This window comes from Chenopodium quinoa, unplaced genomic scaffold (assembly GCF_001683475.1).
Source record: "Chenopodium quinoa cultivar QQ74 unplaced genomic scaffold, ASM168347v1, whole genome shotgun sequence".
NCBI lineage: Eukaryota > Viridiplantae > Streptophyta > Magnoliopsida > Caryophyllales > Amaranthaceae > Chenopodium > Chenopodium quinoa.
This window is the reverse complement of record NW_018743697.1, coordinates 4,128,030-4,235,874: the sequence shown is the minus strand read 5'-3', so window position 1 is coordinate 4,235,874 and position 107,845 is coordinate 4,128,030. Positions and strand designations below refer to the sequence as shown.

Sequence of the window (107,845 nt, the reverse complement as noted above, 5' to 3'; positions counted from 1 at the left end):
ATTAATAATTGGGTTTGAGTCGGTATTTTGGGTCGGGTCAACTTTTGACAGTTCTAGTCTATAGTCTATACTACTGATTAATTGGTAATACCATGACGTGGCATTAATAACGCAAAGTATAAATGGTATTTTTTTTTTCCTATGTAATTCTATAAACTGGCTTTGGACTTTATGTACTGTGTTGAAATGCATGATAGGTACACCTCATAGCATAATCAACGTACTTATCAATAATAATACTCCGTATTATTTCTTTAATAAGATTGTACGGTTCAGCTATTTGAGGGGTCACTTTTGGTCCTATCTGCTATCAAGTCGTCATTTCGAAATGAATATCTCGTCTTTGTCATCTATCTAAGCTAGCAACACCCAACACCACGTAACACCACTTGTTAACTTATTGCACGACCGTGTTATCATATTTGTTAGTCTTTATTTATTTCTTAATTTTTTATTACCCCTACATATTTACTGGCAACATGTAGCTCATTTGAGGAAAAAAAAAAAAAAAACCTTATTATAGAACAAAAAATGAGTAAAAAAGGTTTGAATAGTATTAGCATAATAGCATATCAACAGATGTCATAAATATAAAGATAAATAAAATAACAAAAATATTGTAAGTAGTGATGAAGTAATAATCAATAACAAGGTAAAATATACGTACGGAGTAGTATTCAAATAATTATTAAGAGAGGCTCGGAATATTAAATGTATTTATCGTTAATACGGAGTATGTATAATGAAGTATAGATAGGTATAATAACTACGGTAAAAATAACTCATCTAAAAGAAAAAAAAATATATATTTTATTTGTTAAAAAGTTAAAATGTGACGCTTGAATAGTTATTCTCATTTATTTTATTTTGTCGCGTTCTCAAATTCTAATGTAATTTTAATACGACGTAATATTTATATGCATACTCTATAATACGAAGAATACTCTTCTACCTCCTCCCTCACATATAATAAAATATTTGTATGTAGTAATGTGCAAATAATAATCAAAAAGTATAATGTACAGAGTATAATAATACGACGTACCAATAATGGTGGTACTGCTTGTATTAAAATTAAGTGGTTGGTGCTTATCCTACACAACAGCAACACATAAGTTCATTAGAAAGTCAACGTGAATATACTTTCAATAATTCTGATTTATATTCTGAAGTGGTATATACTGAATAATATAAAAATTACGTGTCGACATTATTGTCTTATATGCTAAAAGATGATTTATAACTTGTTCAATATTTTCTTTAGTTTATTCAGTTAATTTGCCGTCCATATCAATGATATCATCTGCCAAATCGTTGTCTGAAAATAACACTTACCACTGGATTATACGGCAAATATTTTTTTTACAAAAATATTAAAAAAAATTAAAATAAGTATTTGAAAATACTTTCATACTTCGTATCTATATTTGCTTATCAAAGAGATATTTTGATTAATTAATTTATTAGTGGGAAGAATTGATAAGAAGACGTCATAATTGATTTTATAATCAAAGTAATGCTTAGTATGATTGTTAGTCATTAGGACATGTTCCTAGGGAGAGGACATCAGAAAAAAAAAATGTGTAACTAAGAAAAGAGTAAAATTTGATAAGGAATTTTATGGATAACAATATTACTCTTGTGACATTTATAGTTTGAGAAGAAAAAACGAATATTAAGAAAATATCATTGTACGGGGTATGTTAAAGTTTTGTGTATTTTTATTTGGAGCATTATATCATTGCTAAGAATATGTTATGTTCACTTTACAAAAAATAATACGGAGTACATGCTCAAAAAAATAAAGTCATCTTTAAGAAATTATTTTCTAGTGAATTTTTTTTTTTTTTTTTTTTTTTTTTTTGCAGATATTTTCTAGTGAATTTAAATTTAACTAAGCTAATTTCATTTATATGAAATAATTACCTTAAATTTATACACTTTGATATAGATAGCATGGATTAGAGAACAAGTTGTTCAACGAAGTATTTGTAATAAATTCATTAAATATATAATATATTGTCGACATTGCTATTTGCATCATCTTGATGTTACTGATTTTTAAATTGTTTAGCAAAGTACATTAAGTCGATGTTACTAATTTTTATAGCTAAAAGTCATTAGTCGTCAGCGCCGACTCTTACTTCCAAAATTTAAATTAAAAGAAAGAAAACAAAGGTTTAATGTTATTCAAACTAATTGTCAAATTTGCCAATATTTTATTAATTATGGAAAAAATGTCAAACCCTAATACCTTATGAATTTATGATACTTCAGTTGGACAAGTAATTCAAAATAAAATAAGTTGTTCAAGTGTATGGTACTTCTCTAAAATTAGTGCAAAAAAGTTAAATAGCGATCAATCCAGTAGGATTTGGTAAGAAAAATAGCTCTATCAAATCATAACTTTTCATAGATCAATTTGCCCTGAATTAATGGGATAGGTCCTTTGAGAATGAAGAAGGGAAAGGATAAGTTAAGGAATTCCCACCCTAAAATAAATAAATAAATAAATTTACTAAACCAAGCCTTACTCCCTCCATGGTTCCGATCCATCCCTAATCTATTGCCCCATTGATTATTTTTGCATCAAACTTTAAAATCTTTTACCATACATTCTCATTAATCTATAAATTATAATAAAGTTGTGTAAGATCTTGTAAGATTCGTCTCGTTGTATATTTTATAAATATCAAGTTTCATAATTTTTAATTTACACATGTGTAAGATGTATGTCGGAGACAGTAAAAAGACAAATGGAGCCAAATAAAAAAAAATAGAGATAGAACTCATAGAAGGAGTATTTCTTAGTGTCATAAAATAATATGAGTGTCAAATGTTCAGACTATACTCCTAGATAAATTATTAATATTATGACAAATTGTCATATATAGGGATTGGACTATTGGGCATAGTTGGTTATAGAATTCCAACTTCAAGCGTATTTTTCTAATAGGCCTCTTAATATATTAATTTTGCTCCTTAATTAGCGTGTTATTTAGCCTAATGTCGTTGTGATATATTCAATTATATGATTATATATAATAAAAGAGATTGGTATTATTTCGTGTATGATTAACATGCATAAACAAAAGTACACATATAATAAAGTCTTCAATGAGCAAGTGTTATGCAAATTGATTAGGCAAGTTGCATATATTAGCATGAGCATCCTAAAAGTCCAACTTAGCTTTAAGCTCTATGTTTGAGCCGGAATTAATGCACGTAAGCAAAATCATCCATGGAATTTACATTGAAACTCCCTGTATTCCATTAGATTCGAGAGTAAGAATTTTGAACTCAAATTACCAATAGCAATTCATTTGGATTTGATTAAATTATTATTGTTTGGATGGTTTGGTCACAATTAGAATTTTGAAATAGGTAATAGTACTTACCCTTTTTGCCTTTCAAAATATGTTGCTTATTTAGTTATTTGAGTGGCTAGGTCGAGCACAATCTTATATTGAAGGAGTGTTTGACTACATATAAATCCAGCATAATTTCATTTAATTAAAAATTAAGTGATGATATCCGAAACATACCTACTACTAATATCGCTACTTTTACTAAGCTAGTCATTCTTCCATCATATCTTTTCAGACAATTAATCTCAACTCACATAGTCACATGTAGGTTATTTTCCTAATAGTTACCATGCATCTTTCCTCTTGCATTCCAAAATTTATAACGCCACAAAATTTAATAACTAACTTTTTTTGTTAACTTTAATTTATTGTTGACTTCATTCTCAGGTTGAACGAAAATCTTACTATAGCATCAAGTGGAAACTAAATTACATGTAAATATATATCATTGATTGTACAACTTAACTTATTAGACTATAGAATTAAGAAGCTAAGCTAAACAACAAAATAAGGATTACATCATAAAAAACTCATTTCAACAACAAATTGTACGTTGATTATGACATTCGTACAAGTACATCTTTTGACTTATATCGATCTGTCTTTTGTTTAGTATGAACAGTTGCACTTTAATTGGAACCAACCATATATACAAGATAGTAATGTATCTCAACCCTCACGGTTTATTTGGTCCTGTATTTATGGGTCTGATTCTTTGAAAGTAAGAAAGAAAGGTAAGGGATCTCCACCCTCAAAGTGTCACTAGTGAAGATTGAACCCCCAACCTCAAGGTAGTTGGAAGATAACAATCTTATCACTAGACCAAGTTTAGCTTGGTCATTTCTAATTTATGAGTTACCTTAACAATTATTCATATCACTATTCATGTTATACCCTCGCTTGTTGAAAAGAACGTCAAAGTTGTCCCTGCTATTATATCTCTGCATAGATTGTGTTAGGGAAAAAAAAATATTTGATAGAGTGCAAGTTAAAGCTAATCAGATTAAACTACTCATTGATTGGGAAGATTAGTTTAATTAAGCTCCTCATTTGAACCTATTTTCCCAATTAAGATTAGTTTAATTAAGGGCCTATTTACATTTACTTAATTTCAGTTCAGTTCATTTCAATTCAGCTTCTAATTTCCCTCTCTCATAAAACTATTCATTTCAACTCAGTTTAGTTCAGCTCCAATTCGGTTTGGTTCAGTTCAGTTCAGCTCTAATCAGTTCAGCTCAGTTCAGTAAATGTGAACAGGTCCTAAGCTCCTCATTTGAACCAATTTCCCCAATTAATAAGTAATTTAATCTTATTTTGATGGATTACAAACCCAGTAATCAAACTTTAATTTAAAATTTTAAAATCATAAAAAAAAAAAAAAAAAAAAAAAAAAAAAAAAAAAATCGTAGTAGATTTCCATTGAAGCTTTTGCAAGCCGTTTCGTTTTGTGGGCTTGAATAAGCGTTTCGTTGGAAGTTCGAAAGTAATTGGGCCTAAAAGTCAGAACCAATTGTTCATAAAACGAGATATTCGACCCATTTTTACCGGGCTTAATGCATGTACATAGGACACACATTTTTTTTTTTGAAACAACATAGCCCACACATTTGAAACAACTTAAACCAAAAAAAAAGAACTGTACTTGTAATTTTCTGTAGTTTACAATCTTTAGAGTTTAGACAGAAGATAAACCACCAAACCGGTACTCAAACAACTTTTTTTTTTTTTTTTTTTTTTGAAAGAAACAACTCTAGTCTGTGACAATATTTATATTGATGTTTATAAGCTAATTAACCAAAATTTTCAGAGTATTAGAACTTGTAAATGTCAATTAATTTAATTGGTTAAGTCGTGTAGGGGTGTAGGGCAATGTGACTGCTTTTACTTTGCAGCTCCAATTTGGTGTAAAAAGTGAAGTTGAATTTATGTTTAAACCCAAAGATAAACAGTAAAAAAATATATATTATTTTTTATTTACGACTCAATTATATGGGCTTGGCTTAGGCAACCTATCTCCGTTAAGTTCAGTCCATTCTCATAACAACCATGTGTTGTCATATCCCAAAATAAATCTAACCATTATTCATAGAATAGAAAGTCAGAATAACGTTTTTTATATCCAATAAAAATTAAACCGTTATTAATGGAATAGAAAGTCAGAATTATGTTCGTTAGAGTGAAAATGTGTACTAATTTTCAACATTAACTACTACGTAAAAAGGATCTAAGAAAAACATCAAAAGAAGAAAAAGACAATAGGATAAATTCAAATAAGAAGAGCCAAAAACTAGCGTCCTCTTCCCACTACATCCTTTGATTTCGGTACGTAGTTTGGCTAATAACCAAAATTGCATGCATAGTGAAGTTAGCACCATTATTGATATCATGCTTAAAGTCAACTTATCCTAAGATATATACAGTTTTAGTATGGTACTATTAATTATTAGCTAACTTAGGGGGCCTAACTTGGCTGTAAGATAGTAGCATATAGACGCCATTGCATAGCAATTATTGCTACTAACTTACTATTACTCGTAGAGTAGTACTCGTAGTAGATACTCCATCCATCACTTAAAAATTACTTTCCCTTCTCTTTTTACTTTATTAAGAGTTGCATTGTACAATTTTAGACGAGTAACATGTTTTGATAAATAACATGTGAGGTAGGAAATAAAGTAGAGTTACTTGAGTAAAACTGTATGAACCATGTTATATAGTTAAAAGGATAAATTGAAATAAAAATCGAAGTAATATGTCTAAAAAGACGGAGGGAGTAATAGATATATAGGACGACTAGAGAAATATGGAGGCTTAAAGGACCACCCTCATAACTCCTCTCAATTTGAACTACTGAAAAGGAAAGCTGCATTGCAGTTATATAATTTGGATACTGAAGATAATAACTCTTTATGACAAAGAATAGGTCGATCCGAAGAAATTTGGGGTAGAGTAGTGACCCTACAAATGATGGTCGGCTGATAGCCTATAAATGAGTCTATGTCCTTTCTTAATCATTAGGTGGTTTTATTAACGTACAATTAGGTTAATTGCTAATTTCAAAGGATTGTTCCATTCAGAGGTCGTACTAATAAATTCATAACACAGTGCGAGGGACTGAATGTTTAGAGTGCAGGGAGTACAAGGGAATTCCCACCTTTCAAAAAATTGTACACAGTTAGAATCGAAGCCAAATTAATGAATACAACTTCTACCGACTATACCAAATACTACTTGATAAGTGTATCGATCTAAGATAAGTTAAAATATAACTACGAGTATTAGATTGTGTTGTGGTCTACGTACATCTTGCTATTCAAAAGTTTGTAATCAAAATATATAAAAGGTTAGCAAAATCTATAAACCTCAATTCACATTATCCCACAGTAACAAACCCAAAAGTTTCTTTGATAAACCACAAATGTTTTATGTCTTGATTATAGTGAAATTTATGGAGAAATATTAGTAGATTACAATTTTTAGGGCCTGTTCATATTTACTTAATTTCAATTCAGTTCAGTTCAGCTCCAATCAGTTCATCAGTTCAGTTCAACTCTTAATTTCCCTCAGCTCTCTCATAAAATATTCATTTCAGCTCAGTTTAGTTCAGTTCAGTTCAACTTCAATTAGTTCAGTTCAGTTCAGTTCAGTCCAGTTCAGCTCAGTTCATTAAATGTGAACAGACCCTTATCATACTTTTATTTTAATTCTTTATTTCTATTTTACACTTCTCAATCTCTCGTATGCATTCGATGTACACTTTACCATTTATATTTTAATAAATTATTCCCTCCGTCCCTAAATTACATTCCTCTTTCTCTCTAATATGTGAGGAATAAATACTAGAAAGAGGAATGTAATTTAGGGAAGGAGGGAGTAGTAAATTTTGTATGAGATAAATCCTTTTGCGTGATAAATGGTGACATGGAAGGAAATGAACTTTATCAATTTGATGAACAAATGAAAGAAATAGTTGATTTAACAGTCATGAGAATGCGAGCACAGCCCCCAATCATGAATAGTAAAAAAAAGGCAACAAATATGTAGAAAAGGCAAGGCAAAATAGATAGATCATCACAAAATAAACCAAAATTCTATCCTTTTTTTTTTTTTTTTTTTGAGAATGTGAATGAATGCCATATTATTCTAGTTGCTCCCTCTTCCACCTTCAAATTTATGTTTTTCAAAAGAAAAAGCTGCAAAACACTAAACACTAAACAACTCTCTTTGATCCAAGTATCTAAATCTTCTCGGGATCGCCAAAAATTCTTACTTTCTCTTTTTAATTATCCCAAAAACCAAACTCTTTTTCTTTTGAGCTTTTATTAAAGCTGCCCCCCTCTCCAATTCATCCAATATTACACATGTGTACGATCATTTTCGATTATCCGATCTTAATTATTCGACTCAACCGTAACATATACACGATTTGGTCCAAACTAAAATGAAAATAATGCAATATTGATCGAGGTTTATGTTCCCTACATTAATATGCACATACTTGGCCATAAGTATATTAGTAGTCTAATTCTATATTTACTTATTTATTAACGTGTTAAGTATTTTAAGAAGGACAAAAATGAAAATTGTGTTAAATGTTATGGGACTAAGGGGTATGCAACAACCATAAAGTTACATGCAACACAAATACTAGTAAACCTATGAAAATTTTGAGGAAAAACTTTCTCAAATGTTTGAGAACTTTTTTTTGCCAATGTATAGAACTTTAAAACAGTGGCATTTGAATGTAACAGTCCCACTTAAAACATTGCTATGAAGATAGGGGGCAAGAATAATTAAGAGGAAGACCCATTTTATTTTTATTTTTATTTTCATTTTTTTTTTCTTTTATTTGAATGGAGTACACACGTGTGCATGCCAAACATGTATGAGACATGTTGGCCATGATAATACTAGTGGCTAATGGCTATCTTTAAGTAGACGGTCCATTAATTAATTATTGCGTGTATAGTGTATTTAATTGTTCATTTGAGTTTTAGCCATCAATCTTTGTAAGCATGCTTGTAAAATTTTGTATTTTTTTAGCCCATATTTTTTTAAAAATATTTTTTTGTGGAGGACCAAATAATAATAAACATGAATAAATTAAATGTCTTTATTATGTGCTCAATTTGGGACAAATATGAGATAAAAACAAAATTGAAAGTCCCTTTTAATTGATTTTGCTTCTTTTTTAGGCCATGTTTTGGTCAATGATATGTCAAATTGGACACTAGAAAATGTTGCTATCATTATATTTATGTTTAGATGGCTAAGTTTCATTATATCATGATAATAAATCAATAGGTTTCATTTAAAATGATAGATGTTCAATTTGTTTGAAAGAGTTACAACACATGAAATGGGTATGGAGGTCCTCACTTGATATGTAAATTGATGAGTTTAATCCAACATTACCATGTGAAGTGGGTTTTATTTTGAAGACAATTTTGACGCAAAAGTCCCACCAAAATGACTAAATATACTCGTTTTGTTATTTTCAATTGGGTTCATTGCTCTTCCAAATTCAAACATTATGTCCATCATATATAATTTTTAGTCTTATGTGACTTATTGATTTGTTCCCTCCTTTGTTTTTTGTCCCGACTCAAGACTTATTTTAAGTGTCATATTCATCAACCATATACGCGTATAATCTAAATCATAAATTGATATTCTACATGTTCAAAAGTAATAATTACTTAGGACTATTGTAGTATGTAATGACAAAAAGTTGTCACATTGTATTACAAATTTTCAAACAAGTATGTTCCAACAATCAAATGGTGATCAGGTAAGTTATCGTAATTATGAGAAATTCAGACAATGTGACAATGCAGTCGATTAGACTAGTGCATCTTTAGCATCTCCATACCTACTTGAGCATCTTTAAATGGTATTTTCTATAGTAATTGATACTGTAGTTTTAATTTATTTATGGAGAGACATACACTGTAAAAATATTTGAAACACTAGCTAAGGAAACTTGAGAATTCAATTGAATGAGTACCTCAAAGTAGTGAAGTACAGAGGAATAACTGCAGAAAATTCCATTTATTCGAAAATCTTTCATCCCTCATTTACTTCATGGTCTGGCATTCCCTCCCATCATATAAATGTGCAATTAATCCTTCATAGATTCAAAATTTTAAATTATTTGTCTATGTCCAATTAACGGACACATATACGGAGTATTTCATTTACTACATACTTTTAAATTTTCAAAATGTTTTTTTATTGTTGAAATGCCTTAGTTTGTTATCTAGAAAATATTACTCCGTATCACATAATCTAAAATTGTCATAATATTTTTAGTCCTTAGAGACTATTCACATTTACTTAATATTCATTTCAGCTCAACTCTTAATTTTCCTCTCTCATAAAATATTCATTTCAGCTCATTTCAGTTCAGCTCCAATCAGTTCCAATCAGTTCAATTCAGCTCAGCTCAATTCAGTAAATGTGAACAGACTCATAATTTTATAGAATAAAGGCCATACATAAAAAACTATGACGTAAAATTTCATCAATCAATACCAACCTAAATATTAAGGAACAATATCGCCCTACTAATTAATTGAAACTCTCTTGGAAAAATCTCCGTCCAATTATAGAGGCTCGAAATCAGCTTAATTACATGGATTAGCTACCTTATTGAAGACAAGGAGGTTTATGATACAAATTTATCATCATAATGGAATTGAACAAACAGAATCTCAAAGATATCGATCGACCGGATACTGTTTTAATAGAGATTCAGTCCATAATATTATACTAGTCCAACTTTAAGCATAAAATAATACAAAGAATAATATAAAAATTCATAGTTATATAATTGTACATGTGAAATTCTGACAATTCTTATTATCTACTCATAACCACTAGCTAAATATGGAAACATCCATAGAATCAGGAAGAAAAATGGTCTCTTAATTAACTGGCTCTATAATTTACTCAACTTAATTAATAAACTCATCAACTATACAATATGAAAATGGAAGTATTTAATGTATTTTTTTGTGTTAAATTATAAATGTGTCCCAACAATATGTGCCCTTGTACAAGGGCAATGTTTAAAAGGACAGGACAACAAAATAAAAATTTAGAAAAAATAAATAAAAAGAAGTTAGATATGGTATAACCATTTGGTATCTTAGACATAACTGGATGAGAATTGAGTATGTTTTAATGGAATAGCCTAGAAAAGGAACTGTTACATTCTTGATGCAGTGGTTTGAGTTAGATTTGTAGGGTTGGTGTGTAACACTCCCCTGTCAAAGCTAACCCACATTTTATGCAATTTGTTACAACAAAACATCTGGCATTAAAATAACACTGCCAATATGTAAAATTATTTTTAGTCGATATTATGTAATATAAATTTATATATGCAACTTTTTCAATACCGCGATATAACATAGTGAAAAACTATTGGTAAAAAACGCATATTCCAAATGTAAGAGAATTGAACGATCTTGATTTATCAGGTTTTAGGCTTGATCAACTCATTGATAATAGATAGAAGCTGTAAGGAAACGTGAAACGTTTGATTATTATTATAATGTTCAAACCTCATTTTAATTTGGAACATCGAGAATAGGATTTCAAGTCGAATCAATTTTTGACAGTCTAATAGTTATTCAAAAACTCAAATACAATGATAACTTACAATCATCATATGAGCCATATGTCTTGGCCAATAGTTGTCTATAAGCAATCATAATCTTGGTGTCATGAATATCTATCAATTGAATTGAATATCCTACTTGTTCATAAAACAAAATTAACCATATATTATCATTTCATAGTCCTCTTTTACAACTATACTATAGTAATCCTAGTTAGTTAAGGATTGATCACTAGCTACCAAAAAGATTCTTGCATCATTACGCATTGCATGAACTAACACAATTTGAACCTATATTTATAAGTCAAATCTTGCAACTGTTATACATATAGTACTATAAATAATATACCTAAGCTAGCTAGTTTAGCTAAAATGGTGGTCACAACCCTATAAATCCATATGATCACACCAAAGCTGTCAACTTTGCTCTCACCAACTTAATTTGTACGATGAGTAAGTGTAACATCAAATATTATATTATAGAATTTTCATTAAACTAATCATACTAACAACCTTAATTTGACTAGATTATTGATTAAAGGACCTAATTAAGATTTTAATTAAAAAAAAGTACTAACCCTATAATCTTCCCTATAAAGTAGTAACTCAACCTATAACTTTGAACATAGGTAAAGCCCTTTCCATCTTGCCTTTTGCTCTAAGTTCAAGTTCTCTTACCTCTAAAGCATGCTATAAAGTACTAAATTACAGTTATAAATATGTACATTATATGATAATTAGCATATCACGATGTTATGATTTTGTGGTCCTCCACCCTTCTTACTAAATAATCACATTTTATGAGCTAAAGCATACTAGAAGATTATTAATGGACCTCCCTTAGATCATTTAGCTAGTGTAGAGTTGTAGGGTTATTATTTTTTATTATTGTTGCCATGTTCTTATAAAATCATGTTCGGAGTGCATAATCTCCTCGATCAATTTTTTGGACTTTTGAAAAAGGTTCTAATTGGTGGGCGAGTTAAAATAATTTAATAAAATTAACAACAGTTACTATTTTTATAGTGCGAAATTTTATATTCCATCATATCGAATATGTAATATATCTTAATTTCTTTAGAATTAATTAATCGTATTGATAGATTTCATAAACAATAACATGATAAGATTTAAATTAAAATTTACTACCATATATTATTCTTTTTTTTTAAAAAAAAAAAGAGACACATTTTAAATTTAGAATCTTTAAGTGCTAGAAATGATTGTTAATTGCTTCTAATAGAAAGAAGCTATCTCTTAAAATCCCGAGTAACGTACATTGATTCGTTCATGTTATCAAAGCCAATCCTTTTCTTTAACCCTACATGTCAACAAGTAGATTAGCTCGCAAGGTCGTAATTTTATGGATTATCATTAGCCAATAAGATATATATTGCAAAATTTTCAAGTAATGAATTGAATCATAAAGCACTAAGTTTTCCCCATAATATTATCCGTCCTTACTTGTTTTAGAGATTTTAGAAGATTTATGGAAATCAAACAATTACATTATTGCATAAACATTTCGTAAGAGTTGGGAAAATTTCACTACTTTAGATGATGAGATTGATGCACATATATATGGTGGTTAAATCACTTTTTTACCCTAGCCAACCAAAATTGACATCTAGCAAATAAGACAACAAAGTATTTTAATTTTAACCTGACATTAAATTAAAATAAATTCCTCATCAAAAACCTTTTAAATGATTCAGTTAATTGGATTAATGACCAGCAAAGATCTCCTTAGTGGATCTTTGTCTAGTGCTTTACAGACCATGACATTTTTCTCCTTTTTTATTTTTTTACCTCTTGTTACTATTACCTGTGTTACACTCCTTTATTATCCTACATCCTCTTGCTAGCTAGCTTGCATTTTTATTATATTTTAGTAATATCATATTCATATTAATCATATAGTATCATTAACCAACATCAAAACTTCTTTTTCTGCTATTGCTGACAATGAATTCCTTCTATGTTGCTTCCCAGATGGAATATCAAATATTATATTATATGCATGGATTCTTTGTAAAAAGTGTATAGATGCATATTTCTTATAAGTTTTCCTAACAATGTACAAGTATTAACATTACAATGTATGTGTATATATAACTCTATATATGCAAACAATGTTCACTGTTAGGCCTTGTTCTTTTAAGCTGTTATGCTCTGCTCTGCTGATCGAGCCCTGTTCAACTCTACTCTGCTGAGCCCTGCTCACCTATGCTCTAACTAGAAGTTCAAAAAAACAGGACTTTACTCTCTATAAATTAATATCATAAAATAAACATATTTTATGCAGAGAACTATCAAGAAACGCACAGTACACGTTATTATAAATATATACATGTATATACTGCAAGTTACCGAAACAATCTATAATTAGCAAATTGTTACTCCGTAGTACATATACATAGTTAGATATAAGTATTTAGCTTTATTAAAGTTTACAAATTTGTATTTTCCAAAACTTTTTTTAAAACAAAAAATGAAAAAGAAAAAGAAAGAAGGTAGCTTTGCATGGGATTAGTGAGGCCAACACTTTTGACCACAGTTGCATTGGTGAACCAACCCGCAAACAACAACAACAGACCAACAGTCATTAATTTGTATTTATGCTCATCCGATCCTATTCGCCAGCTCCCTAGCTTTGCTATTTTAGGACCCTACATAACATAACATACATTTTTTTTTTTAGTAAAAACATTTAATAAAAACTATAGGTTATGTTATTTATACACACATGAATGTATGTTTGTGATGAAAATTAAAATTAAAGACTTTTCATTCCCAGGTAAGTAAATTATCTGCTTTAGATCATCAATCACCTTTTTCTGGTGTGTGAACATGATCTCGAATCTATGCTTACTTCCTCTTTACTCCCTCTCTTCTTTCTCCTTTTTTTTAAAGGAAAAAAAAAAAAACACTCTGTTTTTTTCCTCCTAATAACTTTAGATTTTACTTGCTATCAATCAATTATTCCTTTTTAAAAAAAAAAAAATTATTGGGAGCAAAATTATATATATACATACTTCTATATACTCCGTATATGCTAGCTTTGGTATTAAGGTATATGGTTTAATTTATAAGTATAATAAGTACAAGTAAATAAGTAATATAGCTAACTTGTTATTCTTTGCTTGGAATTTTAGGATGGCTTAAATTTATGCTATGTATACATATGGAGGAAATTACTTCTTTTGTTGACTTTAACTTAGTGGAGATAACTCAGATAAGTGTGAGTGAATTATGTCCTTAGAAATTACAAATCATTTATGGAATCTATATAATATTTGTGGTATAGATGTTTTACGAATGTGTTACTTTATCCGTACAAAAGAATAGTCGTAGGTGTATGATTTAATGAAATCATAGCTAACAACTTAAGCTTCCTCCGAATTTTGTTATTTTTTATTTTTTATTCTTGCCATTTAAAATCTTTTATTGGAAAAAAAAAAACAAACAAACGAAAAAAAAAAAAAGATCAGTATGTAAGAAGAACAAACTAATGGATCAAAGGTAGCAAAAGGTAGTCATGTTTTGTACGAAGTATAATTTTTTTAATAGAGTTATGTTTTGACGTTTTGTATATGGTGAAAATTAAAACCAAAAATTATTTAAAAATAATAATAAAAGGTAAATTTAGTATTTTTATGTCACGCCTTTATTTACAATGGTTTACAAAGTAGAACAAAGTGACAAAGTATGTACATAGTTTGTTAACTACTAGTATAAATTACATACTGTAGTATATTTCAAACTTGAGTTGTATCTTTTATATCCTAACTTTTGAATAAATAATGGAGAATCAAAAAGAATAAGAAAAAAACGGTTAAATAACACATGCACATTAAATTGTCTAATATTTCAACCAAGTATTCATCTCACAAATCATGCACTCAAAAAAACTTAGCCCCTACATTATTTACTTCTCCATCCATCAACAAACTTGACCCACATATAAGAACTACTATACATTCTAGACTATACCATAACACCAAGAATCCAATGAAGCTCTAAATAATTGAATCAAATAAAATGGACTAATAGTAATCAAAACATTAGGTTAAATTAGCAAAAAAAGAACATATAACATATTAAAATTAATTACTATCTCATAAAAATTAATCACCAAATTACAAAATTAACCCATTAGCAATAGCTCTATTAGTATGAACATGAGTAGTTTCATACACGGGCAACTCTTCACGGTACATCCGATGATGATCACTTCCAACTTCTAGCAAGTGATCGAGCTCGAAAAGATCCGAGCTACAACAACTAACATCATCATCCTCCTCATCCTCATTCTCATCCTCGAATACACGATTTTTCGTCTTATTATTAGTACCATCATTTTGATATTTTCTACCATGATGATAATTCTTTAACAACTCCTTAGCAACTTCTTCGACTCTCCTTTGCTTTTCACTTATCTGAACTTTAAACTCGTCGTTTTTCAACGTACTACTATTACGAGTAGTAGCTTTCTCTCTCCACCTATCTTCTCTTTTACCATCATTATACACTTTATCATCGTTGGTGGCGGCGGTGGTGGTGGCGATTACGGTACTTACCGGACAAAACCTCACCGACCGCCTCTCGAACCTTCCGGCGGACGACGGAGTTTTACTCAAACACGACCGCGAGTACGACGACGCCGTAGACGGCGTCGACGTAGAGTATTTCAGAACATTTGCCGATGACGATGAGATCTTCGGCTTTTTCGACGAGTTTGAGTTAAACAACGAGTTAAGAAAGCTAGCGAGTTTACCACCAGGTGAAATCGGTTGTTTCACCTTCTTCAAATCACCATAAAGCTTCAACGCTCTTTTCTGAAGATTACCTTCTTTGTTACCTTTCTTCTTCGCCGGAATTTCATCGGAGTAGCTTTTCCGGTGAAATTCCGGCTGATTTAGGTTTGTTTTTATCGGCTTCAATGTCGGCACCGACTTCGATTTAGATGATCCGTAGAGTGATTCAGTATCAGATGACGAAAATCCTCCGATTCCGGAGCTGGAATCGGAGGAACTCGTGGAAGAAGACGAGTTAAATTTAGCAGAGGTAGAATTAATCGCCGCCATAGAATTACGGCGGCGATTAATTCTCTCGTTATCCATCCATTGCTCTAACACCGCTCGATTTACGCCTCGTAGTCTCTCGTTCTCGATTTCTCTCTCAATTACGCTCTTGTTGTTCTTTACCTTCCTGTAACCATCATTGGTTTGATGGTGGTGGTGGTGGTGATGGTAATGATTATCCCCCTCGTCTTCGTCGAAAGAACGGTAGATTTCTTCGAGAAGCGAGGAGGAGAAAGAAGGGGAGTTGTAGTGAGAGTTATGATTGTAATGCTGTCTTCTGCTGCTGCTACTACTGGTGGAAGTTGTGGATACGCCGTTCATTTTTCGGGTTTCGAGTTTCGATGGAGAGGATGTGGGAAATGGTATGATGAAGGGGAATGGAATTGGGGTGAAAACAGGGGAATTAGATGGTATTTTAGGGGTAATTTTAAAAGAAAAGATAATTGAAAAAAGGGGGAAGAATGAGTAGTGTTTGTGTTTGGTAGTACAAGAGTGATTGATGGTGTTAAGGGGGAAGATTAGAGAAGAGACAGTAATGAAAGCCTAATTCCACGCCAAAGGAGGAGGAGACAATTTTAGAGAGAGTGAGTATGAAGAATAGAGAGAGAGAATAGATGTTTGTGTTTTTTAAAAGGAAGTGTGTAATAGTGTGTGAAGTGTGTATGGAGATAGTCGGCTCTTATAAAGGATGTGTGGGATTGTATGTACGCGCCTAGAAAGCTATCTACGTGGGTCATGTAAAGGTGCGGTATGGTTTCATTCTAAAATCAATTGATTTATGTTTATAATAATTGTATTTGAAAATTTTTCAATGGTAGCCACCTGATTTTGCTTATTTTTAATGGTAGCCAATTTTTATTTTGATTACCAAATTTCTCAAACGTGACATTAATCAAGCGTGCTACCATTGATAATCAAATTAAAAATTGATTACCATTGAAAATAAGCAAAAAAAACAATCAAATAAGGGCTACCATTGAGAATTTCCTTTATATATACGTCCTTGAATGAAAGCGGCCAAGGTCATTTTAATTTTTTTATCTTTATTTTATTTTTTAGAGGTGAATAGCTAGATGTACAATACAAGTAGTAACTTAATATAAACTTGGATGTTTTTATTTATTTATTTTTTTTTTATTTTTTGGTATGGAAACTCTGTAGAGGATTAAGTGTTGTTCAATCACCTGATTAAAGACTCAAATCATTAACAACTAAATTTGAGTATACATGCACATATATGCATGGTCTATATATATCATGAGGACAGACATAGTTAATTTACTTACAAGTTCAAATGAGATTTAATCCCTAAAATCAAATGTCAATTGTTTACTAGTTTAATGCTTCTTTGTCATAATAAATTCATAATTTAGAAAAACCTCTACAAGAATATATTGTTATTGTACTTCGTATTAAATAGGAGTTATAAAGGATCAAATGAACCCCGTTGAGAACAGTACCAACAGTTGACAATAATAATAATAATAATAATAATAATAATAATAATAAAGGAGATTACTCTTGAGTCATTACTATGAAATCACATATTCGAATCATTAAAGGCTCTCTTAGAGATGAATTTTCTTACCCTTCCTTCGTCCCTAAGGTATATACGAAATAAGATTAAACTAGAATTGTATCACCTAAAATAATAAAACTTTGTTTCGGAATTGTTTTATTAACACCATCATAAAAATCTAATAAAGCGTGTATGATTAGACGAACAAAATGCTTTAGACACTACAAGAAAAATCTCTTTTCGTAGCGATTGTACATTCGCTACAATATGCAAGTATGTTTGTGAAATAATTAAGGATGTCGTATCATTTTTACAATCGCCATGGTTTTCCCATATAAAATCGATACGGAAAACATAATAATACATATCCACACTATTTTTACACATTTATATAATTTTGAGAAATCGTATCAATTACAATCGGCACTAAATCCTAATAATCGATAAAAAAAAAAGCCTTTTTAACACTAGATATATAAATATTGTTTGACAAAGAATACAAAAAATATGTCATAGCTTATTGGTGAAACATTTAATATAAGAGTTTGAGGTTGCATATTCGAATCTTGTAAAGATCATACGCATGTGTTTTTTTTTTTTTTTTTTTGAATAAAATGAGTTAAACATTTATAGCGATTGTAATCGCTACAATAATCATCACAATTGGATGTAGTTTTTCGTATCGATTACTGAGGCCAACCCCAGCGATGTTGAAAACCACCATTAAAGGCTAAGGCCACGGGGGATATTGTATCGAATGACCATTCGTTGGGAAAGCTTTGTGTTGCAATTACAATCGATACTAAAGGTTAAAATAATCACTACGAAAAGGTTAATTTCTTGTAGTGAGAAGGAATTGGAGATATCACGAGTGCTTTAATTTGTCCTCATATAAATGGAAGAGTGTTGCCAAGTTATTGGAAATATAGCTTATTAGGTTTCATGAGTGGTTCCATTTGTAATTGACTCTTGATACTGTAGTATTCAAGTAGGCACGAAAGGTAACAACAAATAAAGACAAAAAATATTCGAAATTGGGACACTCGTTTTCCATGATTATTCGATCGGGATGATGCATGCTAACCGGCTAACACTAAACTCTCAAGTACCATTTATACTCCTACATACAACATTCAAGTGTCAGAGCCACAAGTGTGCAATACATTTATCATTGCCATATGCTACGGAGTATATTTCTACATACAATATTCTAAATGTAAGATAGTTTTTTTTTTTTGGACAATAAAGATAGGTATTTTTTTAGTAATAATTGATGTAATAGAGCAAAATAAATCTCATTTTTTTTATTATTTTTTTTATTTCTAATAATAAAGTTCGTATAAGATCAGACTAACCATAAGTTATGAAATACTAACTATTCCGTATTAGGCTCTGTTCTCTTCACCTTAAAAAAATAATGTTAAGTAAAAATAATTTCAGTTCAGTAAAAATAAGTTCAGTTCAGTAAAATTAATTTCAGTTCAGTAAAAATAATTTCAGTTCAGTAAAAATAAGTTCAGTTCAGTAAAATTCAGTTTTCTTAAAGAAGAATTATAATAGAAAATCAGTAAAAATAATTTCAATTCAGTAAAAATAATTTCAGTTCAATAAAATTAAGTTCAGTTCAGTAAAAATAAGTTCAATTCAGTAAAAATAATTTCAGTTCAGCAAAATTAAGGTGAATCAAACAGGGCCTTAGTCATGCTAACCTTAGCTTGGTAGAGCACGCACTTACAGAAATTTCCATAAGAATTCTTCTATTCTAATAAATTATGTGAAATGTATAACAAAGGCACATTTTTAATTGAATGTATAGATATTAACTATCTTGTCTCTCCCTTCTTATATCAAAAATAAATAATCTGTACATCACATAGACTTTCTAATACGTAGTATAAATAGTTAAATTATAATATTATACACGACTACGAAGTACTCCGTACATTCATTTCTAAATTTCCTATTCTTTTCTCTTTTGCGTAGTTTAAAAAAAAATCTGAATAAAAATTTAAAATTTAGAAATTTAGAACATAGAAGATCGAGCATGCTTAGCTGGAGGAAGACAAGTAGGGAAGTATGGACATGAAAATATTAATTGCTTTCCTATTCTTTTCTCTTTTACGTAGTTGCGCTTCACATGTTATACTTTGAAATTTCTTACCTTTCTCCTCGATGAAAGAGGAGACATTTTTTTTTGGGTTATTGTCATTGTTGGAGGAAAATGGTAATTGGTAACCAGTGTGGATTAATGGATTATCTAATACTTCCTCTGGTTTTTTTTAGTTACACTTTTCTATTAAATTATTACGTTTGTCAATGTATGTTTTTTAAGATTAATATCTCTATTATCAACATTGTAAGATTATAAAAAGTGAATATTAATAAAATATACATTGAAACAATTCAAATAAGATTTATCTCACATGAATATTTTTTTTATATCTATAAACCACAAAAGCGAGTCAAAACGTCTTGTATGAATAATGTAAAAGTCAAATGATATTAACTTTAAAAAATAACGGAGGAAGTACTTCATATATTTATCTTAACTGTTGAATTGTTGGGGTGGACTCGAGATATAAGATGGCATCAGATGTTATTTATTTGTCTTTTATGACTCTTTCATTTAGTAATTATTAGCCATTAACTCAATAATCGAATTTAAAATATCATTTCCTAACAAAATAATTTTCCAGGAAAAAATTTCTCCAAAAAATTGTATGATCAATTGAACAAACCTTATAAAAGTTATGGGATTATGAACTAGCTAATCTTAATAATGGTCAAAATGGATTTTAGTTTAGTTAAACAAATGAAGTTTCTTTTTTTTTTTTTTTTTTTAAGAACAAGTGAAGTGGTTGAATATGTGATATTACTGGTATACTGTGATCAAATGTGCCCTACATTCTCTCTCAAATATGCCCTACATTTCTCTCAAATATGTCCTACATTTTTTTTAATTTTTTTTTCTTTTTTCATTCCCTAAAAAAAGAACAATTTGGTCCCAAAAAAAAATATCTGAAGATTATATTTTTACTTTTCTTACATCAGTTTATGTGCAGTCTACTTTCTTTTACACAAAAGACGGCAGTAAAATTAAAAATGTACAAAATCAAATTATATTTCTCATAATTTGCAACTGGAGGACGGAGTATAATTTTTTTGTTATTTTGTTCAATGCTTTTTGAATATGGAAAGAAAAAGAAGTTGATGATAAAGTACTACGTAAATATATTTATTTACCTTCAAAAGCTACATATTTTCCTTTATATATATAAATCTCCATGCATTTTACTAGTAGTGTATGTAAAGATAGTTTGTTAATTAGAGAGAAAACTTTCTTAATTGTTAGTAAATCTTTCTTTTCTTAAAAACACATATGGAAAGATAAAATACAATTTCAATTATAGCTTAGAGATATAGGTATATGGAGCCTTGCTTGTTGTAGTTATACCTCCTACTCAACTAAACTATTTGTCGACATTTGTTAAAAATATTACTTACTACATAATTGGTTATACTCAAATCCTATAATCCTATTACTTATGTATATTCGCGACAACTATGCTCTGTCTTAACAAATTAAAATAAACTACATATTTGATTTAGACAATGCATAAATATTACATTATTAGTATACTTAATTTGATTATCAAAGTATAGTAAGCTTATGGCTAATTAAGCTTTTGATTGGATCTTAGATTCGTGCTAGCCAGGTGTGGATCTAAACGGATTAAACTTTTAAAAGTTAGCGATTAAATACCCAGTTTAGAAGAGACCCACAACCTGGGCTCTGATACCATGTTAAGTTTCGAAATAATATGAAATGGGCCTGTGCAACCCGAACAAGGAGGAGGAGATTAAGAGGATTATTGATCTGGCCTTATCCAGATAGCTCTGAAGTTCTAAGGACACTCATAAGTGAGGGGGAGTGTTGAAACCCATTGTAGCCCACTTATGAGTGTGTCACATTGGAGAAAAAGGAGAGATGATTTCACTTTAATTTATAAGGTAGAGGAGTACCTCCTACTATTGTCAATTGGTTTTAGTATGGAAGCTCCAAAGCCTTGTTTGTGGACCAAACTCTCCTCCTCCTTAGCTTGTTCGGGTTGCCCAGGCCCATTTCATATTATTTCAAAACATAACATTATCTCAGCTCCTCCATATATACGAGTACAAAAATGATATGCATGTACTCCGTGTAGTTTATAAATGTTATGAACTAGGGATTTGTTCTCTTCAGCTTAATTTCAGTTCAATTCAACTCCAATGAGTTCAGTTCAGTTCCTAATTTCATTCGCTCCTAAAAAATTTATTTCACCTCTATTTAGTTCAATTATGTTCAGCTCCATTTAGTTCAGTTCAACTCAGTTTAGTTTAGTAAATCAAAACAGGCTCTATATAGGCTACTCTCGTTTCCAAAACGCATATCATTTAACAATCGCTTTATGGACAATGGTTTATCCAGCCGCAATATTAGTGTATAACACCGTGATGAATAATTTGCGTGTATCATAATCATTATAAGGTAATTTGCCCGTAATAGTTAGGTGTCGGACAGGCGCAACAAAAGGAGTAAGCAACAACACATGTATAATAAATTGGGTCTGAGATGCTAACCCGAATCCGGTTGGAGATGAAAGCGGGCAGGAAACTCGACTAACCTGCTTTCTCCCGACAACTCCAGCTTACTCAGACTACTATTATTCTCATTTTTCCAAGACTTTTTTCTTTTCTATCTTCCACATTTATTTTTTATTTCTAATTCTTCCTCTAATTTTGAATAAGTGTATTTTTTAAACCAAGAAAAAACAAGGAGGGCGTTAAGATTTTTTGTAAAGACGTTTTGCATTTAAATTATACACATTAAAAGTAATACTCTTTGTATATAGCACAAAATGTTTAGCTTGGTGTAAATATGACATTAAACAATGCTAGCTAGCTTAGCTCATTGGCCGAGAAAAACTCCTGAGTTTCTGACTTAACACGATACAATGGCATTATGCAATTATGAATCCTCGGCCGTATACCATATTTTGTAATCTAGTCTCGTGTCTAGGTTTAATTATAATAATAATTTGTTATATTGATTATGCACTCCGATCCCTAACCCAGGCCAGTGGCCTGGGTGTCAAGTTTTGGATCAGGTGTCCATTGCTTTTCCGGTGTCATGCTTTTTTAGGCGGGCCTGACTCGGTCCATGTATTTCTAGGTGTGTACAAGCAACAAAGTATTTTTACATCACATGTAAGAGTATCTACAAAAGAACCATTCATCATGATAAAGGACACAAGAAGTACTACTTGATGACTTAGCTTCTAATATACTTGGTATTCGTTTTTCAAGAAGGGAAAAAAAAAATAGTCTTAAGTATCTTCCCATCTTTCACACTAGGAGCTCCGTAGGTAGCATTGTAGTACATGCATAATTAAGTGTTGTACGAATTAGCTTAATATGAACTAATCTTAGCCTTTTGAACAAGAAAGAGATCGAGTTTAATTTAATTAAGAAAAAGGCTAATATATATAAGAACTAGTACTCCAAAATTAGGACAGTAATTAATTAGTTAAAACCCACTTTAATTAGTTGGATGATCCTTTGTGTGCGCATGTGCATGTTAAAAAGAGAGTAAGAATTTTTTTTGTGTATGTTTTGGTGGGCTACTCTTAATATGCATAATAATGATTGCACTCGTGGCTATTCCACCTTTATTAGAGAGAAAAAGAAAAAAGATAGGATCCCTTGTATGTTTAATTTAGGTACAAGAATATTTAATTATTTTTTAATTAAAAGTAAGATTTGATTTTTCATGTTGATTGATTGATTTAATTAAGCAAAGGATTAGAACAAATCAATAAAGTGGACCAATATGTATAATTGATAATTATTTTATTGTACTAATACTTTAAAAAATTATTATGTAATATAGTTTTCATGCTTCTTCTATTCTTTTCCCCTCTTTCTTCAATTCGTCCCTTCAAATTCACGTTATATATAATGATAACAACTTTCCATAAATTTATTTAAATATATATATATATATATATATATATATATATATATATATATATATATATATATATATATATATATATATAAACATATTGTTTAGTAGGTACTTAGACTAAATAATCGTCTTTAGCTTAATTGTTTGAGGAATTGTACGAAGAGACCTCTTTGCTTCCTTTTCTAGTTATTCTTGTTTCATAGCTAATTTTATTAGCATGCTAGTGTTTATAAGATATTTTAACAAACTCATTATATATGCCTCTTGAATTTCAATATCCCTATCTATATCTTTTTTAGGTTTAGTGATTACGATACTAATAATTAAACATTATTTTTGTGTATAGTTTACATCGAGAAGAATTCTATGAACTAAATATGTGTATCGGGTATATAAAATTATCAAAATTAACGAAGATTTAGGTTTTCAATTTTAATTGGGTGTTAGAAATTGGTAGATTGGCTCTTGCCTCTTAAATCCATGCACTTGTAAGTAGCTTTGATTCCCTATGAATGATGATTTATAACTGATTTTAGGACCTAGCTAGTAACATACACAAATTTGGGTCAAAGAAAGTTACTTGATGTAGCACTAACATCAACAAAATTAATCATGATATGATTAGACTTTAATTAGCAAAAAAAAAAAGTTGGCATTCTATAAAGATTAATAAATCTACTATTGCATTTCTAAAGATTAAATAGCTAGTGAAGCTAAAGGTATTTTTAGGTTACTATATATTCTAGTAAGCTACTAGCCTTAGGGCACCAACTAAATCATAGCTAGCTTGGTACCCTTGTTTAAAGCATAATGCATGCTAGGTCATTCATACAAGCATGAAGTATTTATATGATCGTTGTTGACATGTGTCCTTATTGTTTTAGAACTTTAATTTGCATGATCATATTATAAAACTATGATTTAGCTTGTAAAATTAAGCTAATTTAAGCATGTAATTAAATTTTAAGATTCCCTTGAGATCGTGATTTTGTGAGGTGACTTGAAAAATGACTAGATTCCATTCAAATCATGGAAATGTAATGGCCACTTTGGAAGGAAACCCACTAAGCTAAGCTAGCGAAAGTAGTCTTTCAAGGTTTTTTTTTGCAAATTCAAAAGTTCTCGATTATCAATTCGAAATTGGTTGTCATTAAAAATCTAATTCAAACAAGATATATATCATCATCAAAATTAGGCAAAAGTATAAGTTTGCAGTAGTTTTTAATCTTTTAACTATAATAATTAAAAGCTGTAAATGTAAAATATTTTGATGGTGAACAACTTCGTTGTACATCCAAAACTACGAAATATGTAATTCCTTTATTTCATTTTTGTGTATTATATATATTTAAAAAAAGAGTTTTAGCTCTAGCATATTTACTTAAATTATTTGTCAACAGATTTCCTTATTAATTAATCATGTGATTGAGTGTTCCATACATATTAATTCGGATATCATTTATTAAAGCTCTTGCGTTCACAACTGTACATAATCTTAAAATCACCGATTAAAATTCAAAAGCAGAAATACTAAACATAATTGCACGAAAAAAGCAATCTTTTTATTAAACTAGATAAGTAGCACGTAAAAAGTAAGTCTAACTCGAAAATCACCTAGCTTGGTTCATACAAATCAACACGTAAGTTAATTCGTTAATCGATCCATTATTATTATGCAAATGAATGCGTTTCAACTATCTCCTATATATGATGCGACGTAACTACATGCAAGGTACTCATGCATTAAGCTACCTCGCAACCTAAGCTACGATATTATATTAGTGGCTGCCAATTAATTATGCGTAATAAGGTGCAAATATAAATTTCCTAATTTAATTTGATTGGTTAAATTAAGGGTCTAATTTAAATTTGTTACCCACTTGATGTTATACCACACCCACCTAAATAATTAAAGACTTAGTGTCCATGTCTTTCATCATTTCTTCCTTAGAATAATGCATGTTCATCGTCTTATCAATTATAAGTTTATAACTATATTAATCCTTTTTTAGTTGGAGAATTGAATCTTGGAAGGTGGATTGATTACTCAACCTCTTGTTAATAGTTCTTAGATTTATTGAAATGATTACTAGTTTGTGATCCTTTTTTGATTAACTACTGTGTAATAAATCTATAAGATGGTTGGATTTTTTGTGGTAGTAGGGACTAGGGGCAATATGGGAAATTTGTCATACATAAAATTGAAGAATTAAAATCGTTTACTCTTATAACAATTATATTTAGTATTTCCTAAACAAAAACTTCAAATCTTTTCTTTGTATATATAAATGTTGTCAACTATGTAAATGAAGAAATTATGCAATAATAAATTCTATTAATGTATTATGTAAAAGTGTATTCTTCACCTTTTTTTTTTCTTCAAATTTTGATAAGGAGTATTAAACTTTGAATAGTGGATTTTAATCCCTCGACCTTAACCTCAAAGTAATTAGTGAAACAAATTAAACCTAAAACTAAATTTAACACTCCTTATAGTAAGATAAAAAAAAAAAAAAAAAAAAAAAGGTATGACATTTTATGTAATAAACCCTCAAATTAGTGTTATTTTCCTCTAAGTTAACTATCAATGTCGCTGTTATTCACATGTCAAAAGAGAGATTTCGAAAAATAAAAAGTAGCTCCCAAAGGTTCACCCACCCGATTCACATGAGCCCAAAAAATAAAGTAGAGGTTAATTAAGAGGTTATTAATGAAAAAAACTCAATAGGGTCACCCACCCACCCGATTTCACTTTCTTAAGATTGGCCCATATTCTCGTGTGGCACGTGAACCACTAATCCTTTTGTAATAACTCACACGTGGAGATGCTCTTTAAGAGATTTAGACTTGTATACTTGTTCATGTATACCAATATGATCATCCCACAACATCACCTTATTAATTATACACTAATGTCATGAATATGACTTTACATCTTTTGTAGGATTAAGATTGATTTTTGTTTATTCACTTCTTCGATTATAACTGCATCGATAACAATATCAGCGTCATTTTCTAATACAAAATGATCAATTTTGAGAGTTTGCTAAAGACATGTACAAAACAATGAAACAAATCAACTTATGACACAATGAAACAAATCCATTCTTCCGACTCTAGAAACTTTACCTTCTAATAAATTGTCTAAATCAATACATTTACCTTTATATTGTCACTCCAATCATAGAAACAACGCATTTACCTCAACAAACGCATCCCCCCTCATGCATCTAAAGCATATTTATTATTGTTATAAGAATCAACTTGGAAATAATTTTACAACTCTCATCTATAAATAATCTTGTTTTAAGTTCTACTCTCAAATTTTGTCACAAGAACCCTAAAATTTGTGCAACAATATATTACCTATGGCTATCAAATCTCAGACTCAATAATATTGATATTCTTGGGACTCCTTAAGAAAATTACTATTCAAAAGAGTATTAATGAAGTTGAATGTGCTTTAGCCAACATAACGACAACAGTGTTCGCATAAGAAACGGACCACACACAATTAAGCAAATGTTAAGGTGGCAACACTGTTCCTTGCCTGTATTTGTTTGCAACAATATCTTCGATTTGTTCCTCTCATTGTCTCTAACCTCTTCATATTATTAATATTAATACATTGCTTCAAATGACAATTTATTGCTCCATATTTAGGAAAATAACAATTCATAATATTATGGTCCATATTTTGAAGGTATACCATACTAACCAGCATCTTTGAATAATTGAATACAGGCCTCAGGATTTGTACAATGTACATTCGATTTACAAACGTGTACCCTTGGTACAAGAAAATCAAACAGTTGACAAAATGGACACTATTCGTTAACAAAAGATAAACCTTCGCATTAATCTCTCAATCAATAACTTGTAATCCCGAACTAATAACATTAGTTCAAACAATACAAACTCTGCACACGTAGGGTTTTACTTGTACCAACTCAATTGAACATAATACGAGCAAGCACGAGTTTGTCTGTTCAATAGGGGTGAATACAACAATCTCAAAAGAGTGGTACGAAACATTTGACGAAGTACTCTATAGTCTATGGTCCATACGGGTAAATGTGAATATGAGAGTAAAGGAATAAAGAGAGTTAAAGCGAAGTACCCTAGTGAAATTGAGGGAACATATAATTTTGGATCAAAAAGCCAAAAAAAAAAGCAAAAAGGTTTAAGTGACAAAAACTGTTTCTCGGGATCAACAAAGAACTGCCGCATCTTTTGCCGGTTATTTACCTCTTTACATCTTCACGGTTTCCCTATGATAAAGCCGAGACAACCCAGCTTTATTCCCCATCAACATGAAAAGAATGCTACAAATTAAAGGACCAGATAAACTGCTTTTTCCTCTCTTAACTATTCACTTTCATATTACACCTCAAAACATTTCTCTCCTCATTCAAATCAATCTAGTTATACAGGATATACAAGATATCTTCAAGCTGACAGAGCAAAGTTCTGTTAGAGCAATATAATAACAAGCAGTACACTTGGGATGCAAGCCGTAGTAGTCTGAGAACTCTAATCTGTTCAAGAGGTCAGGGGTTTGCAAACAGAAACATAATATAACAAGCGAGAAGATGAAATCGTTAATATGAACTTGTACTATAATGTTGAGCACGCAGGATCTAAAAGAAGATCGATGCATGGTGTTCAAAAAGGGCTATGTTAGATTATATTAGGTTTATGAGAGCCAACAGCATTAGAGAGGAGAGGAGAGGACGAGACAGCTGAACACCACATATTCTATTTAATAAAATTGATAAAGAGTTGGGGTCATAATAACAAGAAAATTTGGAACCTGTACCTAAATAATCCATCCCTGACATAAACAATCATAGAATGGATTAGCTTCTTAGAAATTTGTTGTCCAGTTGTGATGACTGATTTGAGGCTGCTGATAACCCCCAACCTGTGCACCAGGAGCTGTTGGAGCAACTCCAACCCCAATATTGCCACCGCCCAAATGATGGGCATTGGGCATTGCAGCCGGCTGAGGAGGATACATCCCAGGAAATTGCATTTGAGAAGATTGTGCTACACCTGCTCCATTGAAAGAAGCATGACCTGTGTGGGACTGTAAGTAAGCAGCAGGGTGAGTTGCCTGCCCCTGCATGTTATAATATGGAGTTGATTGCATCCCAGGATGATCCCTGTGATTCTGAATCCAAACTTCAGAAGTTTCAGCCTGAAATGATAAAATAATGAAAGATAAGGACAGAAACTAAGGTACCAGATTTTTTTACTAACCATCTGTTAGATGACTCTGAGCATAGAATGGTCACAATTTTTGTCCAAGTAATAATGAAAAAGCACACTTAAAAGCATCACAATGATAATCCATAGATATCATACAAGGTAATGTAAGATACATTGACCTAACCTCAGCACAAGACCCACAACGAGAGCAATATGTCCTTGTGCAGAAGAAATATTCCGAGTTCATACTTCATGTTAGAGGATACAAATCACAATACCTGTGGATTTGGCACGTAAAGGTTGTTATCTTTATATTTCATGCGGGATGAATCATCAAGGCCTGTAGGTCCACCAACAACTCCTGGAGCATTGATGGCATATCCAGAGGGGTTAGCCAAATTGCCAAAGCCTGTAGGACTGACTGCAGGAAAAGGTTTGAATTGTTGAACCCCATACTTAAGGCTGTTTGCAGGAATATGGGAACTGCCACCAGGCATCAAGACATAACTGCTTCCGTTTGATAGGTGGGGATAGCCGGGGTTGCCAGAAAACCCAGGAACCATTGGTGGAACATAGAGTGGAGGAAGATACTGCCGATATGGCATGACATTAGCATAATGCGAAAGATGAACTTGCGGATACATTTGAGCCATAGGCGCCTGCTGCTGCATCATTCCAACAGAAGATGACGGAACACTGTTGGCAGTGTGTGATGGTAAAGCCTGTTGATACACAAGCAGATAAATTAAGGTACTGACTGAACAACATCGAACTAAAAAATACAAATTTCAAGCAGAAAATCATATAAAAATGACACGTTCTTAGCAGTCGGCGCAACATCAAAAAGAACTGCAAAGATTTAGCAGAAGAAAGCATTTCCTTTTACTGTTGTTTTAAAGTATTCAATTTCTTCAATATGGCCCTGTTATAGTATTTGATAAATTATTAAATCATGAGGAGAGAATAATGCTTTCTCATCTTTGCAGAGAAGAACAACAATCCAACTCCTCACCTCAAGAGCTCAATCCACACAGCAGTCAGCCCCCACAACCCAAAAACTAGCCATAAAAAAAAACATAAATCAACCATATGCCATATATGCCCATGACATTCATACAAGACAGTTAACAAACTCATTTCACAATAACAAATTAAAAGACAACTACTACTTTTTTTGTAAATGAATTGCAAACAAAAACTACCTCCTGAAGAGAGGGTAGACCAGAACCACGTACAGCATCATCAATAGAAGGTCTAAAATATGACATATCATAAACTGGTTGCTGATCATATGCCTGCAGACAAACACACGGCACACTGAGTATATCCATTAAATGAAAACACATCTTTCCATATGAAACACAAAGCTTGTAAGTCTAACCATGAACATCAAATTTAGACAGATGACTATCAATCATACTCAGGTCCTTAAATTAGAAGTTTATTACAAAATTGAAGGACTATTCAACATGGTTTGTTAATCATCTAGTAAAGCCTCTCACATTGTACTGGTCCACATATTGCATCCATTGAAGTTGACTTTTGCCAAAGCAACATTCAGCTTAAAAGAGCACTAGTCAAACCCATAACCTGTGTTTTGTGGACTTGGCTACCCTAAGTAGATGAGTTATCTAAACTTAAGCCCAAGTGCAGAGCTCAAAACCCAAATAGATCACTTTAACAGACCTTCAAACATTACCCTACAGATGAAAATATAATAAAGGGGAAAAAGGAAACAAGTAGCCTTGACTCAGAACAGAGAAACCCATTGATGTACTGCACCAGAGAAGATAACACAAGCTCCAACCATCACCCTAAAACACACACACACACATATGTAAAGATACTGAGAATAAGCCACAAATTCTTGGACCTTAATATGGCAAAGTTCATGACCAATTGATTGATCTAGGGATTTTTCCTAAAGCCCCAGCTTTGAGAATTATCAATTTTACAGTCATCTATAATTCAGAGTGCATTGTTTAGAGACAATTTTGAGGTATGCAACATAAACTCTTTGTCAATGACCTAAGACATGATGACAGATAGCAGAAGTAATCTCTAGAATGAGAATAATAATTTATTTCAATTCATCCTTGTAAACTGGTCAGAGGTCTATGTTTTATCTGATATTCTAATTTACACTCTCATTGTCGAGTCATTGATAAGGTAAATTATAAATATTCCACCAGCACGGCTACTATAAACTAGTATTTGTCCAAAAGCATGTGAACAGGTTTGACTTGTCAAAGAAAATCAGATAAAGAAAAATCAAGGTAACAGCCACTTAGTTATAATAGAATAAAATAAACTTACGGAAAAATTAGGCAATTCTGTAGATTCCTGGTGTTGGTGGGACTTTGAAGTCGTCAAAGATGAGCTGTTGTGGACCAAACCCATATTACTAAAATCTTCTGCATTGGAAATACCTGATGAATCCTTTTTGTCAGGCGACAGGTTTTCTGATGATGCCCTTGAAGGACTACTAGAACCAGAATTCCGAATTTGACCATCAGTAGAACTTATCTGCTGGTTGCTGCATTGCAGATAAGAAAAGACATGCTACTAAGTTCATGCATCACAGGTAAAGTAGAAATGAGCAATAATTCAAAAACAATTGACTTTTACAAGTCCTGAGAAGCAGGAACTCAGGAAGTACTGCAAAATTATAGTTCAGGGAGCTCAATACAAAACTGTACCTCAGATTCAGGGTCTAATTTTGAGTGTCTAAGCATAAAAAAATCAACAAACCTAGAAGATCTAAATAAAAAACATAATAAACAAAATAATTCAACAAACCTAGAAGACGCCTCGGGTGTCTCCTCAACTCCATCGACTGCTTGAGTTGTAGAAACAGAGTTCTCTGCAACATCTGATTCCAGACCAAAAGTTCCAAAAGTCAGCCTGCATCGGTCATTCTCGGGAACCCGGATGTGTTGAGCAATGATGACATTTTGACTCTCCTGAATGTTTACTTGAGAGAGCTTATCTTGCAACAGTTCCACTTTGTTCTCAACATTCTTGGAATTATCAGCCAGATGCAAGACAGATTTCACAGGTGATCCAATCACACCCGGACTCGACACACTAGACTTCTGGGTTGACTTAGGCTTCCATTCTTTACCAGGCAAAGCACCTAAAAAACAATTCAATATCAAATTTCTAAATAACGTATATTCAACTCAATCGGAAACACAGCCCCGTATCTAATAACTTGAAAAGGAAATAATACACTACTAATAAGATAGACTGAAATAATCTAGTGGGACTAGAAACAGTATACAACACAAAACTATATATATGCATAATGTCTCCTTAAACATGACATCTGATTTTTGGGTCTACTTCTCCACAAACCTTTGAGTTGTAATAAGGCAACTTGAAAGTCAAGTTTGAGTGTTCTAATAATAAGGCAAGTATTGCTTCAGCATTGTAGTGAGTTAGTGACTAGAACTTAAATATTGGCTCAAAAGTAATTTCAAACTTTCTTTGTATAAAAACAAACAGGATAATCCTGTGTTCTTGAATCGACAATAGTCTTTCAGCTTACCTAGCATCCTCTGTCATTTGTCAGTTTGTGAATTTGTGACAAATAAGGGGCACTTAAGGCTTGACTTCACTAATAGTTACTGAATCGAGATTAGGTTCTATTCAAAAACAACTGACACAAAGTTCAATTTCCTCAGATAAATGATATAATTTCCAAATCCTGATTCATTAGATTTGGATGTTGTAATTAATAAAAGCATTACTACGTTATCCTACTCCTCAAAAACAAAGCATCCTTTTATAATGAAAAGAAAGCACTAGTACTCATTTTCATTCTCAGTTGAAAGTATCAACATAAATCTCCTATTCTATTAGCCACCAATATCATAATATCCAAAACTCCAATGAAAAGTTAAATATTTGTGCATGCACAGCACTAATTCCCAGCAGCTGGCAGTGACATGGCAAAGCATAATCGACTATTTTAGCTTCCTAGCAAGAATGCCATATCAAAACGAAATATTAAGCTAAAGAACTCCGCAGGAAAATAGGATTCACATTGTTCTAAAAAGCTGAACTGCTGAACACAAGTGAGAGATGCCAAACAGGGTATATCTGTCAGCTCTCCGCTTGTGAGTTCTTAGACAGGACATGCAGCTAGGTTTCACCAGAATAGGCTGCATTAGTTTGTCAATGTTCAATGGGATTACTTACTCTCCCTCCGTTTTCAAATTCCCTAACAATTGCAGCAGTATCAGGTCAACTAGATCATTTTAGGAGGTAATATTTAGGAATTAGTTCTTTTGGTGATTATTTAAAATTATTGTTTGCAATGAATGATAAAAAGTATAAGAAAAAGACAACGGGTTGCAAGGAAGATGAGATGATAATTTATCTGTTAGCTAGATAAGGCTTAAAAATATCATCCCACAACATTGGAATTTCAAAGCTAAGCACAAAGTGGAATACCTACCTTTCTGATGAGAAACAGATTGTTGATGCAATCTATTACTAAAGTGACTGTTTGATCTGCTTCCAGTGGAGCTAACAACTGCAGATTCCGCAGCAGTAGCATGAGTTTGGTCATGTCCAGAAACAGCATTGATCGGCTGGAATGGTTCGGCTGTGGATGAACTTCCCAGAACTGAATTAGTATTAGAGATACTTTGCTGAGAAGGCAACTTCGAGCTATTATCTGAAGAATGTCGACGACTTCCAACAACTCCAACTTCACGCCTAATAGCGCCAATAGCCGTAGATGATCTAGAATCGGCTGATGGAACATGCACAGGATCTGAAGCAGAAGCATAAACACCTACAGTATTTGAAGAAACAGTACTACCGGCTTGGGAGTGTGAATCGTTTGGCCTCGTCACTGTAACTTGTGACTCAGAATGTTTAACAGCTGATTTCTTCTCAAAAGGCCCAATTCGAGAGTCAGAATTTAAGTCTCGGGCTATTTTAGGCCGAAAATCACGCACCCTGTTGGAAGTCTGAAAAGAGCGCCCACTTGAGTGTCTTTGATAATTAGGCACTGAGGATGAACTGCCATATCATGAAAAGTGATGCAACTCAGGAAACAGAAAACCAAAGAAGACGGGATAAAGAGAGGAACATCTTTAAAAAATTTACATAGGCTTGCGTTCAACAATCACCTTGTGAATATAATTGAATACTACTTCATCCGTTTCTCAATTGATGCATCCCTACGTATATGGCACACAAACCAATAAAAGGTAGAGAGAGTGGAGTGATGGACATAAATGCCCTTGCACTAACCATCAAGGGCTTAAGTAATAAAGGTAGAGTTTGGTCCCCACCTAAAGTTGAGGGCAATTTAGTAATTTTGCACATAAAATTTTACTAAAAGGAGAATAGATGCATCTATTGTGAAATATCCCATAAAGGAATAAGATACATCTGTTATGAAATACTTCCTCCGTTTTTTTTAGTTGACACCGTTTGACTTTCACACTATTCATACAACACACTTTGACTCGCTTTTGTGGTTTATAGATATGATAAAACATATTCATGTGAGATCTTGTTTGAATCGTTTCAATGTATCTTTTATTAATATCCACTTTTTATAATTTTACAATGTTGATAATTAGAGAGATTAATCGTTAAAAACATGCGTTAGCAAATGTGATAATAGAAAGGTTTCAACTAAAAAAGGAATAAGATGTATCAATTCAAAGACGGAGGTAGTATAAAAAACTACTGCTTAACATCATCTAACATGTTTCATGACTTCAAAATAGCTTAACATCATCTAACATGTTTCATGACGTCAAAATAACAGCTTATATCTTTTGTAAAACAACATAATGGTGTCATTAATAAACTTCGTATAGATAAAAATTAAATTATATTTACATTTATAGGGAGGCACATAGGTAGTTGTAATTGAATTCGAACCTAAGTGGTGAAATAATACTCTTAGCCGCTAGAGAATCTATTCATTCATATACATGAAACACCCATGATAGAAAGTCCACCCCATAAGGAAGTGATGTGATTAAGGTCATAAAATTCTAATATAGGTACAGAACATATAGCAATTATAGCATGCACCAGATTTCAATATGTATCAAGCCAAAGTATAGAAAATATTATGATGGCAGTACACTGATAATGGGTCTTCAGAGTAAAAATCACACAACAATTGCAATACTGCATAATACTCCCACCTAACAGAAGTAGAAAAGCAGAGAAAAATAAGACAGTGAAAGTTACCTTTTCTCAGGAACACTGTTACTCCTCTGATCATTAGGCAATGATGAAATTTGAGTTGAAGCCTTGGCATCTCTATCAGAATTCTGATTTACCCTGTTGTCTCTCACAACACGAAACTCCCGACTTACTCCAGCATCTAGAATAGAAAATTTGTCATTAACATTGAATTACAAGAAGGTAACTCTTGCCATAGATATACTCTCCAATCCTAAAGACAATTGTTCTGTTTAAAATTTTTATAAAATATGAAGTACAGTTAATAAGCAGAATGTAATCAATGGTGTGCCAACATAGTGGAAGCCTGGAAAGATGTTTAGGTGTTTAAGAATTTTTCAATGACAAAAAATGGTGGATAAAAAATTTAAACAAAAGTCAGTAATTATTGCGGGATGGAGTATTAGGTTCGTGTTCAGCTTTGTCAAACCAATCAGATGTTTGGTTTCAAAAAAAAAAAAAACAATCATATGTTTCTGCTGAGTAATTAATTTTTAATAATATTCTAATATTTATTACCACTGTCAGGAATCAATCCTAATAACACCAAAAAAATCATAAAGCACAATCTATGTAGCAATTAGGGCATACAATAAGTCAAACTCTAAACTTTTCACTTCTTGTAGATTGTGATTACTCATCAAATAACTACCACAATTGTTGGAAAGATGGGCAAATATGTGGGCCACACATCTATTCTCCTGTACTTTCCCAGAAGCACACTAAAACAATTTATAAAAAATAAAAATAAAAATAATAAAACTATTTGGAGGAAGACAATCACAATTTTAAAACAATTCCAAATTTTGAATCAAATCAGAGTCATCTTTAACTGAAAAATTTAATCTGCTCAAATCAACATTCATGCCTACCAAATAAAAGATGCATAATCAATTCAAGATTAATATTTTACATCACTGAGATCATTATTACTAGCACCCAAATGTCTATAATGGTTTCCATTAGGACTAAACAGGACAGAGACTGAAAAATATACAATATAAAGAAGAAGAATAAACTGGCTAGCCAAAATTCCAATTACCATTTACAGGATTCCTTCTGTAGCCCCCTCTATGAGCATTACGATTAGAACCATAAAATTTCAAGCCTTGACCTGTATGTTCAGTCCGCTTCCTGGGCTCAACATGACCATTGTAAACTGCATTCTGGGAAATAATACCACATATTTAGTATCACATTCTAAGTACTACATAGAAAGTATTAATTTAAACCCAATAAACAGTACACAAAGAGACTTTGACAATAAATCATAGACAATAACATAAATTTATATAATTGAAAATAAAAATAAATACATGAGTGTAAGGGTTACAAAGTGGCATTCTAAAAACATTAAGTCAAAATACAATTGAAAATTAATATCATATTGTGTATTATTCACACAAACTGAACAGTAGAAACGTATATATCCCGTATACTCTAGTGATCAGTATTTCCAGTTAAAAATGACAATCTATAGGCCTATAGCATACATAGCCACATCCAGAGGGTAACACATATCAATATATACTTGAATAAGTCACAAGCTCAACCTAAAATACTCAAAACAGCAGAAGCTATAGTCACAACCAGGTAAAAGGAGCATAGTCCTGAATTGTTACATGCCCTGCTCAGAGACAAGATAACAGTTTGCATACAAGGAATTTACAAAGAAACCCCAGCAAAGAGTATACATATATCAACAAGCAATTTAGGGTAACAACTAGCAGCAGCAATAATTTGAACAAATAATTTATTGGCTCGTTCACAAAATAAACAATAATGATAGGTATCACAAAAAAAAAAAATTTACCTCTTTCTTCTTCTCTCGTCTCCTTCTCACTTCATGAAAGGGATCTGCCACGTGAAAATCAATCGATTAAGACTGAGTAAGAGTGTGAATTTGATCATTATGAACATGTTAGATCGGCATTCAGCATACTATCTACTAACACACTAAAGCTTACCTACAACAAAATTAGATGGCTTATACAGTCCAGATAATCATTTACCCCAATCAACCTACATTTTGAAGCAAAATCCTCCCAGCTAAATGTTGCATAGACATGCATATCATTAAACCAATACTCTCCTCAAAACTGACACTAGACTTGCAATAACGAGAAATCGATACAAAAAATCAGAAACACTGTAGTCTAAACCCTCACAAGAATCACAACAATACTTGAATTATTCGAACTAATTCAGGGAATCTTGTGAAAACCAAAGATTATATGTCACTAGTCTTGCAATATATCCACCCATTCTGAAACTAGAGTGTAACATAATAATGCCTTATATCAACTCAAAAATCTAGCCTTAAGAGTAAGAAAATTACGGGGTCACATTCGACAAAAGTTGCCTCATTCCTCATAAATCTCAGTCTACTCCCCTTTGAGTAGAGAAGGGACATTATTTTTCTACCTTCTCGTTCCAATCTTCGAAAAGCACAGAGTAAAAACAAAAAAAGACAGACAAAATAAGCACACACAGTAAATACAGTACAACAATCATCAAAACTTACAAGATTTCATAAAATATAAGCTTAAAACTACAAAAACTTCATGATTACACCAACTAATTAAGCACCTTTTTAACATGCACTTCAAATTAGCAACTAAAACAGTAAAACCCCAGTTTCTAAACCCTTAAATTTCAAAACAATCAACAAAACAAAAACCCCAGAAAAACCCAGCAATGGGCAACAAAATCAACATCAAAAAACCCAAAAACATCAAAGAAAATATACCTTGGTTCAATAATTTTTGAGCAGTTTCATTAGGGTCCATATTACTTTCTTTGAGAGTGTTGTAAATTTCAGAATCAGAGTGATTACCCACAATTTCTTTGATCGATTGGATGGTTTTCTCCACATTAGCAGAAACAATTGCAGTCCCGCCTTCAGTCTTCAACATAGTAACCATATTTTTTCTGATTAAAACAGAAGAAACAAAAACCAAAAAAAACACGCAGAAAAACAGAAAAATCCCCAAATCTTAAAAATTAAGCCCTAAATTTACGTACAACGAAGAAGTAGAGTGAAAAACCCTGAGAAAAGAAAGAGGTAAAAAAAGGGTTTTAGGGTTTGCATTAGATGAAAGAGAAGGCGGAAGAAGAAGGGGAATGAAGAGAGAGAAAAAAAGAGGGAGAGGGAAGTTTTTTTGGGGGAGAGTAAGAGGAGAGAGAAACTGTTCTTTAAGGGTTTTGAAATTATTTTTGGCTTTATTTTAGGATGTCATTTTTTTCAAAAACTTTTTTTTATTTTTTATTTTTTCAAAAAAAAAAATTATTAATTTGGATCTTTTTTCCCAAGTTTTTACTTTGGGTTGCTGGGTTGGATTTGGAAGTGTTTGGGCTTTAAAATAAGGTTTTTTTTAAAAAAATTTATTATTGATTGTTATTTTATGCTATTTTGAGTCAACTACTAATTATTTATTTATTTTTTTTGTGTTTAGAGAGCCATAATGACGGGGGTGAGAATCGATCCCAGGATTTTCTGAAACCGGGAGGGAAGCTCGAACCACTTAAGTTATCCCTCACTCTCTGAGTCAACTACTAATTAAATCATAATTTTGTGGGTGCCTGCTACTATGTTTAGCTCTTTTTTCTTATGGTCATTTCCCACATTAAATGAGTATTTTGAGAGGCTTTTAAAGTAATAATGAATGGATTGGTTTATGATAAATTGGTGATGCTTTTGGTCATATTATTAATGACTTAATTCGTTTACACATTGCGAATATGGTAATAGTAAGTGGATAATATAGATATAAAGGGGGGAGGGGGGGGGAGTTAGCAAGAATTTTAATACAAAGTAAATAATATGAATATGACCTTTATATTTTGATTGTTGACCTTGTAACATTATAAGATACATGGTAAAACAAAAGGGTATGTCAATATGGGGTTAAACAACCAAGTTCATTATTGGTTGATCATATAACCTAAGCTTGAAGTGAATATGTTGTTTTGGTCAAATGGAAACAAAGTACTTCGTATATAAATAAATTACTATAAAGATGAAACTTGCCCTTTAAGAAATTCGGAGCAAGTGTTTGGTGAAAGCAATGTTAATTAATATGAGTTAATCTTGGAATGGTATAAATTGGAGTACTCAATATGAATTGAACTTCTCTTCTTGACAGTCTTAACAAGTATGCTAAACTACTTTAACAGTGTAACCAAGCAAAACTTGATTTAGTGAAAAGATTTGCAACTTTTAATCATGAGGTTGTAGGATTAAATCCTACCGAAGACACTTTAGAGTGGAGGTTCTCTTAACATGTTACACCAAATACAAGCCTTAACTATTTAGTTACACAATACGAGTCTTTACTAAAATCCAAAGAAAATTATCGAAGTCTTGCTTTGTCATTCATTAAGCATTTGCCAAATTGTGTTTGTTGACAAGTTGTGCTTTAACATAAAGGAGACAGACATTCCTATCAATCAGAGATGTTCATGTGTCCCTTACATTTCGTGTAATGGGGGGCGTTCAAAATTTCCAGTCAATTTCAACGAAGACTTGAACATGGACGACTTATACACATTATGATGAATGTCAACCATTAGATGTTGATAAACGTAAACTATACTCATATAATATATCGGCAGGAAAAAGAAAAAAAAAAATCATACTTATAATTGTCAATAGTCTCTTAATAGCATTATTTAATCCATATAATAGGATGATCAATTGTCGTTTTGATCCGAAGTACTTATAATCATTTATTTATATCACACGCTTTCTTCAAGTTAAGATGAACATCAAAGCTTGTTTAAAGTTTAGAAACAAGCTAGTAGTTTGGAACGAATTTTTAAGCCGAAACAAGGAGAATAATTACATGATGATGACTAAGGAACGACGTACACTAAGTATGGGAAGACTATTCAGCCATTTTTTCTTAGTACAAGTAGTAGTAGTTTCTGTGAATCTACTTCAGGTTTTTACAAGTCACTTCATACCAAAATATTTTTTTGTAAGTATCACCGAGCTCAGTTCATGAACATCTTCCTACCTAATGCTCCAACCAAACTTTAACTACATGGAAAATTCTATATTTAGAAATCTATATATAAACTGAAGGTAAAACTGAAAACTTTTGTTGTATGTGTGTTCAATATTCGCCATCATGGTCATTCTGCTTTGTTAGCTAAACCCTTGTACAGTTACTGGAAGATACGGAAAAATAAGTCTCTTACAGGGACTCAGCAAGTTAGGTGTCAGCCGAGATCACAAGTATTGTTCCTGGATCCTGGCCTTGTTCTCTTCCCACCACACTCTGGCATGCATTTCACCAAATCTCTCGCGACTGCATCAGGAATCAAAATGCTTCAAATCAGTGCATCATACAAACAATGGTATTATGTAGACCCTAAATAAATCCAATGCCAATAGTCATGGAGATTAAGATAATTAATGGTCAAGATGCAAAGGGAAGGAGGGTTATATCAGTTCTCCTTTACATCAGTAAACCTCTTAAGTAAAAACTTGATCCTTTATTCCAGGCTCTTTGCCCTTGTATAATTTTTTAACTTTAAGAGACCAGGATCCATAAGAATGTTGGTAGGTAGTTTCGTACTTGGTAATGATAAATCAAATATGGTAGTTCAGAATTTTAAATGAGATTCATGGTCCTTGGAATATAATAAAACTTAAGAAAATTAATACCACTTTACTAATTAAGCTCACCTGAATCTAACACGTCGAAGCTCCCGAGAGCCATTAGGCAATGCTCTGATAGTGATATAGACACCTGGTTCATCCTGCTCAACCCATTCAGTCTCAACATCACTGGCATTGCTGACAGAAAGTTCACCCGAGTGATCTACCTCTCTTGATAAGCTACTCCTAGCAGAAGCATCAACTGATGATGTCTCTGTTTTTGAAGCACTAATGTTAGATAGTTTAGGAGTTGAAGCAAGTCCATATGACTCATAGTATTGGCGAGCTCCATGCTGATCAAGTGAATCTGTAGAGGAATATGCCAGTCCTGTTGGACGGTGGAAGTTCCGAGGCAAACGTTCTTTGCTCAAAGGTGGTGTTGCCGGACTGCCCTGTGCAGATCCAATCTTGGAGCTCTGCAATAATGTCAAAATATCAAAGAAATCAAAATGATGATCATCATTATGTAGCTCAAACTCAAACAGGATCCTAGCTACGTCATAAAAGACACCATGAAACCAGTTACATACAGTGAGCCAAAACAAACAAGCCTTTTCTACTGTGTCTCAATCCTTTCTCCGAACAATAAAAAGTTAACTGTGGCAAAGATACAAGTAACAAGATCTCACCTCATCTTCAGACCTGGAGGGGGTTGCTGAGGGTACAGCTTGTTGATTGAATTTTTGAACATTATATAGTTCCATCACCTTGTCATAGTTCTCTGCCCACCATCTTTGAGCTTGCCACTTGTTAAAAAGCTCACGGCTGAAAAGGCATTATAAAAAATGGCATGAAGAAAGAAAGACAATGATTTTAACAAGCATAAGACAACAGCACTCTTAGTAAGTGTGTCAAGAAGCAAAAGAAAAAATAGCTTATTGTTGAGTTTTAATTTGTTGAAAAGCTTAAGGCAAAAGGACAAATAGGCAGAGCAGCGAGAATAGAAACATCACAATAAGTACTGTAATCAGAGAGTGTTATGTGGCAACTAATCAAAAGGTCATTGAGTAGTATTTCTCCTCTAACACAACAGGCTCAACCAGTACATTCATAGGGAGCACTCGTGAACTCAAGTGGACAACCACATCTGCAAGCAATACATCTTAAACACCTTCCATTGCTGGTTGAACAACCAGTACAGATTTCATCTTAGAAGAAAATACAACATCTTGTCTATGTTCCAACTCTTCTAAGGGTCCATTGAGCCAAATGAACATGGATATACCATATTCTCAGATATCTATGTGCACTTTAGTAAATTCTTGTAATTGATAAGATATTATTTGGCTTCTTAACTATTCGCCTTCATACTCAGCTGAAGAAACAGAACCAGTTTGCCATCAATTAAAATAGATAATGGACTTCCTTCAAAAGACAAAAGTCAAACAATTTTTTTTTTTAAAACTCTTAGTTTCATACAGTACTGTTTAGCTTATGATAACAATTGTTGTAGTACTATCTGCCACAAATTTATCAAGCAAAACAAAATGAGGTTAAATTTGTCACTTCCAGGGAAATTATCATCACAAATCATGAAAGACATACAACAACAAACTAATCAGCCAAAAAAAAAAAAAACTAACTTTTGCTTAAGATAAATGTTTATTCACAACTTTGGGATCTATTTGCTTCACGTATGTTGCTACTTGGATCTGTAGGGAATACTAGTTCCTCACAATCATGTTATATATCAAGTGGCTAACTAAATTCCACAAAAAACAAAAACAAAAAAGAAAAAAAAAGCAAGTTTTAAATCTAAACCAACGGGAAATGTTCACCTCCACATTTTGAATCTCTAAAGAATGTTTTCAGAAAATTTGTTAGTACATATGAGGTACTATACAAAAGCAATATACTATAACAATCTAATCTTTTCCAGTGGGGGAAAAAAAAACAATTCAACTCAATCATCTGATTGACCTAGTGATACTTCTAGTTGGCATGGATGATTAAGCAAAGCATATTGTAACATATAAGCCTCTATAGCACTAGCTGTAGGTCATTATACTCTTTAATATGCTTTGAGCATTAGCAATTCGTTTCACAAGCACATTTTTGCTGGAGACATGCAATGTTTAATCCCTCCAGTCAACAATAATAACATTAAATCTAGGAAATAGTCACATATTGTGATCTGCAGAGAAGCTAAAAAATTACCATAGTACAAAGCACTGTAATTTTCTGCCAATGACTAGGAACTTATTTTCCATGACACTCCCCCCCTCCCCCCCCCCCCCCCCAAAAAAAAAAAAAAAAAAAAAAAAAGTAAAAAAAAAATCCACAGCTGAAATGAATAGCCGAAATTAAGAGCCAAAAAAAATGTGCATAAGAGTGATGAGGGAAACTAAGGGAAAAAAAAAGTTTAGAATGAAAAGTGCATGGTCCATAATTAATAAAATGCAATCATTCTAGGTAGCACTTTAACAACATGTTAAAATCCACTTATGGCTTAATAAAAAGGCCCACAAACGCCCTGGTTTTGTGGTTAAAATTAAGCACCATCTCCCACATCCAATAACATAACTATTGCAGCACCCACTGCCTGATGGATATTATTAACCAAAAGAATGCAAACAACATATGATGAGGCCACATGTTTCCTAATCAATATATTAGACACTGGATTCCAGTGTCTCAGCCACTTCTATTGTACCAGTGACATGTAGGAGCAAGGAGCAAAATCTGTTGATCAACCAAGGTCATGAAACCCGATCACAAATTGCACCTATTAATAAACTCAAGAATCAAATGAAGGGGCAACCCAAAAGTTCTGCATCAAAAACAGTAACAACTCTCGAATAATCCACCAAACCCAATTAGTTACATCACTGTCAATGACCTTTAATTGAAACAATCATTATCTTTATCTTGAAGAGTCAATGATTCAACAAGTAGCCAATGGCCCAATACTAAACCTGACTATTGGTTCCGAAATTGACTCCCAAATCTAGCAATTCCATGATCCACAAGTGTATTGACAGCTTAAAGTTGGGAAATAAAAGATTTATTGCATAGTCGAAACCCATCATATAACATTATAACCGTCGAAACCCATCTAACTACAAAGTGACAGGTCAAATCACAGTATAACCCACATTCATATGAACTACAGTACTCAATAATAAATTAGACAAAACATAGTTTAGCACATAATGCAAGTTAATATAAAGATAATAGTATAAAACTCCAACTTAAATCACTATCATAAAAACAGACAAAACCCATTTCACTTCAATTATCCAGTTACTAACCCACCAAATAACAAATCAAAATCAAACAAACATCAACGACAACAACAAAGCCTTAGTCTTAAAATGATTTAAAGTCGGCTAACATGAAATCGAAACAACCACAATAACAAGATTAAAACATTTTATACCTAAACCGAATTCGCTTGAGATCATTACCACCTTGAGGCATAGAAACAAAAGTAATAAGAACACCAGGCTCCACTTGAGCAACCCACTCCTTAGGCTCATCCTCCTCCATAAACACCACTGATTCCGACCTCCCACTAATCGAAACCGGCGTCACCTCGCCACTCGAAAGCCCCATTCCCATCCCTACTCCCTTAACCCTCCCTCCCAATTCCTTCCCCCAATTCTTCACCGTTGATTCCCCCCTTTGATACCCACAATGAAATCTCCCTGAAGAAACAGACCCACCAATTGATTCCTCATAACTCTTCCTATTATTCTCTCTCCTACTTCCTGCACATGGCTTACAGTTCTTGTACGCCCCTGATGCCTTCAATGCCATCCCCTTAATCTGCCATTTTTATCAAATTTAATTTTATCAACATCAAATTAAAACTAACCAATTAAAATTGCTAAATAAATGGGTACATTAAATTGAAAATAAAAAAATGTATTTATGAATTCATCACTTACTTGAGTAGTGAGGGTTTTAATGGGTTGCTTTTTACTGGGTGTTGCGACAACATCATCGTCTTCGTCTTGTTGTTGAGGAGCAAGAGATCCGCCATTTAAATGCTTTGTACACGCTATACAAGTCAACATCTGGGTAATTTTTTTGGAGCAAACTCACAACAATGGCGGACAGAAAAAAATAATCCAACCCTTTTCGAATTAAAATGCAACTGTACTAAGAAGGAAAGAAAAAAGTTGGATAAGATTTAATTTTTTTTTTTTTTTTTTTTTACAAAGGATTAGTCACATCGAAGTTGTTGGGATTTTGAAGAGACAGAAAAAAAAAAAAGTTGGGAAAATTTGCAGAAACGTGGTTTACGCTTTCATTCACCACCTTCCCGCCGCCATTAATGGCGAAAATCAGATCGGAAGAAACTCCATTAATGGCGTAAATTGAAAATGAATGAGAAATCTGGTAAATTTGTTGTAAAGTGAAAGAGAAGGAGAGTGTGGGAAGGGAGTTGAGTTGAGATTCCCCAGAAAAAAAATGGACACTTTTTTCTCTCTCTTCCGGGAGAAGAGGAGAGAGAAAGGGGGGTGAAATGTGGAGATTTGAGAGGAATTGGATGTTGCCAAAGTGCTGAGTTGAAGGAGTATGATACTACTACTCCAAGTCTACAACTAGTACTGCTGTAATATCTTGGTCTTTGAGGCACTATTGGTTTGATTGTACAAGTAATTTAGAATTTATGCTTTTTTCACGGGATTTTTAATTAGTTTTACTTGAGATTAGTGGTGATTAACGGCAACTTGCAATTTTGCAAGCGATGGAGGACCGAATTCTATATTTGTTATATGCCCTTAAGACTTTATATAAGTACGGAGTAATAAATATATTTTTTAAAATGAAATTAAGTTAGAATTTTATTATAAAATTACATGTAAATCGGTGTAATTAATGTTAACTTATCCTTAATATTTACTCCATGCTTTTTTAGCTTCTTCAGCCCCTAGGGCTATGAATATCTTTAAAAAGTTTTTTTTTTTTATTGAACGGTTAAAAAAACTATCTTCGTGTTACTATATGGTAACAAAATCAAGATGAACGTTGACAAGAATTAGTATGTGGGTTCTACTTAGCTGATTTGGCTATTTTTTCGGCTATTTCAAAATCTGAGTATAAACTCCTAAGTCACGAAAACTGGAAATTATATTGACGCCAATGTTATTAAAATCGATATTTGAATCGTATAATCGTACAAATCTACGATCCTAATCCACCCAAATGGTGTAAATTGTCGGTACAATCGTTGTGTGGTAGAATCAGTGGAAACAGACCTATTCCATGATTCTATACCAATCCTAATGATTTCACTCATGCAAAAAGTCTGATTTTCCGACGCCCATAACTTTTTATTGTGAAGTCGTAATTTGGTTTATAATATATCGTTGGAAAGCTCTTCAAGTCTACTTTCTAATAGAATTAGTCTCGTACCCATATCATTTATATCTTCTATGTTATAGCCTAAAGAGTGTAAGGATGTCATAGTTGAGTCTAACTTTAGTTAGTGACTTATATATTATTCAGTATAAATCATAATTAAGTTTATGAAACATCAATTTAAAGAAATTTTAAAATTAAATTTAACCATTTAAATTTTTTGGGCAAAAGAATATATACATGACTACATGAGTCCTACGCACTCAACTTTGGGCATATAATAAACACTTTTATAACATAAAGTTTATTGTAATTGTCATTCTTTAGCTATGTGTTTGAAATGAATTAATTAACTTGACAGTTAGTATTCTATTATCATCAGATCTTTTATTAGGGGAAACCATTTTAGGAGACAACAACGTTGTTTTTTTCATATATAATTTAATAACAATTGTCTCGTACTCTTGTGATTAAGAATATGTACCAATATTCTGACTTTGTAGTGTACTGTTTGAGTTATGCAAAATTACTTCTAAAACTATTTTATGTTTGTATATTCAATATTATATTATCAACTATATATATATATATATATATATATATATATATATATATATATATATATATATATATATATATATATATATATATATATATAAAGTATTGTATAAGATTACTCTCATGAATAGTGTGATGTCAATTATACCCTTTAAAATATGTATTTATATTTATACCCTCATTGATATGTACAAGTTATTTTCAATGAATAGTGTTTGGAGAATATACCCTCGACAAATTTTATTTACTTTATTTCTCTCATTAATGTATATGCCTTGGTCATATTTTATACCTTTAAACAAAGTTATTTGCATATCAACAACTAAATTTGTGATTCACCCCAACCGAAATATATAATTTCCACATATGATTAGCTATGGCGTGCATCGCGCACGTTAACTTCCCTAATATATATTATAATTTCTCACGCAGTCACGCGTGGTGTATCATAGCGTCATTTAGAACATATTCATCTATCCATTCTTTAGAACGCACATAGCAATCCTTAGATTCTCAAATGTAGACTTGTCATGTCTATACATACCCGTAGTTGTCAAGATACTCATGAGGGTCACATGGAAGAGGGGTGCATATGTTGTGAAGCTAATTAATCCTAATTATATTTTTGGACCCACAAAAAAAAAAGACCCAAATTCCTTAAACCATATAAATAACGGTATATTTGTTAAAAATATATATTTAGAGATAATGGTATATATGTATATTATAATATATATAAGTGTATAGGATAAGTGGAAAACCCTAAGATGATGATTGAACATAGAAAAAGTGTTGTGGATCAATATTTGACCTTTTTAATTTGTGAAGGCCGACAAGTTCGCTTCCAATGTCCAACTATGTACTTGATCTTCTTTTATATTCGATGGTATGCATAAATTTTTGCCTCAATTTCTGGTCTCTTGTAATTCTTCTCTCAACCTAATCAACCACTCGTGTTTGTGGTCCTTAAAAGATTGTTGTAATAGTACATTAATTAATTTTAAACAGTCATAGAGAAAGCTATATGAATAAGTAACTATATGAATTCTTTTAGAGTTTTAGGACAAGCTTTAAAATCAATGTAAATATAATAAGATTTTAGGACAACCTTTATATTCAATATAAATATAATAAGAATAAGTCTACTTATCTTTAATGTGAGGGAGCTTGTGCTCAATGCTCATATGTGTATATCGGAGATATATGTAGATTTATATTAATGTCTTTTACCTTTTATTATATTACACGTATTATTTAAGTCTAAATATATACTTATTCAGTTTTTATGCTAGCTAAATGATATATGGATATTGAACATAATGAAGTTTAACATTAAATAGTGAATATGTGAGTTTCTTATCGTGCTATATATACATAGGAATGTTATAGGAGATCATGTAAAAAAAAAATCATATACTTATTTTCAGTTCAATTCAGTTCAGCTCTAATCAGTTCAGTTCAGTTCAGTTCAGTTTTATGCATTTTAATTTTTCAGTTCAGCTCCAACCAGTTCAGTTCAGTTCAGTTCAGCTCAAATCAGTTCAGTTCAGCTCAGTTCATTAAATATGAACAAGCCCTAAATAAATACAGGAGATTAGGATACATACTAAAATTACTAAATGTTGGAGAAAAGTTGTCACTAACCTATTGCTAAATAGTAAAACAATGACATATAATTTAAAATATACCGGTGGAAGACCTTTGATGGAAGTTTTTTTTTTTTTGGTCTCCAAAACTTTAATGCTATTTTATGCATCTACATACAAAAGTTGGGGGAGCAGAGACAAATTCGAAGGAGATGATGTTAAGTTTAGAGTTAGGACAATTCACAAAAAAAGTGTGATAAATCCATGCTTTATATTAGATGATTCGGGGTCCCCTCTATTCTTTTTAAGTAACTAAGTGAAGTATATGAAAAAGATGTACCCAAAGTTTTAGCATGCAACTCAACTTGATCTTGCAACTTGCATGTGCTAATCTCGACTTTTATACTTGTATGTCTTTATTACCATTATTTTGTAGGGGCAATTAACCGATTAGCTTAGTTCATAATTGAGTTTTTTGCTGTTGTTGTTGTTGTTGGTGTTTAGAGAACCACAAGGACAGATGATGATAAATAATCTCGATATCTCTTGGAATCAGGAGAAAAGTTCTAACCACTTGAGTTATCTCTCACTCTCTAATTGAGTTCATGGTTTTATAGTGTTTCTATACATCATTTGACTTTATACACTATTTTCCATGTTTGCAACTGAATAAGTAGATAAGTTATATACTTCACAATAGAGAGGTATTTGGGATACGTTAATACGTCACGCTAATAATTGGTTAAAATGATCCTTCATTCCATTCTTGGTCAAACAATTTTAAAATCAAGATATGTAGTTTTCTTATTTCGGGTCCCTCCATTTAAAATTTCATAAATCCCTTTTTAAAATTTATATTAATACCGTTTCTTTTTATTTGCTACAGTAAGATGAGCTAGCATAGAGTCATAGACTCATAAGCAAAATTTGTTTTTAAGTGTTGATTGAAGAGAGAAAAGTACGTAAATATGCACGTGATTAAATGACCTCGTCTTAAAAAGTAAAATAACATTTATTACATCTAATAATATGTATTTTTTTTTCATTATAAATATTACAAATAAAAAGAAACGAGATTTATTTAAGACCCTAATATTCAAAGTAAAACCGAATTGCACTATAGTGTTAAATCACATACCAAATATGAGTATGTAATATAAAGTCCCCCAAAGATAGAGTCCGCCAAAAAATATCCAAATCAAAAGGAAAGAAAGTAAGAAAGAAAAAATAGAAAGTGTAGAAGTTTGGAAGCTTTATAATATTGTTGAATAGAAGAACAAAAGGTAAGAGTTTAGGTTGCACGATGGGCAAATGATTAGAGTTGCAGTTGATAGAAGCATAAGCAGCACTTCCTTGCTTGGATCCCGGTGTAAAAACTACTCGTATAAAGTTTGCTCCATTTTTTATTTTTTTATTTTTTTTTGTTTTTTTTGTTTTTGGTTCTTCTTTTTTCCGGAGCCCATGGTTAAGAAATTTTGGACCCACTAAAATGGGCCCAACTTATATTATACGAGTACTTTCTTTTGTTTGTGCTCATCACATTACAAAAACAAAATCATTTATTTTTTTCTCACTTTATTTATGTCTTTTTCTTACAAACATATTTCTACTTTAGATGATCTTTATTTATTGTATTACAAATGTGGTATCTCGTATAAGGAACTAATAAACTAATACTTTGTATTATATGAAATATTCGATTTGAACAAACTTAAAAGAGCATTATATGTGTCAAAAAAAGAAGCGCATTATGGAGTACTCTCCTTTTTTTTTTTTTTGGGAACTGAGTGTCGCACTTTGATTAACATAGAGTTTTATGCGATTGATTTAAATTTGTTAAATCATTGTATTGTTGGAAAATTATAAAAAAAAGAATATAATAGCTAAATAATTAATACTTATTACATAGAGGTACTTAAATATGATTCGAGATTTTAATCGTGGTTTCACCTAATTTTTATTTTACAAAAATTGAATACACTTCAATATATATATATATATATATATATATATATATATATATATATATTTTAAAAAACCTATTAATTTATATTTTCATTTATTATTGTTATTATTATTAAAATAACAAAAACCTACAAATTCAATATTATTATTATTATTATTATTATCAATATTATTATTATTATTAACTCCTATAGATAGCCAAATAAAAGATTCGTTGATTTATAATTGTATTTGTTTTGTCTCCTTAGAAGTTCAGAACAGAATTACGAGTACCAAATTTCACAATAAAAAAAAAATTCACAATTAAAGCAGCTACTTTATTCGGAATGGAAGCATCATTTTGTACTTTCTATTTATAAACTTTAAGCTTTTGCATTGTTTAAAATTATTTTTTTTTTCGGAGGAGAAGCTTATATGCTCTTAATTTGATCCATGTTTTATGCCATTTGGGGTCCTTAAGGACGAAGGATTAACTGTTTGCTGGTACCATCTTTTAGCTTTTGGATAAACAAAATAAGTAGCTTTTTAAATTTTAATACTTTTATTAAAGTTCTAAATAAGATTGCTTGTTCTTGTTTAATTAGTTAACTTGGAGTTGTTCGTTGGCCAATCATTACTCTTGCCTTATTACGACAGACACGTTGAAATTTGAAATTCGAGGAACACTTTCGACATCTGGTTTAAGTTATTGTTTAAAATTTTGTTGTACCGCTATGATATTTTAATTTAAAATGTAACTAATGATATTTATACCACTATTTATCAATAATATACAATATAAAACATTACATTATTATTATTGTGTAATCTAAACATTACAGTATTATTGAAGTTATTAAATAATTAAGTGGAACTATGCACGTACACTGCAATAAACGCTTGACATATTTTATAGTAAGAGAAGAAAATCGCTATAAAAAAATAACTGTAAAATGTTGCGTAGTGGTAAAATTAGGATTTATCGTTTTATGGTTCATATAATAACCTGAGGCATCACCTAGATCTAAAATCTAATACTTTGTATATAATTTGATTTTAAGAAAGGAATATATAAAGCTCAACGATTAGCTACATATTCTACAGATTATATGATAGCACACTAGCAATTTACGTGATCTCCAATAATAATGTATACATGAGACTGTTAACATACGTAGTATTATTTTGTATGATTGCGAATACATATTAACTGAAATGATAAGCTCTCAAAATGATTTATTGATTACATGACAATTTTCTTTATTTCATTTTATATACCTCACAAGTATAGACAAAAGCCGTAGGATCAACATTTTCACATATTTCCCGAAAAGATCGAATTGCCTTGGTTGTTTGATTGTTACTGACTTTTTTAGAGCTTGTCCTAGTTTATCAAATGATAAAAGACCTGATATTTTCGTGAATAAACCAACTACAATTTTAGGTAGTTAGTTTATATCAAGTAGGTCCACATTTAATAACTATTACCTAAGGTTCCATGCAAGTTTCAAGACCTTGAAGAAATGAGCTAAGCTGTTCAAGCCAAATAGGTTTGCATCTCAACCCCTTTCTCTCATCATAAGTGTTAGTTAATGAGTCTGACATGCGATTGATCTTGCTATAATTGTTATAACGAATGGGTATTTCATAATATGCAAAAGCTAACGCGCGCTTTAGACAACTAAAATTGGAATATTAAAGTAAAATCAATATTTATTACTCCAATAGACGCATAAGTTTCTCATGCATCTTTAATTTAATATTATTTTGAGCAATATATTAATTAGTCATCTAATGCCCTGAAACGCTCATTAGCAAGATTTTTCATTATTAAATTTTTAGGAAAAATCTCAACGTAACTAATATACGATCTTTTAGTTATCTATCACTTTTGTGAACAAATACCTTATTTTAAAGTTTGTGAAAACTTTTATTAGTTTTTTGTTTGGTACCATCACTATTTGATGGATTCCCTCCAATTTTTAAGATATGATAATTGGTAAGCTTATTTTTTTTTTTTTTTTTAGAGAATAAGCTTAATTAATATACTCAATTTTCATTCGATTAAATTATGTACGCAACCGGCCAATCTTTTATCACTTAATTAAATCATAATTTTATTCTATTTTAATTGCATACTTTGTTTTTTATTCACTAGTGGTTAAATTCTTTTCTCCATTTATCATTTATATAATAATTTGGACAATCATATCTATGTTAATTGCATACTAATTAAATTTCATCAAAACATATTTTATGGTTGGACAATCATATATGTATGTACAATACTTATATGTTTCCCTCCCTTATTTTTGTTGCTTAGAGGTGATGATTTATATTGATTAAAATTTACTTTTATTGAAATGAACTTATTTTTGTTGAATTATTTATTTTTACTAAGCTTAACTTATTGTAACCTAGCTAAAATTAACTTATTTTTATTAATGGAAACTTAATTTACATTATTTGAATAAGATGAATAGAATATAGCCTAATATTATTTTTGTTCTCTTTCTTGAATATTCTCGTCAATTTAACTATGATTGACCTTGTTCTCTTCACCTTAAAAGAAGTAATATTTAGTACTTCTTGTCATTGGCGGACCTAAGAAGTGTGCTACCCTTGGAAAAGAGAGTGAAAATATATAGTGTTGATCAAAGAGACCTGTTATTATGCATAGGCGATCTCTTTAATCAGTCACCCATATCATATTCACTATTTCACTGTACCCCGTAGGACCCATACCACCAATTTCTTTTGCTTTCAATTTTACAGTAAAAGAGACCAGCCGTGTCTAACAACCGGTCTCTTAGGTTGTCTTTTTTTTTTTTTCCAAACTTTTGCTTATGAACTTCTACTTCTAGTTTATGTAAGCATAATTAATTATATGCATTCAACCATTATTTTTTTTAAATCTTTCATTTAATTTATGAAAAATCAAGTTATAAAATTTATGATTTTAAAATTATAAATAAATATACTCATACTTTATTTATTTTTTTAGTCACCATACGTATGTAGATGATACCAATTATACAATTTTTTTTTGTAAGTTCATTTGATAAATTCTTCCCATTTTGTTGCTCTTTTATTTCAATGCACATATTTGGTATTTAAGTAGTTTATTTATAATTTAGTTTTAAATGAGTAAAGCAATTAAGAAAAGTTATGTATATACTAGTATAAATTACCACATATAAAGTAGATTTTAAACTTGTGAATGATGGATACGAAAATACATAGAAAGGTAATCTATTGATGAACATATAGAATACTTTTAATTTGATCATTGTATTATATATTGATAGCTAAAATTTAAATTATTCCATATTTGCAAAATGAAAATTTAACTACCAAAATAAATGTTTAAAATTTAAAGGCTAATTAATGATAATATACCGTACGCGTTTTTCTCTCTTATTATTCAATGGCTCAATGCTATCCCTAGTTAAAAATCCTGGATCTGCCACTGCTTCTTGTGTTCTTTTATTTTATCTCCTACTAATGGTTTATATAAAATGAATCAATTTTTTTAAAATGTACTTTTTAAGTAGAAAGAAAATTGTTTAGAAACATTGGTATTATTAAATCATCTGGTGAGGTAAACAGTGATAAAAGTGAAAATTTTCTTACCATAAAAGGAAGCAAAAATAGGAAGATAAGAAAAAACAAATCAAACGGAAAATAGAATAATAAATTAACCGAGGGAAAATAATAATCTCAGTCAGTAAAAATAAATTTAGATCAACAAAAACAATTTCAGTTCGGTAAAAATAAGTTGAAATCACTAAAAAATCAATTTAATAAAAATAATTTCGTTTCATAAAAAATAAGACAGGTGAAGAGAACATGTTCTAAATAGGGAAAATAGCTCCGATCCCATCATTTTCAACTAGGGGTGAAAGTTCGGTTTTCGGTTTGGTTTATAGGCCAAACCGAAACCGAACCACCCTAATTCGGTTTTTGGTTTTTGGAAACCAAACCGCACCACTTTACTTTTGAAACCAAACCAAACCAAACCATATAAATTTCGGTTTCAAAAGAAAAAACCGAACCAAACCGAATTTTTTTGGGCCTTGTTTATTTGGGCTTTAATCTGCAATTTTTGTGGGCTTAAATCATATAAATATTATATTCATCAACATATGTAGTAGCATAAATGCTTAATGAGATTTAAACAACATTAACAAGTTCTAAAACTTCAAAGTTATAATTCAAAGTTTTAAAAGTTCAACACTTCATCCAAAAAAAAAAAAAATTGTTCAACATTACAACTTTAACAATTGTTTAACAGCAGTAGCAACAAGCAGCATAGACCAAGTTCTAAAAGGCAGTAAAAAAATTGTTTAACAGCAGTAGCAACAAGCAGCAGGGCAGCAGCAGCATCATAACAGCAGGTCAGCAGCAAAAGCAGTGATAGAGCAAGGCAGTAGCAAGTCTGGCAAGTGGCAACAGCAAGTCAGCAATGAGCAAAGAGCCACATCAGTCTATTATTTCAAGCACTTCATCAATATCAGCATCACCAACTGCCATATTCTTCAAGTCTATCATAATTCATAACAAAAATAACCAAGTTAAAATATATACACATAATGAAAATAAGTAACTTATGATTAGATGTTCTTATATATTACCCTCTTTAAGAAGCTCAACTTCCTCTAAACATTCTTCAATACTTGGAAATGGTGAAGCACGTAACCAATTTTGAGCACAAACAAGACCTTCTACAACTCGAGGAGTTAATGAGCTCCTAAACTGATCTAGAACCCTGCCCCCAGTGCTGAATGCACTCTCAGAAGATACTGTCGAAACAGGGACAACAAGAACATCACGGGCAATTCTCCCCACAGTAGGAAACCTTGAACAATTGAACTTCCACCAGCTCAAAATGTCAAATTCATCAATATCCTCCGCTGTATCCTCCTCCAAATATTTGTCTAACTCTATTTTGCATCTCCATATCTCTCACACTTGTGTTTCTTATACTTACTCTTTAAGACTTCAATCTTTTTATGTTTGGGACTCAATGGAGTTTTGCCATCCTTACTTGAAGACACTTCCTCCCTATTCACATCATTACCAGAAGAAACACGATACTCCTCATACAAAGCATTCAAAGCTACCTTCACATTATCAACTAACTTTGATGCAACAATAGGGTCATAAATTTCAGTTATCATCCACTCAACATAATCAAGCTTATAACGAGGATCAAGGACAACGGCAATAAAAATCAGGAGGTTTATTTTTTCTGGATCACCCCAATACTTTTCATATTTTTCTTTCATTCTACAAGCCATAAGACACATATCCACATCATCACTTGAAACCAAATCTTTCATAAGTACAGCAACACTCACCAATTCATGAAAAAACAAATTCAAACTGACATATAAAGAGCCAGAGACATGCAAGGTCAGATCATAAAAGGCTTGTAGAAATTCAGAAAGTCTTCTTACATTATTCCAATCATCAGAATCTGGGCTACCCTTACCATCCCTCTCATTCAAATCAACTACATAGTGAGGGTCTTCCCCAGAATACCTCTCAAAAGCATCTTGAAGCTCAATAGCAGCATTCAACATCAAATAGGTGGAGTTCCACCTAGTAGGCACATCAAGGCACAATCCCTTTTTTGTGTTGATTTTTTCATCTAAGACACATTTTTTAAACCTTTGCAACCTAGCAGGAGATTGTTTGATAAACCTAACAGCATGCCTAACACGTTGAACCGACTCATTAACAGTTTTCAACCCATCAGAAACAACCAAATTGACAATGTGTGCAACACAACGCATGTGAAGGAAACGACCCTTAAGAACCCCAGTTTTCCACCCATTTATTTTCCTTCTCATATACCCAATTGCAGTATCATTTGAGCTAGCATTATCAACTGTTATGCACATGACATTTTCAAGCCCCCAATCAAGCAAACACTTTTCAATTTCTTTGCCAATATCATCACCCTTATGACTAGAAATAGGACAAAAATTCAGAATTCTTTTGTGTAATTTCCAATTATTATCAATAAAGTGGACAGTCAAGCACATGTAATTGATTTTTTGTATAGAGGTCCATGTATCAGTGGTTAAAGAAACTCTTGAATTACACCTTTTTAACACATTTTTCAGCTTTCGTTTTTCAGTTAAATATGTTTCAAAACAATCTTTGGCTACTGTAATTCGAGAAGGAACATTAAATCTAGGCTCTATTACACCACAAAAATGTCTAAAACCTATACCTTCAACAAACTTAAATGGAAGTTCATCAACAATCACCATAAATGACAAAGCTTTTCTAATACTACCAGCATCAAATTTGTGGTATGTCAACCCACTAGTACCACCACTTGGTTCTTTAGCACTTTTAAATGAAAGCAAACTTTGTTTTGAATCTTTAGGGGTGTTAAAGGGATACTTACGACATCGCGAAATATGAGCCCATAACACACTAGTGCCGTTTTTCTTTGCCCCACACTTGTAGCTCATCCCACAATACTTGCAAATTGCCTGCATTCCAGAAGGTAAGTCTTCTTTATCAAAGTGCTTCCAAACTTCAGAGCGTTCTTTCATCCTCTTCCTTTTTGCTCCTTGTTCTTTTTTCTGATTTTGAGAGACTTGGTCAGTCTCATGTTCGGATTGAGGCTGGTCAGGAACACCACCCACGTTGGTTGTCATTCAATAATTCGTGGTTGAATAACAATCTGTAAGAATACATGCAAACTCATAAATTAAGAATATTGGATCTTTTAAAGGGAATAATAATTATACCCCTAATAAACAAAATCAGTAGTAACTGGCTAACTAAACCAAAGACAATAACAATTTAGCAATAATAATTAGCCCCCTTAGATTCCACCCCACCACCCAAAAACAATCAAATTAAGCACTAACTGATTAACTGTACCCAAAACAAGTAAAATCAAAATTAACAATAATAACAAAGATCAACAATCTAATAAACACTTATCAAGACAATGATAATGCTATTAATCATGCGAACCCTTGAATTAATAACTAACTAATAATCTGAAACAATCTTCAACAGAGTCCAATCGAATAGAGCTTCAAAATACCAGAAAATTCAGAATGTTTTACTAGACCAAAACCCTAATCAGAATGTTTTACTAGACCAAAACCCAAAATACCCTTGAATAGACCAAAACCCCGAAGCATCAAAATACCAGAAAATTCAGAATGTTTTACTAATTTGTACAGAATAGAAAATTCAGAAACAACATCGCAATATGAACATCAAGCATAGATTAAAACCCTAATCAGAATGTTTAACAAATTTGTACATGTAATTTGCAGATTTTCGTAATTAACATTTAACACTAATCATAATTAAAACCCTAAAAAAATATGAACATCAAGCATAATCAAAACTTAAAAGCATACCTTTGGACGGTGGACGGTGTCACAGTGAACGCCTGAACGAGTGCGCTGTGCCGGTGAACGATGGAGAATTGGAGAGTGAGAATTCTGAGAAACACAAAATAGATGATTGAGAAACTGAGAAAGTGAGGGTGAGAGACTGAGAAATTCGCAATGAGGGTAGGGTAAGAGGCGAACTGAGGAAGTCAGGAGAGAGAATCAGAGAATGAGGGTTAGGGTTTTTTTTTTTTTTTCCTTATATACTTAGGGTAAATCTGCCAATCTGGGCCTAAATTTCGGTTTTCGGTTTTTTTTCGGTTTTCCATTTCCTCAAACCGAAACCAAACCGAAAACCGAAATATTTTTTTTTTAAAAAACCGAACCGAACCACTTCAAAAAAAAAACGGAACCATATTTCTTATTCGGTTCGGTTTTCGGTTCGGTTCGGTTTTAACCCGAATTTGTTTCACCCCTATTTTCAACTGTGTAAGTGTCTAACCACGTTTGCTTATTCATTAGCAGGCATTTTAAAGATCAATGGAGGGATTTGCTACTTCTGTCTTGGATAAGATTAGCAGCGGAGTTGCGCAGGCGATCACAGACTCCACAGTTAAAACTTATGGTTACATCACAAAGTATAATGAGAACATAAAGGAGCTGAAAGATTTTACGAAAAAGTTAGAGGAAAAAAAGATTGATATTGTAGGTAAAGTGGAAGAGGGTGTTAATCAAAAAGGAGAGGAACAAACAAATGAAGCTAGGGATTGGATTAAAGGTGTAAATGAATTGCTTAACGATGTTATGCTCAAGAAGATCGTAGATATGGATGAAGTTAGCCGAAGAATTGAAGATGAATGCTGCTTCGGCGTCTGCCATTGCAATCTGGTTCATCGGTATAAGTGGAGCCAAGCAGCTCAAGAGAAGTTGGATATAATCAAGAAAACCCTTGAAAATGTTCCTAAGGGAGAATTTGCACTAACTCAACATTTATCAGCTAAAAAAGTTTATGACAAGATCAGTGAATATAAGAATCGTGACTTGATTTCTAGACAAAAACTTTTGGATCAAGTTGTGAACAAGTTACTTGATGAACATGTCTTTGTTGTTGGCCTATTTGGTGCAAAGGGTATGGGTAAGTTCTTCATGTTCACCTTTAATTCAATTCTTTTTCTTAACTTTTTTTTTTTTTTTTTTAATGTGAATATATATATTTTTGTTGAATAGAATGAGTTATTGTGAGTCCGCCTTTATATCATATAATAACTTGGAAATTAAAAATAATATGCATTATTGCATGATGCCATGATTCTTTAAGGTTGTACATGTAGCATATATTATGTTAACTTATGCAGTACTAGCCTCGTATGCGCCCATTCATGTGAATATCTGATTTTGACCTATAAGGCTATAACTTTATTATTAGAAAACATCTACTAGTACAATATCAATTTTAAGGTGTAATTTAACAAAATGAAGTTAGTAGAATGGAAGGGCATAATAATAATTTTTTTTTGACAATAGCAAAGGAAAACAAATAAAACTACAAATAATTAGACAGGGTAATATGACATTTCCTCACAATGTCATCCGCCCTTTGAACCTGATCCCTATGAACTTTTAAGATTGTGCACCATTCGAACAATAGCAAAGGAAAACAAATAAAACTACAAATAAGTAAAGAAACAAATAATTCAGAGTATTAGTAATTTTTTTCCAAATGGTATCTTATACTGTACTTATGTACTTGGGTGCACCGTACCACCAGGTAAAACGACAATGGTAAAAGAGATAGTGCAAAATGATAGGGTACGAAGTGCATTCGACAGAATATCCACAGTATCGGTTTCGGAAACACCAAATCTGAAAGTGATCCAAGAAAAGATTGCAAAGGACATTGGATGTGATGAGAAATTGATCATTGATAAGGATAAGGTAGATCAAAGGGCAATGATTTTGAATATGCACTTACATTCAGAACAGGAAAAAACATTGATAATCTTGGATAATGTAAGAGGAAAAGTTGATGTGAAAACAATAGGTGTAATTCCTGGAAATGAGTACTGCAAGATTTTGGTGGTAAGCAGGACAGATGATGTGTGCCGACTAATGGGGGTGGATCGAGATGAAAACATTTTGGAAATGAAAAGGTTGTCGAAAAATGAAGCAAGATGTCTATTCTGGAAAAAGGTTTACGAGAAAGAGAAGGAGGTCGACAACATAACGAGTTCCGAATATCTGTCTCTTGCTGACAGAATGTTGGATTACTGTCAAGGCTCACCTCAAGCAGTGGGGTCGTTAGCAAAGGTGCTAAGAGATGAAGATTTATCCAAGTGGAAAGAATTTGCTGAAAAACTCGATAAGAAGTCGAGTTCTGATGATGTGATCCGGACTACTTGGGATGAGAGTTTAAAGATTTCTGATAGTAATTCCGAAGAGAAGAAGAGGTTTTACTTGATTGCTTGCGCGTTTCCCCCCGAAACAAGCATACCGGTCCGTGAAGTGATGAGAATTGGCATTGGGTTAGATTTGTTCAATTCTGTCAAGAACCTTTCTGAAGCCATCTCCCTAGCCCACACTTGGGCTAATGAAATGAGCGCCTCGTCGTGGCTTGAAGCTCAAGAAGATGATCAAGGCGTCTCTCTTAGACTCACTGATGATGCTCGTACCCATACACTTTCCTTGCTCCAAAAAGACAGTACGTACTCACTATTTAAACTCACTCATTCATATTCATGTGTACATATATACTAGCTACTCATCCATGTCAATAATTATTCTCATCATATGCATTAATATATGATAATAACAAGTACTCACTGTTATCACATCAAAATTACCAGTTTAAAATAAAATAGATACCAAGTCACATCAGCATATTTAACACATTCTTTCAATGGAAAAAATAAACTAATTTTAATGGTTAAGGCACATGTTAAAACATTTAAATCTCCATTTTAATAGGCAATTTTTTTTTTTTAAATTTTTTTATCAGTCAAATATACAATGAGGAGAAACGTATAAGATCCCACATGCTAAATTACCATTTGTAAAATAACAAGAATTTATGGTCAATGGGCTTAAAAAATAGGGAAAGAGGGAGTAACTATTACAGTATTTGGTTTAGGATAAAAAAATAAAATAAAATAAAATTATATGACTTATTAAAATTAATAGGAAAATTATTATTACAACTAACTGGAATAAAATTTATCAATCTTAGATGTAATTAACAATCAATACTCTCCTTAATTTCCTTTCAGAAAAGGAGATGTTCATGTTGGAAGACATTCCACGATGGCGTTACAGGGAAGGGACTTACCAACAAATGTGCACAACTATATCATTGGCAGCTGGCTCTGATCATTCTCGTCTTAATGGGCTCAAATTTGAGAAACTTGAAGTATTGATTCAGGATAACACCGAACCTCATAACGAGTTTACCGATGATTTTTTCAAAGGGATGAGCAATCTCAAGGTTTTAGCACTGAAACAAATGGGGAGTGAATCATCTAAGCTGCAGTTACCAGAATCAACAGGAAAACTATTGTCGAAACTCAAAGCGTTACACTTGGAGAACTGTGAGTTAGGTGATCTTAGATGGATTGGTGATTTAATAGGCCTTGTTGTTCTTAGTTTTCGCAACTCGAAAATGGAGGAGTTACCTGCTGATGGAATGAAGAACATCCACCATCTTCGCCTTTTGGATTTGAGCAACTGTAAAATTCAGCACAAGGTTGGAATCCCTGCTAATCTTTTAAAATCGCTCTCTGATTTGGAAGGACTTTATGCATACAATAGCTTCGAAGATTGGGCAGAAGAGAGTGATGAGGAGAATGAATCTGCGAGAATTGATGAGTTGAACTTCATTAACTTCTTGAACGTAGTTGAAATCAAAGTACGGAATCTTGAACAATTTCCAGTGAATAGCAAGTTTATCACAAACTTGGATCATTTTTATGTATCTGTTGGTTTGAATTCACCAGAAGAGTCATCACAATCATCTGTGAATTTGGTATCAAAATCGCCGTCTGCAAACAGCAGGCGGTTGTCTCGTACTTTACGAGTTGGGTCCATAGAGAAGATTGATGATAAAAACAACATGAAAATGGCAGAACTGCTCAAGAAAACAGAACAGTTAAGGCTAGAGAAAATGGCAGGGTGGCAACATTTCGTCAAAGATTTCGACAAGAAAACTACTAAAATGGAGATCTCTTTGCCCGGAAATAGAAGTCATGATCCTGAGTTTCCTTGTTTGCAAATCTTGGAAATTTTCGATTGCGATGATATGCTGTCTTTTTCAGAAATACCTCTCAAGGCGCCCAACTTAACTCATTTAAGAGTGAAAGGGTGTAACAAATTAATCTTCCTTTTTGTCAAATGTGTTTCACAAGGAGATTTCACTGAGTTTCCTCGTTTAACAGATATAGTGCTAGAGGATCTCGAAACTTTGGCTACTATGTCACGTGAAATGACCGAAATCGACAGCTATGATTCAAAGCTCTTCTCAACTCTCTTCCATGGAAAGGTATCCTTTAATCTCGTAATATTACTTTGTTTAAATTGTTACATCTTTTAACATATATAATAGGCCAATCGACTTGTTGGGATGACTTGAATTTGTCTCGCATTGATCTGTTCTTAACATTGCAGATGACATTTATATCATTGGAGAAATTGTCTTTGCGAAATTGCAATCAAATTGTAAAACTCTGGGATATCGAACAAGAGATGAATACGTATGACAAACTCCAATACATATGTATTTACAAATGTAACAAGCTGCAAAGTCTTGGCTCGTTTGCCACATCTAATGCTCTTAAGCAGATTAAAACAATCGAAATCGATTCGTGCTCAAAAATAAAGGAAGTCATCTCATGGGAGGGTGATGATCGTCTCGAAATATCAATCTTTCCGACACTCGAAAAATTGTTCCTTAGCCACTGTCCCAGTATACAGAGGTTTTTCTCAGGAAAGCAGAAACAAGTTGTGCATCTGAAAGCTTTAAAAATCCTACACATTAAGTATTGCCCGCGGATGCAGTCTTTCACTTCTGGAGATGTTAGAGCACCATTAAGTGAGGTTAAATTTGAACCTTACCATCTTAAAAGGCAGCAAACTGAGGACATTAATAACTTCTTACTGACTCATTCCCTGCAGCAAAACCCAAGGTACGGTTTTTGTATTGTTTATACACTATGTTATTACCTCACACGGGTACGTATTCAAGTATCCAATTCAGCAAAACTGTGAATTTTTTTAGCAATAGTCCATTATGAAGTGGAGTGTCAACACTCAACACCTATGTCAGAGGATTTGACATGGGTATATATGTATATGAGGTATTCCATAAAATAAAGAGTCCAAGTAATATATTACCTCCGTTACATATTATTTGCAACGATTTGACATAAAATAGAGAGGGAAAATGTCTAATCATTGCAAATAATATGTAACGAAGGTAGTATGTAATATGTATGCTAGTATATGACAGTCTAGTATATGACAGTACTTGTCCTAGAATTCATAATTTCGATAAGCATGGATCAAAGCACAAGTATTAATCTAATCAGCTGACTTTTTTTCCCCTTAATCAGTACTTCTGGTGATGAATCCGGCAATCAGGGCGGTGGTTCCCCTGGGAGCTCGGCCCGGAACGCTAAGCGCAACATCTTCAAGAGTATATGCTTTTGCAGGAAGTCAAGCGAACTCAACAAAACAAGCAAAAGGACAGGATCGAACATAGAAGGTAACAAACTAAAGGCTCAGATGAGTGAGATCAAAACTGAAACTCATCAGGAATAAATTAAAGGCCAGGAGGATTTGGTCAACCTAAGGATATCTTGTGAGCATAATAATAAGGTAACAATGAATTACAAATTTTTATTATACACCCGAGTATATGTTTAATTTATCAACTTAAATCGTAAACACCAGTGTTTAGTTTTTTATTTTGGACTTGAATAGAAACTCGTGTAATAGCTACATTTTCAACTATATAAGTATAAAAGTCCCTGACGTTTTTAATAAATTATAATACAGAGTACTTCTTTCAAACGCCAAAGTTAACAAAATTTGATCACAACTGGTTGTAGTTGTTGCAGTGGATGAAGGACCAAAGAAGGAGTTAAGTGGAAGAGCGCCAAGTTACAGCAAGTTTCAAGAATATTGATCACTTTACATTATCGTTGAATGGTTCACATATTCCAATTTCTGTATCGACGGCCCCCAACTAGTTAATGGAAGAGCTCAAGAATGACGTTAATATAAGTTTTTAAAGTTAAACTGAAAACTACACAGTTACGTACCCTCAATTTATAAGATTCAAACACCAATAATATAACCCTTGATAAACATCAGTTGTTTATCAAATCAAATAAATAAATTTGTATTTTCTCGTCAATAATCATTAGTTTATTAAAAAGTAAATAAAGATGGGAAGTATTTTTTTTTTCTTTTTTTAAAAAAAATAAATAAATTTGTAAAGTTTAATGATCATTATTATTATAATAAATAAACATGTACTCTGTATGTAATAATGTAAATGGATGGTTTATGGTATTAATAAAATAAACATGTGTGTAAATGGATTGCTTATGATATTTAATAAATAAATATGAAATTTCTTTATTATTGGGAAAGATTAATTAAAAATTCTCTACCGAGTATAATTCATTTCTTTTTCCTCACTTTATATGTCATTTTCTTATACGTATTTGAGCTTTTCTGATCTGTAATGAAAATGTTAATACTAAGGTTAGACTTAAGTTGCTTCTCGAAATTATAAATATAACGATGCAGCTGTATAACTACTACTCATATTAGTCATATAGTGTAGTTCAATTCTAAGCTGTACTTGAATCAATAGAAATGAGTGATAAATATTGTGACACATAAAAATAAATTAAACTTGAAATTCAAATCACCTGAAAAAAGCAAAGATGTCTCAACCAAAAAAAGGAAGAAAAAAAAAAGTTACTCCCTAAAACAATCCACCCCTATTAATGTATAACCAAATTTCACAGTTAAATTAAGCAACTTCTTTTATCCAGCATGGAAGCATCGCTTTGTACTTTCCAAATTATAAACTTTTAGCTTTTGCAAGTTCAAATAAATACAAGTGCAAAAATGTGAAAGTTGTCTAGTTTTGAGCCATTTGGTTCTTAATAAAGAAGGATAAACTGTTTATTGGTACTATCTTTTGACTTTTTAGCTTTTGCATTAGCAAACTAAATCAAACTTAGCTTTACATTACTTAGCAAAGTTCTAAGTTTTGTTCTTGTTTAATTATTTGGTTAACTTATTGTCTTATTGGAGTAATGGCCAATCACTAGTTGAGAAAAATAATACGAGTAGAAGACTGACAGACTGTATAAGGCTTGCTTTATTTAGGTTTTTATTTTTATTATTATTTTTTTTTAATTTTAAATATGCTAATTTCAAACGTTTTGCACGTAAAAAATTAAGAAGCACAGACTTAATATTTCACTTCTACTTTTATATCTTTGGAGACTTCAATTTTCTTCTCTAGTCTTTATTCCTTTGTACTTTTAAACTGAACTGAAATTAAGTAAATGTCAACATGCCCTTAGTCTCCATATTATTTGATTTTAGGCTTAATTTTCAACAGATGCATGTTGAGCACGGTGTATATGACTCCACTGCACCATGATATTTAAAGTCTTTTAATGAGTCTTTGTGTAGTTTTTACAAGCTTTAGTAATTTAAAAACCATCTTATGATTTGAATTTGTTGTAAAATTGACTTGAAAACGTATTTTGCATTTGGATAATTATATGAGGAGCGAAGGAGAAAAGATCAGATGCCGGCAACTGAAATAATTGATGGCTTGGGTGATGATTAGCTTGCTTCTTTATATAATTTTGGAATTTTGAAAATGTTATATTTACATTTTCCAATTTTCTTGCTACGAGTCAAATACCATATTCCCAATTGGTAGGCTTTTATTGCAATTTCTTGACATAAAATCAATTCAATACTCCAATTTCACAGAGATGCTTGCAATTTCTTGACATAAAATCAATTCTATATTCCATTTTCAAAAAGATGACTGCAATTTCTTGACATAAAATCAATTCTATATTCTAACCTCAGGGATTGGAGATGATTGCAATTTCTTGACATATAATCAATGCCATATTCCTAATTTGTAGGACATATGGGTTTAATTTGAGCATTATTTGTAACATATTTTGATATTTAATGATCCCGTGATTGTCTCTTGACTAATAAATTTTCCTTGTCAAATATATGTATCCAGCTTGAGAATGGATAGTGCAATTGCGGATCCAGCCAAAGAGTTAGCAAAGTCTTTGAACATCGATACCCTAAAAGAATTACCATGATAACATGAAAGAGCTTCAAAACGAGTACAATCACTTGGTCATTCTCAAAGACGTCTTTACTAAGAAAGTAGAGCAGCGAAAACAGGAAAATATGCACAAGAGTACAAAGCTCACTGATAGGTGGCTTGCCAAGGTGCAGAACCTCGTCGAGAAAGACGAGACTTTGCAGCATCTCATTGACGAGAAGACTAGACGGCGCCGTGTTCACTGCAACTTGCATCGACGCTATGAGATGAGCAAAACAATATAGAAAGGAGATTAGGAGAAGTTGTGCTTGTTATTGATTAATCACAAATATTTATACTATTACAATGAGGCTTAAGCTATGCAATCAAATCCCTACAATTTTGGAAGATAAAATCATAAATAGCTTACAACTAGAAGATTGAATAATATCCCTAAAATTAAGGCTAGAATATACAATCATATTTCTATGATCAAGGAACATAAGTATGGAAGGTTTGACTTTGAGTATATCACTCCTTATCAAACAGCTCAACTTAAGGTCAATGAAATCGAGTCCGTAATCAAAGAAATACCAGAAGAGTCAATGAGCACGGAGCCTCGATTAGATTTTATACCCACCCCTAACTTCCAGTAATCAAAAAAAAAAAAAAAAACTAACTAACATTTCCAGTGAGAAGACGGTAACACCAAACGGAGTTTGAAACTCTTCATGGAGCTTGGTTCCGCTTCAACATCACCACATCAGAGCAAAAACTGTAGAAAATAAACTAGAGAAAAAAATCAAGGAAACTCGCCGTAGAACCGGCCACGGCACCAGAACTTCGGTGAGTTCAATGTATTTCATGTGGAAGAAGGAGAGAGAACAGAGCATTTTTCAAAATTCTCTATTGTCAATTAAATATCCGTTAATGAGTATTAACTACTTTCTCGGCCCCTTTTTTTTTCCATTGTTAATATCGAGTAAAACTTTATCACCGTGTTATCTTTGATTATAAATTCTCTTTAATCAATATGAGATAAATGAAGATTTGTCTTATTATATACTCCATACTTCGTATTTTATTAATATCCAAAAAATTTAAATTATTTTTACGTGTATGCAAATAAAAAAATTAAAAAAAAAAACAGGGACTATCCGTTCTCTTTCATGTAAAACAATACTAAATATTATAGAAAATTTTACAGTAGTCGTTTGAAATATGACTACAATAATATTGAAATATGACTACAATAATGTTTTGATGATTATTTAGTTTATAATTGACATATTTTTTTTTCCAAGTAATAAATTATATTACTTTATTAATGGTATTAAATAGTATTATCACCCGTTCAAAAAAAAAAAAAGTATTATCAACATTTTTTTGCTTAATCAAATTTTTAGTTTCATTTATGTAATTTTCATTCTTATTTTATAGTTTCACAAATATATTTATTTTATGTTGGATTAAATTTTCAAAAATTATATTTACATAATTACATTGTAGATATTATAAGACTGATTGTGGCCATTTTATAAAGTGAAAAAATAAGCTAATCATAGTATATATCATTAAAATTATGTGCAGTGGCACTCATTTTTCAAACGACTACTGTAAAATCATCCAAACATATTGCTGTCGGGTTTATAATCTAACTATTGTTTCACTTTGAATTAATTATATACTGAAGGGGGAAATAAAACAAGCTGAATAGCAAGCGTACAACAATTAATCAATAAGCAGAAGAAAAAACAAATTGGCGATGGAATATACTAAAATATGGAAGATGATAAGTGAAAAGTGTGAGATCATCCGTCGCTACGACGAAAACATGAAGAACTTAAAAGAACAAGTACAACAACTAAAGAGACCAACCATATTGCCGAAAGAATCCACTTTAAAGTGGCTTGAAGAGGTTAAAAATCTGTTGGAAAATGATCAGGAGTTGAAGGAATTGATCACAGAGATATATGAAATGGAAAACAACAACAGAAACGGGCAATCAAATGATCACTGCTTTGGCGTTGTCGGACGATGACAAAGCAGTGTCTGTAGTATTGAACATCGGTATAAAACTAGCCTTTTAGCTCAAGAGAAGATCGATTTAGTTAAATCAATGCGTAACAATTGTCCCGGCCACGATGATGCATCCATCATTCGATCTCTAAATATTGAAGAGATTGAAGAAAAGGGATATAAAAAGTATCCAGTGAAGAAGTTGGAGTCCAGAAACGGAAATCTTGTACAACAAGTGGTGACCATGTTAAAAGATGTTCAAGTTGATGCTATTGGCTTGTATGGCGTTGATGGTTTGGGTAAGTATTCTTACTAATTAATGTATTCATTATCAAATTTTTTTAAAAAAAAAAATTAATTGAACCATATATTTTTTAGCAGCAATTTCCTGTTAATCTCTTTGATTGTTTTAATTTGTCAATCTAGGGGTTGTAAACACAAATTTTAAATCTGCAAAATATAGATTCAAAATAAATGCCACAAAGAATTAATTTTATTAATTTGATAATTTTGGGTACAATCTCTAATTTGATCCTCTGATTCGATCTCCACTTTGACTTTGACGTAATTCACAAATTGACTTGATTTTTGAACGAGGGTCGTTGAGGCTTGATCTCGATCAAAGATTTGATGCAGAACTTTGACTTATGTTGATGTAGACCTTTGACTTGTTGTTGATGTAAACCTTTGACTTGTATTCTTGATTGAGGACCGACGAGGCTTGATCTCGATCAATGACTTTTTGATGTAGAGACTGAACCGGTGATGTTCTTGATGATTTGAGGTTCTTCTTTCCTTCGTGTTGAGGGCCGTCGAGGCTTGATCTCTTCCACGGGTGATCTTCTAGAATAGAACGACACGTCGAATGCTTGTTGTTTTTCTTCTAGGCTTATTTGATGAGGTTGAGAGGTTTTCTCTGTATCTGATTCTCTTTGTTTTTCTCTCTAGTTTTCCTCTCTTGATTGTTCTCTTCTCTTTTTGGGTTTTCCCCCCTTCAAATGTAGAGAGTCTCTATTTATAGAATAAGACACCCTAGGGTTAGGGTTTAATGTACAATGAAGTTGGGCTTTTGACTTGGTAATCTTGACTCATTTATGTAGCTTAACCCATTTAAATAGGCTTTTACTATTAAATGAACAATTTAATCAAAATAATTAAAATGGGCTAATTTATATTATTTCACCCAAAATAATAAATTTTAAATAAATAGTCAAACCATTAAGTCAACCATTAAATTTTTCGTGCCTACAGGGGTATAATAGGTATTTCTCTCACTTAATGTGAGGATAACATGGTAAATTACACGGTGTTACTAGTAAAAATTGGTAATCTTGACTCATTTATGTAGCTTAACCCATTTAAATAGGCTTTTACTATTAAATGAACAATTTAATCAAAATAATTAAAATGGGCTAATTTATATTATTTCATCCAAAATAATTAATTTTAAATAAATAGTCAAACCATTAAGTCAACAAATTCACTTTTGACCCATATAATATCCGATGTGGCACTTATATAAATTTTTCGTGCCTACATGGGTATAATAGGTATTTCTCTCACTTAATGTGAGGATAACATGGTAAATTACACGGTGTTACTAGTAAAAATTGCCACGTTTTTAATGACTCTGCATTACACGTCATTATACGGAGTTAACATATTTGCTTCTGTTAACTCACTTTATTTTCTTCATCCTCTCTCCTTAAGCTTCCTACCTTCATTCATCAATGGCAACTGCATATAACCATTACCTCCACCTTTCTCTTTCCACCAGATCTCCAACCAACGTTCACCAATACCATGTTCTTGGTCACCCCTACCCTTTGGGGTTAACCAAGCCCTTAATTTCACCTTTTATTCCTAGGGTTTTCGTTTAATTCGGCGGCGAAGCCGCCGGAGGTAGTGGTAGTGTGTAGATGGTTTAATGGGGGAAGATAGTGTTGTCGGTGGACATGATGAAGATGGTGGATGTTAGTGGTAGCTTCAATGGTTGGTGTTGGTGGTAGCTTCAATGGTTGGTGTCGGTAACGGCGTTTACACTGCGTGTCCATGTATGCTGCTGACTCATCATGGTTTAGCTCAAATTGCTGAGTTGGCGAAATAGATTGACAAACTACAGCAATCAAAGAGATTAACTGGGCATTTTTTTTTCCTATTTTTAGTATTTTAATATAGGGAAAAAAAGGAACAATGGAAATGATTGTTAGAAGTTTAGAACTAAAATTAAATGGAGTGATTAAATTGCTAATAAAATGTTATATACTATGTGTATGTGATAGGTAAGACAACATTGGCAAAAGAAATTGCCAACAAAGCACCAAATGTTATGTTATTTGAAAAAATTGTGATGGTTGAGGTTTCAAGAATCCCCAATATGGAACACATCCAAGATCAAATTGTAAAGCAACTTAATTTGAAAGTAAACAATATGAATAGTATCGAGCAAAGGGCAGAGGATCTGCTCAACACTCTGAAGAAAATTACTAAGATACTCTTTATATTGAATAACCTATGTGAGAAAATTGATCTAGAAAAAGTTGGGATACCTCAACCTTATCATGAAACAACACAACAATTTTATTGCAAGTTGTTAGTGATAAGCACAAAGAGGAATGTGTGTGAAGATATGGGAGTGTCAATGGCTAACATTGTCGAGGTGTGTCCATTAGATGAAAATGAAGCAAGGAAACTTTTCAGGGAACGAATTGGAGCTAATGTTGATGATAGACTAAAAGGACATGAAGAGATGGAGAAGAGAATATTGAACAAGTGTGGAGGATTGCCCCTTGCTATTGTGGCATTAGCCTATGTGCTTAAGGGTCAAGAGTTTTCAACTTGGGAACATTTCAGCATTGAATTGGAAAAACCTATTTCAATTAGTCAAGCCAAAATTAGTGGTGTAAATCCTCAAATGTAATCAATTCTACAAACAAGTTACAAGTTTATGGAAAGTGAGGAGAAAAGGAGATTCTTGTTGCTTGCTTGTTTGTTTCCTTCGGGTGCAAGTATACCTGTTGAAGAAATGATGAAATATGGCACCGGATTAGGGTTGTTTCAACAAGCTGACACTCTAAAAAAAGCCATGGAGCAAGCCAACACATGGGTTGATGAACTCAAATCATCAGCTTTATTGTTAGAAGACCATCGTGAAGGTTATGTAAAAATTCATGATTTGGTTCGGGCATCTACAATATCTCTAGCAGAAAAAGGTATGTATGTTGTCATTTCTTTCAATTTTAGTTTTATTCCATGTAGTCAGAAGTATGTGTGTGTATGTGAATGTGTTTATAAATAATCTAAATAAAAATTTCTAAATGCAAATCATCACAAAATAATGCAGATGGAGACAAGGTTATGGTGGAAGTCTTTCCTGAATGGCCATCGTTGGAGACTTTCCAAAAGTATTATGCTATATCTCTCATGTCAGGCATTGATCATTCTCGAATGAATGATCTCAACTCCGACAAGCTTCAAATATTGATATTAGACAATGCAAGAGTATGCCTCGAGATTTTTTTTTCTGATAGTTTCTTTGATGGAATGTTGAGTTTAAGAGTTTTAGTCCTGAAAGGAATGGACTTTACACTAGGGTTTCCAAATTCCATTAAGAAATTGAAGAGGAATCTTAGAACATTGCTATTGGAGAAATGTAAGTTGGGAGATATTACTGGAATTGATGAGTTGACAAACCTTATTGTTCTTAGTTTGCGTGAATCGAGTATGGAGGAAATACCAGAGGCAATAGGCAATCTTTCCAATCTTCGTTTGTTGGATTTGAATGGGTGTGTGATTAGCAAGAAAGGGATATCAGCTAATGTTGTCCTATCTAAGCTGTCTAAGTTGGAAGGAATTTACGCTCTTAGTAATGGCTTGATTTTTTATTATGAAGAGGATGAAAATAGAAGTGAATTTGCGATTGTTGAGTTGGATGAAGTAGTGCAAGTAACAATTGAAGATTGTCATGAACTCGAGTTTATCAAAAAACTAGATCAATTTCAAATATGTGTTGGAAAGAGTACCAGCTCTGATTATTCAAATATGTACTCTCAATCCCGTGCTTTGCAGCTCACCCACATAAAACATCCGAACTCAACTGCAACGTATGAGAGTGTGAGGGTATTGCAAGAGAAAATTCAATTGTTAATTGCGAAATTTATGTGGGAGCTCCAACATATATATATTTGATCATCGCATCTGCCTACAAGAGGACGAACCAAAGGTGCAAAGCTCAATTCTTAGATTTCCGCATTTGCAACATTTGATGGTTAGGCTATGCCCGAAGATGCAGTCTATCTCATCAATCCCTTTCACGGCACCAAAATTGGCTGAGGTAACTGTGTCGTCTTGTGATAATATGAAATTCATTTTTATGGAGAATGAAGATGAGTACATATTTATTAAAAGATATTCTAGTTTAAAGCGAATGAGACTAGAATATCTTCCGAAATTGGAAAGTCTTACGGGTATAACTAAACGTTCCACCACGGCTAGCTATAATCTTGAGGCTCGACATCAAATTCTTTTCAATAGTAAGGTATTTTTTAAGTGTAATCTTACTCGAATTTAACTACAACTTAGGCAATTCATATATCTTTGCAAAAAAAATCATGTGTTTTGCAATATAAAGTAAATTTTATGTTGACATGCAGATAATATTCCCATCGTTGGAGCAATTGGTCTTGTATTGTTGTGGAAGAATTGTAACGCTGTGGGATGTCAATTGTACGAGGATATATAGTTATCGTTCCAGCTTTGAGAATTTGCACAAGTTAGAAATTACAAGATGTGACAAACTTGAAACATTGGGTTCGCTATCAATAGCAACAGCACTTGTGCAACTTAAACAATTGTCCATAGATAGGTGTCCACAAATAAGGGAGGTTATAAGTGACGAGGAAACAGAGGAAACAGAGGATCTTACATATGGTTATGAAATTTTTCCATTGCTTGAAAGTGTTAGACTAAAAGATTGCCCCAAGTTGAAGATGTTTATATCAAGAACAAAGCATAAGGATAAATTTCCTAAATTGTTAATATTGTCTTTGCAAAAATTGGACATTAGCAAATGTCCTGATATGAAGTTTTTCTCAATTCGGCCTTCTTTCAAGGCACCCAAATTAAATCAAATTGAATTTGATCATGTGGCTACTCCCATGGACAACGAGACTAAGGAAATTAATTTCTTAGTCAATTCCTAAATCATACTACCACAAACCCAAGGTATGTTTTTCTAAGCATTGATCTCCAACTTTTTCCCGACATTTCTAATAAATTATTAAATGATTAGTTAGCTTTTTTGTATAATTGTATTAGCATTATGTATTTTCTAAAACTCTACAACCAATCATCACGCAATAAAATGAAAAGTCGGTTGAATTTGTCTAGTTAAAAGTCTATGTTGGTCAAAAAGTGTGTCAGCCAAATTAAGGCCGAGGATTGCTTTGTTTTGTGATACTTATAGAATCATGTGAAATTCAACACTAGTTAAAATTTGGGTACTTTTACCATTTTAACAGTCACTCTAACTGATGTTTGATAACGTATATATGATCTATATGATTCACATATTAATTGGGCATTCATTTTGGATTTTAAGTTGTACACCACAGTGAAGACATCGTCGAAGAAAAGAGCAGAGGAGTATCGGCTATATCAGCTGTTGGGAATTTCATCCCAAGTCCCACATGGAAAAAATAGCAAGGGAAGGAGCTATTTATAAAGTGGTGCTCAATACACTAGTACAAGGCCTTTTGGGAAGGAGCCTAAAAACAAAACCGTGCGAGCTTGACCCAAAGCGAACAATATTGTATTAGTGTGTGCATGAGCATGTTCCGACGGCCTTACAAATGGTATCAGAGCCGGGCTGGTTCGGTCCGGGGCGGGTGGCTGCCGTGGAGTATGTGGGGGTGTTCCTCGTGTGTCCTCGAAGTTAGGTGATCTGTGCCCTTTGTGTCGAAAGTCCTCTTGATGGTGTTCAAGCTGGTGGGATCAGGGGATGTCCTATAACCGGTGGGGTTGCCCTGTAACTCGTGGTTGGAGCGAGTGGGCATGGTCTGATGGTTTGCGGTGAGCCTGTAACCGGTGGGGTTGCCCTGTAACTTGTGGTTGGAGCAAGTGGGCATGGTCCGGTGGTTTGCGAGCCATGGTTAGCTGATGGTGTAATCAGGCGGCAGGTTCCGATAGTGCATCGGCGATATCGAAAAGGGGGTGAGTAACAGATCAAGTTAATCGTTCGAGGGAAGGCCATGAGTGATGATGTGGTCCTTGGTGCTCAAAGCGGACAATATTGTACTAGTGTGTGCATGAGCATGTTCCGGCGGCCTAACATCAGCATCAATAAGATCAGAACCTTACGTACAATTTTGGGGTATAATTAAGGGAGGAAGTACAAGTATTTGCAAAATCAACCAATCCTTTGTATATTGAACATAATCATACAATAACCTGTTCTAGAAAAATGCATGTATTAAATTGTTTTATACTACTGTATGTACTTGTATACGTATATCTTAAAATTTGTAATAAGCCAACAATAGATTGTTGGACAATTTAGAATAAAATTAGTGAATTATGACTTATGAGTGTGATCTTAAATCCTATTGCTATAAACTCTGTACAAATTATATTAAAAAAAAATTTAAAATTATAATAATATTCCTAGCTAAGAATATGTGTTGGCAGTGTTGCATTGGCAAAAAAAACTACAGTAGTAATTATTTCGAAACAATTTGATCCCATTTAATGGGCTAGCCCATAACCCAATAGCCTATCATTACCCAAACGGCCAAACCACATTAACCCAATGACCACTACAAACTTGAGCCAAACAACCCATCATATACTAGTAAAATAACCTCAATCTTGGGGAAACAAATCCTAGCTAGTATAACAATCACAAAGTTAAACTTAGGCCATGTTTGGTAATTGGCTTTTTAATGGGTTTTTGGTTAGCTTTTGGCTTTTGGCTTTTTAAGGTGGTCAAACAGCCAAAAAATGTGTTTGGTAATTGGCTTTTTAGTCAGCGAAAAAGCTGGCTTTTAAGCCAAAATGAAAAAGCTGCTTTGAGTAGCTTTTTTGTTGGCTTTTGGCTTGTTGGCCCACAAATTATCTAATAAACAGCCAACAACCACCAATTAATTTACCAAACACTTTTGTAAACAGCCAATTTCAAAAGCCATTATAAATAGCCAAACATTTCAGCTGGTCAAACAAGCCAAGTGAACCAGCCAACAGCCAACCGCCAACAGCCATTTGCCAAACAAGGCCTATTGTACCTTTTTACCAAGAAGTTAGGGTTCAATCTTCACAAGCCATACATTGAAGGCGTCGATTTTGTACCCTTTCCCCTTCATTTTCACCGTGTCTAATTTGTTAAGACGATTATCTAAACTAAGTTTACCCATATGGGAATTCGACCTAATGGGGTAGTTCTTTTTATTCAAAAAAGCAAAAATATTCATTTTATCAATCATTTCAAATTTTGATAGAGGTTATTTAATTTATTTAGTGAAAGGTAAGTGTGTTTAAGATATGAACTCCTTAGATCAAATTTCATTTAAAACATGAGATTACTTAAGAGTGCCTAATCACGAGAAAATCTCTGTCATTCACATGGTTGAAGTTTGCAAAGATATAACCAAAACTTTTTTTCCATTTATTTGGTTCATAATACATCTTAGCTTGTTATATTTTGTGAAATAAAGAATTCTAGTAAAATCAAGACTTTTTTTTTCCATGTAATCACTAGTATTAAAAATTCAATTGCTCATATTTGTCACTCCACTTGGCATCATTTACATTTGTTAATACAAATAAATAAATAAAAATTATAAAATGGTTTTGACTATGACATTTGAAATCCAAGCCGAAGTAGCAAAAGTTAAATGTTATAAAATGATACACATATGCGTATTACGATTGTCTTATATTTGTAAAAAGGTTAACACCGACAAGAAGTAATTACTTGTTAGTTTGTTACATTAACCTAAGGTATTAAGTGCTAGATTAAAACAAAAAAGTAACTGTAAATACAAGTTGAACAACAACGCCTAATTAATTCAAGAAACATCTTTCAATCGTCAACAATTTGTTACTTTGCTGTTAAAAATGTCCCTTTTTTTCAGTTTCTCTCTCCTTTTTTTCAGATCAGATGCTCTGTTTAAATTTGCCCATATTCGCATTCAAACAAAACCTCAATCTTCTGCTTCTGTGGATCCCACCCCATCTTCCCCATTCACAAACTCTCTTATCATTTTTCTTCAATTATTATTATTATTCTCACCATTCATTTTCATTCACCTCATCAATTCCCACTAAAAAAAATCATTAATTAATACATATTCTGTCGCCGGCAAAAACCCATTTTCCGGCGACAAAAACCCACTTCGATTTATCATAAAAGATGCAGAATCTTCGCCGGCGAAAGCCCGACAGGCCCGAAGAAGTGACCCGGCCCGAGAAAGCCCGAGGAGAGAGAAAGGGTGATGGAGAGGATGGTAGTAAGAAGAAAGGGAATGGGAAGAGATGGTCGTGTATAGATAATTGTTGTTGGTTAATTGGATTGATATGTTCAATATGGTGGTTGTTGCTGTTTTTATACAAAGCAATGCCATCTTCATTGCCTCAGTATGTTACCGAGGCGATAACGGGGCCGTTGCCGGATCCACCGGGGGAGAAGCTAAGGAAAGAAGGTTTGAATGCGGCGCACCCGGTGATTTTTGTGCCGGGGATTGTGACCGCCGGACTTGAGCTTTGGGAAGGGAAGCCTTGTGCTGAGGATTTGTTTAGGAAGAGGCTTTGGGGTGGCACCTTTGGTGATGTTTATAAGAGGTATATATATTAAATTGTCCTGTTCTTTTTGTTGGTTTCTATTCTTGGTTGTTGTCTAAATTCTTGCTTGACAAATGTGTTGGGAAAGTAATTTTGTTTGATTATGTATGTTTTACAGTTTTAGTAAGTGTTAAGAAATGAGATGGTCTAGAGCTAATTGGTGACAAATATGAATGTAAGTAGGATTTATAATACCTATTTGACTAAAAAGATTGGTCCAAGCGTTTGTCATAAGATTTACTCTCTTTGTCCCTTTTTGTCGAGTAATTTTGTTTAAGGCTTTAGGCAAGAGAAATTGTACATGGGTTGGTTTCTAAGTGGGGACGGAGGGAGTACACTTAAAGGTACCAAGGGAGTACACTTAAAGTCTTAATTAGTCTACTTGGGTTTATGTATTTGACTTTGGTTTGCTGAAGTATTAATCATACCTTTTGTGGTGTACAACTCTACATGGGTCATGACCTCATGGGTGCATATTGCATTGTTGTAGTCATCTAATTATTTTCTTTAATCATTAATTAAATTGCAATTGCTAGCTATGACAACTCTCTACATGGATTGAAGCCATCCAAGTCTATCCTCATTTGAGGAGGCAAACATGCCTAAAATGATTTATCGGAACACAATGAATGGATTTCGCGTCCACACGTGCCTCTCTTTCTTCGTTTTATCCAATGTTTTCTAGATTGGAATTTATAGATGTAGCATTACATGTACTTTGCATTGATGTTAATGTGATGTTATCAATTGTTGAGAATGAAACATAGAAGGTGGGGGTATATCCTTTGTGTTAGGGGCTAACATATTAAGTACACTTGATTTAGGTTCATTTAATAATAAACATAACTTAAATTCTCTCAAATTCCCAATTATAAACATACTTGTTCTTTGACATCAGCTGATGAATACTCTCAAAATGTTCTTTTAAGTATTATCTTTTCATATTTTGAACAATGATTGAAATATCAAATTGTTGTTGAATTGGATTTACCTACCTTGATGCTGCTACAAACAACTCTACTCACATTAGAATATTTGATGATTTTTGTTACTTGAAGCATAGATTTTGTGCATTGATGAGGACTGTTACTATTTGCTTCATCTTGTAATGCTTTCCATCTTGTACAACAAGATCTTTCAGGTACAAGAAATTATACTGGTTGATACTAGATTATGTTCATTTTGGCATAGTTTACAGATTATTGCTTTGATTTTACTTCTGAAATTAGATATTCTGTTTGAGAATGTTTTTCATTAAGTTGAACAGACTTGCCAATAAAAGGTTATTTATATTGATTTCTTGTCCCATCTTAACAGACCATTGTGCTGGGTTGAGCATATGTCACTGAACAATGAAACTGGACTTGACCCTATTGGTATAAGGGTTAGATCTGTCCCCGGACTTGTTGCTGCTGATTATTTTGCTCCTGGATATTTTGTTTGGGCTGTCTTGATTGCCAATTTGGCACGTATAGGTTACGAGGAGAAGAATATGCATATGGCTTCATACGATTGGAGATTGTCTTTCCAACATACTGAGGTACATGTTTGGCTCTGTATTTCGTGTAATATTATAAACATTTCACCTTTGTATTCGCATATTCTTCTTTATATGAGGTCTTTCCTTCACGTCCTCACTATTTTGTGACCAGGTGAGGGATCATACGTTAAGTCGTATGAAAAGTACTATAGAGCTAATGGTAGCAACTAATGGTGGTAAAAAGGCAGTGATTGTTCCGCATTCAATGGGAGTTTTGTACTTTCTCCATTTTATGAAGTGGGTTGAAGCTCCAGCACCAATGGGAGGCGGTGGTGGTTCAGATTGGTGTGCAAAACACATAAAAGCTGTGATGAACATTGGTGGACCATTTCTTGGTGTTCCAAAGGCCGTTCCTGGACTTCTGTCTGCTGAAGCCAGGGACATTGCAGTTGCAAGGTATGCTTTTACATGTTACTAACTCTTTTCCTAACGAATTAAATCAGCCTTAGTATTGATTATGCTCAATTTACTGTGGCCACTTAAATTTTTACCAGCTCACTGTAAGATGCCTTGTAGGCCTCAACTTGACTTGGCGCAGTCTTAGCTAGTCCCAGCCTTGGACCCAATTTAAAGGAGTTATATTCTAATGTTGGGAAATTTGTATAAATATTCACTTTCTGTTTTTGTTTTAATCTGTAGGGCCATTGCACCAGGTGTTTTGGATAATGATATATTCCATCTCCAAACATTGCAGCATGTGATGAGGATGACTCGTACTTGGGATGCTACAATGTCAATGATACCGAAAGGTGGAAATGCTATTTGGGGTGATCTTGATTGGTCACCTGAAGAAGGCTATAGTCCAAGCAAGAAGAAGAAAGATGAAAACCTGACTGTCTCTAGAAATAATGAGGTTGGACCAGAGGATCCTAAAAGAAAAAAGGTTAATTATGGAAGGATGATATCATTTGGTAATGATGTAGCTGAGGCATCTCAATCTGACATCAAAAGGATTGATTTCAGGGTATGAATTTTAGTTTCTCTTTCAGTAACACATCTGACATTCATTTCACTGGCCTTTTAGTTTGTAGCTGTGGTTAATAACTGTTTGATACTAGAGCTGATCATTATCTGGCTGGGCCATTTTTCGAGACATGGCTGAGCTCGAATAGTGATTTTAGACTACTACCTAGCTCTTCCAATAACACTTTGGCTTTAAACTTACTTTGTAGGTCATTACATGTACAATACGTTTTTTGACTTAGCTTGAATATATATTTAAAGTAATCCTAGTCTTTTGACTTACTTGGTCTGATCCAGCCAGCATAATCTTACAGTCAACCTGATGCAACTGGCTGTTTAGGCCTCGGCCATGTTTAGTTTTACTCTACACTATATGGTATATTTAATCGTTTCGCATTTTGAAGCTTCAATTGTTCCTGTTGTTCAGGGTGCTGTGAAGGGTAGTAATGTTGCAAATACCACATGTCGTGATGTTTGGACAGAGTATCATGACATGGGTGTTGGTGGAGTAAAAGCTGTTGCCGACTACAAAGCTTATACAGCTGATGATGTCTTAGACTTGCTTCACTTTGTTGCTCCAAAGATGATGGCTAGGGGCGATGCTCAGTTTTCATATGGCATTGCTGATGATCTGAACGACCTAAAATACCAGCATTATAAATATTGGTCCAACCCCTTAGAAACCAAGTATGGTTCTGATTCTATATGTCATTCATCAAATTTTCTTTTGTATTCCTGGTGATTTCTCACTTTTGTATCTTTTTCAGATTGCCAGATGCACCTGAAATGGAAATCTTCTCTCTCTATGGCGTTGGCATACCAACAGAAAGAGCATATGTATATAGAGTAACACCTTATGCGGACTGCAGTATTCCATTTCAGATAAATATCTCAGCAAACGTGGATGAAGAAGGTAGTTGTTTGAGAGACGGGGTGTTCCTAGTTGATGGAGATGAAACAGTTCCAGTCTTGAGTTCAGGTTATATGTGTGCTAAAGGTTGGAGAGGAAAAACTAAGTATAATCCTTCAGGAATTCAAACTTACATAAGAGAATATGATCATGCTCCTCCAGCCAACTTTTTAGAAGGCCGGGGGACTCAAAGTGGTGCCCATGTTGATATTATGGGGAACTTTGCGTTGATTGAAGATGTCATGAGGGTAGCTGCTGGACAAACGGGCAAAGATTTGGGGGGTGATCGTGTTTATTCTGATATCTTCAAGTGGGCAGAGAAGATCAACTTGAAGTTATAACAGCAACTAAATTAACTATGCTTATTCTCAACACTTATCTTTCAAAATCGCTGCTTTCTTGAGATGGAATTGCAAAAGAAATGATGAAAAAATTGTGAATTTCTCAAGTTTGATGAATTGATGCAGGTAATTTCTTGCCCTTTAATGATGTCATTGGAAAAAGGCGAAGTATGATGGGAAATGTGGCACCAAATTACATGAACATATCCTGCTTTGATCTGTTAATAGTTTGACGTATTGCTTTTCAAATTGAATGAATGATAAATTTATCCAGTGACTACCTGAAATTTAATGTATCATTCTTATACTATATGCCATTGTAAAGTAATTTTGGCGAAAATTAATTGATTTGCATGTATATAGAATCGTCATATTTATAAGTTTCTGGTTTTGCTGTCACAGTTGCTCGACTTTAGGTGTTTGAGGGTCTCTTGTACTAGGTACTATGTTATGAATTAAGAGTAGAACAAATATTGGCAATCATATGTCTTACTATTATAAAATATACATAGTATTTAAAAATTGTAATATACGAATATACGAAGTAATAAATAACACACACAAACACACCTACTATAACAGGCTTTTATAGTAAGCTAATGTCTTTGCAATCTATTCATCTGTTGCTTTCTTGGAGGTTCACTCATCTGAGATCTTTCTTGAAACTGGTTTACTCAATTTATGCAAGCAGATGAAACTGTGAAGTGTAAATTTAAAAGGCCGAGATGATCATGGCTAATCGAGTAATTGGCATTGTATATTCACTCTCAACATTTTATTCAATAATTTTTATTGTACCACAAGTGATCTGAAGGATCTTACTATGGTAATATATTGTTTACGTCTTGACTCTTGAGGTAATTTTTCTTTTTGAGATTATCCCAAATGACATCTAACAGACTAACATCATTATCTTGGAAATGATTTTGATATCTAAAGTGTTTGGATATTCAAAATCCACCAAGTACTCAAGTTGTATTTTCCTACTCATCCACACACACACACACACACACACACACACAAAAAAAAAAAAAAAAAATCAACATAGATATCATAAGACTACTTAAGCAAGAAAAACAATGTCTCTATATTGTTATGTGAGTATGCCTTGACTCTTTGAGCATTTCATTAAAATTCAAACCCTTTCTTTTTTCATTTTTCATTTTTTTCCCCTAACAAGAATAATGTTAATACATTCCTTTCCAATTTCAAGTATAAATAACCATAATATTGTAAAATCTGTCATTTTACGTTACATTGAAAATTAATAGCAATACATTATTGAGCTAATAATCAATTTTTTTTTTTAACATAACTAGAAGATATATATATTAAAAGGCTATAGCCTTAGTATTTACAAGGATCATCCCTAAATATTTGCAAGTGATTATTAGCTAAAGCAATACATTATTGAGCTAATAATCAATTAAGATAACCTTAAACGTCACTTTTTTTGGATAAAAAAAAGGAGCACAAAATATCTTTATTAAATTTATTTTATACACAAGAAGTTATTTGATCAAGGATGACAAAAGCAAAAAGTATCCAACTTTTGGATCAAGACAAGATCTTGATACAAGTAGGGAATAAAAGATGACTTGGGTGAAGATAAGTATGGATGAAAACAAAAGCAATACATAATCTTATACAACCTGATACTTTAGTGACCAATTAGTGATATTAGTATTTTATATACAAAGTAGTACAAAATATTACAAGATAAGAATTGATAATTATACTTCCACCAATTAATGCAAAGGGACAAACACTTAATATAAAGATTAAAGAGTAAGTACCAACATTGGTGGGTAAAATAAGATGGTGATGTAAGAGGGCAACTAACGATGGTGTTTTCATACTCCTCGTCAATCGTCATTTCTTGAAATTATAAATTTGTATTTTATATTAATTCACCTTTTTTTTTTCTCTAGGTAAGAGAATCCATGTTGTTTGTTATGATTATGATTTATGAATCTTATACTTTACTCAAAATTCATTTTTTCTAAGGTGGTCAAACATATTTGTCTTATGGCAAATAAGTGTACCAATTTGGTTATTTAGGGTTGCTCCATCTATTTTAAATAAAGATAAATATTGCAAAATTACATTATAATTAACTTAGCATTAATTATGTTATTACAAATTGTTTTTAATCATGAGAAGTAAAAAAAAAATGTTATATGGTTAGAGGGTTATAAAACTTGTGTCTTGATCAGAGAACGTATAAATTTTTGTCATTTAGCACCATAAATAATTTACTTTATGTGACTTAGCCCCTTAAGTTTGTTTAATTATTATTTGAAAGTATCATTTGTTTAGTGACATCTTACTTTCGATTTTTACCATGCCAAATAGCTAGCTTAGGGCTTACCGATCAACAAAATCAACTTCCCAACAACCCCCCATAAACATTATTTAGTGTTTGATAGAGCTATTATTTTTTATTTTACGAGATTTGAATTATTAAATTTAGAATAATTGTTCTAGTCAAACAAAAATAAGGAATAACTATTGCATGATCGGCCTTATTAGAATTGGACATGACAGTTGACTAATTTTTAATTTTTGTTGAGTTAAAGATACTGTTATTAGCCAATAATAACTCTAAGATAACATTATACCATACGAATTAAGTTATGTGTGCAATTATTGAGACAAAGGTGTGTTTGGTTGCAAAAATTTGGACAAGAAGTCAACATATAGTAGCTTTCAAATTAAAGAGAGATTAGTTGTTCACTTGTTTGATCATTTAAGAAAAAGTCCAACAATTTATATTAGGAAAATGTTTTTTTTTTTTTTTTTTTTAAAAAAAAAAATTAATAGCTAATCCTTGTTAGGTATTTAAATCGCAATTTTGTAATATTCATTGAATTACTATCACGTTAAACGATATTTTTACTCTTACATCTTACATAGTATTATTCTTTTATTCTCTCTTTTCTATCTAGCGAAACCTCTAAATTACTTATCCACGTTGTCCATCCAACACCATGCCCTAGCCTTTTCTCCCTCCTCCACATCTCTTCCATCTCACAACTTGGTTTCCTACTCCCCCCATCCAACCTAATGGTTAAAATATAAACAATGGTGGCAATAGGTATATTATATTTCACTAAGGGAGTTTTTATTTGAAACTATACGAGTATAATTTAAAAACAAAATTAATTCTCTTGAATTGTCCAAGAGCTATTTTTGTACTACAATATGTTAAATTTTAAATTGTTCAGAAAATGATACTTATAAAATAGAATTATTTCTAATCGGACACGTATTCAATAGCCTCGTGAAAAATTTGTCCTGTACCACATTTAATATCAACTTCACTTTAACAGCACCATCCTATCTTTATCATAACTAAGGGTCTTTTCTCTTCAGCTTAATTCCACTTCAGTTTCAATCAGTTTAGTTCAGTTCAGTTCCTAATTTTCTTCTCTCATAAACAATTCATTTCAACTTTATTCTGTTCAGTTCAGCTCAGCTCCAATCAGTTCACTTTAGTTCAGTTCAGTAAATCAGAACATACCCTAAGTGTCTAAGTCTATTGGTGCGATTATGCGGCACACACGAATCAAAAAATTGATGCCCCACTAGTTGTCCTCCCATACCATAAAAAGTCATTCTTTAATAATTTAATGTAATTTGTAACTGTTTATGTAAAGGAGAAATAATGTGTGTTTCAATTTGTTAATATTGTAATAGACTGTAAAGCCCATGGACTGATTAGTCTAGACAATAATATCGAATTTGTATTGTCGGCTAACCCTCGTTACTGCTTTGCCAAAACAAAAAAAACGTAATATATACCTAGTCAAATGCATTGATATAATCAAATTGGGACTTGGCTAATACAATATTTGGGCAAGATCAAGTGAGATTTGGCGCATGGTTGTGATGCCCTCAAACACTAAGAGGGCGGCTGACTACCCACTTTGGTACAAGTCAAGCACATGCCTTTCTTTGTCTACTCTCCTGTCTTTTTGGTTAAACATAAACACAAACACTAGTATAACTCGATATTTTATTCACAATTTTATTTAGAAATAATTCTGTACAGATATACAGTTTTTGAGTATATCCTATAGTTTTATATTTTGCCAATAAATTAATGTTTAGAAAAAGGAGACTATGGTGGGATGATAATGGTGAATTTCAGTATTTTAGCCTTTTGAGGAGAGTTTATCTTTCTTGGCGCTTTGAAGGAGGCAAGAATCCGTCGCTTTTGGAGTTCCTTTGCCTATTATTGGCCCATTCTTTGCAGTAAAGCCCAAGATTTTTCCCAGAAACAGATTTACTTAGAGAGAGAAAGAGTGAGAGAAAATTGGAGATATGCTCAAAAGCTAAAGGTTTTTTCTTCAACCCTCTTTTTCTCTTTATTAATTCTCTTAATTTGATGGGTTTTGTACTATTTTTGCTTTCAATTTTTCTGGGTGTACTTTTATTGATTTATAATGTGATAAAAATATGTTCTTGCTAATTTGGGTATGTATATCCATTTCTTAATTTGGGGTTTTGAGGTTGTAATGAAAAAAATAAAATCATGTATTTAGCTGGGTTGTTGTTAATCTTGTTTTAGTATTATGCTAATTGAAAAGTCTCAATTTCTGCTACAAGCTTACTGTTTCTGGATTCAGTTCTGTTAGTGGTCTGTTTTCTTTCCATTTCTGGTTGAATTGAGATTTGACTTCTAGTGGTAAAAAAAGTTGCTACTCTGGGTATCAAATTGCAGTTAAAATTAGGTTTTATAAAATTAGATTTTGTACATATTTTAGAGGTTTTCCTGATAACCTAAGCATGAATATCTGGTGTGGCTTATATAGTTTCCCTAGACATGCCGTTGACCCTCTTTAGTTATTTATCATCATAGCTGCTTCAAGTTGCCGGATCGCGTCTTCAACTGGTTTTTATTGTTGAATCTCCTTGTACCGCGTCTTCAATTGTTTTTTTGTTGTTGAATCTCCATGTACCTTTACATTCACATTGATCCTATTTAATTTCGATAATAATAACCTATATTATATTCTTCATATGTCATAGATTGGTTTTCTTTTCTCTATTATTGTGGTCTACAATTTTGTAGTGATTTATGGAAATGCGCATAAATATCCCAATCTGTTTGTTATCTATGTTAGGAATTAATAATGAAAAACGGCTTGGATGACGTAAGTCTGTGAGACCAGTTAGAAGAAAAATAAATTTGGTTTGGCTGCGGCTCTGCTATATGCAATGGATTTTTTTTTTAGCAAAAAGAATTTAAGGGTGTTTCAAGTAATCTCTTTAAATCCAGCTTCTTACATACCAAACCTTGTTTATCTTGGATTCATGGAGAAAGTTTATCAAATCGTGCACTATTCAAGCATTCATTAAGTTGCCTATGGTTCTGGAGCACTGTAGACTGTAGAGGATGAGCAACTGTGTAGATTTGAATAATCTTGAGTTGAGAAAGCTTCAAACCTTTTAAAAAACTAACAGGGAGACCCCAAGTGCAAGTTGTGGAATTTCATTCTGGTCTAGGTATAGTGTTGTATGGATGCAGAATTTAGTTTGGCTTGGCATAAGTGTATTTTGTGGAATAAATTATGGCTGGTAGTTCTTTTGTTGCTTGAACTGTATGGTAGCAGTAGGCATGTGTCAACACTGTCCATGATCATAAATTTTCGTCGACTAGAACTGGACTTTAGGTGCTGCTTTTGTTGCTGAATGATTGTTTTCAAGTTACTACATGGGTGATCTTAGCCTGTGGGCCGTGGGGGTGGGGTGGGGGGGGGGGGGAGGGAGGGATTTTGATCACCCATAAGATCATAATAGCTTGGGTGCTGAATGAACATGAGGAACTTGGCTATAGATAAACAGATCAGCTATGCCTGTGTGTTGGGGGTGGGTGGTTGGCAATCTAAACCAGATCATATGTTTAGCTTGGATGTTAACTTGTTGAGTAAACGCGAGACTTTAAGTTGCAGATAGACAGAGCATCTATCAGTTTGTGATACCAATCGATTACACGGTTTACACCTCTAGCATAAGTTTATTTTCCTGATTTCTCAATTATTCTAAGCTATCAAAAAGCCATATTCTGAAGAACGTTCTCTTTATATTGACGTACTGGGATTTCTGTCACAGTTATCGACAAGAAATATAGGATCCAAGAAGGAAGCAGATTCAAGTGTTGCTATATCAACTACTCATTTCGCTTTAGCTGCCAGTTGCGGTGGCCATCCATTAAACTCATCCAGAATCTCCTAAATCCATTTTTTAAACTTGAAAATGGGAGTTCCTGCTCAACGCTATCAGGGTGCAAAGTTGTTGGATTTTTCATTACAAGATCAGGATTCATGTTCAACTCAATCAACTGGTCAATTTTATACCAGCTCTGCTAGCTTTGGAGAAAATGACCTTCATACTCAAAGCATGAGTTTTGCGCAATCAGGTAATAATTACCGCTACTGAATCCAATGCGTGCTTAGATTGAGTTTGAGTTGCTTGGTTGTTGATATCCGTAACATTTTGTCTCTGCTCAAGATATACTCTGTTCTGTGCTAATGTGCCCTTAACGACTTGTGTACGTTTTGAAATTAGAAGTATGGGTGATAATTTTGTTGAGAAAAATATAATCATAGTGAGTAGTAAAGTTTGATTTGGAAGGTTTTATAGAAGGAATGAGAGAACATTTATTTTTCTCATCCATTTGTTGTTAATTCCATCCTCTATAAACTTCAGTTTTGTCATCATGAATAGCTTTCCTTTTGCCATCTTTGCCTCTGCCAACAAATCTGGATATCAATTTCTTTATTTCTTGTCCATATGACTTGCTTTCGACTGAATTATTTTTCATGGCTGTACTTGAAGAAAAGTTAAACCTTGGAGATTGCTCTAAATCAAAGAAGAAGATTGTTTTGGGAAAGAAGCAGTATTTGCTAGTTAAGATTTTACATAAGAATTGGTTGTAAACAGTGGGAACTTATGGTGCAACAGTTTTGCTTCGTAGGCTCATTGCTAATCAAGTAAAATTCAGGCTGGTGAAGTTATATGCATATGATATGAAGCATTGATAGCTACTATAGTTGTGTGGGATCTAATTTCTGCAACTTACACACTTAATCTTCTTTTATGTTGATGATGTTGAGCCGAATTCTTCCTTTCCTCAAGCAAGTCTTAAACTGTGGTTATATGATTGATGACACCCTACTTCTGCTCAACATCGATAAAGCTGAAACCACTGTGACCACTTTATTTGTAAATAAAGCCAAATGAGCTTAATAATGAGCGAGATTTGCTTGTAAAAAAATCATTTCTTAGTATTAGCTTAGTGATCACCAAATAACCGACTCCTGAGCTCTTTACCTGTGCCTGTGAATGTGTGTAGGCAGTGTAGCAAACTAGCAATCATTAAAGTAACAGGCTCACTGTTAATGCAGTCACCTTTGTGCTATCTGTCTATGCTAGTTTTAGTACGTCTCCATTTTGTTCAAGCACTAGTTGTAGAATGGAAAAGAAATTTGCTTCTTCAATCTTTTACCTTGCCGTGACTGTTCATAATTTATTTTTCTAAATGCTAAATATGAAATCCACTTCCACTTCAATGTGTTTCTTCCTTTTGCTTTTTCTCTGGTTCACGTGTAATCATGTTCTCTGCAGGTTGCATATTAAATATTTCTCTCTATCCCTAATTAAGAAGCTATGTCTGTTTGATTCTGGGTGTTTATTAAGATATTGATTTGAACTTCCACAACTACCCTTCACTGTTAATCTTTACCTTACCACCATAACAATGTCGTATCTCTTTGAATGCTCAACCGAAGTTATCATTTATGGTAATTTTTGAACGTTCAAAGTTTAACTTACTAAATTTAAAACATTGGCCTATTATTTTGGGACAATGCAAAATGTAGAGGTGGCCTATAGTCTATCATCTAAATGTTTATATGTGTATATAATATAAATGTTTGAGTCTTGTTAGGTCTTCAGTAAATTGGTAATTGTGCTGTTATGGTTATGAGAGATTATGTAATGAGAGATTTTGGATTCAGATAATAGCTGGGATAACTTATGTTTTCTTCTTCATCCAGGTTATAATGTAACCCATGGGAAACATGAAAGTAGCGAGTATAAATTCAACTTCTCAATGGGAACTCAGGATTACACCTTACCCCCTCTGCAGACTGATTTTAACCAAGCCATTGTAAGTGTATTATACGACTTGGTATTTTCAAATTACCAACTGTGATAATGATTTTTAGGGATTCATTTTTATTTATGATTTTTTATAATTCATTTCAGCCTCAGTTTGCTGTCTCTTTTCCTGATCAACACTACAATGGTGTAATGTCAACATATGCGCCTCAAGCTGTGGTAAGACCACTCTTTATAGGGAATATCAGTTAACTTTATGGGAAAATTACCTTTAAAAACTATGTCGAGTAATTTAAGAAACTAATTCCTTTATAATCTGTAATCTTATCTATTGCTAAATTGCTGGGATTTGTTGCCCATCTTCTGCCTCGTAAATGGTCTGATATAGGAATGGTTTGGGCAATTATATGGATGGCCTGGAGCGTATTTGTCTTAGCCGAAATATAATGATAAGTAAAGTTTTTAGTGGTCCAAACTTTATATCTGTGTTAGGATAGTGGATTTCATTATTGCCACTTGTTTATATCAGTATGTGTCTAATAGATTCTAGCTCTAGTTCAGTTGTGGTCCTTTCCAAACCTTCTTGTCTAAGCTGAAGTCAGGTACGAATAATTTGTTGTCAATGTTTAATATTTGGTTATGGATTGTTAAAGTTGGCACTTAATTTCATTTGTGGAATAATTGGTTGTAGTAGAAAATATTATAATCACTTGTTGCCTATTATAGTCGTGAAAGACCTTGGAATAATTCCCGGATTTTTATTAAGTTACTACAAAACGCAAGTTTGACAAATCTAATTGCGGTATAAAAATCTGAAAAAGTTGCTATAAGTTAGCAGTGTTCCTAAGATGCAATTCGGCAAATATATATATGTACAGGTCTAGGTCTTTCGTTTTCAATCTTTTCTTCCCATTCATTATTTGAAACCCTTTTTCTTGGGATGGCAAACAGACTGTTGAGTTGGGTTTGTATACGTGCTTATAAATTATAATAGTGGGTTGAGTGTTCTTTAACCGGATCCAAGTCCATGTATTAAACGGGTTGAAAATGTCAATTCAAACTTCCTATACGTTATAGAGGTTACTATAATTTGACACATCTCCCAGGTTTAAATAAGTTGCGATATAGTAGCACTTTTTTTTGGTTTGGATTGGCCATAGGTCGAATCAGAATCGGATTTACTGACGTTTATTCTGATTCAAATTTTTTAAAATTGGATTCCGACTGTAATTTTCAGAATCAAATTGGAGTCTTTCCCTGAGATCGGGTTGTAATTGAATCAGATCCGGGCTATAACACCAGTTAAGATAGTATATAGTACTAGTTCTAGGTTTGAGCCGCTAGTATATAGTACTAGTTCTAGGTTAGAGCCGCTAGACTATGCTTACTCTAATTTAGTGGTACAAACTTTATTATCTTAAAAAATTTAAACCTATTATATGCTTAGGTAGCAGACTAGCAGTAATAATTGGATTGGATCGGATTTCATGTAACACTTACGACTTGCATTGGACTCTGTTTGGTTTTTCATATTCAGATTGCATTTCTTTCAATGAATTGTGTAGGAATCAGATGTTGCCATCCCCTTTTTTGGATTTTCATATAATATGTTTACTTCGTAGAACTTCACGGCTAAATATCAAATGGTTTAAAATGTCATTAATGGTTTTAACAGTTTAAGAAGTCATTTTAGGCTGTAAATGTGAACCTTTACTTCAAGTACGAAGTATTTCATTAAATGGGTCAAAATCTCAACCCAAACATGTCTTTTTTGTATTCTCATCAGGGTGAGTTGGGTTTTGTATTTGAGTTGCTAAGTTGTATTGGGTTGACTTCCACCAAGTCCGAGTTGAATCTTTTATGTCTAATATACAAGCATTATGTCTAATATACAAGTGTCATTTTTGTTGGTATATATGCTTCTTTTTTTTCCAATTTTATTATTATTATACAAGTGTCATTTTTGTTGGTATTATATGCTTCTTTCCTTTAATTAAAAAAAAAAAAAGAAATCTATTCTATGTTCATATTTTACCGGCTTTGGTTATATAAAAAGAATTGCTCGGTGTCATGCTTATATTAAAGTTTCATTTAAATATAGAACTTTGGTGGCATTACTGTTAGATGTTCACTATTTTTAGTAGGTGTGGAACACTCAAGTTGCTGAAAGATTTGATACTATGTTATCTAATTACTATCTTTAGTAGGGTAGAATTTCCAAGTTGCTCAAATATATGATTTTTTTATTTCCTCGTGGTTTCCACGCTGTAGATTCTACGACTAATGATTTCTTAATGAATGCCCTAATTGGTCATCCAACCAGCATATTTATTTAAAGCACTGTGTTTAATGCCTCACCATTTAAGATCTTTCCTCTATCCTCTCATGAGGTGGTACTTACCTGTGAATCATTTTGGGGTACTCCCCTTTACCCAGATGATGGGAATCATGCCTGCTCGAGTTCCTCTCCCTCTTGATTTTTCAGCAAGTGATCCCATTTATGTCAATGCAAAGCAGTATCATGGTATCTTAAGGAGGAGACAGCATCGTGCTAAGCTTGAGGCTCAGAACAAACTTGCCAAAAACCGAAAGGTACTGAACTTGCCTGTATTTACTGCAAAAACATGCTAGAATGAGGGTATGTTATAATGTTATATGACATATTGACATGTAATATATAGATTCTTTTGTGAACCCTCTTCTTGATCATATTATTTCTCTAAGATGTTTTAACAGCTTTTAAACAATCCTGGGCCTTTCTGCTCTTAACCATATTAGGATCATAGCCTTGCTGTACTGCTGCTCACTAGTATTGTACATACTACAACCCACCTTGGAGGCTTCATGCCGTGCAGTGCCTTGAACAGGCTCGTCTCAGGCTGTGGGAATTGATAATTACACATAGCACTTTATTCAAAAAGTTACCTCATCTAAAAGTTTTTGCTACCTCTTAATAATGTATTTTGTCAAGTTAAAATAAAATCTTGGTGCTAATTAGTAGTTTTATACTACTACTACAATCCAATGATTCGACTTGTGGCGTTAAGGGTGCCTTGCTACTGTCAAAATCCTAATACTTCGCTGATATTTGCAGCCATATCTTCATGAATCCCGACACCAACATGCATTGAAGCGGACCCGGGGATCTGGTGGGCGTTTTCTTAACATGAAAAAGCTCCAAGAATCCAACCCTACAGCTCAAACTACCAAGGACCATAACAAGGTTTCAGGCACAATTTCACTACATTTGGCTGGAAATCCATCAGGTTCTGAAATTCGCAAGCAAGAAAACTATGGAGAAGGCACCTCCACAACTTCTTGTTCCGATGTCACTAGTACCTCCAACAGTGATGATATCTACCATCCACTGGAATTTAGGTTCTCTAACTACTCATCAGGCTATGGTGAAGCGGTGCTAGGTGGTGGTAGCACGGAGAACTATATTTGAGGGGGTGAAAAACAGCACCCCGATCAACACTCCGGTTGAGAAATCACCCGGAAGAGATTTTGGTGGTTGATCATCATTCCTTAAAAGGGAAGTCATCCTTGGCTCAGTTACTTTCTGCTTTGTGTTAAGTTTTATAAGCTGTCTAATTTTCGAAGTGTAGAGATTAAGTTCTTTCTAATTACTTTCTGAATGATGTGACAAATAAACTTGGTTGGAAGAAAGTGGATTAGTATGGTGATTTGTTATTATGGGATAACATTATTATCATTTGTGTAAATTTACACTTTGATTAATGTCAAGCTGCTTGTTGGACATGGAGCTTGGCAACTTTAACTCTTTTACGAGTATTTTATTTGTATTTTGAATATGTTGGTTCATAATTATACTAATTTGACCATTTATTTTCTTTTTACTTGTTGATGAATAGGTTTACTGTAATTTAATATTACAATTGAAATGTATAATGTGTGTTTCTATTAAAGGGATTTTAGTTTATACTCTATTTCACACAATGTAAGTCACTAAAAATATTCAATTTTCATGAAGTAGAGTATAAACTACATTTTAGTCACTAAAAAAAAAACCCAAAAAAAGGGCCTTGGACCTTGGACCATGGACTGATGAAGTGATGATGGACATAAAAGACCTAAGTCGATTGTTTACACAAGCCAAGGGAGTTATACCATAAATAAATGAACCAAATTTACATTTATTGATTGAATTTACATCTATTGAAGTTCCACCTATCATCTCCATGGGTAGGAAGGGGTAATTCTTTTGCTTAGGTTGCTTTTCAGGACTTTCGAGACCTTTTAAGTCATTTTTTTTTTGGTGCAATCCTTTCTATCAATGTAGCGAGTATTCGGATTATTTTTTGGAAAATACTATATATAACCCTATAAGGAGTTTAAAGTAAAAAAATGAAAATATATATTAATTAAAATGATTTGCACGTGATTTTATCATTTTTTGCAAACTAATGCTCCGTACCAAATTAGAAAATATATTAAATGCTTAATCTTAGCCTAAATGCTACGAGTACCTAGGAAGTACTCCGTATATCATTACCCTTAATTTTTTAGTTAGAGCTTCGCAATACTATTCTTAGGGTAAATCTTTTTGCCTATACCCTATTCTTAAGAGTTTAGAAAATTCCCTCTTTTACCCTTCATTAAATAGCGAGCTAAAAATATGTCGATACAAGCAACCTAGTATCTGAACTCTGAACCCTAATCTACCTAACTAGCCTCAAAAACTAAAAGTTACTCGTACTGCCTACCAAATTTTGTTTTTTTTTTTTGTTTTTTATTTTTAAGTTTAAGATTGACAAGAATTATCCAAATTAGTAAAACTTGAAAAAAATTACCAAAAAAAAAAGTGGTGAGTCTTGACTAGTCTCGGACTCGTCGCCCACATATCCAATATAGTTAAGTTAACCCTCATTCTCATTTCTTAAACTCCCCCCATTATTAATATTTTTATTATTCCCCCATTTTTTCTTTTTTTATTTATTTCAAATTTCTCTCTCCTTCTTCAACCTCCTGACTTTCTCAATTTTCTCCATTTTTATTTCCCAGAAATTCTCTGTAATTTTTTAATTTTATCGGATAATTCTCTAGAACAATGGATATTGGAGCGCAGTACAACCCTCGAACTGTTGAAGAAGTTTTTAGAGATTTTAAGGGTCGTCGTGCTGGTTTGATTAAGGCTCTCACTAATGGTTTGTCACTTTTTTTGGGTTTTTTTTTTCATTTTTTTTTTTTCTGGGTTTTTGGTTTCTGGTGTCCAATGTTGTGCGAAATTCCCGGGAAAAATTTACTGGGTTGAATTTTTTGAATTATTATTTTTTGAATTTTCTTCACATAGTATAAATTATGCTTTTTTATTTTAATTTTTCTGATGTAATTTTTGTTAATTCTTACCTTTTTGATTTTTTTTGGCAGACGTTGAGGAATTCTACCAACAGTGTGACCCAGGTTAGGGTTTATCTCTCTCTATGTTTTTATTTTCATTTCTGTATTTCATTTTAATATTTTTTTTGTTTGGGTTGAGGTTAGTGGGTTTGAGTTGAAATGAAAGTTGCGAATTTGATTTTGATAAACTCGTTTGAATTTCATTGAATTGTTTTGATTTGATGTGTGTGATGAGTGTCTGTTCATTAATGTATAATTGAGTTGATGTTAACTTTTGTTTGTACTGTTTGAACCAGTTTGATTGCTCAGTTTTTTGAATTTGTGCTTGTGTGCAATGGTTGATGTTGGAAATTTTTGTAAATGTTGTTTGCAAAAAAGATTAAAAAAAAAGGGGAGGTATGTTAAAGAAACAGGGTGATTTTGCTTGTTATTGGTATGTTTGACTGTTTTGCGCGGGGTTTGAATCGTGTTATGAGATTTTGATTCTGTGTCTCTGTGAATATGGAATGTTTTCGTTTATACGAGTCCCGTGGTGTTTTTGTATACATACAAAGCTATGAAATTGAGAAACTATTGTCGTTTATTCGTGTCTTTCGTTTAGTGGTTGAATTGAAACACAGTTGATGTGTCTTGTAGTATATGGTACAAGTATGTGTTACGGAGTAATGTTTAGGTTAGGCTGGTGATTAATTGTATACTTCGTCATTCATCTTGCTTCGTGAGTAGTTAATTATGCTCCAAAGGATTATTCTTCTGCTTGTTTACGAAAATGCCCCTGTAGAATTAGTGATTTTGTTTGCTATTTGGAGCTGTCAATGTTTGGTGTAGCTTGCCTGCATTAAGTTTTTGTCACTTATCGAGTTATCGTCTGAACAATAATTTGTGTGCCTGTAATAATGTGTGCACACATGGTGGGTACTTTCCGTAATTCTTGTGGTTTGTTATTAAGTGAACAGTTTTACTGGTTTTCTTTGCTGTGCAATTTGATTGTATTATATTTTGTTCCCATGTCTTATGCCATGGTGAATCAGATAAAAGACTTTGACTCTGTAGACTTAGCCTCCAGTTAGCACAATATGATTTTAGAACAACGGTTTGATGAGGTATTTATGCAAGTGAGTGCACTAAGTTTATTATCATTTTTGGATTGCAGTCTTTGTAAATCTAGGTAGACATGTTTTTCTTATACATGCTATATTTTATTTTGAAGATTTACTGAATGAATGTCATTTACTGAAGGAGTATTGTTTTTGAGCTCTGTGCCTCTGTCACTAATATACGTGAGTATTGGGGTTCTTTGTTTGGGAAATTCTCATACGACTTTATCATGTTTTTTGTCAATTTATTGGTCAATTATGAAATCATTTCAAGATATTGAAAGATGCATGGTGCATGATTTATGCAACTATTTATTTATTCAGCTGTAATGCATTTAAGTTACTATTTATGGCAATTTTGCGTACTTTATAACCTCTCTCTGCGATCTGAATTATACTAATCTGCTACGGAGTATAACATTTACTGGCTAGTTCACACTGTATTCTACATGTGTTCCTTTTACCATCCTTCTAAATTGTGTAACAATCTAAATGAATTTATGTTGCTCTACAGAGAAAGAAAACCTTTGCTTGTACGGATTCCCCAGTGAGCAGTGGGAAGTCAATCTTCCTGCTGAAGAGGTACCTCCTGAGCTTCCTGAGCCTGCTTTGGGCATAAATTTTGCAAGGGATGGGATGCAGGAGAAGGATTGGCTAGCTCTGGTTGCTGTTCACAGTGATGCCTGGTTGCTTTCTGTTGCATTCTACTTCGGAGCTAGGTTTGGGTTTGATAAAGCTGAAAGGTACTGCGTGTAACCCTGTTTTGATTTTGAATTTGAAATTGTGCAATCAGACACATCACCTCCCCCTCCCCCCTCCCCAACCTTCTCTTTGGTATAATTACACTTAATTCCTGGTAGCATTTGCATGATCATGTGTAGTACCCCGGTAAACATGCATAGTGCATGGCATTGACATGTTAGTTATAGAGTTTGTGGTATGGTCATAAATTTGAGTATTTTGTAATTTAAGTAGTTTATTGCTTGATATTGGAGCCATTGGGTGGTGTTGGTAGCTCTTCTTTTTTGTACCAGTACCAGTACCAGTGAACTCTGATGCTCTCATTTTTGTTGTTAAATTTTCTTGAAGGTAGTTCAGCTGAGTGGTGTGTGGCTTTTCTGATATTAGAATGGAAGTGTGCAGTGATTGATGTATTGAGACCCAAATAGTTACAAAATTGGTTTTTCTTGATAGATGGAGTACACATGCTGTTCAAAGTTTTACTAGCTGTGTAATAGCAGCTTTTTGGGCTGGTTTCCCTCATCAAATTATGATGTGTTGCTTTCAGATGTGTTGAAAGTAGTTACATCATGGAGTTTGCACTAATATTTTCCTCTCAATGCAATGAGGAGGGCCAATGAATTCCTTTCAACTATACTTAGAGGGGATGATGAACTGTTACTAATATTTGTTACTGCTATTGGAGCAGTACAGTCCATTGGCAAATATGGCTATTTCGTAATGTCATATATTTAGTATCAAGGAAGTATCATCTATGGTTTTTCATTAGCTAAGTTCTTTATTTGGTTAATGATCTTGTCAGGGTTTGTGTCTTTTTATTTTCGTACTTGATGAAAGGGAATATGGGGGTTGATCTTATTGCATCTTTCTATTTTGTTGAATATTAGCTGATTTGTGTGATGTAGGAAGCGGTTGTTTCATATGGTTAATGAACTCCCTACTATATTTGAGGTTGTGACCGGCTCTGCTAAGAATAAACCAGTGAAAGAGAGATCTTTGACTCCTAATCACAGCAACAACAAGCCAAAGTCAAACTCTAACTCCAAATCGGTAATGATCCTTTTATTTCTGTTTATGCCTTGTACGTTGATGTTTACTTTATTGGCCACTCTTTCTTGCTCTATGTGTTGGTTACTAGGCTAAGATGTCATTTAAATACTGCAGACCATATAATAACATCTTTGTAGTTCATCCTATCTGATTTGTATTTGTTCAATACTACAAGGTGCAAATATTACGTATTAGTAGATACTGAGTCTGTGTAGTGGTGTTGAATATTGATGGTGTGATTTATGGGTTGGTCGAATTGGCTTTTATCTTTGGTATTGCAGTTTGTTGCTCCTTTTTTATTTTTTTATAAACTGCATGAATTGAGACAAGGATTATGGGTGCTGGGTTGTCAGCCACATTAAATGATGGTGCTGGGTTGCTTTTTTAATTAATTATTTATTTATTATGTATATATTTATCTTTATTCACTGTTTTTGTGAAAGCAGCCTTAAATCATAGTTCATACAAATATATTTGTTTGATGTATACGAGTAATAAGTTGGGTTCGTCTTTCTCTGTTTCCTGGTTTGTATGGGGAATGACTAGATTCAATTAGGTAGCGGTATGACTTTTCTTGGACACCAAACCTACTTTATATTTTGTTCAAGGGGAGAACATTTTCTTCTGATATATCAGCTTATTAATTTAATGTAGCAGCAGTTTCTTTTCTATCTTCAAATTATGTCATCTTTGCTAGTAATTTAAATGAGAACTTGAAATTCAAACCTTGGATTGCAGGGCAACAAGTACTCAAAGGTTACTCCACAGAAGGTGGAGGAAGAAGAGGAGGGCTTAGAAGATGATCAGGATGAGGATGAGCACGGGGATACTCTTTGTGGGGCATGCGCAGAAAGCTATGCATCAGATGAGTTCTGGATTTGCTGTGACATATGCGAAACGTGGTTCCATGGAAAGTGTGTGAAGATCACTCCCGCCAGAGCTGAGCACATCAAGCAGTACAAATGCCCTTCTTGCAGTAACAAGAGAGCTCGACCGTGAATACATGAAACCCACATTGTTGCCTGACATGGGGTACCAAGTTAACCTTCGCTCCTGTCCATTAGTTATGTATGCTCTTATCGGCTACAACTTGTGCATGTCTCTAGAACTTCTCTTAGGATCTAGGATCTTTGGTAGTAGACCTGAACTTATTAAGCCTGTAGATTATACCTCATTGAGGTCGATAAATTTTCTATTATTAGTTTAATCCTAATTATTGTCTGCAAACATAATTAGTTCAATAGTACTTAATTTTGCAGACAAGTATTTAAGTTTTCAAGTGTATTGCATCAACTTACTAGGATTTTTCAAAGAAAATGACTGGAATTATTTTGTTCGGGCCACTTACAGGTACAGTTTTTCTGTTTTGATGTCGATCCCCAGTTCTTATTACCATTATAGAGGGCACGATTTATCCCACACCGCCTTCAACAATATGTGAATTGTGTAGTATAATTATATGAAATGAAGAGAGTATATACTAGTATTAATAGAGAACATGGGATGCCTTTTTATATTTAGTACCTATATTAAGAGAGTATCAACATGTCTCTGTATATTTGGCGAATCTTTATCTTTAACTATCAGTCTATCATGGTTGGTGAAACTATACTCGATATGTATACTTGTTGGTAAGTGGGTCTGAATTTTATTATGAAAAGTTGACAATAAGAACAACTTTCCTGCATTTGCACGATCTGAAAAGAGATTAATCAATTAAGCTTAGACAATGGTTGTAGATTCTTTAGACCTAACTATTACTTTGGATTACCTGCAATCCTTGTGTGAATTTGAGAAGTTAGGTCAGTTTCTTCTTTATGAATTTTTTGAGACGGAGGGTGTACATTCTTACTAAATCGAGTAAATTTTGTTGCTCAGAATCGTTTTAATTAATAAAAACTGGTTTTTGCTGATAAAAATTGTTTAAATCGATTAAATTTTATTGATGTGAAACGTTTTAGCTAATTAAAATTGGTTCCATCATATATACTACATCGATCAAGGCTGATTCGTGATGATCAATACTGATTGAACTACAAATTCAAAATGAGTTTTCTCTGAAATGTCAAAATAATTTAATTAAGGTTGTTATGTTTTCTCAAGACATAATAGAGCTAAAATAGCTAAACAAGTTGGCATAAGATATTAAGTTTAATTGTAAAATCAATCTGATTGTCTTTCCATAAGTGATCTTCAACAAATCAAATAAATCCAACATTTGTGGGTGATGTTGATAATAAAATTGATACTAGTAATATATATTGTGAAAAAGTAGTTAATGTTAATTAAAAGCATTATCAATCAAGATCCCGTTGAATTTGTCAAACCAGAGGAAAAAAAATAAAAATTAATTACTTAAAAAATAGATACTCCTAGATGCAAGCAAACTTTATGTCGTCCACTGTCAAAATTAAAAAACTAATTTGATTATCCAACTTGAGATAAAGCAACACTATCTGATTATGAGTTTTATGACCCCAACTGCTCTTCCTCTTGCCTTTTAAGAATTCATATTATTAAATTTGGACTAGAAGCTTCTTGATTCTAATTATTCTATGAGTTGATAGATACTATTTTTCCAATCAAGGAAAACTTGACATATGACTAGTTCCATTTCAATCTCAATGGAAGCAAAGATTCATATTCTTATGTGTATGTTGGAAGAAGTATACATAAGTAGATCGAAAATATGATTGTGTTTTATTAGTGATGAAATAAGTTATTCTGATCCATATGGGGAACGCGCACACTAAAAACGACTATAATTTAGAATTAACGCTATTTGATTGTGTTACATTAACTTGCACAATTAATATTGATAGACAAATTTCTTGTTTTTGTTTTCTTTGTACAAAGAACATGACAACACTACTTGTTGATATTGTTTCTCTCGTAAATTACTCGTGAGTCGTGACTGTTGTATTATATAAATTTGGTGCTTGACATTTCATGAAACTTTCGAGAATATCATGACCTAACTAATGTTATTTTCTGGTTGTGTTACATCATTTTTAGCAAGATTTTTCGCTATGTATTTCTGTTTTTTGATAAACTACTATTTATCCTGTAAAAAAAATTGTGAGTTTTTCATACATGTCCCTAAATTTGTGTAATTGTTGATTTCATTTGCCATTTTGGAGTTGTCTATTATGGTTTTGTGATTAACTCGTTATGGAAATAAAACTTTGTTTATCTTGTGAACTTTACTGGTGTCTACCATACATATTCATTGGTTGATTAGTTATTTCAACCGAATAATTTATTGCTTTTTAGTTTGTACGTTTTGAAGCTTATTTCTTTGTAGAAACTTAGCCCTCAAACTTGATCCGATAATAATTAGAGCAAAGGTATAGCAAGTTACTTGTGCTTGCCTTCCTTTAAAACAACCGTGATCTAAAATTGTTTAGAATTCATATACTTTTGGCACATGAAAGCAATGTGAGGGCCATTCTTGGCTTGAGATGTTATCATAACTTTGAAAGGATATTTACTTTGGAATACTTTGCAAGTTGTCCCCATCTTTCATTTTTCAAATCAAAAGTGAGTAGGCATAATATCCCACTTTTCTTACTTTTTCCTTATCATATGTAAATAAGATTGTATTGTACATCAATCTTAGAAATTTATGTTCTTTGCATACACAAGGAATTTAGAGTGAAGAAGTGAAAAAACCAAGTAGTAATTCCAAAATATTTAATGGATGTTATAATATTAGCAACATTAATTGTCAAAAAAACAGGAACATGTATTCATTTTTGTGAATTTGAAAGGGATTACATTCATTAAAACTCCTAATTCTCCTGTTAAATTTAACAAAATAAGGGATCAAACAAGGAGATTTAGGGTTACAAAAGACAGATAATAACTTGTTCTCTGCATTACATTTTGATCTCTTACTCCTATTTTTCCCCTGTATATTGAGTTATTGACCTACAACTATGTCACACCCTCTTGGGTCTTGGCTGACAACCTCTTAAGAAACTCATAAGTAGTGATCATGGTGGTGGCCGACATCGACATGGAAGCACACCGTGGCCCAAGCCCTCGATAGCACGCTGTCCAGCCGCCTTCCCGGACCAAATTACGCACCGTTTGAGCCACCGTAGGGCCTCTACTACGCCCATTCTCCTCACTATCCAACACTTGCAACCTAGTCTTGATTGTATCCAAAGGCATTGTGATCAAAGCGGATGCACCACCAGCCATTGCAGCACTCACACCTTGAACCACCATCACCGCCTTCGAATCCGGCCTATAAGTAGTTGTCACCTCATCACCACCACTAGGATCATCTCTTTTACAAAAGTAGCACCCAATTCCACCCCAAATGAGGCGTTGAGCAACCGAGTAAGACGCCCACCAAACCGCATTAGAAGGTGCATAAGTCAATATAGATATACCAAAACCTCTATATAATCCTCTAAATCCATCTGATTTGATAATTTGCTTGAACCCATCAACCCCATTAGCATACCTCATCTTGCTAAGATTTCCTCTACTATTTTGCACCATTAATCTTTGGCTTACAACATCAACCGGTGTCCATACAAGCTGAGCCGCAACGGCGGCTGATACGCCAGCTGCAGCATTGGCAATAGCAGCCGCCGTGGGCTCAGCGAAACCAAGACCAAGAGTAGTGGCACCTACACTACTCTTGGTCACCTCGAGGGCGGTCATATACAGCGCCCTCGCGGGTATGGTTCCGGTTAGAGAGGTTCCGAACCCTCTATACAGGGCTCGGAACCCCTCGCTTCGCACGATATACATAGCAGTCGTAAGACTGCAGGATCGTTGCGAGTATCGGCCGACCTGCTGCCGGGTCTTCAGGACTACGGCAGGGTACAGGGCGGCCGATACGCCGGAAAATAAACCAGCACCAAGGATGAAAAACTTGGATTTGTCTAACATTTCCCAGTTTATATCTGCCGGAATGTGGATTTCTTCCTTTGATTCTTCTTCTGCTGTGCCTAAGCTCATCTTTTCGATTCTTCCAATTTTGGAAACTTTACAAACTACCCAGAATTTCTAATTTTTTTTGGGATTTTTTTTTTAGAGGATTTATATACAAAAATCAACAAAATCAAACCCAGAAAAGGTAATCGACAAAAACTACCCACAAAACCTGAAAAAAATTGGTTATAATTACAGGGGTTTATAATTTATACAGGGGAATTTGTTAGATTAATCCAACTGACAAAAAAATTAATCAAATTTAACGGGAAGCTTGGGATTTTTTGCGTTTTCTAACCCAGATTTTAGAGCGAAATAAAAGAACAGGGAAAAGATCTAGCATTATTTACTTGTAAAAAAAATATATATATATATAAAAAACGAATAAATTTGTCTGTTTTTACTAAAATTTGAGATTAAAATTAAAGAAACCAATCTTCCAAAATAAGAATATTTATTCCCAGAAAACAAATTTAACCCATTTTTTGATGATGTGATAAATATAAACCCAGAAAAAGGGGTGAAAGAGAGAGAAAGAGGTGAGTTGTGAAGGGCAGAAGTGGTGGGAGGAGTAGAAAGTGTTGTATTGAGGAATGAGGAGAAAGGGGGTTTAGGAGAATGAGTGAATTACTGACACGTGTCGGTTAGTGTTAGGGCTTTTGGCCTTGATTCTAGGTTTTGTCCAAGCACGAGCTGGCCACGTGGGCTGTGACTGTGACTCGGTTACCCTTATCCGGTTTCAGGAGCTTTGTTTTTTCTGTGTTTTCACAACTTGCATAAGGATTAAGGGATGCTCAAAAGTTCCCTCAGAAGACAAAAAAAAATGCTCAATATAAATTAGTAGTGTTTTAGAAGGATGATCTTGTGAAGGAAAAAAAAATAAAAATTGATACTTGTATTTATCTGGTTTTATTATATTGGTAAAGTGTTTTTAGGGATATGTATATGTTTTTACTGTATTTGTTAGTTTTATTTTATTGGACTCGCTTTGACTTTTACACTATTCATCACTCTTACATTGATTGCTTCTGTGAATTACATCATTATATGTAAGGAAAAAACATATTCATGTGAGATCTTGTTAGAATTATCTCAGTAAGTGTTATCCTATTACATAATTTTGTAACTTGTACTTGTGGAGAATTAAAGTTATTCATGGTTAAAATTATGCATCGGCAAGTGTGATAAATGAAACAAGTGAAGAAAAAAAGAACGGAGAAAGTAATATATGCCATGATTTATATATAATCTTTTCTATTAAAAATTCAAAAAACAATTTTTTAATAAACATATTTACTATTTGTATACATAAATGTATAGAATTAGAAGAATGCATACTTCGTAATATTTATTTGTGAATGATACTGGTATGAGTATGGCTTTTTTTTGGTGTTCTACCCGTTTCAACCTTTGGGCTAATCCAGATTCGGGGATCAATTATGGGTGGTTAGGTTCCAGTCCCCTCCTAATTGTTGTTGTGAGGGATTGAACACATATCCTTCCTACCAAGTGTAGTCCCCATCACCACTATACCAATAGTCAATTGGTTGATGAGTATGACTATGAGATTGGTAAAATCAAGGTGACTCAGGTTAGGTTCAATTGATCAAGTATTTTTTTAAAAAAAAATAAAATAAAATTGAGAAGCACAATGCATTTCAATTTCTATCCCAAATATTGTAATGCTTCCCAAAACAAAATCCAATATCCAAAATACAAATCAACTTATAACTTTGTCTTTTTAGGCCCAATGAGGTTGATCTTGGCCCAATGTGATGGAATTGATGATCACTCACAAAACACGGCGTTATTTCATGACATGGCTTTAATCAATTGGCTAAGATAAATTAATGCAGGAGATTGGTAATTTAATTTAATTCTATATGTTTGGTGAAAATTTAATAAAATTCTACGAGTGATCCAATTAAAACGGACACCTGTTGGTCCATTCTAGATTTACATTATAGTTGGCCTGTTGGTCTGACAAACGTGCCCACCTGATCAAACGGTATCTTTCTTGATTTTCGAAAAGTCATCAAAGAATAATTTGGATAATGTTAAATCAAATTTGAAGGCCCAATTCTTTACCAAAGCCCATCATAAGGCCCAAATCGGGAATTTGTGAAGGAATATGTTTTTCATCTTTGTTTTGAGTTGGCAATTTCATTTGCATGTATTATACAAGGGTTGGCCCAAGCTTGACTTTCTTTTTTAACTAAAGCTTGGCCCATTAGCATGTAAAACACTACCTCCGTTTCACTGTTTCTGAAAATTCGACTCACTTACTATTCACGTGATCGAAATAAAAGAACTTTGAACATTTATGATTTATACAATAAAATTAATTAACAAGTTTGATCTTATTAGATTTCTCGTATGATTAAATTTTCAAATATCAACTTTTTAAAATTTATACTTATACGTAGCCGAAGTTATTAATGGTCAAAGATGTTTACGGGAGATCGTGTAAATACAATGTGAGTCGAACTTTCAGAAACAGAGTGAGTACAATATTTTAAAAATTGATTAATTTAGGCAATTAAGGTAAGGTATCAACAACCAAGTGACAAAGTGTATAATAGGCCGACTAAGGGTCTGTTCACATTTACTAAATTGATCTGAACTAAACTAAACTTAACTGATTGGAGATGAATTGAACTGAACTGAACTAAACGAATCTTAACTGAACTGAATGGATCTAAACTGAACTGAACTGAATTGAATAGAGCAGAAATGATATTTTATGAGAGAAGGAAATTAGGAGTTGAACTGATTGAGGGTGAACTAAATTGAACTAAACTGAAATTAAGCTAAAGTAAACAGACCCTAATCATCCGATCTTTACAATAATTCAAAATTAATAAAATTAGCTACTGACCTAAAACTAGAGCTGTCAATTCGGGTAAACGAGTTGGGTTTGGGTCGAGTAAGAGTGGGTCAGGTCAACCTCGGGTCGGGTCGGGTCAATTCAAATTAATTCCATAACCTATGCGGGTCAGGTTTGGGTTGGGTCATGCATGCTTGAATCGGGTTTGGGACAGTTTAATAACAGGTCGGGTGAACAATAGGTCGAGTTTAATTTGGGTTTTCACGGGTTAAAACGAGTTAGGATATTTCACGGGTTCGGTTCAAGTCAATAATTTGCGGGTTAGAATCAGGTCGGGTCATTCTCGGGTTTGAGTCGGGTTCGGTTCGTTCAAGTCAATGATTTGCGGATTATAATCAGGTCGGGTCATTTTCAAGTCGGGTCATTCTCGTGTTCAAGTCTGGTTCTGTTCAAGTCGAGTTCGGTTCAAGTCAATAATTTGCGGGTTATAATCAAGTTAGGTCATTTCCAAGTCGGATCATTCTCAGATTCAAGTCCGGTTATGTTCAAGTCAATAATTTGCAGGTTACAATCAGGTCGGGTCATTTCCAAGTCAGGTCATATTCGGGTTCAACTAACTATAAATAGATAATTATCATTTTTATCAAGCTAATTATTTCCTTTTACTATAATATATATGACAATATACTAGGGAACTATAGTCTATAATTTAGGAAGATAATTAACTCCTTTGACCATACAACAAATATATACGATATTTAACTCTTAAATTTGAGGATGATGCTTCTTTCTTTTGTTGGCCTGGACCGACTTGGTCTCCCTAGACAAAATTCTTTGATCAACAATAATAAGGTGGTCTAAATTGCATTTAAGGTGATTTGAAATCGGGTCAGGAACAATTTGGGTTGAATTTAGGTTAGGTCAATAACAAGTCGTGTTAATTTCGAGTTGGGTTAGTAACTCTTGTTGAATTATTGGGCCGGGTAAGTAATAGGTCTGGTAAAATTCGGATCGAGTCAATAACAAGTCGAGTTGAATTTGGGTTAGGTCAATAACAAGTCGGGTTGATTTCAGCTCCTGTTTGTAACAGGTTGGGTTAAAATTCGGGTCGAGTTAGGAACGGGTCGGGTTGAATTCAGTTCAGTTAGTAACAAGTCGGATTAAATTAGGGTTTTAACAGGTTAAAACGGGTTTGGTCAATTTCGGTTCAAGTCGGGTTCGATGCAAGTTAATTAAATTGGCCGTTGTAAACCGGTAAATCGGTGCAAGTTGTAAACCGGCAAATTGGCAATTTAAAAGCAAATAAGATGGTTCCACACAACCAATTGGACTCCTGGAGGATATTATGGACCATGGTAAAAATTTCGGAAATTTTTATTTTCGGGCGAAAGAAAGTAAAAAAATTCCAAAATTGAAGGATAATATCCACGCTTTTTGAGAAATTTTGAAGGTTTCAGGGCCCGGTGTCAAAAAGTCTTGAAATTCTATAGGATACATCTTGGGGTCATATAATGTCGTTTGAAACCATATATGATCATTATTCGTTGCCATAAATGTTCGTGATAGGCTTGAATTAATGAAATCGGTGCAAGTTGTAAACCGGTAAATTGGTCGTTTAAAGGCAAATTGGAAGGTTCCACCCACCCAATTGGACTCCCAGAGGATATTAGGGACCATGGTAAACATTTCGGCAATTTTTATTTCCGGGCGAAAGTAAGTCAAAAATTTTCAAAATTGAAGACTATTCACGCTTTTTGAGAAATTTTGGAGGTTTTGGGGCCCAGTGTCGAAAAATCTTGAAATTCTAGGGGATAAATCTCGGGGTCATATAATGCCGTTTGGAACCTATATGATCATAATTTGTTGTCATATATGTTCGTGGTAGGCTTGAATTAATGAAATCGGTGCAAGATGTAAACCGGTAATTTGGCCGTTTAAAGGAAAATTGGACGGTGTCACCCACCCAATTGGACAACCGGAGGTTATTAGAGACCATGGTAAACAATTAGGCAATTTTTATTTTCAGGCGAAAAAAGTCAAAAAATTTCAAAATTGAAGGCTATATCCACACTGTTTGTGCTTTGAGGTTTCGGGGCCCGGTGTCGAAAATCTTTGAGATTTTAGGGGATACATCTCGAGGTCATATAATACTATTTAAAACTATAACTGATCATTATATGTTGTAATAAATGTTCGTGGTAGCTTAGGCTTAAGTTAATGAAATCGGTGCAAGTTGTAAATCGGTAAATTCGCCATTTAAAGACAAATTGGATGGTTCCACCCACCTAATTGGACTCTCGGAGGGTATTAGGGAACATGGTAAACATTTCGGCAATTCTTATTTACCCGCAAAAAAAAGTAATTTTTTTAAAAAAATTTAAGGCTAATATTCATGCTTTTTGAGAAATTTTGGAGGTTTTCAGTCCCGGTGTCGAAAATCCTTAAGATTTTAGGGAATACATCTCGGGGTCATATATTGCCATGTGGAATCATATATGATCATTATATGTTGTTAGCATAAATGTTTGTGGTAAGCTTGAGTTAATGAAATCGGTGCAAGATGTAAACCAGTAATTTTGCCTTTTAAAGTCTAATTGGATGGTTCTACCCAACCAATTGGACTCCCGTAGGGTGTTAGGGACCATGGTAAACATTTCGGCAATTTTTATTTAAGGGCGAAAAAAATTCAAAAAATTCTAAAATTGAAGGCTAATATTCACGGTTTTTGAGAAATTTTGGAGGTTTCGATCGGGGCCTGGTGTCGAAAATCCTTTAGATTTTTGGTGATACGCTCGGGGTCATATAATTCCGTTTGAAACCATATATGATCATCATATATATGTTGTCATAAATGTTCGTGGGAGGCTTGAGTTAATGAAATCGGTGCAAGTTGTAAATCGGTAATTTGGCCGTTTAATGGCAAGTTGGATGATTCCACCTACCCAATTGGATTCCCAGAGGCTATTAGGGATCATGATAACCATTTCGCCAATTTTTACTTACGGGCGAATAAAAGTAAAAAAATTCCAAAATTGAAGGCTTATGTAATATCCACGCTTTTTGAGAAATTAAGAAGTTTTCGGAGCCTAGCTAGTGTCGAAAGCCTGGATATTTTAGGGGATACATCTCGGGATCGGATTATATAATACCATTTGGAACCATATGTGATCATTATATGTTGTCATAAATGTTCGTAGTAGGCTCGATGAGTTAATAAAGTCGATGAAAACCGGTAAATTAGTCGTTTAAAGGCATATTGGATATTTTTACCCTCCCAATTGGACTCCCGAATGAAGGGTATTAGG

General features: G+C 32.9%; 10 protein-coding genes across 11 annotated transcripts; 6 read left to right on the top strand and 4 right to left on the bottom strand.

Annotated features, from left to right (window-relative positions):
* Positions 1-15,090: 15,090 nt before the first annotated feature.
* On the bottom strand, positions 15,091-16,932 carry LOC110684363 (protein BIG GRAIN 1-like A). The gene has a single exon (XM_021860817.1). It carries the CDS (start codon positions 16,395-16,397, stop codon positions 15,132-15,134), a length of 1,266 nt encoding a protein of 421 aa, XP_021716509.1. The 5' UTR covers positions 16,398-16,932; the 3' UTR covers positions 15,091-15,131.
* Positions 16,933-28,197: 11,265 nt separating this feature from the next.
* Positions 28,198-38,215, bottom strand: LOC110684362 (GBF-interacting protein 1-like). Its single transcript, XM_021860816.1, has 10 exons — positions 37,785-38,215; positions 36,849-36,892; positions 36,078-36,201; positions 35,042-35,177; positions 33,276-33,847; positions 31,613-31,949; positions 31,130-31,349; positions 30,016-30,108; positions 29,092-29,535; positions 28,198-28,802 (listed from the first exon to the last, which is right to left on the bottom strand). The coding sequence occupies exons 1-10, from the start codon at positions 37,957-37,959 to the stop codon at positions 28,470-28,472; spliced, it is 2,478 nt and encodes an 825-aa protein (XP_021716508.1). The 5' UTR covers positions 37,960-38,215; the 3' UTR covers positions 28,198-28,469.
* Positions 38,216-39,790: 1,575 nt separating this feature from the next.
* On the bottom strand, positions 39,791-45,393 carry LOC110684361 (protein Brevis radix-like 2). Its single transcript, XM_021860815.1, has 5 exons — positions 44,591-45,393; positions 44,080-44,468; positions 41,330-41,465; positions 40,728-41,116; positions 39,791-40,347 (listed from the first exon to the last, which is right to left on the bottom strand). Exons 1-5 carry the CDS (start codon positions 44,717-44,719, stop codon positions 40,269-40,271), a joined length of 1,122 nt encoding a protein of 373 aa, XP_021716507.1. The 5' UTR covers positions 44,720-45,393; the 3' UTR covers positions 39,791-40,268.
* A 13,857-nt stretch (positions 45,394-59,250) lies between these two features.
* LOC110684505 lies at positions 59,251-63,276 on the top strand. The gene is made up of 4 exons (XM_021860960.1): positions 59,251-60,169; positions 60,735-61,999; positions 62,125-62,642; positions 63,069-63,276. The coding sequence occupies exons 1-4, from the start codon at positions 59,251-59,253 to the stop codon at positions 63,274-63,276; spliced, it is 2,910 nt and encodes a 969-aa protein (XP_021716652.1).
* Positions 63,277-67,547: 4,271 nt separating this feature from the next.
* LOC110684504 (probable disease resistance protein At1g12280) lies at positions 67,548-70,721 on the top strand. Its single transcript, XM_021860958.1, has 3 exons — positions 67,548-67,783; positions 67,865-68,100; positions 70,084-70,721. Exons 1-3 carry the CDS (start codon positions 67,548-67,550, stop codon positions 70,719-70,721), a joined length of 1,110 nt encoding a protein of 369 aa, XP_021716650.1.
* A 27-nt stretch (positions 70,722-70,748) lies between these two features.
* On the top strand, positions 70,749-73,002 carry LOC110684503. Its single transcript, XM_021860957.1, has 4 exons — positions 70,749-71,013; positions 71,145-71,904; positions 72,074-72,338; positions 72,454-73,002. Exons 1-4 carry the CDS (start codon positions 70,749-70,751, stop codon positions 73,000-73,002), a joined length of 1,839 nt encoding a protein of 612 aa, XP_021716649.1.
* Positions 73,003-75,750: 2,748 nt separating this feature from the next.
* Positions 75,751-80,767, top strand: LOC110684360 (phospholipid:diacylglycerol acyltransferase 1-like). 2 transcript variants are annotated; one of them, XM_021860813.1, is made up of 6 exons: positions 75,751-76,633; positions 77,951-78,173; positions 78,286-78,569; positions 78,813-79,137; positions 79,564-79,823; positions 79,904-80,767. In XM_021860813.1, exons 1-6 carry the CDS (start codon positions 76,206-76,208, stop codon positions 80,385-80,387), a joined length of 2,004 nt encoding a protein of 667 aa, XP_021716505.1. In that variant the 5' UTR covers positions 75,751-76,205; the 3' UTR covers positions 80,388-80,767. The 2 variants fall into 2 exon arrangements, with proteins under 2 accessions (XP_021716505.1, XP_021716506.1); XM_021860814.1 differs by lacking the exon at positions 75,751-76,633 and adding an exon at positions 77,544-77,774 and having other exon boundaries at positions 79,904-80,387.
* A 3,477-nt stretch (positions 80,768-84,244) lies between these two features.
* On the top strand, positions 84,245-92,374 carry LOC110684358 (nuclear transcription factor Y subunit A-3-like). The gene is made up of 6 exons (XM_021860810.1): positions 84,245-84,730; positions 86,505-86,811; positions 88,451-88,563; positions 88,662-88,733; positions 90,951-91,106; positions 91,609-92,374. The coding sequence occupies exons 2-6, from the start codon at positions 86,649-86,651 to the stop codon at positions 91,960-91,962; spliced, it is 858 nt and encodes a 285-aa protein (XP_021716502.1). The 5' UTR covers positions 84,245-84,730; positions 86,505-86,648; the 3' UTR covers positions 91,963-92,374.
* A 921-nt stretch (positions 92,375-93,295) lies between these two features.
* LOC110684359 (PHD finger protein ALFIN-LIKE 4-like) lies at positions 93,296-98,110 on the top strand. Its single transcript, XM_021860812.1, has 5 exons — positions 93,296-93,682; positions 93,906-93,938; positions 95,487-95,715; positions 96,619-96,763; positions 97,502-98,110. The coding sequence occupies exons 1-5, from the start codon at positions 93,586-93,588 to the stop codon at positions 97,760-97,762; spliced, it is 765 nt and encodes a 254-aa protein (XP_021716504.1). The 5' UTR covers positions 93,296-93,585; the 3' UTR covers positions 97,763-98,110.
* Positions 98,111-100,487: 2,377 nt separating this feature from the next.
* On the bottom strand, positions 100,488-102,367 carry LOC110684357 (solute carrier family 25 member 44-like). The gene has a single exon (XM_021860809.1). The coding sequence runs from the start codon at positions 101,738-101,740 to the stop codon at positions 100,700-100,702; it is 1,041 nt and encodes a 346-aa protein (XP_021716501.1). The 5' UTR covers positions 101,741-102,367; the 3' UTR covers positions 100,488-100,699.
* Positions 102,368-107,845: the final 5,478 nt, after the last annotated feature.

What these genes read in the sequence shown, in the direction of transcription:
- LOC110684358 (XM_021860810.1), top strand. Translation starts at nt 86,649, where the DNA reads ATGGGAGTTCCTGCTCAACGCTATCAGGGTGCAAAGTTGTTGGATTTT. An exon ending in CATGAGTTTTGCGCAATCAG is followed by an intron (nt 86,812 to 88,450) that starts GTAATAATTACC and finishes TTCTTCATCCAG; the next exon opens with GTTATAATGTAACCCATGGG. An exon ending in AACTTGCCAAAAACCGAAAG is followed by an intron (nt 91,107 to 91,608) that starts GTACTGAACTTG and finishes TGATATTTGCAG; the next exon opens with CCATATCTTCATGAATCCCG.
- LOC110684357 (XM_021860809.1), bottom strand. Translation starts at nt 101,740, where the DNA reads ATGAGCTTAGGCACAGCAGAAGAAGAATCAAAGGAAGAAATCCACATT.
- LOC110684360 (XM_021860813.1), top strand. Translation starts at nt 76,206, where the DNA reads ATGCAGAATCTTCGCCGGCGAAAGCCCGACAGGCCCGAAGAAGTGACC. An exon ending in TTTGGTGATGTTTATAAGAG is followed by an intron (nt 76,634 to 77,950) that starts GTATATATATTA and finishes CCATCTTAACAG; the next exon opens with ACCATTGTGCTGGGTTGAGC. An exon ending in TCAAAAGGATTGATTTCAGG is followed by an intron (nt 79,138 to 79,563) that starts GTATGAATTTTA and finishes CCTGTTGTTCAG; the next exon opens with GGTGCTGTGAAGGGTAGTAA.
- LOC110684363 (XM_021860817.1), bottom strand. Translation starts at nt 16,397, where the DNA reads ATGAACGGCGTATCCACAACTTCCACCAGTAGTAGCAGCAGCAGAAGA.
- LOC110684361 (XM_021860815.1), bottom strand. Translation starts at nt 44,719, where the DNA reads ATGTTGACTTGTATAGCGTGTACAAAGCATTTAAATGGCGGATCTCTT. An exon ending in TTAAAACCCTCACTACTCAA is followed by an intron (nt 44,469 to 44,590) that starts GTAAGTGATGAA and finishes TAAAAATGGCAG; the next exon opens with ATTAAGGGGATGGCATTGAA. An exon ending in CCTCCAGGTCTGAAGATGAG is followed by an intron (nt 41,117 to 41,329) that starts GTGAGATCTTGT and finishes ACATTATTGCAG; the next exon opens with AGCTCCAAGATTGGATCTGC.
- LOC110684503 (XM_021860957.1), top strand. Translation starts at nt 70,749, where the DNA reads ATGGAAAGTGAGGAGAAAAGGAGATTCTTGTTGCTTGCTTGTTTGTTT. An exon ending in AATATCTCTAGCAGAAAAAG is followed by an intron (nt 71,014 to 71,144) that starts GTATGTATGTTG and finishes AAAATAATGCAG; the next exon opens with ATGGAGACAAGGTTATGGTG. An exon ending in AAATTCTTTTCAATAGTAAG is followed by an intron (nt 72,339 to 72,453) that starts GTATTTTTTAAG and finishes GTTGACATGCAG; the next exon opens with ATAATATTCCCATCGTTGGA.
- LOC110684505 (XM_021860960.1), top strand. Translation starts at nt 59,251, where the DNA reads ATGGTAAAAGAGATAGTGCAAAATGATAGGGTACGAAGTGCATTCGAC. An exon ending in TTCCTTGCTCCAAAAAGACA is followed by an intron (nt 60,170 to 60,734) that starts GTACGTACTCAC and finishes ATTTCCTTTCAG; the next exon opens with AAAAGGAGATGTTCATGTTG. An exon ending in TCCCTGCAGCAAAACCCAAG is followed by an intron (nt 62,643 to 63,068) that starts GTACGGTTTTTG and finishes CCCCTTAATCAG; the next exon opens with TACTTCTGGTGATGAATCCG.
- LOC110684362 (XM_021860816.1), bottom strand. Translation starts at nt 37,959, where the DNA reads ATGGTTACTATGTTGAAGACTGAAGGCGGGACTGCAATTGTTTCTGCT. An exon ending in AACAGTGTTCCTGAGAAAAG is followed by an intron (nt 33,848 to 35,041) that starts GTAACTTTCACT and finishes ATGATATGGCAG; the next exon opens with TTCATCCTCAGTGCCTAATT. An exon ending in ATCTGTTTCTCATCAGAAAG is followed by an intron (nt 31,950 to 33,275) that starts GTAGGTATTCCA and finishes ATTGTTTTTTAG; the next exon opens with GTGCTTTGCCTGGTAAAGAA.
- LOC110684504 (XM_021860958.1), top strand. Translation starts at nt 67,548, where the DNA reads ATGGAATATACTAAAATATGGAAGATGATAAGTGAAAAGTGTGAGATC. An exon ending in GAAAACAACAACAGAAACGG is followed by an intron (nt 67,784 to 67,864) that starts GCAATCAAATGA and finishes GTATAAAACTAG; the next exon opens with CCTTTTAGCTCAAGAGAAGA. An exon ending in GTATGGCGTTGATGGTTTGG is followed by an intron (nt 68,101 to 70,083) that starts GTAAGTATTCTT and finishes TGTATGTGATAG; the next exon opens with GTAAGACAACATTGGCAAAA.
- LOC110684359 (XM_021860812.1), top strand. Translation starts at nt 93,586, where the DNA reads ATGGATATTGGAGCGCAGTACAACCCTCGAACTGTTGAAGAAGTTTTT. An exon ending in CTACCAACAGTGTGACCCAG is followed by an intron (nt 93,939 to 95,486) that starts GTTAGGGTTTAT and finishes GTTGCTCTACAG; the next exon opens with AGAAAGAAAACCTTTGCTTG. An exon ending in CAAACTCTAACTCCAAATCG is followed by an intron (nt 96,764 to 97,501) that starts GTAATGATCCTT and finishes CTTGGATTGCAG; the next exon opens with GGCAACAAGTACTCAAAGGT.